Raw genomic sequence first — 144,179 nt, 5'->3', positions numbered from 1 at the left:
ATGCCTTTTATTTCTTTGTGTTGTCTGATTGCTGAGGCTAGGACTTGCAACACTATGTTGAGTAACAATGATGAGACACTGTGATGGACATACTTGTTGAGTTCCTGACCTTAGGGGCAAAGCTCTCAGTTTTTCCCCATTGAGGATGATATTAGTGGTGGGTCTTTCATACATGGCTTTTATGATCTTGAGGTATGTTCCTTCTATCCCTACTTTCTTGAGGGTTTTTATCAAGAAAGGATGCTGTATTTTGTCAAATTCTTCTGTGCATCTATTGAGAGGATCATGTGGTTCTTATTCTTTCTTTTGTTAATGTGATGTATCACATTGATTGATTTGCAGATTTTGAACCATCCCTGCATCCCAGGAATAAATCCCACTTGATCATAGTGAATAGTTCTTTTAATGCATTGTTGGCTCCAGTTGGCTAGTGTCTTGTTGAGAATTTTTGCATCCATGTTCATCAGGGAAATTGGTCTGTAGTTCTCCTTTTTAGTGGGGTCTTTGTCTGGTTTTGGAATCAAGGTAATGCTGGCCTTGTAGAATGAGCTTGGGGTCTTTGCTGGGTTTTGGAATTAAGGTAATACTGGCTTTGCAGAAAATGAGTTTGGGGTCTTTGGCATTGGAATCAAGGTAATACTGGCCTAATAGAATGAGTTTGGAAGTTTTCCTTCCCTTTCTGTTTTTTGGAACAGCTTCAAAAAAATAGGTGTTAACTCTTCTTTAAATGTTTGGTAAAATTCTCCTGGAAAGCCATCCAGCCCTAGACTCTTGCTTTGGGAGATTTTTGGTTACTAATTCAATTTCTTTACTGATTATGGGTATGTTCAAATTTTCTATTTCTTCCTGTCTCAATTTTGTTAGTTTGTATGTTTCTAGAAATATGTCCATTTCTTTCAGATTCCCTAACTTATTGGCATATAATTGCTCATAATATTTTCTTATTATTGTTTGTATTTCTGCAGTGTTGGTTGTGATCTCTCCTCTTTCATTCTTGATTTTATGTATTTGGGTCCTTTCCTTTTTCTTTTTAGTCAACCTGGCTAGGGGTTTATCAATTTTGTTGATTCTTTCAAAGAACCAGCTTCTGGTTTCATTGATCTGTTCTACTGTTTTTTGTTTTTTTTTTTGGTTTTGATAGCATTAATTTCTGCTCTAATCTTTATTATTTCCTGCCTTCTGCTGGTTTTGGATTTTATTTGCTGTTCTTTTTCCAGCTCCTTAAGGTGTAAGGTTAGTTTGTGTATCTGAGACCTTTCTTCCTTCTTTAGGAAGGTCTGGATTGCTATATACTTCCCTCTTATGACCCCCTTTGCTGCATCCCAGAGGTTTTGGGCTGTTATCATTCATTAGTTTGTGTTATCATTTTCATTGGCTTCTATGTACTTTTTAATTTCCTCTTTAATTTCTTGTTTAACCCATTCATTCTTTTTAGTAGGATGTTCTTTAATCTCCAAGTATTCATAGTCTTTCTAAATTTTTTCTTGTGGTTGATTTCGAGTTTCATAGCGTTATGGTCTGAAAATATACATGAAATAATCTTGATCTTTTTGTACTTGTTGAGGGCTGATTTGTGTCCCAGTTCATGATTTATTCTGGAGAATGTTCCATGTGCACTTGAATTCTATTTAAAAGCTGTTTGAGGTAGGAAAGATATATCAGTGATGTCATTTTGCAACTTTATTCACGTTTTCTCATTCAGTCTTCTTTTGTGCCATTACTGCACAATCTTTTCCATATATAGAAGGCTGCATGAGATACCTCAATTATTTATCATCTTGACATTATCTGTGTACTGCTCCATCTTTTTTGTGATTCTTCCATAATTTTAAGTAAAATGTCAAGAACTATTACTTTACTTTCACAGAATTGATAATACCTTTTAAAAACATTTAAGCAATATAGTAATGTACAGATAACAGAGTGCCTTCACATCCCACCATTTAGAGACAGATATAAATATAAGTAGAATGACTTTTTAGCCATTGTTCCATGTATACATAGTGGAGAAAAAGGAACCCTTGTGCATTATTGGTGGGAATGTAAATTGGCATAGCCATTATGGAAAACAGTGTGGAAGTTCCTTAAAAAATTAAAATTAGGACTCTCATATAATCTAGCAATCCCACTTCTAGGCATATATCCAGTGGAAATTAAATCAGTATCTTGAAGAGATGTCTGCAGTCCCATGTCATTGCAGCATTATCCACAGTAGCCAAGATACGGAAGCAACCTAAGTGTTCATCAATGGATGAATGGATAAGGAAGATGTGGTATATATACACAAAGGACTATTCAGCCAAAAAAAAAAAAAATAAGAGAAAAGAAGAAGAAGAAGATCATCTTACCATTTGTGACAACATGGATGAACATGGATGAATGTGGGGGGCATTATACTAAATGAGATAGGCCAGAAGAGAAAGATAAATACTATATGATCTCACTTATATGTGGCATCCAAAAAAAATCAAATTCATAGAAACAGAGAATATAATGGTGGTTGCCAAGGAGTGGGAGTGTGGGAAATGGGGAGATGTTGGATGAAGGGTACAGACTTTCAGTTATAAAATGAGTAAGTCTGAGGATCTAATGTACAGCATGGTGACTATAGCTAATAATATTATATTGTGTATTTGAATGGATGTGTTAGCCAACTTGATTGTTGTAATCATTTCACAATGTATACATATATCAAATCATCACATTATACCCTTTAAATATATTACAATCTTATTTGTCAATTATACCTCCATAGAGCTGGGAGGAAAAAAAGAACAGTACTTAGAGATGTTGTATCCTTTGAGTTTGTGCTACAAATTATAAACTTTATCATCTGGCAGTTCATTTGGCAGAGTATTATAAAACACTTGGGTCATACTTTTACCTCAAGAACTTTGTAGATGTCGCTCTATTCTTTTCTGGCACTAAAGTTTGCTGGTGAAATGTCTTGAGGCTAGCTTAATTTCTTAATTATGTTATCTATAGGTGACTCATTTTATTCTCTTTCTAAAATGGTGGATTCATTTTTTTAAATCCCATATTTAATATAGAAAAATGATCAGATGGCATAAATACATGTATAAATTATAACAAGATCTATATTAATTATGCTTTTATTATTTTAAAATTCTAGCTTTTAAAATTGTCTATTCCATTATGCTTTTTCACTTAAAAATTAGGGACAAAAACAGTCAAATTTCTCTTATACTTTTATATTTATTTTTTGTAGTATGTTTGGTCATCTTATACTGTTATGTTTCAATTCTAGTTTTAGCTTTAAACCTTTACATCTATTTTTTATTCAGCTTATTTAAAAAATATTATGTAGGTTAAAACAGTTTACTATTGTTATTTTTTAATTTCTATTTACTTATTTACTATTTTTACTTTTTAGTTAATTTAAAGTAAGAAGGAAAAGTTTTGGGTGACAGTTTTGAACTTAAGCACAATCCACATTCCAAATACGGGAGATTAGATGCTCTATTTCACAGTGGTAGGTTCTGGAACAGCTCATCTACCTAGATAGACCCCATTATCCCATTCCATTTATCACTGACATTCTTAAAATATTTCGTGTGAATGATTCTGAGAACTCACAGAACAAATTCCTTGCAATAAAGATAACCACCAGCTATGTGAATAGCATTTTTAACTGCTGAGACTTTCTTTCACCATGTTATGCTTCCCTTTAAGAGGAGTTACATATTCTAAAATCCATAAACAACCAGTGTATATTGAACAAGTCAGGTTAAATAAATGACCACTGAGGAAGTAGATGGGTAATTTCAATTAGGGAAGAATCTTAATAATGTCAGTGATTTAATTTCATACAAAACCTTCGTTCTTACTTACTTTTCTGGGAAGAATTATAGAAGAGGTCTCTGAGGTTATAGCTTTGTCAACTCCTTCCAACACTAGCGTGCCACGCAAGGAGTTGATTGTCAACATGGTGTACTAGAACATATATAAGCTTGAAGTTATGAGCCTCAGAATGAAATTTGGTTTTGTCACTTAGTATGAAAACTTGGACAAGTTATTTAACATTTCAGAGGTTTTTTTCTTCATGTTTATAATATGATAATGCCTAATTATTATGAAAATTAAATGAAGCAATGTCTGTAAAGAACCAAGGACATAAAAAATACTCAGTGTCAGATACCTTTTCTTGAGCTGGAGTAAATCCCAAATACCTTTGAAGAAATGTTGTTTTGCTTTAAGTACCTTTTACTTTGCCTGTCTGTGACCTTTAATAATGAGATGTCAACATTGTGATCTGACAGTTCATTTACCAGAGGCTAAGGGTCCCCTTTCATCTAGCCATAAAAAAAATACCTGCAGAAAATGAAAGTGACATTGCTGTGGCAGATAAATATACTGTTAGTATAAAAAAAAGTTATTATCATCAGAGGAAGGAATTTTGCCCTGAGGGTTTCAGTCATTCAGATTAAATAGGAGTTTAATTTTAGGAATTTCAGTGAAACTGCAGGCTTGAATCATTTACTTCTCTTTTATCAAAAATGTTAAATCTGAAGTTTATATGTATGAAAAATTGTTTAAAAACTGGGTAATTCATCTATAGTCCTTGGGAATTATGGATGGGCTCCAAGGGGTCAGTGAACTCCCTCAAATTGTATACAACACTGGTATGCATGTGTATTAGTGTCCTGAGAGGTCTGTAGTATTCAAGTGATTCTTAAAAGGGTTCAAAGGTCACATAGAATTAAGAACCACTTCTTAAATTGTCTGACAACTGTCTCTGGAGAAATTGGACTGTGAGAAGATTATTTTTGGACCATACTAACTTAGCCTGATGTGTAATCAACTTCTCTGAGTTTTGTTTTAAAAATATGCCTATAAAATATAATAAATAATAGTCATAGAACTCTTCCAGAAAATATTTCCATATAATTTCCACATAATTTTCCAAACATATTTCTATATAATTTCCAGAAAATTATAAATATAATTGTTGAGGGGAATGTTCACTTTTTACTCAGTGTTTCATCTTTCACATATAAAAGTTTAGGCGAGAACTTTGTTTTAGAATTCATTGTCAGAAATACCTCCTTCCTCTTTGTATCTGCCATGTTAGCTTTTTTCCCTTTTAAATAAGAATTAGATTATTCATTCTATATATTATAGTATATTATGTTATGTTATATTATATGTTATGTTATATTACATTACATTGTATTATATATTTCTAGTATAGTTAACATACAGTGTTACATTAGTTTCAGGTGTACAATACAGTGATTCAGCAATTTCTTACATCACCCAGTGCTCATCATGACAAGTGAATTCCTTAATCCCCAGCACCTATTTCCCTCATTCTCCCCACCTCTCCTCTGGGAACCATAAGTTTGTTCTCTATAATTAAGAGTTTGTTTCTTGGTTTGTTTCTCTCTTCCTCTTTTCCCCTTTTTGTTTGTTTTGTTTTGTTTGTTTCTTAAATTTCACATATGAGTGAAATCATATGGTATTGTTTTTCTCTGACTTATTTCGCTTAGCATTATACTCTCTAGCTCCATCTATGTTGCAAATGGCAAGATTTCATTCTGTTTTATGGCTGAATAATATTCTGGTGTGTGTGTGTGTGTGTGTGTGTGTGTGTGTGTGTACACCACATCTTCTTTACATGTTCAGTCAGTGGACACTTGGGCTGCTTCCATATCTTGGCTATTGTAATTAATGCTGCAATAAACATAGGGGGTATGTGTATCCCTTTGAATTAGTGTTTTTGGGTAAATACCCAGTAGTGTGATTACTGGATCATGAAAGAGTCTATTTTAAACTTTTTGAGGAACCTCCATACTGTTTTCCACAGTGACTGTACCAGTTTGCATTCCCACCAAAAGTGCACGAGGGTTCCCCTTTCTCCACTTTATCACCAAACCTGTTTTCTCTTGTGTTTTTGATTTTAGCCATTCTGATTGGTGTAAAGTGATATCTCATCGTAGTTTTGATTTTCATTTTCCTGATGATGAGTGATGTTGAGCATCTTTTCATGTATCTGTAGGCCACCTGTATGTCTTTGGAGAAATGTGTTCATATCTTCTGCCCATTATTAAAATTGGATTATTTGGTTTTTGGCTGTTGAGTTGTATCAGTTCTTTATATATTTTGGATACTAGCTCTTAATCAGATATGTTATTTGAAAATATCTTCTCCCATTCAGTAGGATGCTTTTTAGTTTTGTTAATTGTTTCCTTAACTGTGCAGAAGCTTTTTATTTTGATACCGTCCCAATCATTTATTTTTGCTTTTATTTCCCTTGCTTCAGAAGACATATCTAGAAAAGTGTTGCTATGCCAATGTCAGAGAAATTACTGCCAGTGCCATCTTCTAGGATTTTTATAGTTTCAGGTCTCACATTTAGGTCTTTAATCCATTTTGGGTTTATTACTCATTCTGTATTTCATTTTTACCTTGTTTTTCAGGCAACTAAAAACCAGAATTTAAACTAAATGACAGAATCTAAGTTGTTCTTAAGAATTTTCTATTTAAGGGGCACCTGGGTGACTCAGTTGGTTTTGTGTCTGACTTCGGCTCAGGTCATGATCTTGTGGTTCGTGGGTTCGAGCCCCACATCAGGCTCTGTGCTGCCAGTTCAGAGCCTGGAGCCTGTTTCAGATTCTATGTCTCCTCTCTCTTTGCCCCTCCCCTGCTAGCGCTCTGTCTGTCCCTGTCTCAAAAATAAGTAAACATTAAAAAAAATTTTTTTAAAGAATTTTATATTTAATTCATCTATTACATGGCAACAATTTTCTATTTATTTGTTTTTTAATTTTTACTTGAGAGAGAGAGAGAGAGAGAGAGAGAGAGAGAGCGCGCGAGCAGGGGAGAGGGACAGAGGGAGAGAGAGAGAATCTTAAGCAGGCTCCATGCCCAGCACAGTATGGAGTCTCACGGCTGAGAGATCATAACCTGAGCCAAAACCAAGAGTTAGACACTCAATTGACTGAGCCTCCCAGGTGCCCCAACAAGTTTCTATTTCTAATTGTATTTATTATATGTGGATTTTGCTGTAAACTGTATCACATATTTTATATAAACAGTAGGATATAAATATATGTACATTAAAAAAGAAATCAATTTTGGAACTGGGCATATTGGAGTAAAGGAGGGGAAGATTTCCTTCATCACAATGATCAGAAAATAATATTCTTCAAAGAGAATCATAATAAAGGAGGAGAACTTATGTTATAATATATTATAAGTAGATCATTTATGTTCAAGATTAACTCAGATACCTCTTGAAAGAAAAGGATATGCCCAACTGTTGGGTGCCACTTATGCCTTTAAAAAGTGGGTCAACTGTGACTCATAATCACAATTCAGGCCTCAGAATAATTCAGCACATTTACTCAATACAAATTATTAAATAAATGGTTCACAAAAGAAAAAAAATCATGTACCTAATGTGTTTATAATGATGCATGATTCTTTTCCTTTCAAATAAAATCACTGTAGTATTCACAACTCCTTTTAGGGATGGGGAAGGAGGAAAGAATGGAGAGATTAGGATGGGTAAATACAGAAGCTGCAAGGTTCTCACTCATGAATCAGACTTGCAAAAATAGCATAGTTAAGAATTTCATAATGGCGTAGCAAGATTAGTGTGAACCTAAGAAAGGCTCTTGGTAAAACCTGGATTCATTTCATGTTAACGTATAATTGGTTCAAATGTTCATTTATTCATTCAAAATATATTTATGGAGTTTCTACTTTGTATAATTACAGTTGAAGAAATGGGACACAGACATGAAAGTACCAGTGTTTCTTGTCTTTGAGGATCGTGTTCGTCATTTATGGGAGATCAATAATAGTATTATGACCTAGTGAGAGCAACTAAGTCTGTACATGGTGCTCCAGGAACATTGGGGTGACAATGATTGACATGCCCAAGTTGAGAGAAGGCTTCAGAAAAGCCAGTTTTTCCCTGGGTCTTGACAAGTAGGAATTGTAAAGCAGAGGAAGGAAGGGCATGGAAGGCAAAAGAAATGACTTTCCAATGTCTGGGGATGTGAAAAGCCATACTGTGCTTGAGTATAGTCTAGCAGAGTTGGAATGTAGCATATGTTCTGGTTGGCACCTGGTAGAAAGTAGGGGCAGATGCAGCTAAAGTGTTTGGACTTTGCCCTGTAAGATAAATTTTAGTCATTTAATTATTCATACACTTAATTGATGAGGTATGTATTAATTTCATAATTTTAACACAATAATAATATTAATCACTATTTAAGAAATTTAGAGTCTTTTCTACCTGTTCTCTAATACTGGGATTGGACCTTTGCATAGCTTGTAAAGTTGTGGACATAATGCCTTTGTCTTACTCATGGACGAACACTTATTATTTCACATATTACAAGTGGATGTATGTGCTTTGCCTGTGTTAACGATTATCAAAGGAAAGGTGGAATACTTATTCCAATATTTATTCCATTTAAACTGACAACTACTAAATTTAGGATTTTTCATGATTGCATAGATACATAAACTCAAAATTGTAATAACTTTTCTATACCCGAGAATACAAATGTACTTATGTTCCTGTGCCAACATTTATAGAGTGGTTGCCTGGAGCATTGTTTTGAAAAAGATTCTGAGATTGCATCTGGGTGCAGAGGGAAAGAATACTATAATTGATTAGCAAATCTTCTATGTGCCAGAAGAGGGGAGTTGCAGCCATATTTTTGTTGTTCTTGGTTATTGCACTTAACCTGGGGCCAGGTTAAGATTTTGCTATTTATGCCACAAATACATTCTATTTTTTTTTTTTTTTTAATTTTTTTTCAACGTTTTTATTTATTTTTGGGACAGAGAGAGACAGAGCATGAACGGGGGAGGGGCAGAGAGAGAGGGAGACACAGAATTGGAAACAGGCTCCAGGCTCTGAGCCATCAGCCCAGAGCCTGACGCGGGGCTCGAACTCAAGGACCGCGAGATCGTGACCTGGCTGAAGTCGGACGCTTAACCGACTGCGCCACCCAGGCGCCCCACATTCTATTTTGTTTTTAAAACATACCAAGAATATGATAAAAAGTTAGCCAACTGTAGTAGCCTGGAGGCCTCATCTTCTTAGAACTTATGCTGGGTAAACTATGGAAGATATGATGTATTTGGTGATGGAATAATTACATAAGTTTTTCATTGTTGATAGTGAGGCTAGAAAAGGATAAATACATAAAGAAAACTAGAGTTTAAAATGGAAAGTCTTAGAAGGTGATCAAATACCAGTATTAACCAATAGTATAAAATGCAAAGATTGTAAGTATAAAAATTCAAGTATTCAATAAAAGGGAATCAAGGAACAAAATAAAGTATAATATTTTATTAAGGCTATAAAAAGCAGCCTTTGCTTACACACACTGTGGAAAAGCTAGATGCCTGAAGTCATCCTGCGTACCAGAAAGATAGAAAAGAGCAGAGATTTTATTCTCCCTGTGAAAGACAAGAAGAGTGAGAGCTGAGCTGGAGTTTGGGCTGAGTTGAAAGCTTCCCCAGGACGAGTAGATTTCTTTCTGCTGTTCTGATCTCTGCTAATCTTAGAACTTTGTTATCATGCTAGTAGAAAGGGTCATGCAGAATAAAACTACTTTTTCCTTTTTAGTCACTCCTTCTGAATTCCAGATATCTGATTATTTTCAAATATCATAATTTTTATTAAGTTGTGATATTTATTAACTACTTTGGACCTACTAAGATCTTTGACCAATTAGCTATGAGACTAATTCCAGATCTGTAAGTCTACTGTAATAATAGATAATACTGCACTGGACAAACTTCCCTATTGCCCTAAAACCCAGACTAACTTGAGAAATTAGAATTCTCTCTATAAGGATTTAAACATTGATAAACAGTGTACAACACACACAAACAAAACACAGACATCAAACTAGTTGACAGAAGAAGCCATTATTCCATTTTTGAAGGTAAGAAAATAATCATAAAATCAATAAATTATTGATAATCTCTACACATTACTGCTCAGTAAATAAAAATGGGGTCTTCAACCTATCTAAGCAAAATATAGTTATGAAGTAATGCTATCTGGTAAAGCAGATTGGTGTAGAAATAAATAATAAGCAGTTCAATAATTCTTATGTTCATTTAAAATATCTCAGTAATTACATTTTGTACTTCTGCAGACTCATTCTTTTTTTTCTTTAAGTTTATTCTTGAGAGATAGAGAGAGACAGAGCATGCGTGGGGGAGGGGCAGAGAGAGAGGAGGAGACACAGAATCTGAAGCAGGCTCCAGGCCCCGAGCTGTCAGCACAGAACCCGACGCAGGGCTCAAACCCGTGAACCATGAGATCATGACCTGAGCTGAAGCCAGATGCTTAACTGACAGAGCCACCCAGGCGCCCCAAGTAGACTCATTCTTAAGTAAATACAGGCCTTCTAAATGCCTGTTTCCCATTTTTATTAGCTTACATTTGAATTGTTTTCGATTCATGTACTTAATATAGGTGAATACACATGTATATATTTATAAATATTTGGGGTAAACTTACATCTTGGTATATAATATTTTCTTTACACTTTGTTCAGAGCATATTTGACAACTAAATCTCCTAAGCAGTCATATTTCCTGTTAACTTTATTGAAGATTAAGGTGCTTCATTCTCCTTTGTTTGGAAAGTATTTTTAAACAAATCAATAGTGTGAAAGGACAATTTGTAATCTGTTTTACATTGGTGATTTATATGTTTATATTTATTTATTTATTCATAGCTTCCTTAGCTCACCCATAGCTTAACCCAAATGCCCACTTTAAATTTGGAGAATACATATTGTATTGAGTACTAAATATTCATCTTAGAAGATTTTTGAGTTGCAATGCTTTTAAGCACAACAAAAATTCTTTGTAAAAATTCTTTAAAAGCTCCAGCTATCCTTTAATTTGGTGCTCTCCATATAAAAAGTGGATCTTTGATAATTTTTTTAAGCAATGCTTCCATTAACAATACATGTTCTGGGGTGCCTGGGTGGCTCAGTTGGTTGAGCATCATACTCTTGATTTTGGCTCATGATCTCATGGTTCATGGGTTCGAGTTCCATGTGGGGCTCTTCATTGACAACTCAGAGCCTGCTTGGGATTCTCTCTCTGCCCCTCCCCTGCTCATGTACTCTCTCTCTCAAAACAAGTAAATAAACTTAAAAAAAATACATGCTCTATAAGTGTGGCTTTCCAGTTTTTCCATAAAACTGATCTCTAGCAGTCATTTAAAAAATATGATAAATTAAAATTCAATAAAGATTATTTTGAGGTCATGGTCAATTTCTTTCTAAGAGTGATCTTTAAAAAAGGGTAAAATTAGACCACAGGAACGTCAGCACATAGGAATCTGAATCTTTTCCCCTCAAGAAATCTAAACTGTGAGATTGTCCTAGGAAAGAAAAATATATGTGAAAAATAATTTATTAATTTGATATTTAGCAAAATCTGTGCCCTACTCAGTGCCTTGTCACGCATGCACTATACCAAGTGTCATTTCATTTTTCATATTATACTTTATAGTCAAATATTCTTTCACAATTCACAGTTGTCCTTTGACCAGATACTTCTTCCATGACTGTTTTCTCAGATAGGGGTTTATGCATGCTGCTTCTCATTCCTTTATAGGGTGTTTTTTTGAACAAAAATGAAATTGGTTTCAAGGATAAGTTCTGTCACATGTGTTTTCACAGCAAAACAGCACATTGTCCCATTGCTTAAAAAGAAAGAAGTTCAAAATGGGCATCTAGAAGCTATGCCAGGGCCTTAGGCACATTGGGGATTAAATACATTTTTGAGTTGGAGATACTTTTGCTTACAGGATACAGGAATAGTAGAACTGATTAACTTTATATATATTTTATCTCTTTCCTATCTTTTCTCCCCCTGTCCCCATTAGCTATGTTCTTTTTGTGTTCTTTTAGGATTTAAGCTTCTCATATTGAAGTTAGTTTCACATGATTCTGAGATCATAAGTATATGTCCCTGCCATATTTCTTCCCATACACTTCTTATTGATGTCATTCATAATATTACTTTGAGTTTGATTATTTGTAGCCCTCTAGAAAGCCTGGCACAAAGAAAAGTGTAAAGGGATTTTACTCAGTAGGAACTTATAAGAAAAAAATATCAATTTAAATGGAAGAATGCATGCTTGTTTTGAAAAGTAGAAATGAGAGAGGTTCCTATTCTTTGTGGGTCTTAGTACTCAGTGCTCATACTGAAATTCTTTTTAGATATCTTTCTTAGTTGATGGATATTTGGACAGCAGAGAATACCTAGGTATCTTTGTAACTTTTGAGGTTAACCCAGTTTGATAATCAGTAAGATGATCAATAAATGTTTGAACTGAAAAGAACCTTTTGTAGTTATCAAGCAGTAACTGTAAGCAACACTGTAATGCTTGGGACTGAAAAGGCTATTATGAAAATTGAAAGAGTCATATTTTTCCCTGCTGAGATATTAATGTCTGCTTAGCTTGAGCAGAAAAAAAGGGCTACCTCTGGGGAGGGAGTGAGGTAATGTAGAAATTAATTTTGCCATGAAATGATCCAGAACAATCTAGGGCATTCTGAAGTTAGTGCCAAGTGTAGCATATGAAAAACTGTTTTTTAAAACATGCCAACTTTCCCAAAATATGAAGTCATTGCCTGTGGTACAAACTGATTGGCTTGCAAAATTCACCCTCTGGAATAGTCCTAACATCAAATATGAGGGAGTGAGTTCATGAAAGTATTCAAGAAATAAACCTTGTTTATATAAATATAATGAAGTCTGCAAACATAAATGAAGTAATAAATCAACATGTCATGTTCTTTAAAATGTGATTTTAAAATATATCCACTTATGCAAAAATGCTTAATCAGAGTTAAAAAAAAAGGGATACATTCCATTTTATAATGATTTTATTTTTGGAAAAATCTGGATTTACTGTTTTGCTAATGATGTGAGTGATACATGCTCTTTGTGAAACCCTTAAACAATACAGAAGACCTTAAAATAAAAAGTGAAAAATCCTCCTGCTAATCCACTTGCAGAGATACTGCCATTTATAGCTTCTTAAATAATTACAGAATTTTCTCATATACGTATAAACAAATAGTACAAGATAGACTTTTCTCCATTTTCAATGTTTTATTTATATATAGTATGCAAACTGGATAAAAGTATTTTAAAAAGTTTGAAAAAAAATGGACATACATGACCTTGAGATATATCCATGAAATAATTGTATATTATTTATAATATATGGATTTTAGCTAATCCTGAATCAGTTTTAAACATTTTACTGAATTGAAAGTAAGTACTCTGTTAATGGTTAAAATTAGTGCCATACTAACCATCCTGTACTACCAATCTCAGAAAATTATAAACTATAGTAAGTCTTTGTGAATGTTAACTGAACACTTCACTCTGTTCTAGGTGTTTTCCTGTTTTCCACCGATTAATTTAACCATTGCACCATTTCTGTGGAGTAGGATTAGGATTCTCCATTTATAGTTCTAAAAACCTGGCACTTAGAGGGTAAGTAACTTGTCCAGTGACTTCAAACTCTAGCATATAGTGGAGCCTGTTTCCATTTTATTCTTTCTTATTGAAATCCTGTGTCCATCCTTAAAAGGACAATGAACTTTATTCAGTATTGATGTTTAAGTAACTAAAGAGTGAATATATAATTGAATTTTCTAAGAACATAAATATTAAAGCCTATCAGAATATAAGTGTTAAGAGAACAGAAGCTTTTTCTTCCTCACTCTTTTGCCCCTCTGCTTTTAGGCCTAAAGTAAGTATTCACTTAAAAAAATGTTTTTTAACTTAACAGAAGACCATGGGGGAGGGGAAGGAAAAAAAAAGTTGAGAGGGAGGGAGCCAAACCCATAAGAGACTCTTAAAAACTGAGAATAAACTGAGGGTTGATGGGGGGTGGGAGGGAGGGGAAAGTGGGTGATGGGCATTAAGGAGGACACCTGTTGGGATGAGCACTGGGTGTTGTATGGAAACCAATTTGACAATAAATTTCATATTAAAACTGTTTTTTAATGTTTATTTATTTTTGAAGGAAATAGCACATATGCATGCCCCCAAGTGGGGAGGGACAAAGAGAGGGAGACAGGATCTGAAGTGGGCTCCACACTGACAGCAGAGAGCCCAATGTGGGGGGCTGGAACTCAAGAACTGGGAGATCATGATCTGAGCAGAAGTTCTATGCTTAATTGACTGAGCCTCCCCAGGCACCCCTCATTTTTTTTAATCGATGAATTATACATTTCCACGTCACAGTTAGTTTCTTTTAAAGGACCTATAGCTGAACTGCTTCTCCTTTCCATTAGTGCATACATTCTACTGAACACAGGTATTTAATAAGTAATTCAATCAATTGTATAATTCCAGTCACTGAATAAATGCTATGAAGGAAATGAAGTATGGTTAGGTATATAGATTTTTGTGTGTGAGTATGTGTGTTTGTATAAATAGGCTATTTATTATGTATGTGTTATGTTGTATGTATTATATGTGTATGTTGTATGAGTGATGGGTGTGAGTGTGTGTATATTATGTCTACATTTTGTGTGCCAGTCGTGTGTATGTATGGATTGTGTGCATTGAGTGTGTATGTGTATGTTGTACATAAGTGTGTTTTATTTTAGATTGAGCAGTGGGCAGAGATGTTTTTGAAAATGCTTTATTTAATTGCAGACTAAAAGTTTATGTTGTTAGAGTAAGACATATAATTCTGTTGGCTTTAAACTATAAATGTGACGGCGAGGAAAGAACTAATACGCATTGAACGTCTTCTACTTTCATATATTATTTCATTTAATTATTACAATAACTGTATAAAGGAGATGTTGTTTGTATCCTATAGATGAAGTAGGGTGTGAATTAGTTTAGGGCTACCATGACATCAACAGGCTTAAGAAGAGGGATTCAAAATATATTTCTCTTACTCCAGATTCCCTTGCTCTTTCAGCTTTACCACACTGCTTGTCTTAATCAGTTTGGGTTGCTGTAACAAAATACCATGTACTGAGGGGCTTATAAACAACAGACATTCATTTTTCACAGTTCTGGAGCCTGGGAAGTCCAAGATCAAGGCCCTGGCAGATTTGGTGCCTGCTGAGGGCCTACTTCCTAGTTCATAAGCAGCCATTTTCTTGCTGTGTCTTTACATGGTGGAAGGAAGAGAAAGCTCTCTGGGGTCCGTATATAAGGACACTAATCTTGTTTATGGGGGTTTCACCTTTGTGATCTAATTAGCTCCCAAAGACCCAATATAACATTACATTAAGGGTTAGGAATTCAACATATGAAGTTGAAAGGGGGGGGGGGGAACAAACATTCAATCCATAACACTGCCTTTACTAAAAATGGGAAAAAAAAAACCAGCCATGGGTAAAGAAGGAGAGAGATGAAAGTACAATTAAAGGTAGAGAGTAGAGAATTCAAAATTTCTGATAATGGAAAGAATTAAAAATAATAGGAAGTCATTTGATGTTTGTTATGGTAAGATAACTGACTTGCTGAATTAAATGAGCCAAAATATGGAAAATACAGAGAGCAATGCCTGGCATACAGTATGTGCTGTATGTGTTAACTTTTATTATTATTACTAGTCTGGTAAATTTATAAGTGAAGCTAATACAGGATATCGACACATGAAGTTTATGTCTTTTATCAATGAATGAGGAATAATTGAGTGCATAGTATAGGTTAGCTATGTATTAACATGTTAGTTCCCATAATGCAAGCAGAAATAGTGGAAAAGTAACACAAATCAATCAAACATTGACTTGGTTCACTTCAGTTGACTTCTGTTGACCAGTTTTTTGTTGACTTCAGTGTTAGGTAATGCTCATAGAACTATCACAAACATATTTGGAAAGTTTGTTTTGGAAATACATAGTTCTTAGAAATGACCAAGAGTTCATTTAGGCACATTATCATAAAGCGGTAGTTCCTATCTTTTTTGGTGCCAACATCTTCCTATTATAACAAATGAAATTCATAGTTATTAGGTAATCAGTTAATAAACAATTTAAAAATCAGAACGTACAGATATTTAAAAAGCTTTTAGAAAGAAGTTTGAGTAATCACAACCAAAACAAATGTACCAGATTCTCCCGGTTCAAAGGCAGAGATTACCAGATTGAAAAATGAAAATAAAATCAGCTATATTCTCTACACGAAATATACATCTAAAGGAAAGGGCTACAAAAAGTTTGAAAATTTAAAGAATGGAAAAAATAAGCAAATCCCAAGTAAAAGAAAGTTGTCATTTATGTATTAGTGTCAGACAAATATATCATTAGAGGATATTGCTATTGATCCAAAGAGTGGTGTCTGGGTGGCTCGATTGGTTAAAGTGTCCACTTAGGCTCAGGTCACGATCTCATGGTTTGTGGGTTTGAGCTCTGCATCAGGTTCCATGCTGACACTGTGGAGCCTGCTCGGGATTCTCTCTCTCTCTCCCTCTCTCTGCCCCTGCTCTGCGCTCTCTCTCTGTCTCTGTCTCTCTCTCTGTCTCTTTCAAAATAAAGAAACTTAAAAAAAAGAATTTGACAGTTTTTAGAGATAAAATAGGTTAGGGAAGTTCAAAACATGTCTATAATATTATATTTGAGCATTAGTGACACGTTCTAACTTAAATCACAGTAACTGTCTTCTTTTAATTGAACCTGCATTTTACATTCTGGACTTTAGTTTGTTGTCTAAATAAAGTATTTGTGTTATTATTATTGTTATTTTGGTGTTGTAAAATATTGGTGTTATTATTTTGTTGTTTGTAACATAGAGGCATGTTCTCATAGTACAAAGGAAAAATCCTTTCTATTCCAATGTTGCAGTAGATTGTTGTAGTAGATTAACGACTTTTATTCATTAGTGAGAGAATAACTTTAAGAGGAGTTACTTAGAACTCCAAGAACTCCAAGAACAGTCCTTTCCTTTTTCTTTGTGATCACCTGAATAAGACAATTAATTGTGGTGCCTGGGAGAGCTAATTTATGATGCCTTCCCCACAAATGGATGGGACATAGAAATTGCATCATCTATTAGAGAAGAAAGTCTCAGTTGTGGCAAAAAAAGATTAATGACTTTCCTTTAGGTATAAACTCATACAGGTCCTTTCAGCATTTATGCTGTTGTATAAAGACTATTATAGCAAGTTGTGGCATTATTCCAAATTAATACCACACAATAAATTTTGTTGGACATATCATACTGGTGATTTTATGTAGTAGGTTGTTAAAAATTCTCTTGCAGTAAATATGTTGATTTCAGTGTTAGGTAATGCACACAGGAAAGCATATTAACAGGAATTTAACTGCTAAATGATGTTGGCATTTGCTTACATGTGATTGGTGTTTTTGGTGATGAAATCCACTATAATTGTAGTATTTTTTTTCTCAGAAAACTAGAGATTTTCTTAAACATATGATGTATGGTGTATGTTGTGCCGTGTGATATATATCAGCACTTGTAGTTGCCACTCAGCCAAAGGCTGTTGACATGGATTGATAGTTTTCAGTAAGAGTGTTTTCATTGCAAATGAGATACCTTAAGAACTCAGAGTTGTTGAATAGAACAGTACATTTAAGATGTGTTTTTGGACTGCAAATACAAAGATAACACAATTATATATCCTCAAAAGGAGCTTGTTTATCTTTTTTTCTTTTGATCTCTAATCGATTTTCTCATTTATAAAAGTGGAAAATAACTAAGCTATCCAATTCATGGAGTTGCTATGAAACAATAGAAAACAAATACAAATATTTGTTATTTGTTTATGTAAGCTGGAATGGGGATAAAAGGGGGTTTTATAATAGATATTTGAAGATAGATGAATTAGAAAATAAATCTGTGTCATAAAGGAGGATGTTTGACTTAAAAGTTAAAATCCATTAAAATCCAGATTGCTTAGAAGTGGGTTCTATCCAGGTAAAGACTGTCATAAAAACAGATGGCTGATGATTTTCAGTAATTTAAGGGTCTTGGTGGGTAATACTAATTCTACTGCTTTGTGAAGATGACTGAAACATATCTGAAGGACTTGATACTGGCAAATCAGAGCAATAGGTTGGATTACTAGCAGCTATGACAGCCTTGAAGGGTCACCATTATAGATAGAGTTTTTAAATTGCTATTTCTATTAAATAAGATACTGGTCTTGGAGCTAAGCTCTGAGGAAGAAGCTTTTTGGGTGAAGCAACTGAGTCTGTCTTGTCCATTTTGTACCAGTGGAAAGTGGCCTCTTAGCATAGGGAGTGGTCCTAGGGCAGTGGTGTGACAGCACCAGCAATATAGGAATGGGAGTGAAGTATGTCTGGGAGAAATAATGTCCTGGAGTTATACTCCAATGAAGTAATCAAATTTAATCTAGCATGGAAGTCAATATGGAATTTTGCTTTATCACAAAATTATTTTAATGAGGCTGTTGTATATGCCAAGAAGCACTTGAGTAGGAATTAAGTGACCAACTGTCCTGGTTTTTCTGGGATGGAGGTATTTCCCAGAACATGAGATTTTCAGTGCCAACCTGGGACTGTCCTGGCAAACTGGGACCACTGATCACTTTAAGAGGAAATTATCAGATGTGGTCATGGGCTCTGAGTTGTACAAGTTTTTCTCAGCCTGCACTGAGGAAAAGGACCTCAAGAATGTCTTTGGAATATAGTTTTATCTAGTTTTCTCTGAAGAGCAGGAGTGAGGGAGAATTTATGTGTACATTACTGAGTATATGAGTTATCACAGTAGTTTTTCTATGCACTACATTTACTAATGAAATAAAATGGGATTGTGTGCCAATGCTTATACCCCTTACAAAAGTTTCTGGTAGAAGGATTGACCAATCCCATTCTAAGGATGTGAGAAGGACCAGGGAGAGGAAAAGCATGACTTGCCTGATTTAAGGAAATCTATGAAAGGACATAATCAGGAAGATGGGCAAACCTCTAGAAGAGCTGGGATAACAGCTTGAAGTTCCCAGTCCTTGATCACTTGCATGTAACCAGCACTTGGAGATGGGAGCAACAGCAAAAGGAAGTGGCCCATCTTCAGTCTGCTTACCAAAAAGAGAAGCTATAGAGAGGGGTGGCCCTTTAGTAACACTAGAGAAATTTCCAGTCTGTCTTACAGATTGAATAAGCACACACACACACATACATAAAGTTCTGTGCTTGGTACTTGGGGACTATGATGGTAATTAAGCAGAAAGAGAGCTATAGACCAGAATTCTCAACCTTGGCACTATTGGCTTTTATGGTTGGATAAATGTTTGTTGTGAGGGGCTGTTCTGGGTTGGTGTTGGTAAACAGAACCCTTGGTTTCTAATTACCAGAGATCTCTGGTGTCTCTCCCTAGTTGTGACAACCAAAAATGTCTTCATACGCTGCCCAGTGCCCCTGGGGGGCAAAATAGCTCTTTACTGAGAACCATTGCTATAGATAATAATAGTACATAGAAGCAAAAGAGAATTGATATACATCACAAGACAGCATTAATGGACCTTGTTGAAATAGGACTTTGTTGGAGAGCAATGTTAATAATCATGGCTGTTATATTCTGAATACTTATTATATGTAAGGCAGTGTGCTATAAGTGCTTTACATTTATCATTTCAATCATTATCATTAGAAGGGAGTTCTGGGGTTGGTGCTACACAAGGTGAAATAAATGAAGCACTCACAAGAATCCAAGGGTACACTTCTATAAAGTTTTTTTCTTTTTTTATTTCTTTTTTTCTTTTTAAAAATGTTTTTATTTTTGAGAGAGAGCAAGAGCACAGTTGGAGGAGGGGCAGACAGAGAGGAGGACAGAGGATCTGTAGCAGGCTCTGCACTGACAACAGAGAGCCCTGACACCTGGGGCTCGAACTCACCACACTGGGCTCGGACTCACCACATGGGTCTCATACTTATGAACTCTGAGATCATGACCTGAGCTAAAGTCAGATGGTTAACTGACTGAGCCACCCAGGCACCCCAAACTTTTTTCTTTCATGGATTAAAGACTATAAATATAGGTAAGAACAAATACCTGTAGCTGCGCCAGTAACTGTGAGTTTATCTGTTTGTCCTATAAACCCAGGAATTCTGATAAATACTATTTCACAAAATCCCCAAAATGGGAATATGTTTAGTGCCTTTATAACTGTATTAGTTGCTTTATTAGTATATTCCTGATAGATTACTTCTGTTTTGTCTAGGCTTTGGGGAGAGCTGGATCCTTCTGTTACAATTTTATAAATATGATTAGAAGAATTTCCCCTAGGTGAATTTCTGGGTTTGCACATTTAAGGTCTTTTCTCCTTTTATGTACTATTTTCTGTTGGGAGATACAGGACACTGTGTATGCCTTTCTCTCACAGTGACAGTTGGGTCAGCACAGTAGATTGTAGAAATGGATGTGAACTACAAATATAGTCTACTAACCTCACACTAAATGGATCACCAATTCTAGTTCTCCTGAGCCAGATCCCAATGCCACCCACAACTGAAGAGAAATTGTGAAGTCAGATCATGAACTTGTACAGTGCTGTATGCCAATTTTATCTCAATAAAACTGGGGGAAAAAAAGAAGCTCTAATGGAGATGAAGTTGATCTTATATTTGATAATATTTTGAAATCTGTTATTATTCCCAAGAGGCTGTTGATACTATATATTTTTCTAGATGGGTGATCACATAATTGAAATTATTATTTCAAAAATAAATAATACAGGAAAACTTCATAATTAATTCATAAATAACTTGAGTAAAAAATACATCATAATCAAATAGCGTTTATTCTAGGAATGTGAGGACACCAGCATCAGAAAAATCTATAAGAGTAATTTACAACACTAATTGACTAAGGAGCAGAAATGTATAATAACTTTAATTATATATGGAGAAAATTTGATTAAGTTCAGAAAACATTTATGGTTAAAAACTGTTAGAAACCTAGAAGAAAGAAACTTCCTGGACTTGATAAAGGTTATATACTAAACACCTTTGGCAAATATTATGCTTAATGGAGAAACTTATATATTACTTTTAATGTAGGTGAGAAGACAATGGTTTTATTATTACTAATAATATTTAAAAAATTTTTGGAGGTCCTAGAAAATGATGAAAGGAAATGAAAAAAAAAGTATGAAAAAAGTTAGTTTTAAGGGGGAGGAGAAAAAGCTGCCATTTTATAGACTTTGACTATTCATTTTTTTGATTACCACTTAACATTTCTTTAGTATTTATTCTATTTAAGTTCTCTATTTCTTTTTATACGCCTTGGTATTTAATACTCTCTTAGAAATTATGCATTTCCTCTAGGCTTTAAAACTTATTAGCATAGAGCTGTCCAAAAACTGCTTTATTATTAAGAAAATCTTACATCTATAATTACTTCCCTTTTTCATTTTGTATTTTTTTGTGTTCGATCCCTTTTTATTCTTATCAGTCTTATTAGAATTTTTATATTATTAAAATACTTTTCAAAGAACTATCTTCTGTTTTTGTTTACTATATTCTTTTTGTGTGTGAATTTTCTGTTGCTGTATTTCCAATTTGTTGAGCTGAATTTATTTTTAAGCAATATGGCTTATAATTTAATTAATTAATAGCAAAGTTAACATAATTTTCTTGCATTATAGTAAAAGAAAATCTATATGATATTGATCTTTTGGAGTTATTGAGAGACTTTCTTTGTAGCCCAGCACATGCTGTATTTTCATACAATTATGGGTGTTTGAAAATAAAATGTTTTCTCTGTTTTTCGCATGTAGAGTTTGATGTGTTTTATATATAATTGTATTGTTCGGATTTTCAATATTTCTACTCTTTTTTATCTGTTTGATTTACAATTTCTAAGAAAGTTGTATTACAATCTTTTTAACTGTTGAATTTATCTACTTCTTCCTGCACTTGTGTTTATTGTTTCTTGGCATAATTTGAGTGAATATTTATAAAAAAAATATATATATCCTATGTTTTTGGTGGATGTATATTCTTTATTGTTTTTTTAAAAAGAATATAATGTCCTTTTTCTTTATGATCTTTGTACTTCAAATTCTTATGTATCCAATATTAACATTACTGCCAACAGCTTTTTTGGATTCTGTTTTATTTTCAGCTTTCCGTGCCTTTTAAGACTATCTTTCAGGGGTGCCTGTGTGGCTCAGTTGGTTAAGCTTCAGACTTTAGCTCAGGTCATGATCTGGTGATTTGCAAGTTTGAGCCCCGCGTGGGGCTCTGTGCTGACAGCTCAGAGCCTATAGCCTGCTTCGATTCTGTGTCTTCCTCTCTCTGTCCCTCCCCCACTTGCATTCTGTCTCTTTTCTCTCTCAAAAATAAATAAACATAAAAAAAAAAAAAGGCTGTCTTTTATAGCCAGTATGTAGTGGGATCTTATTTTGTGATCCAACCTGAGAATCTTTTTCTTTTATGAGTAAGTTTAATTTATTCAAATTTATTGAAATTACTGTTATATTAAGAACTAGTTCTTTCACCTTATTTTATATTTTTCATGTTTTTGAAAAATTTTTTTACATGTTTACTTGTTTCTGAGAGAGAGAGAGCGAGAGAGAGAGAGCGTGAGCGGGGAAGGAGCAGAGAGAGAGGGAGACACCAAATGTGAAGCAGGCTCTAGGCTTTGAGTTGTCAGCACAGAGCCTGAGGTGGGGCTCGAACACCTGAACTGTGAGGTCATGACCTGAACTGAAGTCTGACACTTAACTGTTTGAGCCACCCAGGTGCCCCATATATTTTTCATATATTTTCTTTCTCTTTCTTTTTCCTCCACTTTTTCTTCTGCATGCTAAAAGTAAAACATTCTATTTTTTTAAATTTTTTTTTAACGTTATTTTTGAGACAGAGAGAGACAGAGCATGAACGGGGGAGGGTCAGAGAGAGGGAGACACAGAATCTGAAACAGGCTCCAGGCTCTGAGCTGTCAGCACAGAGCCTGACGCGGGGCTTGAACTCACGGACCGCGAGATCATGACCTGAGCCCAAGTCGGCCGCTTAACCGACTGAACCACCCAGGCGCCCAATGCATTCTATTTTTTGTAGTGATTGCCTTTTTCTTAAAAGTCCTACTCATGCTTATTTACTCCTGTTTGATTAATGGAATTTATTAATATCTGCATATTCCCTATAACAAGGCAAGCCCTGTGCCGTACTCTCTAATCCCTTAATTTCTTTCCAAAACCTAATCATATGAGCAAAATTTTCCTTCTAGATTTTTATAGATAGACTTTATATTTTGCTTTTTTGGTAGGATTTTTATGACAGCTATTCATTTTATCAAGATATTTTGTTACATTTATTTTCCATATCACTTGAAAAAATTCCTGATTATTTTCTCTTTTTTGTTTGCTTAATTTCCCCCAAAGTGTTTTCAGCATGGACCTTTGTATGGAAAACCATCTAAGGCCTTGTGTCTTAAGTTTGGTTACCCAGAAGAAGCCAGGGATTTACTATGAAAATATTCACTAAATATGACTAGTAGAATGGAAAATGGAAAAGTATGAAGCTAAGCAAAGATGAGATTTTAGACAAAGTCCTAGCCTTTGCATGATGCTGTGGGGAGAGCTGGAGCACAAATAAGACTTCAGGAATTGTCCCACCTTGAGAAGGAAGCTGGGCTTTTATATTCCCACACCAGTTATTCATTGGCTATGGGCTGCTCCAGTAGGGTGTAAATTTCCAGGCACTTCTTGTTCTTTGAGAGTGCAGTTGAAACTTCTCCAGTAGCCAAAGGGAAATCTTCTGAATTAGTTAAATCTACCCAAAAGGAAACAGAGCATACAGAGTCTAAAGGATAGACACACAAAACCTGTGAGATCTAGGTAAAACATCAGTTGTGTCCACTATTGTCCATCCCTTCCTCTGCTGAGATTCATTTAGTTCACACAGAAAGATCAATCCATCGTGCAATGGCTTCTTCTATATTTTGAGTGGTCACAATTTCTGGAGGAAAATTTACAGCAGGTATTTAATGAGATGAGCTATAGCCCTTTGTCCTGAATTTGTAACTATGTTTATCATTGATGTTTATCATTTCTTCCTCTACCATCCATTCTAGATTCTTCTCACTCTGGCTAGAACCTCTTCTATTCTAGTGGTTTGGCCAGAAATTTGAACCTTATAATACCATGGGTACCATGGGTAATACCAAGGGTACCATGTCCTTATAATATAACATGGTTGCTTTAATTATCTTTTTACAGTTATTATTGGGCAGTGAAATAAATACTAATAGATATGACAGTGGATCAACTTAGTGTCAAATACATTCCTCCCTTCCCCAACTTTCTAGCATCATCTTTACTTCCTCATTATGATAAGGATCAATTACCCCTACTGGTATGGTAATCTTTTTTTCTGCCTACTTGTCTATCAGCACAAGGATCCCAATTTTGACAATTGTAGCTTTCATTTTAGTGAGACTCATAAATTGGTCCCTTGGCAAAAGCATCCTTCTTCTGGGAATCTGGAACATTAGACCTAAAAGCCTAGATTTGTTGGGACAAGAAACACAAAATTCCTTAAGAACTTACCTGGGAATGACCTTAAGAGCCACTCCTACTTCTAAAATGTAGTTACTGAATCCAGAAAAAATTAATGGTAATTTGGTTTCGGGTATATATAGTATCGTGAAAGAGAGTGTCCCAAACATACAGAGTGTTACCTCCTGGCTTGTACCTTAGCTATACCTTTCAAGTTCCCATTCTAACATTCTACCAAACTGATAGCTTATGGATAATACAATTCTTTTGGCCAGTTGATCTCATGGTTATGTGCTCACTGTTGCACATCCTTTGCTGTTGGATGGTTTCCCTGGTTCAAAGCAATTTTATATGGAATTCCATGTTACTAAGTCATATTCTTTGTGAGCCTTAGGGTAGTTATGTTTGCTGAGATAGGGCAGGTAGGAAAAGAAAGTCCATACCTAAAATACTTGTAAATCTTGGTGAGAACAAGTCATTACCCCTTCTTGGTGAAAAGAGTCATCAAGGAGAGCCTATATTATTGGCTTCCCATCAAGAAGATTGTTGATCTTGAAGAATGATCTTAACAAGGTCTCAGTTTTTGTATCTGTTGCTAAAATTACTACATATATTCAGCAGAAGCACTACCCAGATGAGCTTTGGTTGGGGATTGAGCCCATGTATAGGCTCCATCTCTTCCAGCATCACTATTGTATTCTTGGGCCCATTGAGCAAGTACTAAGGTGTCTAAGTACAGAAGCTGGCAGACAGCTACTGGATAAATCATCGTGTTTACCCAGTTGTTTAGTATGTTTTCTGTAATTTGTGCTTTCTCAGGGGCATTTAGTGTGTTTCAAGGATGCTCAAATTTTGTGCCCATTCCCACAGGCTCATCTATACATTTCTTTCTAAGACTTTCTTATCTCTGATCTTCTAATCTTGCTCTTTCCTAGCCTCTGACCCACCAGGCCAAATCATTTTCCACTGTCTATGTGATTATATATATTCTTATCTTCAGCCAGTTATTTAATTTTTTTTCAGAAAAACTGGATGCACTGCTCCAAGTTTTGCCCATTCAGAGAATCTCTACTCACTGCTGTCTTTCAAGTCTCCCCTTGAGTTGGGCTTCAGTAGTCTACTTTCATCTTGCCTCAACATATCTAGTAGACCATCCATGAACCAGTTATGGGTTTTTTTTTCTCTGTCAGCTGGTTGTAAGAAACTGTCCCATAAGCCCATAGGTATAAGAAAATGGTGAGTTACTGGTACATGATCAACCCGATCGTGAAGCTTACTTGTGTCTTTTAGATTTCCTTGGTTCTGTGCTGGAGGTACCTGGATGGCACTGATCTTGAAAAATGTGTTGTTGGGGTGCCTGGGTAGCTCAGTTGGTTAAGTGTCTGACTCTTGGTTTCAGCTCAGGTCATGATCTCACAGTTTGTGAGATTGAGCCCTGTGTCAGGTTCTGCACTGACAGCGTGGAGCCTGCTTGGGATTCCCTCTCTCTGTCTCTCTCTCTCTCTGTCTCTCTCTCTGCCCATCCATGCCCTCTCAAAATAAATATATAAACTTAAAAAAATGTATTGTTTCTGGGGCCAGTTAAACCTTATAACTTTCTCAGGTCTAACAGCATCTGGTTCATTATGGGCAGCTATGCTTGATGGTCACTTGCTTTCCAGTGGTCACACATTTATTTTCTACCATATCCCGAGAGCATGCTAGGTGCTGATTTTTAAATAGGATACAATTCTCTACTGTAGATAGCATGACTTTGACCTAGAACCTTAGGGGTCTGTGCTGCGACTCTCATACTGGGTCTTGACAGAGATTCTACATAATGTTAATTACGTATATAAATATAAATTTGTTTAGTACTATGGGGCCTGGTGGGATGTGTGGCCCAAGTGGCAGGGTGGTTTGTACTTTGGTCTATATTTACTACAGAACTCTCTTTTAAGTCATTTGATAAGTGGATTGAAACAATATTCTCAAAGGCCTCCAAGTGCTATACTTCTTTCTAAGTGGTAGGAAGTGAAAGGTGCAATAACTTGCCCTTTACCTTGAAAAGGACGTTATAGCATGCACCAGACCACTGGACCTCTAAATACTTGACTGATATATCAAGCCCTTAGGTCTTTGTAGTATCCATAGCCCATTTTTAGGAGCTTGTGTATGTTATTAGGACATTCAGAGTGCTTGCCATTTTCTGCTCACCAGTTCTATTTATCAAGTTATCCATATATTGCACCAGTGATATGTTCTATGGAATGTCTAGATGATCAAGGTCCCTTAGGACTATGCAGTGACAGAAGAAAGGTGATTCAACATATCCCTGGGTGATACCATAAGTGTATAGTGGTTATTAATTTCAGATGTATGAGAACTGCTTTTAGTACCTTCCTGATGGGTATCCACAAGATAAGTAGCTCCATAACACATACTAGAGGCCACGTTGACCTGTAAAAATACCACATTTAGCAAAAAAAAAAGTTGAAATTGGGACTAGTATTTAATTAAATTATGGATTATACTGTCATCTGCCTTGGTCCATTTGATTTTTTATGACCAGACTGGTGAATTAAATGGATTCCTAATGGGAAACACCATCCCTGTATTTATAAGTCTTTGAGTTTGGCTCTAAACTCTGTCATTCCACCTAGAATACATTATTGTTCTTGATTTCCTATCTTACCTGATGTGGGTTGTTGTAGTGCGGTCTCTGTTATCAGAGTGATTTTAGATCCTGAATTCAGTAGCCATCAAAAGACCCTGGTTCCCCTTTCCTCAATGTAGTTAGTTGATAAATGACCCTAAGTCACTATGGGGAAGGACTGAGGGAACCACTACCATCAATTGCTCTGGTATTTTAGGGTCTTTCCTTAGAGAGATATGACCTCTCCTTTAATTGATGAGTTCTTGTCTAAGAACTGACTCAGTATGGAATGTAGGTGAAAGATTGCAATTTTCCATCAGGGAAGTTGGTATCATCCTTCTGTTCATCCATTCTTGATCTCTCTTGAATCTGTCTTTCATCTATCTCTCTGTGTGTCTATGTGTCTGTCTATCTACCTACCTACCTCCTACCAGCCTATCCAGTTATCCATCTGTCTTCTAAATATCCTTCATCTCAAGAAACTCCTTTGTTACTATTTGTTTTGCTCGTAGGAACCATGGTCTATTAGTCATCATGATAGTTCTCTGTGGGTCAGGGTGCCCCAGATATCATTTCACCATGCTGTCAATTATAGTTATTACATGTACCTTTCCTCTGACAATTAAGTGCTGCCAGCTGCCTCTGCTATTCTGGAATCCTATTATCCTCATTGATATTAAGGAGCCATGTTTAATAACAGCATGTCCTGTCATTAACTTCAGCTTGCAGAAGACAGCCATTACTAAAATTCTCAGTAATTGTGGCATTTCTCTCTCCAGTGCATTCCTTATCACCATAGTTAATGAAATGTTCCCCAACCCCTTCCAGGGAAATTCAGCTGGTAGATTCTCAAGTCTTATGTAATAGAATCATTGTAGCATGTTCATTTGTCTGGGACATTTGCTTCCTGTCCTCAGTACTCTACTAGGACAGTTCTAACATCATAAATGTATTGAAAAGAAAGCCACATTTCCCCCAAGCTTGCAACAGCCATCCAGCAGCATATCAGAAGTTGCCAGGGCATTAAGTCCTGAACCACAGAGAGTGCCCCCATATCAACAAACTTTCTCTGATCCAGCTTTAAATTCATATCCCCTTCTGGCTCAGAATCTTCAAGAGCCACTTCCAGGCATGCTGTCCTGCTTCCTACAGGTTCACATTAGCAGGACTTTATAGCAGCTTTGGTAAAAAATCCCTTTTCTCACTAGCATTGAGAGCAATTCTCAGGTCAGGTTATGCTAACATTTGGTCGTAGATATTCTGTGTTAGACCGGAAAGGAGATAGGAGGCAAATCTGAGGAGGGTGGCATTTTCTTTTTCTTTCTTTTTTTTTTTTTTAATGTTTATTGATAGAGGGAGAGAGAGAGCACGTGTGCACATGCATAAAACGTTTTTAATGTTTATTGATAGAGAGGGAGACACAGAATCTGAAGCAGGCTCCAGCTTCTGAACTGTCAGCATAGAGCCCGATATGGGACTCGAACTCATGAACTATGAGATCATGACCTGAGCTGAAGTGGGAGGCTTTAACCTACTAAGCCACCCAGGCACCCCAGGAGGGCAGCATTTTCTAGCAAGCATCTGCCTCAGTTGAGGCTTCTGCATGGTCTTTGGGCTACCATTTAAAATCAGTGTTAAATGAGGTGAAATAATTTCCTTCCATCTGTTTTGGAGGAATACATATTCCTTCAAAGATTATACATGGTATAAGAACTTAATTTTTGTTTTCCTTTTTTAGTGGGACTTAACATTATTCAGTGAGTGAGACTGAAAACATTCTCAAGAATATTTGAAGTGAAAATTTACCTAAACCAAGCTTATAACATTTAATTATTGGCCTGGATATGAGTTTGGATTCTTAATTTAAAAACATGGAGTATTTTCCTACTACTATTTAGCACTTTCCACTGGATATTTCCTCACCAAGTAGAAATGAGTCTTACTCAGAATAGGAAAGCTGATATGTTGAATAACTTATTGTTCACATTTGGCAGTAAACTGCAGAGATGTAAAGTTAATAATATGCTTGCCAGGAAAGTTATAAATCAAAAATGAAAAAAAAATTCTGGCAGTGAAGACACAACTGGAACATTTTGCACTAAGACAAGTAGTTAATCATCCAGCTCTGCTCTTGGTTAATAACTCATAGAATGTAAGAAGGAAACAAATGACCAATATTTTCCCATCATCATGGCTTTAGTGTACTGGGTTGACAGAATACTGTTGGTAAAATTAGGAGAAAAATTATAGGCAGAGGGAAAGTGGTCTCTTTATTTAAGGCATAAGTTGAACACTTTTTGTTGGCTTGCAACATTTATAACACTCTACACTCTTCTTCAACAGCCCTGTGGCCTTATAAACTCATTATGTGATTACCTAAAGACTATATAGGTTAAAATTCTTACTTTCCAAGCTCTGTGATTGGTGGTGATTGATAGCTTTGTGAAAAGACTCAAGATGGTAAATTTGTGGTTTGTAGTCTTGAAATCATCGTCTTCTCATTTGCCTGTATTTTTTTTTTTTTTTTGAGAAAGCGCATGCATGCTAGCATGAGAGGAGCAGAAGATAAGAAAGAGAATCCCAAGCAGGCTCCATGCTCAATGCAGAGCCTAATATGGGGCTCATTCTTAGGACCATGAGATCATGATCTAAGCCAAAATCAAGAGTCAGACGCTCAACTGACTAAGCCATGTAGGCACCCCTCATTGGCCTGTATTCTATGCATCCTAGCCTGTATAAGAAAACTGACAAATGCCTTAAAAATATGATCTAATATATTATTATCCTGGTAATGATATTTATGTTATGTGATCACATTATTTTCTTTTTCTCATCTAACTGTGATAGTTATAGGCATGAAATTGAACTTTATTAATTAGCATTGTATTTTCTGAGGAAGTTTTTTTCTTGAAGCTTTTTCTTTTTTGTAATCCATGAGATTATATTATTATTTAAATTTTATGACTATTTTAACAGATTTCTTAAAATGGACTTAGGACAATTTAGAAATTGTGTCTTCAACTTTTGAGGTGAACTCAAACTTTTGTTATTTTATTATGAATCCATTAACCAACAAATTAATCACTTAGTCAAAAAAATATAGTGAGTATGATATTTCTCAGGCAGTGTAATGTAACCGTGTTTATTTTTTTGTAATTCAACCTAAGCTTTCTTTTGAACATCCAGTCTATCTAGAAGCAGAAAGCTTAATTTAGTAATTTTTCAGTACATGTAGTGGACTTATTCTCTCTCTGCCTGTCCTCTTTTTGAAAGCGAAAATGTTTCACTCATTTAGCTTAAAGCCCTCCGTACTTCTTGAACTTCTTATATCCTCCAGCTATGCATAAAATCATTTCTGTTCTCTCATGCCACTGCTTATTTGGAGTCTGATAGCATGCTTCTTCCTTTATCAACAGATAGGAAAGACAGAATAAGGTTTCAGTACTTAAATATATTAGAGATCTATTTACACTTATCTTGCAGTGGGAATAATAGAGGGTGGAGTCCATTCTAAGAGACTCACATAAGCATCTTACTCTATTATTCTTTTTACAAGTTTCTTCTTGAGGGGCGCCTGGGTGGCTCAGTTGGTTAAGTGTCCGACTTTGGCTTTGGTCATGATCCCATGGTTTGTGAGTTCAAGCCCCATGTTGGGCTCTGTGCTGACGGCTCAGAGCCTGGAGCCTCCTTCCGATTTTGTGTCTCCCTCTCTTTCTGCTCCTTCCCCACTCATACTTTGTCTCTCTGTCTCTCAAAAATGAATAAATGTAAAAAAAAAAAGTTTCTTCTTGAATGGGAAAGCTAATTTCTTCATCCTTCATTGGTTAAAGCATTTATTTTATGTTTTATATTGTAGACTTCCTGACTTTTTGTTGTTTCTTTGTGGGCTTTAAAACTTTATTTATTTTTTTTTTCTTTAAATTTTTTTTTCCAACGTTTATTTATTTTTGGGACAGAGAGAGACAGAGCATGAACGGGGGAGGGGCAGAGAGAGAGGGAGACACAGAATCGGAAACAGGCTCCAGGCTCTGAGCCATCAGCCCAGAGCCCGACGCAGGGCTCGAACTCACGGACCGCGAGATCGTGACCTGGCTGAAGTCGGACGCTTAACCGACTGCGCCACCCAGGCGCCCCTAAAACTTTATTTTTAACGTCAAGAACTGAGAATTTATTTCATCCTTTATTTGTTCTTTCTGCATTTCTGCTAGAATAACCCTGTTCTGAGGATAAGTATAGTATTATTTCACTGATCCTTGATTTGAGGAGGGATGTCAGTTAGAAGGAAGTGTGTATGTGTGAATGTTGGGGGTCGTGGGAGTAGGCAGAGGTTGGGAGGGACCACACTGGTAAGTAATTCACATGATCATCTCACCACACAGGTATTGATTTGGTGTTTATTACAAGTCAGATTCTGTCTCAGGTATCATGAAGGAGATAAGAAGATATATTCCTGTTTTCAGAGTCCTTGCTGTTAGTGGAGGGAAAGAGCACAAAATATGTGAAATAATTAAGGTGTAATTAAGAAAACACATAATAAAAATGGCAGAAACCTCTTTGATTTTGGCCATAGCAACTTCTTACTAGACATGTCTCTGGAGGCAAAGGAAATAAAAACAAAAATGAGCTATTGGGACCTCATCAAGATAAAAAGCTTCTGCACAGCTAAGAAAACAATCAACAAAACTAAAAGGCAACTGATGGAATAGGAGAAGATATTTGCAAATGACATATTGGATAAAGGCTTAATATCTTAAATCTATAAAGAACTTATCAAACTCAACACCCAAAAAACAAATAACCCAGTGAAGAAATGGGCAGAAGACATCAATAAACACTTTTCCAAAGAAGACGTCCAGATGGCTATCAGACATTAAAAAATGCTAAACATCACTCATCATCAGAGAAATACAGTCAAAGCCACCATGAGATATCACCTCATACCTGTTAGAATGGTTAAAATTAACAATCCAGGAAACAACAGATGCGACTATGCGGAGAAAGGGGAACACTTTTGCACTGTTGGTGGGAATGCAAACTGGTGCAGCCACTCTGGAAAATGGTACAGAGGTTCCTCAAAAAGTTAAAAATAGAACTACCCTACAACCCAGCAATTGCACTGATAGGTATTATCCAAAGGGTACAAAAATGCTGATTCAAAGGAGCACATGCACCCCATTGTTTATAGCAGCATCCAAAAATAGCCAAATTATGAAAAGACCCCAAATGCCCAAATGTCCATTGACCGATGAATGGATAAAGAAGTGTATATTTGTGTGTGTGTATGTGTGTGTGTGTGTGTGTGTGTGTGTGTGTGTGTGTGTGTATATAATGATACATAGAATACTATTTGGTGATCAAAAAGAGTGGAATCTTGCCATTTGCAGCAATGTGGATGGAACTAGAGTGTATTATGCCAAGCAAAATAAGTCAGGCAGAGAAAGAAAAATACTATGTGATTTCATTCATACGTGAAATTTCAGAAACACAACAGATAAACATAGGGGAAGAGAAGGAAAAAAATAAAAACAGAGAGGGAGACAAACCATAAGAGACTCTTAAATACAGAGAACAAACTGAAGTGGAGGTGGGTAGGAAGATGGGCTAAATGGGTGATGGGCATTAAGGAGGGCACTTGTTGGGATGAACACTGGGTATTATATGTGATAAATCACTGGGTCTGCCTCTGAAACCAATACTACACTGTATGTTAGCTAACTTGAATTTAAATAAATAAATTAAAAAATACATAACTAAATGTCAAATTTGGCAATGTACATTCTATGATGAAACTACTGTGCATAAGAGAAGTACAGAAAGACTGGGCTGTGGTAATGAATCCAGAGTTCGTTCTAAAAGTTGGATAAAGTTTATATAAGATGAGAAAATGGTTAAGAGCATTTAAGATGAGATAAACAATGTGAGCTAAATAAACATGAAGTGAGTATGCAAGCATAAGGGAAGCAATAGCAGGATTGTTTTTTGTTGTTGTTTTTTGTTTTTGTTTTTGTTATTTTTGGAAAAGAGATTGAGTGCTTGGATTTAGGTGGAAATAAGTTAGGCTGAAATAACTTAAATGCAAAAATTTCAAATTCATAGAAGTTATGCTTCCTGCAACAGATAACAGAAGATTATGCAGAGGCATACTAAATGCTTTTGCAGAGGGAAGGGATGATGGAAGCCTAGGTGAATTCAAGACTTGAGGCTGTTGTGACCCAAATTTGAGATGATAAGTGCTCTGAAAGGAGTTATATATGAGTGTAATGATAATGACAAATGATAGGAAGATCTGAGAAAAACAGAATGGGATAATATACTGATAGGGCAACCTAGTTTTTAAGCTTCATGTTATATTTTTCTCTTTTTCTTCCCCTATTCAAGTAAGTATTTGTTTCTGGGCTCATTATCTCAGGGGGAGTGGTGGAGGATGTGGCTAGGTGGAAGTATAAAACTTGGTTTTTGTTTTAGAAATCTAAACCTCATAATAGAGGAAGGATTTGTGCAATTGGTAAAATAAAGTAGACATAAATGTAAAGGAAAGTGTCTTGGCTGGATATTTGAAGGGAGAATTGCTTGAGACTAGAAAGAAATATGTTGGGCAGGGAAGAGAAAGCCTAGAAAGTTTATGGTATTTTAGAGATCTGAGGGTTCCATTCTGCTTCCTGGCAATGACCTTGAGGGAGTGGAGTTTGAAAAGACGCTATCAGGCAATACTCCACGAGACTTTTAGCAGATGGGGAATGGAAAACTTTGTGGACATATTCCTATGCTTCAAGAAGGGTAATGAAACTGCACCTGAAAGACCATAATGCTTTTACGTGATGGACTTCTCAGTGGTAATCTCTACATGAGAAGTGACTTGAGGGCCATATTACTTTCTCATCTCCCCTGGTCCTTAACACTACAGGATCCATTCCTATTTTTAAACCTCAATGCAACCCTGGAGAATAGGAAGGATCTTAAAAAAGACTCAAGTTGTACTTTCCAACCTACCTTACAGATTCATAATACCAACAGTGGGTTAGTGGGAGACACATTTGCATTTATGGCATATCTGAATTTGTAGGCTTCATTCATCCATGCTACAATAGTGATAGATCCATTTTATCTCATATGAACACAAACCATTTCTTAGGATTAATTTACTAAATGTTAAAATAGGTTTTTTTGAAAATAGTTGTGAACATGTATCTTCTTTTTGTTTTTTATATTCACTCTTTCGATAAAGAATTATTATAAGCTTCTAGTGGGAGTCAGTCGCTAGCAACATGAAAAGAGTAACACATAGGCCCTAGCCTTAAAAAGCTTGGTCTAGTGAGAGGACACATGTAAACAAATGATTCTAACTGTCTGTCTCAAATTCATTGTGGAACAATTTAGATTATAAATAAATAAACCAATAACTCACAAATAAAAATTTTATATTCTATTATTTATACTGAATTATATATTTAATCTGGTGGTTGTATAAGGAGGGAATGAATGGTTTATTCATAAATATATAATATTCAATAAGAATTTATTGGGTGAGAATCTGGTATAGAACAATATTGTTGGCTGGAGGAAGGATGAAAGGAGGAATGGATACTAAGAATACTGTAAAAATCTTCTTAACTTGGAGGAATATGACATTTAGTTTTGAAAGCAGTGTGTGTGTGTGTGTGTGTGTGTGTGTGTGTGTGTGTATATATATATATATATATATATATATATATATATATAACAGGGAAGCAGGAGAGATTGGGGAAGATATCGTTCAGTGTTTATTTATTTTTTTTTTAAAGAATCTTTTTTTAAATTTTTTTTTCAACGTTTTTTTTTTTTTTTTATTTATTTTATTTTTGGGACAGAGAGAGACAGAGCATGAACGGGGGAGGGGCAGAGAGAGAGGGAGACACAGAATCGGAAACAGGCTCCAGGCTCCGAGCCATCAGTCCAGAGCCTGACGCGGGGCTCAAACTCACGGACCGCGAGATCGTGACCTGGCTGAAGTCGGACGCTTAACCAACTGCGCCACCCAGGCGCCCCTCGTTCAGTGTTTAAATTACAACTGGTATAAGAGTGCCTGGGTGGCTCAGTCAGTTAAGTGTCTGACTTTGGCTCAGGTCATGATCTCATGATTTCATGGTTTGTGGGTTCGAGCTCCCCATTGGCTCTGTGCTGACAGCTTGGAGCCTGGAGCCTGCTTCAGATTCTGTGTTTCCCTCTCTCTCTGACCCTCCCTTGCTTGTGCTCACTCTCTCTCAAAAATAAATAAGTAAACATAAAAAAAATAAATTACAACTGGTGGAAATTGTAGGCAATCAGAATGAGTACACATTGGAAGGCAATGAGATGAAAAAGAGAAAGGGAAGACAAGAGACAAATGACCTCAGGGAGACAAATGTTGAAGATATAATTGTGTGAATCATCCAAGAACAAAATGTGAGTGAAATATGTCATCAAGGGAGTATCTGAAGTATTGAGGACTAGTCACTAAGCTGTGTTAAATATCCACAGCCAAAGCCTTGAAGGAGAATCTCAGGGAGAAGGGAGATGAACTGCCTAGGAGAAGTCACTGAAAACCATGTGAGGAGTCAGGGCAAAGCAGTTCACAGAAGAGGAGAGTCCACAGTCAAGTATCAAATGCCACTCATGAGTGGTTGCAAAGAATCAGAACTGAGATAGGCCAATCTAAGAGATCCTTCCGTGTTTTTGGAAGATAGAGTTCTCACAATTTTTTTCACCTTCTTTCCTCCCTCTTTAAACCATGTACCCTTTCCATTAATTCTTATGTTTAGTTTCCTCAAGGCCTCATTTTTTATTTTGATTTTTACTTTATTTTCACCAATATTTCACCAATATATTCACTTAATATTTGAATAAGCAATACTTGCACATGGCAATAAATTAAAATTTAAAAGCTATAAAAAGTTACATAGTACAGGGAAGATGGTGGTGGAGTAGGAGGACCCTAGGCTTTCCTTGTTCCTCAAATACAACTAGATAACTACCAAATCATCCTAAATACCTCAGAAATCAACCTGAAGATTGAACAAACTCCACAACTAAAAGTAGAGAATAAGCCACATTAAAGAAGGTAGGAAATGTGGAGATGTGATTTGGGAGAGAAATGGATCATGACCAGTGCAGTGGGGAGGAAGCCATGGTTGTGGAGAAGAACAAGAAACAGACTAACAAACAGAGTAGTGCATGGGGAAAATGAATCCCCAAAGAAATTGGGTTGGAAAGTGAGAGGGGCCAAATTTTGTGGGTATTTGCAACCAGTGGGGCCTAAGGACTGTAGTTCTAAAGGTCAGCAAGACTGGCATGGAAACAGCGATCTGAAGAACACCTGGGGCACAGAGTAAGGAGGTTATTTGTTCATCCCAGAGCATGTCCCAGAGAGGCAGTATTCATGGAGAGACCCCTCCAATAGCAAAGGAACTTGCGGGGACCATTTTCCTCCTCCACTCCTCAGCATAAACACAGAGCCATCTGTGAGAACTGGTAAAGTGCCAATTCTGGCTACCCAGAATTGCTTACATGAAGCCCTGCCTCTCTCTGCTCCATTGGAGTTGCCTTTCCCAGCCATGCTTGCCTCCATTCCAGCATGGCAGAGCCTTTCCCCAGAAGACCATCCTAAACCCCTGCCCACACCACATCTCTTGACCCAGGAGTTTTAAGGGCCTTGGTTCTAGGGGCAGTGGAAATAAGTCTCATTTCGTAAGCAGAGCACACATAGTTAAATCTTCCCATATTCAGGCCAGGGACCAAACACTGCCTCCAACACAGGCAAGGAGAGCCTCTGTAGAGCCTAAAGGATAAAATTGCCAGGACACAACAACAGAGCACATGGAGCACACATTGGAGACATTCCCAGAAGCGCTAGACCCTGGGGAGTAGGGGACACTAAATGGCAGGGCATTACAGGACCTGTTGTTCATAAGGCCATTACCCTCAAGAACAGGAGATGTAGTTGACTTTCCTAACACACAAAAGCAGGCACAGAGACTTAGAAAAATGAGAAAATAGGTAAATTTGCCCCAAATGTATGAACAGGACAGAAACCTATAATTAACTTTCCTGATAGAGAATTTAAAGTAATGATCATAGAGATACTCACTAGATTTCAGAGAAGAGTGGAAGGCATCAGTGAGACCCTTAACACAGACATAAGAACATAGCAGAGCTAAAAGGTTTAATATATGAAATAAGAAGCATGCTTGGTGGAATGAACAGCAGGCTGAAAGCAGAGGAACAAATTAATGACCCAGAAGACAGAATAATGGAAAGTAAATAAGCTGAACAAAAGAGAGAAAAAAAGAATTATGCACAATGAGAATAGACTTCAGGAATTCAGTGATTCCATCAAACATAATAACATTCATATTATTAGAGTCCTAGAAGAGGAAGAGAGAGAAAGGGAGATAGAAAATTTAGTTGAAGAAATAATAGCTGAAAACTTTCCTAATCTGGGGAAGGAGACAGATATCCAGATCCAGAAGGCACAGAGAACACCCAACAATTCAACAAAAGCAGATCCACACCAAGACATATTGTAATTAAATTAGCAAAATATAATGATAAATAAAAAAAAAAATTAAAGCAGCAGGACCAAAGAAGACAGTAACATACAAAGGAAACCCCATAAGGCTATCATTGGTTTTTCAGCAGAAACTTCCTAAGCCAGAAAGAAGTGACATGATATATTCAAAGTGCTGAATACAAAAAAATCTGTAGCCAAGAATATTCTATCCAGCAAGTCTATCATTCAGAATGGAAGGAGAGATAAAGAGTTTCCAAGACAAACAAAAACTAAGGAGTTCATGACCAATAAAACTCTGCAAGAAATATTAGAGGGGACTCTTTGGAAAGGAGAGACGAAAAGTGACAATATGAAGGTAAGAAACACAAAAACAATAAAATAAATATTTCTGTAAAAAGTAAGTCAAGGAACTCACAAAATAAAAGGCTGGAAAGTATAATACCATTTACCTAAAATGTGGGGAGGAAGGGAATAAAGTTCAAACTTAAACAACAATCAATATAATATAGATTGGTATATGGAGAAAATGTTATATACAAACCAAATGGTAACCACAAATCAAAAGCCACTAATAAATATGCAAAGAATAAAGAGAAAGAAATTCATATGTATCACTAAAGGAAACCAGAAAACCATGAAAGGAAGACAGACAAGAATGGGTCATAGGAAATCTTCGGAAACAACTATAAAACAAATATTAAAATGGCGATAAATACATATCCATCAACAATTACTTTAGTGTAAATGGACTAAATGCTCCAATCAAAAGATATAGGGTGACAGAGTGGATAAAAAAAAAAGCAATACCTATTAATATACTACCTATAAGAGACTCATTTTAGACTTAAAGACACCTGCAGCTTGAAAGTAAAGGGATAAAGAAACATTTATCATGCAAATGAATGTCAAAAGAAAGCTGGAGTAGCAATACTTACATCAGACAAAATAAACTTTATTTATTTATTTAAAAATTTTTTTTAATGTTTATTTTTGAGAGAGACAGAGACAGAATGCGAGTGGGTTAGAGGGAGGTTAGAGAGAGGGATCTGAAGCAGAATCTGAATCAGGCTCCAGGCTCTGAGCCGCCAGCACAGAGTCCAACGTGGGGCTTGAACTCACGAGCTGTGAGATCATGACCTGAGCTGAAGTCGGACGCTCAACTGACTGAGCCACCCAGGCGCCCCCAAAATAAACTTTAAAACAAAGACTGTAACAGGAAACAAAGAAGAACTCTATATAATCATTAAGGGGACAATCCAACAAGAAGACACAACAATTGTAAATATGCCCAACATGGGAGCACCCAAATACATAAAACAGTTAATAACAAACATAAAGAAACTAATTGGCAATAATAGTAGGGGACTTTAACCCCCACTTGCATCAATGGATAGATCATCCAAACAGAAAATCAACAAGGAAACTGGATTTTTTTGAGAGAGGGAGGACACAAGTGAGTGAAGGACAGAGAGAGAGAGAGAGAGAGAGAGAGAGAGAGAGAGAAGTGGGCCTCACCTGAAGTAGGGCTTGTGTTTATCTGAAGCAGGGCTTGAGCTTACCTGAAGTGGGGCTTGAGCTCACCTGATGTGGGAGTCGAACTCATGAGCCATGAGATTATGACCTGAGCCAAAGTCAGATGCTTAACTGACTGAGCCACCCGGGTGTCCAGGAAACAGTGGCTTTGAATGACACACTAGAGCAGAGGGACTTAGCAGATATATTCAAAATGTTCCATCCTAAAAAAGCAGAATCCACATTCTTTTCAAGTGCACATGGGACATTCTCTGGAGTAGATCACATATAAGGCCAAAAATAAATCTCAACAAATTAAAAAAGATCAGAGTCATACCGTGCTTACTGGAGGGGAGGTGGGCAGGGGAATGAGTTAAATAAGTGATTGGTGTTAAGAAGGACAAATAATCCAGTGAAGAAATGGGCAGAAAACATGAATAGACACTTCTCTGAAGAAGACATCCACATGGCCAACAGACACATGAAAAGATGCTCAACATCGCTCCTCATCAAGGAAATACAAATCAAAACCACACTCTGATACCACCTCACGCCGGTCAGAGTGGCTAAAATGAACAAATCAGGAGACTATAGATGCTGGAGAGGATGTGGAGAAACGGGAACCCTCTTGCACTGTTGGTGGGAATGCAAACTGGTGCAGCCACTCTGGAAAACAGTGTGGAGGTTCCTCAAAAAATTAAAAATAGATCTACCCTATGACCCAGCAATGGCACTGCTAGGAATTTACCCAAGGGATACAGGAGTGCTGGTGCATAGGGATACTTGGACCCCAATGTTTATAGTAGCATTTTCAACAATAGCCATATTATGGAAAGAGCCTAAATGTCCATCAACTGATGAGTGGATAAAGAAATTGTGGTTTATATACACAATGGAATACTACTTGGCAATGAGAAAAAATGAAATATGGCCTTTTGTAGCAACGTGGATGGAACTGCAGAGTGTTATGCTAAGTGAAATAAGCCATACAGAGAAAGACAGATACCAATGTTTTCACTCTTATGTGGATCCTGAGAAACTTAACAGAAGACCATGGGGGAGGGGAAGGAAAAAAAAGGTTAGAGGGGGAGGGAGCCAAATCATAAGAGACTCTTAAAAACTGAGAACAAACTGAGGGTTGATGGGGGGTGAGAGGGAGGGGAGGTATTGAGGTATTGAGGAGGGCACCTGTTGGGATGAGCACTGGGTGTTGTATGGAAACCAATCTGACAATAAATTTCATATTAAAAAAAAAAGAAGGGCACTTGTTGTAATGAGCACTGGGTGTTGTATATAAGTGATCAATAACTAAAGTCTACACCTGAAACTAATATTAAATTGTATGTTGACTAACTGGAATTTAAATAAAGTCTTGGGAAAAAAAAACCCAAAAAACAAAGTTATGCTATGCATCTTTTCTCACCATAGTACAATAAAACTACAAATCAACCACAAGAAGCAATCTAGAAAGAGCACAGATACATGGAGAGTAAATAACATGCTACCGAACAATGAATGGGTCAACCAAGAAATCAAAGAAGAAATTTATTTTTTTTTTATTTTTTAAATTATTTATTTATTTATTTATTTTTTAATATATTAAATTTATTGTCAAATTGGTTTCCATACAACACCCAGTGCTCATCCCAAAAGGTGCCCTCCTGTCACCCACCCTCCCCTCCCTCCCACCCCCCATCAACCCTCAGTTTGTTCTCAGTTTTTAACAGTCTCTTATGCTTTGGCTCTCTCCCACTCTAACCTCTTTTTTTTTTTTTTTCTTTCCCCTCCCCCATGGGTTTCTGTTAAGTTTCTCAGGATCCACGTAAGAGTGAAACCATATGGTATCTGTCTTTCTCTGTATGGCTTATTTCACTTAACATCACACTCTCCAGTTCCATCCACGTTGCTACAAAAGGCCATATTTCATTTTTTCTCATTGCCAAGTAGTATTCCATTGTGTACATAAACCACAATTTCTTTATCCATTCATCAGTTGATGGACATTTAGGCTCTTTCCATCATTTGGCTATTGTTGAGAGTGCTGCTATAAACATTGGGGTACAAGTGCCCCTATGCATCAGTACTCCTGTATCCCTTGGATAAATTCCTAGCAGTGCTATTGCTGGGTCATAGGGTAGATCTATTTTTAATTTTCTGAGGAACCTCCACACTGCTTTCCAGAGCGGCTGCACCAATTTGCATTCCCACCAACAGTGCAAGAGGGTTCCCGTTTCTCCACATCCTCTCCAGCATCTATAGTCTCCTGATCAAAGAAGAAATTTAAAAAAAAAAAACACATGGAGACAAATTAAAATGAAAACACAACAATCCAAAATCTTTGGGATGCAGCAAAAGCAATTGTAAGAGGGAAGTTTATAGCAATACAGGTCTATGTCAAGAAGAAAAAAAAGAAACCCTCAAATAACCTAGCCTTAGACCTAAAGGAACTAGAAAAAGAACAGCATACAAAACCTAAAATCAGCAGAAGGAAGGAAATAATAAAGATTAGAGCAGAAATAAATAATACAGACACCAAAAAAACCCAATAGAACAGATCAATGAGACCAGGATCTGGTTCCTTGAAAAAATCAACAAAATTGATAAACATCTAGATTTATCAAGAAAAAAAGGAGAAATGACTCAAATAAATAAAATCACAAGTAGAGAGGAGAAATAACAACCAATATCACACAAATACAAATAAGATAATATTATGAAAAACTATATGCCAACAAATTGGACAATCTAGAAGGAATGGATAAATTCCTAGAAACATATAAACTACCAAAATGGAAACAAGAAGGAATAGAAAATTCGAACAGACTGATAACCAGTAAAGAAAATGAATCAGTAATCAACAACTCCCAACAAAAGTCCATGACCAGACAGCTTCACAGGAAATTCTATCAAACTTATAAAGAAAAATTAATGCCCATTCTTCAACTATTCCAAAAAATAGAAAAGGAAAGAATATTTCCAAATTCATTCTCTGAGGCCAGCATTACCGTGATACCAAAATCAGATAAATATACCACACACAAAAAAAGAACTACAGACCAATATCTCTGATGAACATAGATGCAAAAATCCTCAAAACAAAACAAAAAAAACAAAACAACAAAATGAATCCAACACATCAAAAAAAAAATCATTCACCATGATCAAGTGGAATTTATTCCCAGGGTATAAATGTGATTCAATATTCACAAATCAATCAACATGATATATCACATCAATAAGAGAAAGAATAAAAACTATATGATCACTTCAATAGGCACAGAATAAGCATTTGACAAAGAACAACATCCATTTATGACACAAACCCTCAACAAAGTAGGTTTAGTGGGAACATACCTCAACATAATAAAGGCCATATATGAAAAACTAACATCATCCTTAATTATCAACTCTCAGTTTTTCACCGAAGGTCAGGAACAAGACAAGGATGTCCACTCTCATTTGTTCAAGATAGTACTGGAAGTCCTAGCCCAGCAATCAGACAACAAAAAGAAATAAAAAGCATCCTAATCAGTAAAGAAGAAATAAAACTTTCACTATTTGTAGGTGACATTATACTGTATATAGAAAACCTGAATGACTCCACCAAAAAACTGCTAGAACTGGTAAATGAATTCAGTAAAGTTTCAGGTTACAAAATCAAGTTACAGAAATCTGTTGCATTTCTATACACCAATAATGAAGCAGCAGAAAGATAAATTAGGAAAATAATTCCTTTTTTTTAGAAAAAAACCCAGGAATTATAATTGCAGCAAAAACAATAAGATACCTAGGAATAAACCTAACCAAAGAGGTCAAATACCTGTACGCTGAAAATTATAAAACAATGATGAAGGAAATTGAAGATGACACAAAGAAATTGAAGAAAGACATTCTATACTCATGGATTGGAAGAACAAATATTGTTAAAATGTCTATACTACCTAAAGTAATTTACACATATAATGTAATATCCATCAAAATACCAACAGCAGTTTTCACCGAACTAGAACAAACCATCCTAAAATTTGCATGGAACCACACAAGGCTTTACATAGCCAAAGCAATCCTGAAAAAGAAAAGCAAAGCCAGAGGCATCACAATTCCAGACTTCGAGTCATCTTACAAAGGTGTAGTGAGCAAAACAGTATGGTACCAGCACAAAAACAGACACAAAGATCAATAGAACAGAGTATAAAACCTAGAAATGGACCCACAACTATATGGTCAATTAATCTTTGACAAAGAAGCAAAGAATATCCAATGGGAAAAGGACAGTTTCTTCAACAAATGGTGTTGGGAAAACTGGACAGCAACATGCAAAAACCTGAAACTGGACCACTTTCTTACAGAAGAATAAATTGAAAATGGATGAAAGACCTAAATGTGAGACCTGAAACTAAAATATCCTAGAAGAGAACACGGGCAGTAACGTCTCTGTCATCAACCATAGCAACATTTTTCTAGATATGTCTTCTGAGGCAAAGAAAACAAAGCAAAAATGAACTATTGGGACTACATCAAAATAAAAAGCTTCTGCCCAGCAAAGGGAATAATCACCAAAATTAAAAGGCAACCTATGGAATGGGAGAAGATATTTGTAAATGACATATCTGATAAAGGGTTAGTATTCAAAATACATAAACAACTTATGAAACTCACCACCTGAAAAACAAATGATCCAATTAAAAAATTGGCAGAAGACATGGATAGACATTTTTCCAAAGAAGACATATAGATGGCCAACAGACATATCACTATCACTTATTATCAGGGAAATGCAAGTCACAACCACAATGAGGTATCACCTCACACTTGTCAGATGGCTAAGATTAACAACACAAGAAACAACAGGTGCAGGCAAGGCTGTGGAGATAAAGTAGTCCTCTTGCACTGTTGGTGGGAATGCAAACTGGTACGGCCACTGTGGAAAACAGTTGGGAGGTTCCTCAAAAAGTTAAAAGTAGAACTACCCTACAATTCAGCAGCCACACTCCTGGGTACTTACCTAAAGAATACAAAAACATTAATCCAAAGATACATGCACTCTTATGTTTATAGCAATATTAATTACAATAGCTAAACTATGGAAGCAGCCCAAGTGTCCACTTATTGATGGAAAAAGATGTGGTACATATATACAATGGAATATTATTCATCTATAAAAAAGAATGAAATCTTGCTATTTACAATAACATGGATGGAGATAGAGAATGCTAAGTGAAATATGTCAGCCAGAGAAAGACAAATACCATATGATCACTTATATGTGGAATTTAAGAAATAAAACAAAGGAGCAAAGGGGAAAAAAAGAGAGATAAACCAAGAAACAGACTGTTAACTATAGAGAAGAAACTGATGGTTGCCAGAGGGTAGGTGGGTGGGGGGGATGGGTGAAATAGGTGATGGGGATTAAAGAGTACATTTATCATGATGAACACTGAGTAATGTGTTGAAATGTTGAATCACTCTATTGTACACCTGAAACTAATAGAACACTGTATGTTAACTAACTGAAATTAAAATAAAAACTTTAAAAACAGAAAATATACAAAAAGTTATAAAAAGGTGTAAAGTTACATAGTATATATTGTGCTAATATATATATGTATACATTATATATACATATGTATTATATATAATATGTATATATATATATACATACAAACATACAATGGCCCTAGTTATTCATATTATCTTTTCACCTAACAATTATTATGGGGATTTATTATTATTGTTTATGAAGACATTCCTAGTTATTTTAAGTGCTAAATATTATTTCTTGTGTGAATATAGCATAAAATATTCTATCAATCCCCCACTGATAGATGCTTAGGTGATTTCCAAGTTCCCAGTCTTAAAAACCATGCTGTAGTGTGTATCCTTATGTATGCTTCCTTGTGAACATGTATGAAAATCGTTGGGTAATTTTCTAGGAATGCAGTTGCTAGTTTGAAAAATATGTGCCTTGATCATTTTTATTAACAGTGGGCCTTAATATGAAGTAGCCTTTGTGTTAGGTAAGACAGCAACAGAGCATATGTAGAAATCAGTGATGTTTTTCTGTTTGTTAGCCAGATGGAAATCAGTGAATGAGACTCCCAGAGCCAAAAACTCTGTTGAGAGATTCTCACAAGTAGTGTGTAGCAAGGAGGAAGACTCATCAATGTGGCAGTGGCAGGAGGGCAGGACTCTTATTCTGATATTAACCAGGATTTTAATCTTGTAAGTTTCCTGAGCCATTACAGAAAGTCCTTTGTTTGAAATACTTCAAAGTCAGAAAAAAAACCCCAACATGTAGTTCAGAAGGTAGAGAAATTAGAAACATCTGGTAAGTTTGGTTGCCGACCTGGCTTGTGCTGACATGGAGATGTAATAACCAGGCGGTTGACTAGTCCAGTCTAATTTGGGTGAATAATATTTTCTCAGCAGTCTCCTGGCCACAAACTTTCAAAAAGCAATGGGAACATGCTGTAAAGTGCCTTGATGCCCAGAACAATTACACTCTGGAAACATTCTCTTGGCTGGCTGAATGTGACCTATGACCACGGCTCAGTTCATTCCACAAACAGAATTAGTCACAGAGCACATGTGAAATAACACTCTTTGTAGGACTTTTCTTGTGTTAATTTTCTAAGTGCATGATGCCATGATGGGTGCTCACACTTTGGAATGCTGTTTATTACCTCATAATAGCAGGGATGGAAAATAATGCAACACTTTTCTTTATATAATTATACCAGTAGCGTTTTCCCCATGTGGTTATGGATTGTACTTTTTTCAGAGCTATCTTATATATGAACGAGGCCAGTATAAGAATCTGGCTTTGGTTTAACATATTTTTACTATCTTAATGTCATGCAAATAACATGCAAGTTACTTGTGTTCTAAGAAACGGATTGATTTTCAGTTCAGCCCTGTTATCTGTCTGATCACTTTCTTTTTTAAAAAAAATTTTTTTTAACGTTTATTTATTTTTGAGACAGAGAGAGACAGAGCATGAACAGGGAGGAGCAAAGAGAGAGGGAGACACAGAATCTGAAACAGGGTCCAGGCTCTGAGCTGTCAGCACAGAGCCGGACACAGGGCTCGAACTCACGGACCGTGAGATCATGACCTGAGCCGAAGTCGGAGGCTTAATCGACCAAGCCACCCAGGCGCCCTTGTCTGATCACTTTCTGATCCATCTCTGATCTCATGAAGGAAAATTAATTACTTCACTTTCATGTAATATGTGTGTATTTCAAACATAAACCAGTTGATTTACTTTTCACTTTGCATTTTAATTTATTTATTTATCTGTCTCCAACTAGGTGTTTACTCCTCAAAGTTAGGAGTATTTTATTTTGTAAACTACTCTTGGTGACTGTCAAAGTGCCAAATTCATAATAAGTAAAGAATAAATGTTTATAGCATGAATGTATCAGTCAGCTAATCAGAGACCATGAGGTACTTTGATATAAAATCCAATCTAGCTGCTAATCATTTTTCTCCAGTGAGTACATTCTTGCATTTGGGTTTCTTAAAACTTTTTTTTTTTACTAATCCATATTGTTGGGTGATTTTCCAAAGGCAGCTGTGAGTTTCTGAGTATATATTCTGAAAGCATCAATATGTAATTCTGTAATTAGTCAAGATAGACCAATTTTGTGATACCACTTTCAAAGACTTCTGAAGATTCTGTTATTTGATGGGAAGAGTTTGTTCTAACTGAAAATTATAGTGTCTTGCTTTCTCCTACACTGGGACATTATAGCCTAAGAAATGTCCTAAATACTGCATCAAATTAAAGAAGCTTCAAAAAGTATCTCTTATCAGGAATCTATTTTCTGAATTATTTGTAAACTGCATCATCAAAGTGTGTCTATCAAGCACTGACATGCAGCTAGTACATCCCTGACTACCATACTGATTAAGTTGTCTATGTAGACCCGTGATGCAGCACAGTTGTGTTGTTTTTACAGTTCTTTTCAATTCTGGATTCTGTATCCCTCTGATTTTGCTTAGAATTCTATTTGCTTGAAAGTTGAACATGAGGTTTAGTTATTGATTCTTCCTTTGTAACTTAAAAAAAATTTTTTTTGATGTTTTATTTTATTTTTGAGAGAGAGAGAGAGAGAGAGAGCACAAGCAGGGGAGGGGCAGAGAGACAGGGAGACACAGATTCAGAAGCAGACTCCAGGCTCTGAGCTGTCAGTACAGAGCCTGACATGGAGCTCGAACCCACGAACTGTGAGATCATGAGCCGAAGTGGGATGCTTAAACGACTGAGCCACCCAGGCGCCCCTGTCACTTTTAATTTTCAAAAACAATCCTTCCTAGTTTGCTGAAGAAAGCATTTTCTTGGGCCCGTTCTCCTCAAAGCTCCTGCCTTAACCTTTCATTTTATGTGATCTAGCCCAATTTGATGTCAAACCTTTGTTCTTTCTTTTGTAGGAATATAGGTGCATTAAGGTATCATCAGGCAAGACACAATGATGTTATTGTATACCTTTTCTGTTTCAACAGGACTAAGGGATGTGATTCAAAATATGAAAGTCAAGATTTTATTTACAATAGAGAATGTTGGGATATATGTTAATAATAGAGTCAAGCTATGTTGTGTAGCTTTGAGAAAATTATGTAATATTTCCAAGTTTCCTTCCTTGTCTTTAAAATATGATGAAGGTTGTAAATGATTCTGTTGAGTGACTTGTGTAGCTGATACCTAGTAGGCACTAAAAATGACAGCTAATAGAATTTAAAGCTGCAAAAAATCCTGGGAGAAATAATCTTTCTGAGCTTGGTATATATGTGACATGCATGCTGCCACTCCATGTGGCCCTGCTAATGGGTCAGTAACTTTTCCATTGTTTCTGCGTGCAGCTCTAGGATTACTTATAAGTAGCCAATGCCAGGTAACCAAAGAAGAAAAATGAGTTGAAACTGTTTTGTCATCCCTCATAGAGTCCAATCCTTTCATATTATAGGAGAGAAACCTGAGGCCTAGAGAAGTTACATGATTTCCTCAAGGCGGTATGCATTTAGTGAGTGGTCAGAACCTGTACTAAAGTCAGAACTGTTAATTCAGATCTCTTTCATTGCAATATTGGTCAGACTTGTGCACCTTCTTTCATAATAACCAGAGCCGAGACTCATTATCACTTGCCATTTTTTCTCAAGCAAATAAATTAACCCATGATTTTTTTTGAATTGGTATCTACTGGTTTATATAAATGAACCCTACTGACCACTTTACACTGGTGATTATATGAATTTTTTTAAAAGCCATGGTGTTTGATTCAAACCTTCTGTTCTATTGGCTTTCAGAAAAGAAGCCCGAGGGTCAGCAGATGTTGAAGGAGGTATAATCAAGGTAAACAATTAGATAAATAGAAGAAGTTTCCTAAGGAAGACTAACTCTAAACATTTTCCACATCTTCTTTGATCATTTGACTTTTTTTTTTTTTCTGGTCTGTTATATTATGCTGAAATTTTGGGTTTGAATCCTCTGAAGCTGGCAGCAGTTAAATTAATCCTTTTTACTGAGAACATGCTCATGCTTGCTAACAACTACAAAATTAATTTGGACTTCCTTAGCCAAAGGAAAAACAGGATGAGAAAAGACAACGCAAAGTCTCTTTTCTCATCACTTATGCCTCCACCCCCACTGTTTTTTGTTTGTTTTAGTTACATTTTCAAATATTCTCTCATTTTCCCATGTTCTGCATTCACTTAGAAAATCTTCTAATAGCACAGAGGACAAACAGGAGTTCCAGAAGTGCTGACTCATCGCAGCAGAAGTCCAGTGGTTTGGCAGGAGACTTAATTTTAAAATGTTGAAATTGGCCCTTTTAAAAATAAGCCCATGGCAGCAGATGTCACTGTTGGTCCATCTTAACTTTAGGGCACTTGAGCAGTGTTTGCTCTGAGCCTATGAGCCCCAGAATCCTAGGTGTTAGGCAGCAGTGTCTTGTGGGACATTTCACGATGGTCTGTAGCAGTAATGTGAGGGCCAATTTCTTACCCCTGGGGCCCAATTTAACTACATAGAACTTTTAATATTATGATTATGATTCTCATTCTAATGTCATTTGCCTTTTTAAAATAGGGATCTTTTCCTCGAGGCTCAAATTGTCTTTGTTTCTTTCCTCTTTCTGTGTGTCATTTCCTAAGCATGGAACAGCTTTCTTTTTTTTGTGCAAGGACAGGCTTATTTATTCATGTATAGATTTCCTGAGTTCATGTATAAATTTCCGGAATTCTTACATTCTCTAAGGTACTTTCTTCAACATTAATTTTTTTGCTATTAACTATGATGCAGTCAACTTTCACTTTTCTGAGTAAATAATTTGTGCCAGTTGTCTGCCTATTGTCTCTCAGTTTCAGGTCCTCCTTTTTGACTCTATTCTGTGGTACTAGGACCCTGCAAATTTCATTCATCAGATTTTCTTGCCAGATTCTTGGAGGTTTTAGAGTGGGTCTGGAAGGTATTGGAGAGTGGGCTTTCTATATAATGAGAGAGGGTATAGACTTTTACGGTTTTAAAATTTCTACCATTCTTCTTGGCCTCAATTCCAAAATGGCAGTTCTCCTGAGATTCTGCTGGTGGCCCCAGCTATGGAAGTGACTCCAGCCTCCAGATGCTTTTTGGCACTTCCAGAACAAGTCTCATTGTGTTCCCTTAGAAGTTCCAGCAACAGCCAGCCCAAGTCCCTTTTTTAAAGCATCCACTCTGGGGCCTTGATCTTGTAGCTTCTAGGTTCTGGTTTTCTCCATCTTTTCCCTTTGGTACTTTAACCTCAGGCATTGTGGCTGTTTAATGAGTGTCCTATTTTTGCATATGCAGCCATCTTAACACCTGCAGAACCAATTCCCTCCAATAAGTTCCCTCTGTTAAGTGTGGGTTTCTATTTTCTTAACTTGTAAAATCTCTCTCTCTTCTCTCTCTCTAGTCATATATATTTCAAATTATATTTAATGTGAAAAGTAGGAAAAAAGCAAGTAGCAAATTCATTGCATTGTTTCTTTTTTTTTTTTTTACTATTTATTTATTTATTTATTTATGAGAGAGAGAGAGAGAGAGAGAGAGAGAGAGAGAGAAACAAAAAACAGAAACAAGCAGGGGAAGGGCAGAGAGAGAGAGAGAGACAGAGAGACAGAGAGACAGAGAGACAGAGAGAGAGAGACAGAATTGGAAGCAGGCTCCAGGCTCTGAGATGTCAGCACAGAGCCTGATGTGGGGTTTCAACTCACAAACCGTGAAATCCTGACCTGAGCTGAAGTCGGATGCTTAACTGACTGTAGCCACCCAGTGCCCCTGACTTTAAAGTTTATTTATTTATTTTGAGAGTGAGAGTGAGCGTGCAAGTGGGAAGGGGCAGAGAGAGAGGGAGAGAGAGAGAATGCCAGGCTGGCTTCACGCTGTTAGTGCAGAGACTAACACTGGGCTTGGTCTCAGGAACTGTGAGATAATGACCTGAGCTGGTTGCTTAACTGACTGAGCCACCCAACCATCCCATTGCATTGTGTTTCTGATTTATATTTAAAAAATGCTTCCCTGATTTGAGTCTTCAGCATGAGATATGTATGTGATGATTTTGACTACTTGATATGGAATATGTTTTGTGAAATGTGTATATACTTGATAGGATCAAAGCAAAAACTGATGTGAACATTGATAGTAATTTCTCATCTCAAAATTTTTGCCTACAGGGTTCTAGTTAGGTTTTACAATTACTAAAATCACTTGATGCCTGTTTTCTATCCGTGATCTAATTTATACTTCATTTTACAGAAAGCAAACCAAGGCCTTGGAGAGATGAAGGGGCTTCCTTAAGTTCATACAAGTGAATTGTTAGAAACCTAAAGCAGAACTCAATCTAGTTTTCTTTCTTTTGCCTCAAGCTGCCTTTAGTTGCTCATGATTTAACATATATCCAGTGCCAGGATTTGTTAGCATTTGGTAAGCAATGAACATAAATAATGTAATAATCCAGGGTTTCTTTGGACTAATCATAGTTACATTAATGTGCCATGCTGAGAACTTTAATTTGGAAGAGATAATTAAAGAAGTTGTTGCTTTCTATGAAAGTCAATTACTTCTTTATACTACATGTTTATTCATTCATTCACATTCAGTGAATATGTACTACTTAATGTGTGCTATTATTAATATGTATTAATGTACACTTATTAATATGTACTAATGTACATGTGTCAGGGTATAAATATCATTTTGACTGTTTTAGATCTGTCAACATCCCCTCTTTCTGTTCACAGCAGTGCTTGCATAAATTGGGCTACATTAACTTATTCTACTTCCTCAATTCTTTTCTATTAAACCCCCTACAATGTAGGTTCTGCTCCTTTTCTGTTGAAACAGTCTTTGAATTCGCCAATGACCTACATATCACCCAATCCAATAAACACTTTCCTGCTTTTGTCTTGACCCACTTTCTGTTGCAATTGACGTTGTTGACCACCACTATCCTTCCTGAAAACTCTCCCTTTCTTCCTAGATATTTCTCTACTAAGTTGTTCTCCGTTTCCTATTGCTAGTTCTCGCATCTCCTACGTAGGATCTCAGATATCGGTGACCTCCAGATCTCTGTTCTTGGTCTTGTGCCCTTCTCATTGTATTTTCTCCCCCACATGACCCTATTTTGTCTCACTTTCTGACCTTCTACGATCATTTCTGGGAATCTCAAGATTCCCAAATCCGTGTCTCTAACCTAGACCTCTTTCATAATCTCCACTGTACATCTGTTTGCTGGAAAGCCACTCCATCCACAAATAGCTTTGTTCCATCCATACCAAAGCACTTGCAGCTTTTGTTCTTATCATGTTCCATATCTCTGTATTTCAAATCTTACCCCTATTTGGAATGCTTCACTTGTTGTTCACTTTCTTCATATAGTTAAATTTTTTTGAAAGCCCAACAACCTCATTTCAAATATCTCAGTTTACATGACTTATTTAAAACAGCTCCCTTAGTTAAAATATTTCTTTGAGAAACATTCCTGCCTGATACTCCATTGTTCACACTTCTTTTCTTGTTTATACTTTTCTTTTACTCAGACCACAATCCTAATGCTTGACTGTTACCATTGCTTTGCTTTTCTCCCTTACTAATTTCTTTTGGTAGTCTCCAAAGATGAATGGCATCAATATCTCATCTTCCTGTACATGTATGCTGCTTCTCACATAAAGAGAGGGAGGCTCTTTCCCCTCTTCTTGAATGTGCACTGGACTTTTGACTTGCTTTAGCCAACAGTTTGGCAGAAGTAACATTCTGAGATTTCTTAGTGCAGGCCCCAAGGGGCTTGCAGCTTTCTTGTCTTTACCTTTTGCATCCTAATTGCCATGCTTTAAAGATATTCAAGTTAGACATCTGAATGATCAGACGTCACAGAGACACCCTGAAGAATGAAGGCTATTATGGACATTCTAACCCTAGTTAAGCTTCCAATGAATGTAGCTATATGAATGACCTCTTCAAAACTGAGTAGTTGCTCTCAAGTCTACTTACTTATCAGAATCATCTGGGGAGCTTTAAAAATTATTGCCTCTTGGAGGCTTTTATTTGATAGGTCTGTGCTGTAGCCCAAATCTGTTTTTAAAAAACACTAAACTACGGGGTACCTGGCTCATTCAGTCCAAGGAGTATGTGACTCTTGATCTCAGCTTTGTGAGTTTGAGCCCCATGTTGGGTGTAGAGATTACTAAAAATAATTAAAAGAAAAGAAATTAGGAAAGGCTCTTCACATTTTTGAGTTTCAATTTCTCCACCTTCAAACTGAGGATAATATTATGTATTTTAAAAAGCACTAAGCTATTATCTACAAGATGTATTTCTGATGATACAAAGGGCTGTTTTGGATTGTTCAGAACACTTGTGAAGGTGGATAGAAGATAGTCTTTTTCTATTTAAACAGAGGAAATATGTACTCCCAGAGAAAGAGACAAGAATAATAGACTGTTGAAGGTATCTAGATTAACTAAACAAGGGGTTCACAAACCTGTATGCAAATCAGAATTGTCTGGGAGTTTGAAAATACCAATGTCAGTACCTACTGCAGAACAATGACATCAGAATCCCTGGGTATCAGTCACCAGCACCCACTGCAGACTAATAATATTAGAATTTCTGTGGGTGGAGCATCCAGTGGTGAGAACCATCTTGAACAGAGGTTTGCAAATGGTTTCTGTAAAGGGGCAGACTAAATATTTTTGGCTTTGGTATTTGAAGTATTATTGGCCACATGGTCTCGGTCCGATCACTCAACTCTGCTGTTGTAGCACAGAAGTAGCCATAAATAAGACATAAACAAATGAAAAATGCTCATGTAATAAAACTTTATGTATGAGCACAAATTTGAAACTATAGTTTTCTGACCCTTGAACTTGAACAAACAACACCTAATTTTAAAAATTTTCAACTTTATTGGGATAAGATTGGCATGGACAATTGTTAGATATTTAAAGTGTACATTGTGGTGAATTGATATACATATATGTTGTGAAAAGATCCTCTCCCCATCTAGTTAATTAACATACCATTGCTTCATGTATTTATCTTTTTTTGGTGAGAACTTTTAACTTCAAATCTATTTGCAAATTTCAATTGTACAAGTGTTATCAACTTTAATCACTATGTTTTATCTGGCAACAAATTTTCTAGTCTCTGTTTCTATGAATTTGAATCCCCCACCCCTGGATTTTACATATAAGTGATGCAGTATTCGTCCTTCTCTGTCTGGCTTATTTCACTTAGCATAATGTCCCCAAGGTCCATCTGTGTTGTCACAAATGGCAGGATTTACTTCTTTCTCATGGCTGAATAATATTCCATGGTGTGTGTGTGTGTGTGTGTGTGTGTGTATGTGTGTGTGTATGTGTAGATGTATCTTTGTTTCTATCTCTATATCTGTATCATCTATATCTATCTATATCTCACATCTTTATCCACTCATCTGTTGATGGAAACCTAGGTTGTTTCCTTATCTTGGCTATTGTAAATAATGGTGCAATGAACTTGGGAGTGCAAATATCTCTTCAATATTCCATTTTAATTTTTTTTGGAAATCTCTACTTTTAGGCTTATTCTTCCAATTTTTAAATATTGTCAACTAACTGAAAAAAAATTAAATGCTGTGTAAGTCAAACTAAACATGCGTCTGGGCTGGACCCAGTTTACTGCATCTGTGGAGAGTCTGAGCCATTACAGAATCAAGACAGGGTTGGGTGTGGAATCTGGGAGAGGAATGACTTTGCCAAAGAAAGCGTGTGTGAGGGAAATGACAGGAGTATAAGAGAGATGGAGCACTGGGCTAGGGAATAGAGCAGTAATGAGTCATTTAAGGAGTCAAAAGAGATCAGTTCTTCCATTTACATTTCTATTAAATAACTTTTATTGGGAAGATGCCAAAATATTTTATAATATTATATTTTCTCTCATGTCTGTATCTTTATAGTTATTTTCAGGAAAACAAATAACATCATATGTAGATGATGGGAACTGTTAAGAACCAGGTGGTTTATTATTCAGGACTTTAGGGAGTAGAAAAGGAAAGAGTAGGGGAACTGTCTAGGAGTGGAGGATAGGCCTTGGAGTTCTGTCTGTAAGTAGAGTGGAATAGGGCTAGATGAATATGAAGAGAAAATGTACCCCAGGAATGATATTCAATATTTAGAGTGGAAAGAGAGAACTGGGATTAGACAAAAGTGGAGAATAGCCAGGAATCAAGTCCTGGTGGGCTGGGAGGTGTTTTGGCAGTGTTGGTCAAAGCAGAAGCCAAGGTGAGGTACTGAACTGGGTGGCCAAGATCAGAGCCAGAACTATTGAATACAGAGCCAGGGATCTGGAGGCAGTTTGGAAAGATATGCAAGGGGGACTGTGCCAACAATATGTGCCCCCTGGTTTGGGAGTTTTCAAGTGGGAAAATTGCTGAGTTCGTAATACATATTATGTAACATAGTAATTCTTCTTAGGCTATTCTTTAAGTCAATGTTGAATTAAGAGTTAAACTAGATTTAAAATCTGGAATTTTGGTTAAAAAAATTAAAACATCCAAACATATCATCTTTCCAACAAATGTTTTTTAAACAGACCATTCAGCCAAGTTGCCTAAGAACAACAGTTGATGAGAACTGCACGTCTTCAAACACTGTCTACTGCAGGATGGAAACAGGAACCTCTGGGAATATCTGTGAGTCATAAAGTGTTGTAAGGAACTTTCCAAAACGTTTTCTTGCTAGGATGGAGAGTTCTAATCTCATATTGGCAGGCTCTGTTGGCCACAAGGTACACTGTTTACTTTGATTCCTATTCAGCTGTCCTTCATGACCTTGGTTTATCAAGTTTTTGATATATTAGAACAGAAGACTTGCATAGAATGACAAGATTGTAACCCCTTCTGTTCTTCTGGTCTCTTAAAAGAAATACAAATAATGATCCTAATCTATGCTTCCTCTGTGAGTATGTTTAATTCAGTTGTCTTTGAAGGAAGTAGTTTGGATTACTCCCACAATTTTGAAAGCTTATAGTACTGGTAATTGAAGACATACGTTTTCTTTTAATTAAAAAAACATGTCAAAAAGCACTTCATAATTCTGTCAGAAAAGGGTATTTCTAAGTGTGGTGTGTCTGAATGCACTGGGGTCATTTAATCTAGTTTAAATATTAGTGCTTGAATTTGGAGAAATATAGACACAAATGCATATCTGATGAACATAGCTATCAATGTTAAGAATGGACCAAAAAGTGGGCCAGAAAAAAGAATACCCAATCCTTTGCTCATAAATTCTTTGAGTGTGAATAATTTCTCAATTTATTGTTTACAGATTTTTTCTATTTTTATTTAGTTTTTAAAGCAGAGGTTCAAAAGGTTTTGATTATTGTACAAAACTGTGCAGTCACCACCCAAATCATTATGTAGAACATTTCCATAACCTAGAAGGTTCCCATGTGACCCTTCTAGTCATTCTTCCTCCACCCCTCTCCTCCACACATTAGAAACAGCAGGGATTGGTTTTGCATGTTCTTAGACTTCATAAGAGTTGAATCATAGAGTATATACTTTCTTGGGTTTGGCTTCTTTGGCTCAGCATGTTTTTAAGATTCATCCAAATTGTGTGTTTAAGTTGTTCATTCATTTAAACTGCTCAGTAGTATTCCATTGTATAAGTATATACCACTGTCAGCTCTTTTGATGATAAACGTTTGCACTGTTCCCAATTTTGGCTATTATAAATAGGGATGTAAAAGTCATTTTGTAATGTATGTTTTAATATCCCTTAGGTAAATACCTAGGAACGGGATTCCTGCATCATAAGATTTTATAAGAAATTGTCAAACAGTTGATTATACAATTTTACAATCTTACCAGCAATGAATGGAGTTCCATATCCTTGTCATCTTTAGTATTATTAGTCTTTTTGTTTTAACCTCTCAAGCGAGATTGAAACATTAGTACATTATGTTTTTGTTTTTGTTTTTGTTTTTTTTTTTTTTTTGCATTTCTCTGATTACTAATGATGTTGAGGAACTTTTTGTGTGTTTATTGACCATCTCTATGTCTTGCTTTATGAAGTATCTCTTCGATTTTTTTTACATATTAAAAAATGTACTGGTACTGCCATCACTGGGTCGTGGGGTAAATCTATTTTTAACTTTTTGAGGAAACTGCATACTGTTTTCCACAGTGGCTGCACCAGTTTGCATTCCCACTAACACTATAAGAGGGTTCCCATTTCTCCACATCCTCACCAACACCTGTTGTTTCTGGTGTTGTTAATTTTAGTAATTCTGACAGGTGTGGGTGGTATCTCATTGTGGTTTTCATTTGTATTTCCCTGATGATGAATGATGTTGAGCATCTTTTCATTTGTCTGTTAGCCATCTTAATGTCTTGTTTGGAAAAATGTCTGTTCATGTCTTTTGCCCATTTCTTAACTGGGTTCTTTGTTTTTTGGGTGTTGAGTTTGATACATTTTTTATAGATTTTGGATACTGACCCTTTGTCAGATATGTCATTTGCAAATATTTTCTCCCATTCCAAAGACTGCCTTTACTTTTGTTGATTGTTTCCTTTGCCGTACAAAAGAAGCTTTTTATCTTCATGAAGTCCCAATAATTCATTTTTGCTTTTATTTCCCTTGCCTCCAGAGATATGTCTAGTAAGAACTTGCTAGGCCAAGGACAAAGAGGTTGCTGCCTGTGCCTCTCTAGGATTTTGATGGTTTCCTATATCACATATAGGTATTTCATCTATTCTGAACTAATTTTTGTGTATGGTGTAAGGAAGTGGTCCAGTTTCATTCTATTTGTTACTGTCCAGTTTTCTCAACATTTGTTGAAGAGATTGTCTTTTCCATTAGATATTCTTTCCTGCTTTGTTGAAGATTAGTTGACCATATAGTTGTGGGTCCATTGCTTGGTTTTCTAGTATGTTCCATTGATCTATGTGTCTGCTTTGTGCCAGTACTATACTATCTTGATGACTACAGCTTTGTAATATAGCTTGAAGTCCAGAATTGTAATGCCTCCAACTTTGGTTTTCTTTTTCAGGATTGCTTTGGCTATTCAGGGTCTTTTGTGGTTCCATACAAATTTTAGGATTGTTTTTTCTAGCTCTGTGAAATGCTGATGGTATTTTGATAGGGAGTACGTTAAATGTGTAGATTGCTTTGGGTAGTATGACTATGACTTTGTTCTGGCAATATTTTGGTAAAGTCTTTTGAGTATTCTATATAGAGTATCATGCCAACTGCCAAGAGTGAAAGTTTGACTTCTTCCTTGCCAGTTTGGATGCCTTTTATTTCTTTTTGTTGTCTGATTGTTGAGGCTAGGATTTCCAGTACTGTGTTAAGTAACAATGGTGAGAATGGACATCCAGTCTTACTCATGACCATAGAGGAAAAGCTTTAAGTTTTTCCCCATTGAGGATGATAATAGTTGTGAGTCTTTCATATGTGGCTGTTGATGTATGTTCCCTCTAGCCCTACTTTGTTCGGGTTTTTTGTCAAGAATGAGTGCTGTATTTTGTCAGATTCTTTTTCTGCACCTAACTGAGAGGTTCTTATCCTTTCTTATGTTACTGTATGTCACACTGATTGATTTGCAAATATTGAACCACCCTGTAACCCAGGAATAAATCCCACTTGATAGTGAATAATTCTTTAAAGTATTGTTAGATTAGACTTGCTAGTATCTTGTTGAGAATTTTTGCATCCATGTTCATTAGGGGTATTGGCCTGTAATTCTACTTTTTAGTGGGGTCTTTGTCTGGTTTTAGAATCAAGGTAATGCTGGCCTTGTAGAATGAGTTTGGAAGTTTTCCTTCCATTTCTATTTTTTGGAACAATTTGAGAAGATATGTTTTAACTCTTCTTTAAATGTCTGGTAGAATTACCCTGGAAAGACATATGGCTCTGGTCATTTTTTGTTGGGGGATTTTTGATTCAATTTCGTGTTTATGGATCTGTTGAAATTTTCTACTTCTTCCTGTTTCAGTTTTGGTAGTTTGTGAGTTTCTAGGAATTTGTCCCTTTCTTCCAGATTGCTCAGTTTGTTGGCATATAATTTTTCATAATATTCTCTTATAATTGTTGGTGTTTCTGTGGTGTTAGTTACGATCTCTCCTCTTTCATTTATGCTTTTATTTATTTGGGTCTTCTCTTTTCTTTTTGATAAGTCTGGCTAGGGGTTTATCAACTTTATTAATTCTTTCAAAGAACCAGCTCTTAGTGTTGTTGATCTGTTCTACTGTTTTTTTGTTTGTTTGTTTTTTGTTATTTGTCTGTTTCTATATTGTTTATTTCTGCTCTAATCTTTATTATTTCCCTTCTTCTGCAGGCTTTAGGCTTTATTTGCTATTCCTTTTCTAGCTCCTTTAGGTGTAAGGTTAGGTTGTGTATTTGAAACTTTTCTTCCTTATCAGGTAGACATGTATTGCTATGTACTTCCCTCTTATGACCACTTTTGCTGTATCTCAGAGGTTTTAGACTGTCATGTTGTCATTTTTATTTTCTTCCCTATATTTTAAATTTTCTTCTTTAATTTCCTGGTTAACCCATTCATTATTTAGTAAGAATGTTCTTTAACCTCCATGTATTTGTGGGTTTTCCAAATTTTTTCTTGTGGCTGACTTCAAGTTTCATAGTATTGTGGTCTGAAATTATGCATGGTATGATCTCAATCTTTTTGTACTTGTTGAGGTCTGATTTATGACCCAGTGTGTGATCTATTCTGGAGAATGTTCCATGTGCCCTTGAAAAAAATGTGTATTCTGTTGCTTTAGGATGAATATTCTGAACGTGTCTGTTAAGTCCATTTGGTCCAGTGTGTCATTCAAAGCCATTGTTTTCTTGTTGATTTTCTGCTTAGATGATCTATCCATTGCTGTAAGTGGGGTGTGAAAGCCCCCTGCTATTATTGTATTATTATCAATGAGTTTCTTTATGTTTGTTATTAATTGATTTATCTATTTGAGTTATTTCAAATTGGGGGCATAAATATTTACAATTGTTAGATTTTCTTGTTGGATAGACCCCTTACTTATGATATAATACCCTTTTTCATCTCTTGTTACAGTCTTTGGTTTAAAATCTAGTTTGTCTTATATAGCTGTGGCTTTCTTTTGATGTCCCTTAGCATGATAGATCGTTCTCCATCCCCTCACTTTCAATATGGAGGTGTCTTTAGGTCTAAAATGAGTCTCATTTTTTTAAATCAATTCTGATACCCTGTATCTTTCGATGCGAGAATTTAGTCCATGTATAATCAGAGTAATTATTGGTAGATAAGAATTTAGTGTCATTGTATTACCTGTAGAGTTGCTGTTTCTGAGAGATTTTCTGTGTTCCTTTCCAGTCTTTGTTGCTTTTGGTCTTTCCCATTTAAAGAGTTCCTTTTAATATTTCTTGTAGGGCTGGTTTAGTGGTCACAAACCCCTTTAGTTTTTATCTGGGAAAGTCTTTACCTCTCCTTCTGTTCCGAATGACAGCCTTGTTGGATAAAATATTCTTGGCTGCATATTTTTTCTCTTCATCGTGTTCAATATATCATGCTACTTGCCTTCTGACCTGCCAGGTTTTTGTAGAGAGATCTGCTGCTGACCTGATTTATCCTCCCTTGTAGGTTAAGGATTTATTTTCCCTTGCTACTTTCAGGATTCTTTCCTTTGCTCTTTATTTTGCAATTTGTACTATGATATGTCTTAGTGTTGGCTGGCTTTTGTCGAATTTGATGGGAATTCTCTGTACTTCCTGATTGTGGATGACTGTTTTCTTCCCCAGATTAGGGAAGTTTTTAGCTATAATCTGCTTAAATAAACCTCTGCCCCTTCCCCCCTCTCTTCTACTGGGACTCTGTTGACATAAATGTTATTATGCTTTATGGAGTCCCTGAGTTCCCTCAGTCTACACTCATTATCTAATACTTTTCTTTCCCTCTTCTTTTCAGCTTCATTATTTTCCATAATTTTATCTTCTGTATCTCTGATTTGTTCGTCTGCTTTGTCCATCGTCATTGTCATTGCAACTAGTCAGTTTTGGATCTCAGTTAATAGCATTTTTTTTTTTTTTTTTGTTTAGGACTAACTAGTTTTTAGGTCTCTTATCTCCACAGAAAGGGATTCTTTAGTGTCTTCTATGATTTTCTCAAGCCCAGATCATTTCCTTATGATTGTTGTTTTAAATTCTGGTTCGGAGTTATTACTTATATCTATTCTGATTAGATTCCTGGCTGCAACATCTTCCAGTTCTCTTTTGTTTGTATGGATTCCCCTGTCTTGGTATTTTGTCCAGGTCTCTGTCTTCTGTGTATTTAGGAGAGCCTGTTATGTTTCCTGCTCCCGAGAGTAATGGCCATATTAAGAAGAGGTCATACACTGTCCAGGGCCTGGCACTTCAAGAAGATTTTATGGTGTATGCTGTGTTCACCCAGCTACTGTGTTTTGGCTGCTCTTTCCCTCAGATCAGTACTCTGTAGAGCTTCTCCTTTCCTGGAGTGTTTGGACCTGTTCTAGTGTGTGGTGCATTCTAACTAGGTGTGTTTTGGTCTGCTTGTTAGAAAAGGCTAGATTCTATTTTCCCTGGACCAGCACTTTATGATCAGTAGACTTGGTACATGTTGGGGGTTTGTGCTCATCTTCTCTGGGAGAAGCCTGCTGCACTGGTTCTCAGGCAGACTTGCCCTTGTAAAGATGCACCTGCAGGGTGCAGTGATAGGGCTTGGTGCAAGCCACTCCAGCCTCCATTGGGGGTGCTTTATTGATCACTGAAGTCTATGCTGATGGGCAAGGGGAAAATGGTGTCATCCCACTGTCTCATCCCCTGAGAGGGGAGTTTGCACCCACCACCATTCAGGAAGCCCTCACAGAAGAGTGAACAATCTCCCCTGTCTGTCCCAGGCTTCTGTCAGAACCTTGCCTTCATCCTTTCTGTGTCTGAGCCATCCAGCTATTTGGTGGTACAGTGCTCCTGTATTTTATTTCAGGTGTGTGACTGGGTTTCAAAGTTCCAAATTTTAGGGACCAGGCAGGGCTTAGACCCAAGCTAATTCTCTGGGGGGGGGGGGTGTCTCACTACACTGTGGAGAGTGCCAGTTTGTCCCAGAAAAGTAGTTGCATGACTGTGTGGGGCTGAGTATGCAGTAAAGTGGAGTGTAAAGCTGGCTTCTAGGTTAGCTCCTTTCACTAAGTGCCTCTGCTTTTATGCTAATTAAAAGGACCACTCAATGACATCCCCTTCTTTTTTGTTCCCTGAGAGACAGTGCCACCTCTCCCAAATACACTCCAAGAAGGTGAACTGTTTCTCCCCATGTGACCCAGGAGATCCTAAGAGCACACTGTCCTTTCCTGGGATCTGCCCTCCTTCATCACACTAAGCCCACCAGACACAACCCCAGCCCCATCACCACTAAGCCCACCAGACACAACCCCAGCAATGGTGTAGACTTCTAAAGCTACAATTTGAGCTTTACTGCTTATAAAAACTTGCGATAGTCAGCCCCTCTCCTTTGCCTAACGTTTTTGGGGAAGAGTTTTTCTTGTGCAATCCCCTGTGCACTGCTTTCACTCTTTCCCTCTCCTCTCTTTCTCTCTTGCTCCTCTTTCTGTGATCAGGGCTCTTTCTCTCCACAGCATCTGCAGTTCTTCTTCCAGTCAACTCTGAAGCTCCTACTACTTTCCACCATCTGGCCATTTGTCTCCCTCTGGATGTGCAGTTTGTTCTCTCAGTCCTCATATTGATTTTTGGCTGTTCACAATGATTTGATATTTTTCTGGATGTGTTTGAGGGACGAGGAAAGTATAGGGTTCCCCTACTACTCCACCATCTTAACTCCTCTGCCTAAAGGTTTTATTTTAAAGTAATCTCTATATCCAGCATGGGGCTCAAACTCACAACTTCAAGATCTAAAGTTGCATACTTCACTGACTGAGCCAGCCAGGTGGCCCTTGCAACCTGCTTTTTAAGCTTAATGATGCTTTGTAAATTTTGACTTGCTCTAATTGCTTTTTTTTAAAGTTCTTATTTAAATTCCAGTTAGTTAACACACAGTGTAATAATAGTTTCAAATGTACAGTATAGTGATTCAACACTTTCGTAGAAAATCCAGTGCTCCAATAAATGAACATAGGTGAAGGGAAGGAAAAATGAGATAAAAATAAAGGGGGAGATAAACTATAAGAGACTCTTAACTCCAGAGAACAAACTGAGGTTGATGGAGGGGAGGGGAGTCGGGGGATGAGCTAAATGGGTGATGCATATTAAGGAGTGCACTTGTTGGAATGGGCACTGGGTATTATATGTAAGTGATGAATCAATAAATTCTATTCTTTATATCAAAAAAAAAAAAGAAAAGAAAATCCAGTGCTCATCACAGCAAGTGCACTCCCTAATCCCCATCAACTAATTTACCCATCTCCCCACTCACCTCTCTTCTGTTAACTATTAGAAAAATATCTATTCATGTCTTCTGCCCATGTTTTAATGGGATTGTTAATTTTTGGGTGTTGAGTTTATAAGTTTTTTTATATATTTTGGTAACAGTTTCTTCTTTATAGTTAAGGGTCTGTTTCTTGCTTTGCCCTGCTCTCTCTTTTTTCCCACTCTGTTCATTTGTTTTGTTTTTTAAATTCCACCTATGAATGAAATCACATGGTATTTGTCTCTCTTTGATTGACTTTATTTGCTTAGCATAATACTTTCCAGGTCCATCCATGTTGTGCAGATTGCAAGATTTCATTCTTTTTTATGGCTAAGTAATATTAATATATATATATATATGTATATATATTCTATATATATATGTATATATATATTCATATCTATCTATCTATCTATCTATCTATCAATCTATATCACATTTTCTTTTTCCATTCATCAGTTGATGGAGGTTTGGCTCTTTCCATAGTTTGACTATTGTAGATAATGCTGCTATAAACATTGGGGTGCATGTATCCATTTGAATTAAGGTTTTTGTATTCTTTGGGGTAAAAACCTTTTAGTGCCATTGCTGGATCATAGGGTAGTTTTATTTTTAACTTTCTGAGGAACCCCCATACTGTTTTCCAGAGTGGTTGCACCATTTTGCATTCCCAACAGTTTAAGAGGATCCCCCTTTCTCCACATCCTTGCCTACACATGTTGTTTCTTGTATTGTTGTATTTCTGACAGGGGTGAGGTGGTATCTCATTGTAGTTTTGATTTGTATTTCTCTAATGATCAGTGATGTTGAACATCTTTTAAAGTGTCTGTTATCTGTATGTCTTCTTTGGAAAAATGTCTATTCATGTCCTCTGCCCATGTTTTAATTAGATTATTCATTTTTGGGTGTTGAGTTTTGTAAGTTTTCTTTATATATTTTGGACACTAACTCTTTATCAGTTATGTTATTTGCAAATATCTTCTCCCATTCTTAGGTTGTATTTTCATTTCTTTTCTTTTAATCTTTCAGTGGGATAAACTTGAAACTCTCAAATATATGCAAATGTATAAGAGTAAATAATTTAGGAAAAATCATTGCAGATCACACACACACACTTATACATATGAATGATTAAGTCCTAAGTAGGTGGAAAACATGTGAAAGAAGATGCATGTGTGTGTTGGAGAGGTATGTAATTGTTTACGGCAGTGCTTTTCAAACATTTCTGTTGAAGGACCACTAAAGACAAAAAAGAAGAAACATGGATGGTAGGGAGTAAGAGAGGAGTAATGAGGTGCAGGCTTTTCTTCATGTCATGTTTTAATTGAAAAGTTTATGTAATTTTCATTTTATTTCATGCCATATTCATTTTTATCTTAATATAAAGACAATAATAGGTACAGTTATTTTATTCTCAAATATGATTAAAATAGACACCTGAAGGAGCTATGTCATGTCTAGCTTTGCTCTTGAGCATCTCTTGGCACAGTAAATCATATGTTGGAGATTTGCATACTTTTATTTGAGGAACACAGATGTATAATGATGAATAAATGAATCATAGTCTGGTGCAGCTTGTGTATTTGGAGGCAGCATTCTGATTCTGACAGAAGTTTGCTTGTCAGTAGCTAAAGCAGCTCTGTCAAAACTCCAGCCCGTTCAAAGAGGCTGTATACACAGATGCCCCCAAACTTCACTGTCTTTGGCTTCTCTTCAATCCCATCTCCTAGGATTGTGGGAGGAGATAGAGTGATATTTGTTTCACAAATTAATTGAAAGTAAAAGTAGGTGGTAAAAATTTAATGGTTTGATTTTTAGCTACTTTAAAATAACACCTTGTCAAAATAACTTCATCAAAATATCATTTACCTGTTAGGTACTATTACTTGAAGAATTTAATAGAGAAAGAAAAACTTTAGAAAGAATATGCTGTGGTGTAGAATAAGTTTAAAGGGCTTCTTGTTGGGCCGATTTGATAAGCTCATGACAATTAATCCTCCTTTTTTGAAAAATTGAATTAAATAACTAGAAGAAGGAGGTGTACAGAGGGAATCAACTAATTCAAGACTGACATAGAAATCAAAGGTCAGAAGATAGTGAGAGAAGTGGAGAATTTAGTAAAAATGGGTAGTCGAGACAGGGGAACTCCCTAAACATTTTGATTGGGCCATAAGTAGTGTCACATAGGTTGACACTACTGGTGAGGGAAACTTAATTGGTATTTTTTTTGCCCTTATATTAGTTTGCTAGGGCTGCAGTGACAAAGTACCACAAACTGGGTGACTTAAACAGCAGAAATTTATTGTCTCACAGGTCAGAGGCTGGAAGTCCAAGATCAAGGTGTCGACAGGATTAGTACCTTCTGAAGGCTGTGAGGGAAGGATCTGTTCCTCTCTGTCTTGTAGATGATCATCAGTATGTTCACATGGCATTCTCCCTATATGACTACTTCTGTGAGCAAATTCCTCCTTTTTATAAGGATACTAACTAATTGGGTTAAAGCCCACACTTTACTCACTGTAATTACCTTTGTAAAGATCCTTTCTCCAAAAAGGTAACATTCTTGAGTTCCTGGGGGTTAGGACTTCAACATGGGCAGGATGGCGGGGGGCGGGTGTGTGTGTGACACAATTCAACCTCCAATATATTTCTTTATACTTTAACTTCATTTTATAAGTTAGTTTCGCACCAGCTCTCCTCTCAGACACTGGGATGAGATGAAATATTAATGCAGTTTGAATTCAGCCCTGGCTGGGACTGCTCATATCAGTGGTTGCAGACACAAGTGCACTACTGTGGGTCAGATATATAGTCTAGAAAAAGAAACAACATGATGGTATCTCAGTTCTGTGTATCATGCATTGGTCTAGAGAATTCAGGAGCTCTGAGTTACAAAACACTTCTAAATTTAATACTAAAGAGAAAACGTTTGTTAGGGACGAGTGAGTGCTTATGTTTTTATTTCATTAGAAGTACAATCATACTTACTCTCCTATATCTTGGTCAATCAGATACTCTTGGACACCAGCTGATCAATTTTACAATTTTTAAATTTCAGTTTGAGACGTTTTGCATGTTGACACACAACTGCTTTTGTCACCTGCAAATAAGTGTACCTCTAATGTAATTTTACTGGGTCTGCACTTTAAACATAGAAATGATTCTCATTAACTTAAAGTCACCTAAGTTTTGGATTACCTGCTTTTGGGTTTTATATATACTTTCCCCCCTCCATCAATGTGGGTGAAAATGGGTTCTTGGCTTAAGTAATCAAACTGGCAGATTAAATGGTTTGGAAAATTTGGTAATATGTAGAAATAAATTATTGAAAAATTTTATATGTTGTTTAAAGTCAAGAATATTATTAAGAGTCATTGCTAGTCATTAAGAATGTGGCTTCTTGGTTCAGTCTTGGTTCAATCTTGGTTCAATCTTAGGACCTAATAGTACTTGAAAAGTGTTTATAATATTACTTGAAATACAGGAAGTAGTCTATATGTGTCATTTTTTATTGCTATCAAAGAACAAAATATATTTAAAAGCAATAACATGAAATAACATCAAAACCAAATGAATATTTCTTATAATTTATATGGAGAAAATAATGCTAGAATAATCAAAATCACTTAAAAATCTCATTCCTACTAAAATTCTAGCTAGGAAAATTGATATTTGAGACTTTGCCAGAAGGTATATACTATCCATAAAATAATATTAATGACTTGAACTCTGTGGCATTTTAATTACTATAGAACACCATGCAGATTAGTGTACCATTCTGCAGAAATGACTTCACAAGTTCTTTTTTTAAAAATAATATACCTTGGACTTCAAATAAAGGCTAATAAAAATAAGATTATAAATAATCTCTTTACATTTTCTGGAAAACCACTATCTATTATTCCGTGTGTAAACAATCACTTGATACATCCCTTTAAAAAATAATTTATTAATAGGGAAATGTTTCTGGGGCACCTGGCTCAGTTGGTTGAGCGTCCAACTTTGGCTCAGGTCATGATCTCACTGTTCGTTGGTTCAAGCCCCGTGTTGGGTTCTGTGCTGACAGCTCACAGCCTGGAGCCTACTTTGGATTCTGTGTCTCCTTCTTTCTCTGGCCTCCGCTCATGCTCTCTCTCTGTCTCTCAAAAATAAACAAATGTTAAAATAGGGAAATGTTTCTTTTGCCTGACAAACTTCTCTGCTTCCTTTTATTAAGAAACAAGAATAGTAAGCCCGTTGTTTTTATTTTTGTGCATGGTAAGGCACAGAAATGGCAGTGAGTTCAAAGAACTTTCGGGGCGCCTGGGTGGCGCAGTCGGTTAAGCGTCCGACTTCAACCAGGTCACGATCTCGCGGTCCGGGAGTTCGAGCCCCGCGTCAGGCTCTGGGCTGATGGCTCAGAGCCTGGAGCCTGTTTCGGATTCTGTGTCTCCCTCTCTCTCTGCCCCTCTCCCGTTCATGCTCTGTCTCTCTCTGTCCCAAAAATAAATAAACGTTGAAAAAAAAATTTAAAAAAAAAAAACAAAAAACAAAGAACTTTCTTTTCTTTCTAGTCATAGAGAAATGCTCTTTTCTTCCAATCACCTTGTGTCTGGGTGGGAGTGTATGACTAGTTCTGGTCAACAGAGTATGAATGAATATATGCCAGTTCTAGGTTTGGCCTCTAAAACCTCTTCAAATTTCCACATGCTTTCTCTACGCTTGTGAGCTGGTTAAATGCAGAGGATCTGGCAGAAAGACCCTTTCTAAGGAAGGGTCTGGAATATGGTCTTATCACAAGATGAAAAGAATTCTGATCACTAAGACACTGCTTGAAGGAAAGATGTCCTGAAGAGTTACCCAACCAGAAATATACACATTGGATTTAGCATGACAAAACAATAACAACAAAACTAAAAAGACCCCCCCCCCCCACTCCAATCATGTATTGGTCCTAGACTGCTGAGAGATTTTTTTTTTATTGTTTGTTATATAGTACCTGGCATATACCTTGGCAACCAGGGTGTTAAAAATGTGCAGTGATAGGAATTTATTAGTTTTGTTTTTGTTTTGTGTACTAAATTTCTCCTTCTTTTCTTCCTTTTTCTTTCTCTTTCTTCCTTCCCTTCCCTTCCCTTTCTTTTTCTTTTCTTTCACTTTTCTTATTAATTGAAGTATAGTTTGCATATATTATTATAAATAATATTATTAGTTTCAAGTATAAAACAGTGATTTGACAATTAATAGATAATGAAATGCTCACCAGTAAGTGTAGTTATCACTGTACATATCATACTTCTGTCACCATACAAAATTATTACAATATTATTGACTATATATCCTTTGCTGTATTTTTCATCCCTCTGATTTATTTTATAACTGGAAACTTATAGCTCTTAATCCCTGTCATCTATTTCATCCATTTCCCCATCTCCTTCTCTTTAGCAACCACCATTTTTTTTTCTGTATTTATGAGTCTGTTTCTCTTTTGTTGTTATTGTTGTTGTTGATTTGTGCTGTTTTAGATTTTAGTGAAATCATTTGGTATTTTATGTGTTTCTTGAGATGAAATAGATAATTATGTTGAGTGGGTTGCTGGCTCCTGAAGCTAAGACTTTTGGTATCATTACGTGTTGCTCATTATCCTAAAATGCTGGTATGAAAATGGTTTCTATTGACTTTAGGGAAACTTTAAAGTTCTAAATAATAGTATATAATATTTTGGGAGATTTCAGTGCAAAAGTTTAAATCTTATAATCGTGATTATGGTAAAGTCCCTGGGCAATTTCAACATTTAATCATTTGAATAGGCAAATACCTCTAAAATACGCTGTTACTTAATAGCAACTAACTAAATTAAATTAAAGTGGATTTTCAGTGGACTCTAAAGTTTAGGATATAGGGAAATAGGAAGTCCATTATAAAATTACCAGGTTAGGTGAAGAATTTAGTACCAAACTTTATTCAAATAAAATAATTTTCTCAATCAGTGGAACATATTGTCATAAACTTCAATTTTAGTTCAATCACAATATAAGTTTTGTCATATATAGAAGCAAAATCTTATTTGTGTTTTAGTTTCTGATTTTCTGTGATTTAGATACAGACAAATGCTTTCTATGGGTTACATACAGCATAAAACTCTTTCCTCCAGAAATACCTTCTCCATGTACTTTTAGGCATTTTCTTAGATTTTTCATGAAAAAAAGATGCAATAAAACAAATATCTTATGGAGAATACCGTATGTTTTTTTTCTTCTGAATTTGAAGAATGTTATATTTAGCCTTAATGAATTAAATCTCAAAGAATTTCTGTCTAGGTTACTTCTACAGTAAAACCAGATTGTTAACCAAATTAACCATGTTATTTCTTCAGTGACAGTCTTTGATATAAAGTGATAGTTGATATAATTTCAGCAATCTCTAGTAGATATATAAATCCATTGTTATTACTGCACTTTTAGAAATATTACAAATGGTGAGGTGGCGTCCTTGGTTAAACATCCTGGGTAGCTCAGTTGGTTAAGTGTCTGACTCTTGATTTTCCCTCCAGTCATGATCTTATGGTTCATGGAATTGAGCCCCGCAGCAGGCTGTGAGCTGACAGTGTTGAGCATGCTTGAGATTCTCTCTCTCTCTCTCTCTCTCTCTCTCTTTCTCTCTGCCCCTCTCCCACTCATGCTTGTTTTTTTTCTCTCTCTCTTGCAAAAAAATAATATATATATATTAAAAAAAGAAATAATACAAATAATTAGTCAATTTCTTTTCTTTAGAATATAAACATAAATAAAGACATAAAAATGTTATAACTTCAAATATAAAATTACAGGGATTCTTATTTCTCAAGTCTTTAATGATCCTAATTCTAGGAGATAATACGTTATTTAAACAGGCCCCATGAGCTGGGTAGGGCATTATAAGGTGTATTTTAAGCATGTTATTATTCCAGTGTAATTAATAGTGTCACATTTATGTTTGTCTTTTATTCCACGAGCATTTAATGTTCTAAACATTGAGCTAGATGCTCTCACAGATTATCTTTTTTTAGGGGCACCTGGATGCCTGAGTTGGTTAAGTGTCTGACTTGATTTTGGCTCAGGTAATAATCTCATGGTTTATGAGTTTGAGCCCTGCTTCAGGCTCCATGCTGACAGTGAAGAGCCTACTTGGGACTCTCTCTATGCCCTTGCTTCTCTCTTTGCCCCTCCTCCACGTGGGCATGCTCTCTTTCTCTTTCTCTCAGAATAAATAAAGTTAAAAAAGTGATTATCTTTTTTCATCCTCATAAAAAATCCTTTGAGGTGCCCATTTTCCTGGAAAGGAAATAGTGTTTAGAAAGAATATATGACTTCTCCAAAGTCACCTTTGTAGTCTTTATGGTGGCATCACAAAGATGACCCCCCCCCATGGGGCGCCTGGGTGGCGCAGTCGGTTAAGCGTCCGACTTCAGCCAGGTCACGATCTCGCGGTCCGTGAGTTCGAGCCCCGCGTCAGGCTCTGGGCTGATGGCTCGGAGCCTGGAGCCTGTTTCTGATTCTGTGTCTCCCTCTCTCTCTGCCCCTCGCCCGTTCATGCTCTGTCTCTCTCTGTCCCAAAAATAAATAAACTTAAAAAAAAAAAAAAAAAAAAAAAAAAAAAAACAAAGATGACCCCCCCGACCCCCACAACATGTCTGACACCAAAACCTATGCCTGTTTCCATTTGGATTTACTCTGTGTGTTCTAGAACCATCTTAGGCATATACCATTAACCCAGTCACTACTTCTGAGATTTAACCTCTTTTCAGAGATCTCCCTTCTTCTTGCTATGGCTCCTGGAGACATGTCTACTTCTATTCTCTGAGGAAGGTCATAACCTTATTTTTTTGGGGTTCTTCTCCTCTAGGGACTGACTGAAAAGTGAAATACATTTATTCTCTTTTTATTTCTTGCTCCCAAACAGAGTTATTTTTATTTCTCCAAGTTGGCTAATGCAGAAGCTATTTTATTTCTATACCTCTAAACAGAGTGGAGAAAATAAAGGAAATCTGGGAACATTCAAAGTTTCTTAATTTTATGACATCTCTAGATGAATAGGCTCTTATGTAGTTTCTGACTGTCTTCTGAGAATGTAGACAGTAGATTTTTAAAAATATCCAGCCACAGAAGAAAAGACAGAAATGTGCAGAAAGATATTTCCACACATATTTGCATGCAGAGAAAAAAGACAAACTGTAAAGGAAGTATAACATACAGCGTAGCAAGGAATATGTATTTTAAGTCAGAAGATTGTGAGTGGTATTATTAAAGCATCAGAACCTTGACCTTACTTGTTTCAAGTATCTTTGTATAACAATACTTAAGGGTTATCTAACTTGAAGATTTGTGCACCCCATGGAGGGATTTGAAGTACAGGGTAATCCTATAGTTTTCCATGAGAACTGTTGTCAATATATCCTTATGTATGATGAACTGTAAAGGCCATAGAGGACATCCTTATATAATTCTCTAGTTCTACCTTGCTCCCACAGTTAGTCCTTAAAAATTCTGGGTGTTCCTTTTTTTCCCCTAAGATGTCATGTAGTTGGATCTATGTTCAGAAAGAACTTCTTGATTAAGAGCCACTTTTTATTAAGTTTTTGCTTAAGCATGTACTTCAATAGAATATGGAAGCACAAGGACTGACTTGGAGTTTAAATCAGACTGATAATTTCAGAAGGCATTGCTATCTTTCCAAGCATGAGTTATTTGTCAGTGAAAATGATGCCTTCCTTATAACATGTAGGTATCTTCAAGCAATATTTATTATGAGCTCATCATATTTAATAGCCAAAAACTATATTGTACCATTTGTGAAATGCACTCCTAAAATGCTGAAATATGTTTGTTCTACAAGTAATAGGCAGAATGTTAATATCAAGTTTTGGCAGTTCATCCGTGCAGATTAGATAGAATTGAGATGTATATCAATGTGGGTTCATGGGTTCAGGATACAGAGATTTCCTAAACTTGATGCTATCTCTGCCTGACAAAAATGCAACATGAGCTTAAGTGATTACCTCAAAGCAAATTGAGGACATTAGTGAACTAATGGAGTTTCCAAATTATTATGTTTTGAAAACTAATGGAATTACATATCAAAGTGAATATTAAAAACTAATTATTTTAGAACTTTAGCTTAAAACTTTAGCTTAAAGATATACCTTCTTGGGTATTAATCTAGAAAATTCCAACTATTAATTCTATGCAAATAACTATGGGTTCAGTATGATATTTTCCTGACTACTTTTAGAGAAAAAGAACACAAAAAACAAAAAACTTAAGAAAATGGTAGCCAAAAGCTATGGAGTAACATTAAAAATGTGAAATTTAGGGGCGCCTGGGTGGCGCAGTCGGTTAAGCGTCTGACTTCAGCCAGGTCACGATCTCGCGGTCCGTGAGTTCGAGCCCCGCGTCGGGCTCTGGGCTGATGGCTCGGAGCCTGGAGCCTGTTTCCGATTCTGTGTCTCCCTCTCTCTCTGTCCCTCGCCCGTTCATGCTCTGTCTCTCTCTGTCCCAAAAATAAATAAACGTTGAAAAAAAAATTAAAAAAAAAATGTGAAATTTTGTTTCTGCAACAGGATACCCAGTGGCAATTCTATGTTCAGTGTCTAAGGTCAGGGATGAAAAATCTGAGGCTTAAATTTAAACAATTTAAAGAGAACTGCCCCAAAGAAGGAATTATTAACACTCCCCTTCAGAGCTGGGAATAAATAAATAAATGTTAGAACTAACACTTTTGCATCAGCCATCCCCACCCCCCTCCTTTTTATGTGAAATGATTAGACTGGGGAGGCAGGAGTCATCATGAATATAGTTATTATATGAGAGGCTTCACTCTTTCCCCTCCTTGGGGAAGAATAGAGATGCTTTCTTTTCTAAGGCCAAAATGGGAGTAAAAGTGCTCCAAGAGAATCGCTCATAAAGAATGGGAGTTCTTACCAGCTGGCATTGTGTTTCTTGATTGGATGTCTGCTTAGCCAGCAAACTTGCTAGTCTATTTCTTGGCCTATTGCACAAAGGAAAAACACAATGAGAGATTGTTGGCAGAATGAAAAGAGCCTGTGTTCTTATTATCTGGTGTAAAGATGAGACCAGGTGTATAACAAGGAAGGCAAGCAAGCTTAGGCCTGCTTGCTCACTAATATGGACTGAATGTTTGGGTCCCTCCCAAGATTTGTATGTTGAAACCCTAATCCCCAGCGATCATATTTGATCTTTGAGGTAATTGGGTTTAGATGAAGTCATGAGGGTAGAGCTCCCATGATGAGATTAATGCCCCCATCCTCTTATAAAAAAAGGCAGAGGCACAAGATTTCTGTGTATGTGCACATGCCAAGGAAAGGCCTTGTGATGACATGGACAGGAAGAGGGCCCTCACCAAGAACCCAATGGTGCTAGTACCCTGATCTTAGACTTCTAGCTTCCAGAACTGTGAGAAATAAATGTTTGTTGTTCAAGCCACACAGTCTATGGTGTTTGTTATAGCAGCCTGAGCTAAGGCACTCACACTATAGGGCTTCTTGCTAGAGAAGGAGGTCCCAACAGGAAGAGGTGGTGGATGAATTGCCAGGGGAAGCAGCTGGGATTGGAAAATGAGGCTGACCTGCAGCTTATCCTATTTTATCAGAGAACTATAGTTTAAGAGGACCTCTTAAGATTTTCCAAGAACTTGTATACCCTTCCCAGGAGAGTTAAGCATTTGGATGGCTGCTATCCATAGGGCATCAATGCCCAGCCAATACAGAGAAGGCTAGAATAGCAGCCAGTTAAATAAAGAGGCACTTGCTCCTCTCCCTTTCCCTTCTCCCAATGCTTACAAGTGAAGGAGGTAGGCCTTGAAGGAAAAGGGCAACAAAAGGAGAATAGGGATGTATAGATTTCCCTTTAGTCCCTACCCTATCACTACCCCAGCAGTCCAGGTACATTCTCATGCTTGGGTTTGATGAGATTTAGATTGAGTTTGAGCTTGAAGTTTTTTTTTTTTTAATTTTTTTCAACGTTTATTTATTTTTGGGACAGAGAGAGACAGAGCATGAACGGGGGAGGGGCAGAGAGAGAGGGAGACACAGAATCGGAAACAGGCTCCAGGCTCTGAGCCATCAGCCCAGAGCCCGACGCGGGGCTTGAACTCATGGACCGCGAGATCGTGACCTGGCTGAAGTCGGACGCTTAACCGACTGCGCCACCCAGGCGCCCCAGAGCTTGAAGTTTTATATTGGACTTAATTTTATAACCAAAAATGACTAGAAAATTATGGAATCTACTAAGTATGATACCATGGGATGGGAAAAAGAGATTTGACAAAGCATTATTGAAACCAGTGATTGAAAAAACAAGTGATTTCATGTTTATATTCCAACTGTTAGAGATTGCAGTGGTCTTCATTTGATAAAATATATTTCATTGTATTGGCAAATAGAATAGAGAAATAATGGGAGAAATGTGCACTGAGAGGCCACCTCTTTTACACTTCAGCTTCTGGAAAAAGTAAGAATTTTAAGACTTTGGGTATTAAGTTACAATCAACGACATGAATGGCATTTTTGTGATTGTGGTTTTATATGGTATTAGACTTCTATGAAGAATGTTTAAAAGAACATCTTACATAGTATAAAAAAAGTCTTGATTTTCTTCATCAAATAACAAATAAATTGTCAGTTGTGTGAGTTCAAAGGCAAGTCGCCATGAATCAGTTTTTGAAATAGACACATCTAGGAGATGCCAGTTTGCATTAATGATTCCGAAGGAGTACAGATGGGAAAGCGGGCAGCCTCTGAGAAATTGGAGCTTCCCGGAGAGCCCCAGACACCTGTGTTTTTAAATAATGACACTCTGTATTATTATTTAAGGAGTCCCCATTTTATGCTAAAAATACAGATGTTTCTCATATGTTTTTAAGATATGTTTCATGGATTTGATCCCAAGAGTCACCTTACACTGTTAAAATATACTGAAGTTTTCTCCTCTTGATATTACCATCATCTTATAAAAAATAAAATGGAATATAAATTTCATCCTAACCTATTAATATAAAAAATGAAGCTTGAAACCCTTCAGACCAAACAACCTCTTTCCACCCCTACTCTGCAAATATACTCCCAAATAAAAATGAAGGGCAAGAACTATATACTTAAGATAGCCTATGTTTTCTGCTGTGGCAAAAAGCTAATCATAACCTAATCAAAGAGGCTTACTTTTCATTATGGAAAAAATATTGAAAATTAAAAAGACAAATTAGTTAAATGGTATCATTATTTTAAGTCTTGTTTTCCAACATGTTTCTGTTTTACATTTGTCCTTTTGTCCATTGTAATTAATGAACTAAATCCAACTTTGCAATATTATAGGATTATTTTTGAGAAGGGTAGAATAGTGGATTGATTTTAGACGTTAATAGTCTCTTATTAGCTTTGTGACTTTGGGAGTGCTACCTAACCTCTCTGTGCTGTTTTCTCATCTGTAAAATGAGATAAGAACACAAAGTATCTTGAAGAGTTGTGTGAATACTAAACAACAATAATATGATATGTTTAGTTGTCTAGCACAGAGTGAACACACTGTAATGTTAGTTGTTATTATGTAGGTGTGAAGATGGGGATATAGGATTTTAAGAGAAATGCAACTGACAGAAAAGTTAATTGAGAGATGTTGTGAGGGAAAATAGATAAGAAACCAATGACAGAGAGGGAATTAAAAGTGAGTTTAAGAGGGTTGATGGGGGGTGGGAGGGAGGGGAGGGTGGGTGATGGGTATTGAGGAGGGCACCTTTTGGGATGAGCACTGGGTGTTGTATGGAAGCCAATTTGTCAATAAATTAAAAAAAAAAAGTGAGTTTAACATTACCATTTCTTATCCTGACCCCAGCTGCTTGATGAGGGTAAATTCTTGATGACCATGGCTGAGAGGTGTGTGTGTGTGGGGGGGGGGGGGGGTGTCTTCTTCCTCCTGCCTCCAGCTCATGAGTTGGAGGTTCTTCCATGTGTGTGTCATTGTTGAGAATGCTGGGACCCTGACTGCCCTTGTCCCAGCTCAAAAGTTGGTGGTTCCACACCAGGAGGAATAAGTTGAGAACTGATGGGGTCTTTTGGGAGATGTAAGTTTCTTTACATCTTACACTACAGGAAGGGACATTCTCTATTTTCTTCTCCATTTTTTGAGATTGTATATAACCAGCAGTGCACTAGCCTGAAAATAAAACCAAGAATAAAGAAGAGTGGAGAAATAGAAAGAACCTAAGCCTTTGAAGATAAAGTTTAGCCATGAAAAGAGTAATGATTGGCACAGTAGGGAGTCCAGAGGTCCAATGAAGTCCTATCCTGAGATCCACAGAGCCTCTAGACCTCCTGATGAGGGATAATAATTATTTCCTTAACATTTAAAGTATCTTTTTTTTTAAATTTTTAAAAAATTTTTTTTTTCAACGTTTATTTATTTTTTGGGGGGCAGAGAGAGACAGAGCATGAACGGGGGAGGGGCAGAGAGAGAGGGAGACACAGAATCGGAAACAGGCTCCAGGCTCTGAGCCATCAGCCCAGAGCCTGACGCGGGGCTCGAACTCACGGACCGCGAGATCGTGACCTGGCTGAAGTCAGACGCTTAACTGACTGCGCCACCCAGGCGCCCCACATTTAAAGTATCTTAAGACATGGTTGCTGTTAGGGTGCCTGTCTGCCTCAGTTGGTTGAGCGTACAACTCTCAATTTTGGCTCAGGTCATGATCCTAGGGTTGTGGGATTGAGCCCCACATCTGGCTCCATATTGAGCATGTAGCCTGCATGGGATTCTCTCTCTCTCTCTCTCTCTCTCTCTCTCTCTCTCTCTCTCCCTTTCTCCCCACTCTCCCTCCCCCCCCCACCTCTCTCTCACTCATGAGCACTAGCTCTCTCTCAAAAATAAAAAGACAGGGTTTCTGTTACTTGCAGCCAAAAGCATTGTAACTGATAAATATTAATTTGAAAATAGTTAGTTATTTTAGTACAAAACTTTTGTACTATGGAATGTAATTTATTGGAGTTTTTAGAAACCTTTTTTATGTTTGACTAATAAACTTCTTTCCACTTTTAATTTCTTCCGTGACCTCTTTAATTTTTATTATTCATCAAAGGAATTATTACATTTGTTTTTATTATTATTTTTTTTTGTCTTTTTTCCTTACTATTTCCTGGGGATTTTTCTTTTCTTTTAGTAAACAGTTTTGGCTTCTAATTTTAGTTTCTATTTACACCTTCTTTGCCTTTGCCAACTTTAAGTTTTCTGTCTTGTGAGAGATGACTCAACATGTTCTGGTTATAATACATCTCTTTGTCTTTCTTTAAATATATTTCCATTTATTCAGTTCTTTCTGCACCTTGGGAAATCCTATGTGATAGAATAAGTGAAACTACCGATGTGCTTTCTTACCCAAAGTTCTAACCCCATTCTCCATCTCTGTTCAAAGAGGGAAATAGAGCCATCATTTGTACAGGGGGAAGGAGGGTAATGTTGTTGTAGGACATGGACAGCAAACAAAGATACAAGATTCTCCTAAGTGGCATGAAGGGATGTTTTGAATGGCAGTGGCAACCCACAGATAAGCTCTGCACCCTCTATATGTAGCACAGTCCTGTGGTCAGAGAAATCTCCTGATTGGGGATAAGGAATATTTTGGGGGTAAAGAAGAGGAAAGAGGGTAGGCATTGAACCTGGCTTATGTTCCTCACCATGTGTCAAGGATAAGAGAACAAAAGGGTCTTGTCCCACTTGGGTCAATAATGGTTGCAACTTCACAAAAATGGTAAGGGGAAGAGCAAACACTGCACTCACCCATAAAGTTCCAGCAGGAACCATAAAGTTTCAGCAGGATGCAAGATCTTTCCTCTGCCACCTGAGGTCATGGTAGGACTTGGACCTTTCAGAGGAGGCCCTGAGGACAAGGGATAGAACTGAGAACCTAAGAATTATTATGGCATGGATTTTATACACATTCCTGGAAGATAGCATCAGCCTCAGGGAAGAGGAAATGGAGACAAAGAGACTATGATTGCATTTTAAACTGAGGTAACTGAAAATCACTCAGGTGGATTACATTTACTATAAGGTGACTCAATTAGGTTTTTACATTTGGCAGCATGGGGCCTCAGAGTCAAAAAATTAAATTAAAAGAAAATAAACTACATTTTTTCACATATGAGTTTTGTGGGATATTGTAACTTCATAGAATCTGAATTGCATTCTTGGCATTTTTAGAAATTCATTACCCTGGAGGCATTTCTTCACTCTTTTCTCCACAAATCCCAGCACCTTGACAAACGCTGCTTTTGCTTCCTCCTGCACGACATCTCTTGGATACAGTGTTTCCTCTCCGTCTTTGCCACCAAATTAATTATCCAAATTCCAGTTATTTGTCACCTGAGTTATTATGATATCTTTATCAGTGTGCCTGCCTTGTTTTTTCTCATCTCAGTAAGTTTTATGATCTTGTAACTCTTTGTCTTATAGTAGCATGTACTGTCTTAATTCATTCTTTGATTAGACCTCTCTAACTTTCCATTTCATACAAACCTATTTAGTATGATTTGGAGACTAAGGATATATATATATATATATATATATATATATATATGTATATATGTATATATATGTATATATATATAACAACCAAATATTTTTTTGAATGTTTATTTAATTTGAGAGAGAGAGAGCAAGAGAAAATTTCAAGCAGGTTCCACACTGTCAGTGCACAGCCCTATACAGGGCTCCACCTCACAACCCCATGACCTGAGCTGAAATCAAGTTAGACACTCAACCGGCTGAGCCACCCAGGTGGCCCCATCCTAATACTTGAATTTGTGATTCATCTTCACTCTTCTAACCACTAAAGTAGTTGTTTCTTGTGGAAGTGCTATTTGACACAATAGGTCAAAGACATAGGTGTATGTCTTTAGGTTTATATTTTAATACTTTTATAGAACATGATGAACTAAACCAATGCAGATCATGATCTGAAAATATTATCAAAAAACTATTTTAGAAAAATAATTTTCTTAAATAATTTGAGGCTACATTTAAAATAATTTAAAATACAGTATTGTCAATGAGAGAAAAGGTAATCTACAAGTGCCAGGAAGTGAGAGAAATAAAGGCAGAGTGCCAAATGGTAGCTGGGACAATGAAAGCTCACAAGGGTGTTACGTTTGATATAGGCTCTATGGGATGAGAATTTAATACCCATAGAAGGATGAGAGCCATGTCATTTGATCCACATGAACTGGGGAGCTGGTATTGAGTACTCAGCATAAAAAACAGTGCTTTAAAGTAGTGGTCTGCTTGCAAAAATGGAACTAGAAACACAGACCTTGGGAGGCAGCCTAATAATTTGCTCTCTGTTTTGGCTTCGAGTGGAAAAAAAAAGATACTAGTGAGAAACTGAAACCCTGGGTCTGTTCCAAATGGGGTTACAATGAATATTTCCTGAATGGTATGGGAAATACAGGCTGAGAAATTGGAATAAAAACCAGTCAAAAACCATTAAAATCTAGTGTGTTCTGTGAGCAAAAAAAGTACAAAATTGATCTGTCAGGACAACTCAAGGAATAGAGGACTCTGTGGAAAACACAGACCCACTGAAGAAATTAAAAATCATAAACTACATTAGCAAATGAACCACTGTGAGGGAGAGTAAGCAGGCATAGCAAACAGGAAGATTAGCACTCTCAAGAATAGAAAAGAATAAACAATCTCAATGCATCTTTAAGTGTAGTTAAATTGTTAAAAAAGATAAAGGTGGAGCAGAATCCACAATGAAATAAGAGGACAGTATGGAATAAAACATAAGAAAATAGAATAATATATAAAGAGACATAGTTCAGGAGAGAATTTGTGGAAACCTGAGAGAATCGTCTAGACTATAGCACAGAGAAATTGAGATAGAAAATAATAAAACACAGTCAATAGATATAAAGGATAGAACATGGATGTTAAATGTATATCTGATGGGAATCTCAGTGGTGAAAATAGGGAAAATGAAAAAATAGCTATAGTACAATAAGTTATTGGCTGAGAACCAGAGGTAAAGAAGACAAGCTATCAAAATAAAATAAAATAAAATAAAATACCCACCTAGAAATATCAGAATGAAATTGTAGAATACAAAGGGCAAAAAAATCTTAAAAGCTAGCAGAGAGAAGGACTACTATGGACAAAGTGTGAAGGAACAAACAATCATTCAAGTGTGGGGGACAAAATAAAGACATTTTGAGATAAATAAGAATTGGGGGGATACTTCCCACAGATTACTGAGGAAAGAATTATTAGACGACAACCTAGAAGGAAGAAGGGAATGAATGAAGCAAATGGAGACAAATAGGCAATAAAGATGTGGGTTAACCTAAATAATTAACTGTGTAAAGTGGTTACATTTTGGAGAGCTTAAAAACAAGGTAGAACTAAAATACCAGATAAAAATAACATGGAAGATGGCAAAAGAGTTCAGAACTAACTGTTTTATAGTTCTTTTTAAAAAAAATTTTTTTTAATGTTTATTTTTGAGAGAGAGACACAGAATGTGAGCAGGGGAGGGGCAGAGAGAGAGGGAGACACGGAATTTGAAGCAGGCTCTAGGCTCTGAGCTGCCAGCACAGAGCCTGACATGGGGTTCAAACTCACAAGCTGTGAGATCTGACCTCAGCCAAAGTTGGAGGCTTAACCAACTGAGCCACCCAGGTGCCCCATATTTTATAGTTCTTGTGTATTGCATATGGATAAAGATGTTGATGATTTTTCCTAGATAGATAAGTGAAGGTTTTTCAGGGTAACTATTAAGAATGGAAATAGACCTATAACAAAAAATAGTAGAAATGGGGAAGGAAAAGAAGAAATTGATTACTTGATTAATTTGATTAAGCTAAAAACCAATCTAAGACAGAAAGAATGAAACAAAACAAAGCAACAATAACAACAATAACAACAACAGCAAACTCAGATTCTACCTAGCGAAATGTTTTAGAGGTTTATTTCAATGAAATGACTTCAATCAGAGAAAAGCAATTTTTGTGGTAATATGACTGGATTTTCATATTGGGATCATATTATTTTAGAACCGAAAACAAGTATTTAAAATAGTCTAGTTAGGTCTCTTCCTTGTATTGTTGAGGAAGTTAAGACTCCGAGATTAAATGCTTAAACCACAGGTTTAAGACTAGAATTTAGTTTCAGGGTGTCTGGGTGGCTCAGTTGGTTGAGCGTCCAATTTCACCTGAGGTCATGACCTCACGGTTCATGAGTTTGAGCCCTGCATCAGGCTCTGTGGTGACAGCTTAGAGCCTGGAGCCTGCTTCAGATTCTGTGTCTCCCTCTCTCTGCCCCTCCCCAGCTTGCACTCTCTGTCTCTGTCTCTCTCTCTCAAAACATAAACATTAAAAAATTTTTTTAAAAAAGACTAGAATTTAGTTTCACTTAGGGTATTGTTCATGAAATTTATCTGGAAGCCAGAAAACATAGGGCTAATGCTGAGTAGATGTAATCAGCTGTCAAAATTGAACCTGGCTATAGTTGCTTCTTTCAAAATGGGATAATAATTGTCATTTAACAATTGTCAATTATTGTCAGTTGTCAATAATTATTTATGTATCAGTCAAATTAGGAGAATTCTTTGGGCATTTTAAGGCCCTTGGATAAAAATATAGTAGTAAAAATAAGCATTTATTAAATAAAATTTTGTTTATTTATTAGATAAAAATAAAAATCTGTGTTATAGATTTATCTAGAAAAATAATTGAAATTGAAATTAAGGTGAAAGCCATCATTCTTTGAGATACTAGAATACTTTGTATTTTCTTTTATAAATATTATTAAAAATACTATTTTATATAATCCAAGATTTGAAACAAAACATTATAGGATATAGCAAGCTCTCTTTTTAAACCAAAAATCATTAATTGTTCATAGAGGGGGAAAAAAAACAGAAAACTTCTCCGTAGTACAGAATGAGGAAAATTTTACCAAGATATGAAAATTCAAGCTATGATGAAGAGAAATGACCTTGTCCACACAATGAGTCACAATTTCCAAGTGAGTTTCTTTGTGAATGTGGCTTATAATCACATTGTATGGTATGTCTGAAGTATTTCTAGAATGAGAATAACAGCTACTCTGAAAGAGTTTATCCATCATTAAATTTAAATTTAATTTTAATCAAATGTAATAATACAGTTATGGGGGGAAAGATGCCAGGAATGAAATAATAGATTTCAAGTATAAGAAATTAAAACAGAAAATGAAAATGAATTCAAAATTTTATGGATTTTGTCATTTTGTTCTTAAGCGGTTGTAGGAATTAATGAATGTTTGAAATAGCATGTGTGGCATAATGAGAAAAACTGCTTTCTATTTACTGCTAGAATGTAGTTAAGAGTATAGAGCTAGTTTTTCTAATCCAGAGACCAGAGCTAATTCCTCTGATTGGAAACTTAAATCTTCCAGTCTTCTGTCTCGAGTGAGTACAAAGATAACCACTAGGACACTTGCATTTCTTTAAACCTTTCAGAGAGAAGACTATCTATATCCAAAGTGTGTGAAATCAAATGTTTATTCAGATTTATGGACTCAATCCATGGAATTTAGTTAAGAATCACTATGCCTTCCTTTATTTTTTATTTTTCAATATATGAAGTTTATTGTCAAATTGGTTTCCATACAACACCCAGTGCTTATCCCAAAATGTGCCCTCCTCAATACCCATCACCCACCCTCCCTTCCCTCCCACCCCCCATCAACCCTCAGTTTTTTCTCAGTTTTTAAGAGTCTCTTATGCTTTGGCTTTCTTCCACTCTAACCTCTTTTTTTTTCCTTCCCCTCCCCCATGGGTTTCTGTTAAGTTTCTCAGGATCCACATAAGAGTGAAAACATATGGTATCTGTCTTTCTCCGTATGGCTTATTTCACTTAGCATAACAGTCTTCAGTTCTATCCATGTTGCTACAAAGAGCCATACTTCATTCTTTCTCATTGCCACGTAGTACTCCATTGTGTATATAAACCACAGTTTCTTTATCCATTCATCAGTTGATGGACATTTAGGTTCTTTCCATAATTTGGCTATTGTTGAAAGTGCTGCTATAAACATTGGGGTACAAGTGCCCCTATGCATCAGTACTCCTGTATCCCTTGGGTAAATTCCTAGCAGTACTACTGCTGGGTCATAGGGTAGGTCTATTTTTAATTTTTTGAGGAACCTCCACACTGTTTTCCAGAGTGGCTGCACCACTTTGCATTCCCACCAACAGTTATGCCTTCCTTTAAATGAGAGTTCTTAACTGACTTCATTAAATATTTTGAAAGTTTAATTGCATGTTTCTTTGACATAATGTATTTTATCAGCATAAAAGAAGAACAGCATATAAAATTTAGAAACACTTTTTATTTACTAAAATGTGCTTATCATCAAGGATGAAGTCCAGTACTTTAGAATCTACAACAATGCCATTATCTATGAATTTGCACATTTTTCATGGCCTGCCTAATTCAACCAAGGGTCCTTATATGCAAAGACATTTTCCCTGGTTTTGAGGTTTAATAACATTCATGTATTCATTCCTTCTAGCATACCTCCTTCTAAAAGGGATTTGAGGTGTCCTATGTATAATAAAGTGTGTGCATCTGTGTGTGTTTTCAATAACTATCTAGAAGATGGAATCTCAAATTCATTTATTCAGTCCAAATCCTTTGAGCACTAGACTCAATGCTAGTTCTCAAAATATTCAAATGGGATGTTGGAAATTCTAGAAGATACACTGATACATGTTTAACTTGTTCAAATCTGAATACTACACATTAGTATTATTACATTAATATTGTATATTATTTTAGAATAAAAATCTGATGCACATTATTTCTGTTATGCAAAAAGGCCTCAGTATTTAGCTGGTAGTTATCTCCAATTCCTCAATTACAGAATTCATTTTTTAACAATTTTTATTTCTTTAGCATTATAAACGTGACCAAAAAGTAATGTTAAAACTAGTAAAGGACTATGAATTGTATTTGGGAAGTATTTTGAGGAACTTGTTTTTGGTCATTTTTTTTTTTTTTCTGGAATTAATAATGACCAAAACATACTTCCTTGCTGTATTTTGCAAATGTACATCATTGTAAACAAACCTGATACATGAAAATAGGAATTTATACATAATGTATATTAATGATTAAATGTTTTCTTTATGAAAGGATTATTTTGCAAATAACGCATAATAATCTAACTGCAAATGAAAGGTTTTTTAATACATTGATTGCTTTTGATTTCATTATATCATTTTAAAATAGGTACTGTAGAAAATTTTTATAAGTAAGAAAATAAAAGTCACCTGTATTACAGCCAGGGGTTTCATTAATAATTTTTGTTTAATTTTCCCCAATTTCCTTCAGTGAGATTACACACACACACACACACACACACACACACACATTTTGTATACTGTTTTTTCTCTCAAATTTTAGAATTTTCTCACACCTGTAGATATTCCTTATATGTATATTTAGCTTTTGCATAAAAGGTTGGAGCTTTTGCATAAAAGGTTGCTTAGTATTGATATAGCCTTAATTTATTCTCTAGTTCCCTTATTATAGAACAATTTTTATTGTTTTATTTTTATTTGATAATTGTACATTGAATGTTTACATGTATAAATCTTTGTGTTTTTAGATGACATCATTAGGATAGAGTCTTAAAATAGAAATTATTGTGTCAAAAGACTAAAATATATTTGAGATTTTTGAGAGAGATTGTTAACTATTTTCTGTAGGAAATTGAATCAATATAATTTTGTTATGTATGTATTGACAATACTTCCTTATTGTATACCAATTATTATGAACTAAATGTCCCCCATTCATATATTGAAATTCAATCCAGAATACGGTTGGAAGAGGGGCCTTTGGGCAGTAATTAGGTCATGAGGATGGAGCCCTCATGAATGAGATTAGTGCCCTTATGAGAGTCCAGGGAGCTAGCTTACTCTCTTTCCACTATGCGAGGATATAAGAAGTCTGCAGTCTACAACCTGGAAGAGAGAGGGCTCTTGCCTGAACTTGGCCATGTTAGCCTCTGATCTCAGACTTCCAACATCCTAAACTGTGAGAAATAAATTTCTGTTGTTTATAAGCCATCCAGTCTATGGCACTCCTTTATAGTAGACCAAACTGACTAAGATATTGTTACATATATTTTAATTTTTCCTATTTTTATGCCTTAAAGGCTATACTTTATTGCTTTAATATTTATTTCTTTGCCAATTTATGAGATTAACAACGTTTTCTTGTTGTTAATTATTCATATTCTTTTATTATGAAGTATACATTTAAAATATTTACCAATTTTCTTATACATTTTGATTGTTTTAATTGATCTCTTAGAAGTTTAATTTCTTTGATTATTTTTTTCTAAAACTTTTTAAAACATTTTTTATTTTTGAGAGACAGACAGTGCGAGTTGGGGAGAGGCAGAGAGAGGGAGCCACAGAATCCAAAGCAGGCTCCAGGCTCCAGGCTCCATGCTGTCAGTACAGAGCCTGACGCGTCTCAAACCCATGACTGTGAGATTATGACAGCTGAAGTCGGAAGCTTAATTGACTGAGCTGTCCAGGCACCCCTTACTGATTAAAATTCTTAAAAGACCCTCCAAAACCACATTGGAATTTTAATTGTATTCCATTTCCCTACAAATTAATTTTATGTGGATCAATGTTTGCTGTGTGTCCTCTTAAAGTATGTTTCCCACCTATCCCATTTCCATCAGACCTTTTTCTTCATTTAGGGACCCATAGTATTTCAGGGAAGATGAGCTGATCAGTACATTCCATCTTTCTTGTCACATGGATGGTGGGCTAGTCACCTAAGTAATCCATTTACAGGGAATCTCAGTACTCCCAGGGGATGCTGGGGAAAGAAGCCCATACTTGTGGCTTTGGATGGAAGATATAGGCAAAGAACTGAGATAGAAATAATTTATATGTTATGTCATTGTTGGACCACTGGATCAGACTGCATTTGATATGTCTGGATTTTTTTAGTTTGAGATCCACCAAGTTCTCATTACGTTTTAAAGTCAGCTTTAATTAGATTTATTGTTACTTTTATTTTTTTTTTATTTTTTTTCAACGTTTATTTATTTTTGGGACAGCGAGAGACAGAGCATGAACGGGGGAGGGGCAGAGAGAGAGGGAGACACAGAATCGGAAACAGGCTCCAGGCTCTGAGCCATCAGCCCAGAGCCTGACGCGGGGCTCGGTCTCACGGACCTCGAGATCGTGACCTGGTTGAAGTTGGACGCTTAACCGACTGCGCCACCCAGGCGCCCCTATTGTTACTTTTAAATGAAAATATTTATGTTGACACTACATCATTATAATATTCTTTTTCCATATCATAAACATGGTATGACTCAATTTCCTTAAGATTTCTTTTGCATATGTCAGGAAAATTGTATTACTTTCTTCGACACACATTTATTTCTGGATGCTCTAGTACATTTTAAATTACTCCAACCTCAAAACCTTATTTTGTATAAAGCATTATAGCAATACATGAGACTAAAGTGAAGAAATAAATAGTGATAAAATAACAAATAATGTTGATGCTAGTAATCTCTTGTATAGTAATACTATGATCTAGGCACAGTTTTATTATATATTGGTATATATAATCTCATGAGGTAGCTCTAAATATGATCCCAGTTTTATGGGCGAGAGAAGGGAGGCAAAGACATAAACTATCCAAAGCTTGTGCAACTAATTGGTCAGCAGTACAGCTGGCTGAAATCAAGCAGTCTGGGCCCCAGGGTCTGTGCTCAGAACCGCTGTATTATACTGCTTTTTAATTATAACTGTGCCTTGAATCCTTAAGAGCGTGTAGCAAAAATGGCTGTGAATGATTAATGTCAAAAGTATTTGTGAGCTAATAGAACTGTATGAAACAAGTAGGTCAAGAGGCAGTTTCTAAGTGCTGGAGTTCCTATCAACTCACTAAGATTCTTAATGGTGATTTACTGTGGTTTCTGATTGGGGCTAACGGCTGAAGGAATGATGACAATTCAATATAATTCCTTTGACTTTACCCCCAGAGAGTTTTATTATTGACTGTTTGATCTTGCATATAGAGATTTTTTAATAACTACATAATCATACTGAGGAAAACACATTTTCTTTTACTTTCAGGTACTAAAAATTTCAGTAGGAAGATCAGCACAAGCAGATAAACAATCTAACACCTCTGTATTTTGCAGAGGAGAGAGGCAAGGACTGGACTTGTCTGCAATAGCTTTAGTTACATATGCATGGTCATAAACTTGTTACAACATGCTGGAATCAAGATCTAGAAAATCAGAGGGAAGCAAATCAATTTTTTCTCAGCTATGACTCCTGTTCAGAAACTGTTGGACATCTGTTCATTCCATAAACACCAGGGGGCATACTTTCTTTTCTGATCTTTTTTCTATGGAGATGTTGACATCTGTTGAACACTGCCTTTGCTCTTCGCTCTTGCACGTGTATAATACACAATTTTAAAAATCCTTGAATGGCTTGATCTCATAGAGGTGAAACGATCATAATTTTTTTTTATCTTTGATATGTTTGAGAAATTATTAGGTAAATTACATTTAAAATTCAGATAGATGAAACCCAAGTTAGTGGATTTCCAGTTTAATTTAGAAATCATAAGTAAACTAGATGTCCAAAAGTTGTTGGAATTTTACTTTTTTTTTTTTTTTTTTGCAGATTAGTAGAGTATGGAATTTGGAGATATGTTAAGATTAATCATCATATATATACATATATATATATGAATTTGCAGCTGGCTTTGCACGTGTATGGCTCTAAATCTTATAAATTGACATGATTTGTTTAATATCCACTTTATAACCTTTATGATACCACTGATTTTAGCATCTAATCATATATTTCATTGTTCTGTGTGTGCAAATCATTTCCTATCATCGAGAGTAGTTTTTGAAGGTGGGCATAAGGAATCTGTTGGAGGAGTGGGAGTTCATCAAATACTTGTCAAGCGGAATGGAAGAGAGGCCTGAAAGTGGGGCTTTTCCACACATATACATCGTTACATCTCCCCCAGCACTCCCTTTATCCTTACTTAAGTCACTGGTCCTGTGTTCAGTGTGCTTGTGACACATCTGTACCGAATCTCAGTGGTCAGTAACAAAACTAGAAAGGCAAATAACATTATGTATTCAGCTGTTCTTTAACTTTTTGTGGAAAAATATTTCTTAAAAATTTAATGATAGTAGCAAGTACCATTTATTATGTGCCAAGTACTTTGCTGATGTTATTTAATTAAATTCACAATAACTCCCTGAATTAGGTACTATTATTTTTTTCACCTTTACAGAAGACACTGAAACTTTCAGCTGATAAGTGAGAGAGCTGGGATTGCACTGTGTTCTAATTCCTGGCCACCACGGATGCTCAGGGATGGAACTGACACTTCTCAAACTTAGGCAGATTGTCTCAAAGGCATAAACTAATTTTTTTTCTAGGAAGTAGGTAATAAGTATTATAGTATTCACTCTACATTAATATCTACAAGGTAACATTTTTTTTCTCAGCTTTATTCTTCGTTTTGTTCCTGTTGTGAAAAAATAGTAGATGACAATTTCTTCCTACAAAGAAAACTTTGAATCTAAAATTAGTTCTTGTCTTATTTTTTTTTCCTTTGCTAGAAATAGGCATTCTGAGATTTTATTTTATTATATTTTAAATGTTTTTTTTTTAAATATTTATCTTTGAGACACAGAGAGACAGAGCATGAGTGGGGGAGGGGCAGAGAGAGAGGGAGACACAGAATCTGAAGCAGGCTCCAGGCTCTGAACTGTCAGCACAGAACCCAATTAGGGCTCTAACTCACAAACCATGAGATCATGACCTGAGCCAAAGTCAGATGCCCCACTGACTGAGCCACCCAGGCACCCCTATTTTATTATTTTAAAACTTTGGAAGGTTTAACAGAGAAAAAGTGGGGGAGGGGCAGAGGGAGAGGGAGACACAGAATCTAAAGCAGGCTCCAGGCTCTGAGCTGTCAGCACAGAGCCCAACAGGGGTCTCGAACCCACCAACTGTGAGATCATGACCTGAGCCGAAGTCAGATGCTTAATTGACTGAGCCACCCAGGAACCCTGATGAGATTTTAAATATTAGACAAAACTAACTCTATGTTGTATTTATGAACCCAGAAGTAAATTAAAAATAATTTTAGAAGCTACGTGCATTCATTTAGAACAATTCTTTTTAAACATTGTGTTCACTTTTGAAATAGTACCATAAAGACTCTTAAAATCATTTAAAAGTAGAAATCTTGTCTGTGTTCTGGAGTGTCTTCAGGTTGTGCCAGTGTCTCACCACTCTCAAGATACGCCTTTTCTGGCTGTAGTCAAGTGTGACCACCGCCTGTTTTTCCCTCCAAGTGCCTCCCATGGAAATTCTTGAAAAATAAAGCAACATTTCAGCCCACACTTTAATGAGTGGACTGGAATCCCTATGCCTTTAGATATCTCAGTAGTGACTCATAGGATTGTCTAGCCCTCGCTTTCCTAACATTTTCCATTCACTGTAAGTTATTTCTTCATCTTTTTTTGCTGCTCAAAAGTGCTTTTCATGTCTGCCAGCTGAAAAACTAGAAATAAATAAGACCTATAGTTCCAAATTTGAATGTGCTATTTGAGCTTTTTAATGAGCCCTAGTGATCTGGTGTTTGGCAAAAGTACCATCTGAAAATGGACAGTTAGGATGCAACTAAAAGCTGCTTGACTATAATTTACTAAATGCAGTGCCAAACTGTGCAATCTGACCAGCCTGTGCCATTTAAGTGCTCTCTCTGTCCTCAGTCATTTGTTTTACCACATGTGAGCTTCTGTGGAGGCACCTTTAGGCCACCCAAAGAATCCAGGTACTAAATCTCGAAGTGTAATTAAATTAAATAAATGGCTGCCTGGGGAAATAAGGTAGTGTTGAAACATATTGCCAGTGAGATGTTATGGAATATTATGATACTGATACAAAATGTGTTCATCTGGTGTTCCTTGAGGAAATGGGTGACGTCCTAATTAAATGATCTGTTCAATCAGAAATGTTCATGCCTCAGCTGACCATTCATTTGCTTCACAGAAAGATTCTCTGGTTATAGTTAATAAGAGAAAAGTATGAAAAAATATTATAATAAAGAAATTAACCTCTAAAGGACATTCTAATTCATCAAAGGAATTTCCCCAGGGACACTTTATCTTTAAAAATCTTTCCCCTTTTACTTTAAGAGACCGCTTTTACCACTAACTCTGAAACTATGTCTTTGACACTGTGCTTGGTTGGAAGCATTATTGCTAGTGGGACGATGTCATGTTAGATTACCCAGGTGCATTCTAGTCCTGCCTTGTAGTTGTGGTATGTGACCTTCTGAGAATTATTTTATCTCAATTTCAGCTTTTCTTTCTATAAAATGAAGATAATATTTCTTTCCTTCCCTATCTTCTAGGATTTTTGTGAGCACCAATTGAAATGATACACATGAGAAATTGCACTATGAATGTAGGTTATTAGAACTCAAGAGATCTTTTCAAATTGTTTTAACTCTCTCTAAAGGTGCAGGACCTGGAATTACAAGCAGTGTTCAGGCGTGGATGGGTCCCAGACTATAATAAGTAAAATACAGTTGTGAGTTTTCAAACCTTGGGGAAATTTTGACATGTGCTCTAGCATTAGGGGGAACAGTGCGAATTTTTGTCGGTGGCCTATTTCAGAAGACAGATGTTCATATTCAAGCATAGCAGTCAGCAGAGGGGTTTACCAGGCCTTGCTCTGTGTTTCAATTTTTCTCTCTCCTTGAAGGATATAGTCTCAGAAGAACTCTTCCCACTTGTGCTCTCTCATTATCTGTCTCTGTTTTTCTCTCTCACACACTCACATGTGCATGTTTACACAATAGTAAACTGGAGGCTACCTCAGAAGTGTCAATATGGATATCATAGAGGAAGTGGCTTCATAAAATAAACAAAATTAACAAGAACAACTCCCATCTCTGAACAATAAAACACCCTGGTAAAGTTTTTGTTACTCAAGCATGCTTTATATTCTTCTTGTCAATCCTTAGGTTTGCAAGAATCAGCTGTATTTGGCTGCCACATTAAAACAAAAAAAAAGTGGTCATTGATTAGGAACACTCAAAAAAATAGAATTAAAAGACTCTTCCAAAGAATTTATTACTAATTCTACTTTGAAAAAAACCTTTGAACATCGAGTGAGTTTTGATAAGATCCTTGGGTCAGAGAAAACTGTGGTAAATCTATTCAGTAAGTATTTCCTTTCCCTCTTTTACAGTGCTTAAAGAGTTCTGTTTTTATCTAACACAAGAAATACTTCATTCTCTTTGTATGAGGCATTCTTGGTATTTTTACCTATTCTGTTAACAGAGCCAGGTCTGTATAAAAGCCTGTTTCAACATGACATATTAATTTGAATTGTAGGTTATAAGAAACTTGTTACTAATCTTGAGAATGTATGTTAGGCAGGACAAGCTAGGTTATGCTTATCAAATCTGAGTGGCTTAGGACCTGGAAGGTTTACTTCCACTGTGTGTCCATTGTGGGTCACACAGTAGAGCTTTACTGATTGATATTAGTCAGAGGCCGAGGGTGACAGAGTAGTCAGATATCTGCCTGACCATGAGTGGTCCCCTTGCCAAAGGGAAGGACATCTGCAGGATCTCCCATTGACTTAGAAGAGACCTGCATCTCAGAATGTCTCATGCCCTCCCAACCAAAAGAGGATCACAAAGCGTAACTTATCAAATGCCTTGAATGGAGGTAGACCCAGAAATATTTGGCAAATAGTGCTAGTGACTGCCACAACAAGTGAGGACAAGTTCTGAAGAAATTAAAAACCTGGCTGATCTTTTTTGAGAGCTAACTATGTGTCAATTTCTGTGCTAAATGATTTCCATACATTCTTTCATGTAAATCATATAATGAGCCTATGAGGTGAGTTGTATTATTATATCTATTTTAAAACCGGGAAAAGAGATGAGAACAGTTTAAGTAAATTGTTCAATGAAACAGAGACAGTGAATAGCCAGTCAGGTCTTCCTGACCCCAGAGGTAGCAATTGTTATGCTTCACGTTTTAAAAACATCCACAGTTGTCAGTGTTTAGATTTAAGGTGATGGACATCATGATGGAGATCTATATATTTCCTGTGCTACCCATGACAATTTCACTCTTTTCTGTTTGAAAAGAGGAGCCTAATGAGGAAAAACCAACCTGTTGGCTGAAGATGTTTATCCTGAGAGAACTGGAAGAGTACCATATATTCTAAGGATTCCGGTTCTCACTAGTTAAGCTAAGCAGCATTATTCTTTGTAGCATGTAATTTTAGAACATTTTTCTAGATTAATGGTGAATATGGTTCAGATTAGTGACTGACTTTGGATTCATATGGTTAAGTTTTGAAGTTGCTAGAATGATTTTCAAGCCCAAATTTTTAGAAATAAACTTAATTTTAGGATAGTCCTATTTTATTTACAGAAAAAATATGAAGATAATATGGAGAGCTTCCATATTCCCACACCTAATTTCCCATAGTGTTAATATTTTACATTACTTTGGCAGATTGGACACAATTAATGAACCAATATTGATACCAATATTGATACATTATTATTAAGTAAAGTCCATACTTTATTCAGATTTCCTTAGTTTTTATGTAATATCTTTTTTTTTTCCTGTTCCAGATCTCACTTAGGGTACTTTATGTGTAGTCATCATGTTTTCTTAGGTTCCTCTTAGCTGTGGCAGTTCCTCAGATTTTTCTTATTTCTGATAATCTTGACAGTTTTGAGGAGTACTGGTCAGGAATTTGTAGAATCCTTCCATTGATATTTGTGTGTTTGTCTCATGATTAGTCTGAGGTTATGGATTCTTGGAGGAGGAACATGGGGATTAAGTTCAACCCACATTTTGCTCTTTCAAAAACTTCATAGACTAATTTTTTTCCTTTCTTTGAATTTTCTCTGCTTTGCTTTGCTTTCTCTTATCTTCCTTTTACTTTTCTGGTTCCCTTTCTCTTTTCCTCTCTCTCTTCCCTATTTTTTTCTCTCCTTTCCATCCTTCTCCTTCCTTCTGATCTTCTTTCCTTCTTCTTCATTTTCAAACAAGTCTGCATTTACTTTTTAAATATTAGTAGTATATTTCTCTACACAAAGGTTCCATAGCTCTTTACTTCCTTGCATTTAACTAAAAACCCTTAACTATTTTGATGACATAGGAGGCAAATATATACACTGGTGAAGTTGAATAGGCAGCCCTTGAATATTATTTCTCAGTTTTATACTTTAAGATGTAGAAAACTATATATGCTTGATTTGTTCAATAACCATCATAGATTTTTACTTTTTTCTCTTCAGATTGATTTTATTTTTTTTTAATTAAAAAAAATTTTTTTTAACGTTTATTTATTTTTGAGACAGAGAGAGAGCATGAACAGGGGAGGGGCAGAGAGAGAGGGAGACACAGAATCTGAAACAGGCTCCAGGCTCTGAGCTGTCAGCACAGAGCCCGACGTGGGGCTCGAACTCAACAAACCGTGAGATCATGACCTGAGCCGAAGTCCGATGCTTAACTGACCGAGCCACCCAGGCGCCCCTCTTCAGATTGATTTTAACAGAAAATATGATGCATATTATTTGTAGTATCTAATAGCAATTTTGTATTTATTCTATGATTTAGATCTTTTAAAAGTATTCAAAGATCATCAAACACAAAAACTCTTCTGAATCAAGCAATTTACTTTGATCCTGCCCACATGTACTAACCTCTTTTGTCTCCGTACCCCACTCAGATAGCAAAATCACTGATGTAGGAAAGAGGAATCAAGGATCCACATAGTCAGACATATAACTCAAGAGTGGAAGGCAACATGTGTACAAATAATGTGCTAGAAATCAATCCATCTTATTTCTATATAGATTTCTGTATAGATAAAAACAAACAGAATTTTACATTCTGTTATGTGACATTTCTTAGAGTTAATATATGCCTTCTACTAGCTTCTCTGTCTAATAATTTTCTTCACTCTGGTCATAGTTTTATTATTTTTATATTACAAGTGCAATAGTTGGCAGTGACTATATCAGACAAGAAACCAGAAGGATTAGGAGTGGAATTGCTGATTCTTATATTACCAACATTTATATTTGTTTTATAATATCATGCTTTTTTTTGAAATGTTTAGTATCATTTTATCTTTGCACTAACATTCCAGAGAAACACATAAATATTTTAAATACATTATCATATCTATATATTTCCAGAGCTGAATAAAGAGCTAGTATGGAGGTAGAGAATTATATGTCATCAAGTTTTATTTTATCTTTATTTATTTCATTTTCACCTTTTGATTATTAATAATGGCAATGTTAATATGTTCACAATGTGGGGTCCCACTTCCTACTGCTGATATGCAAAGGATTTTTAGGTCAAAGAACACTTGATTTGTCACTGGCCCTAGTGGGTCTACTTGCTGATTAAGTAGAATGTGGATCTTTCCTTTACTTGACTTCTGAATTATGGTTGTTTGTATCATAACCCCTCAACGCTTCAGATTCCAACATTGTTGGAGGTAGCATTAGGTGTCTCTACAAAAACTAACTCCCAGACTCCCTTGCAGCTAACACAGTTATGGCCACTGAGTGAGAAATGAAAGTTTAACGGGTATTTTTGTAGAATTAACTGAGGATTTGTGGGGAGTTGAACCTCTTTGGGATGGGGGTTGCTGGATATGGAATAACCATCTCATAACCCTGAAGTAATGGAAGATGCTGATGATTCTATGTTGTTGATACATTGGCACAAGACTGATAACCTCTAAATTTGAAAGTGAGGGAAGCAAAAAATTTTTTTTTTGATAAGACATTGCAGTTGGATTTCTGACATATATCTGAATGTTATTCTCAACATATATTACTTCCCCTTGGTTATGGTAGTGGTGGCAGGGGGCAGTTCATATTCCGGAAGTTCCTGAGGTCTGACTGGTGATGTGTGGATGAGATGTGCATGTTTAAAGGACTGAGGCTAAGTGAGAACCTACCCTTACCATTTTCAACATTTTGTACCTTGACTACATATGCTTAGAGACTCACTGCTCTCTGCTGTGATATTCTGTGTTTTAGACCTTGCTCCTTTTTGATCCCTTGGCAACTTATGAAATTTTAATACACAGATTCCTTCCAGATGCTCTAGTCAACCATCTCTCATTACTGTCCTCCACTTGCCAGCCTTGTCCCATTGCCTCACTTGGCCTGATGAGAGAAGGATTTCCATTTTTATATGCCAGGCACACTCAGAGCCTCTGCAGTTAGTTGCTGATACTCTGCTTAGGAAACTCTTTTCACATGTATATACTCAACCTCATTCCCTCACTCCCTTCAGGTGTCTGCCCAAATCACCCCTGATCACCCCTTCACCTTCTTTATTCTTTTTAATGGCACTTACTTACTTAGTAGTTTCTTTATTGTTTGATCTTTTCAGAGGAATCTAAGTTCCCAAAACCAGGGGCTTTGTTTTGTACATTGCTATATCTCCATAGATATAGTACACACTCAGTAAATATTCATTGAATGAATAAGTTTTTTTGTAGACAGCTGAATTTAATTGTTCTTAGAGATGATATTACTGGCAGCCATTCTGATCATTCAGTGTAGTTGGTAATCAAAAAATTAATATGGGACTGAGATTCTTTGCCTCATTAAACAAACATAAAGATGGGTTGGTGAAAACCACATTTTTATCCTTTAGTCACTACTTGGAGAGTCTGATTTTTTGAGACACTGTCTGCTAAATATCCAGTAAACTCAAAGTATTTACTCATGTAAACCATGCCATTCATTGCAATTTTACATGAGGTAGGCTGCCCAGCTGTAGTTCTTTCCTAGTTATTCATAACCATGTGGCATTTTAGGTCAGTGGTTTGATGCATAAAGCTCCTTTTACTATTACTGAATATGATGAACTAGTTTGGCTTTCAGTTCAATTTATGTTTAGATGTACAGTTCCACTTTATATCAGTTTTATGAAATGAACATGTCTGCTGATTTAGTTGAACTCATTAGTTTTTATTTATAGAATCAAAGCAATAATAATAAAAATATCCATGCTGGCAATCTCACAGGGGTTTTATAAGGTTAAGTGATATAATAAATATTCAAGGTTATTATAAAGCTAATTTATTATAAGATGTACATATACATTGTTTTAAATTCACTTTTATACATTCCAATAAGAAAAAATTGTATACTTATTAAATAGTGTTAGAATTATTGGTTAATAAATTATAATCCTGTGCTTTCTTGAGTGGGAAGCTGCAGATCGATTCAAAGTCAATTATTCCCTTCTTTTTGACTGAAAATTGATTTATTGCTGGGTAATTGCTTGGATTTTATCCCTACAGATACATAGAAATCCTTCAGACTGTGAGCCTTAATTTATCAAACAGATAAGAAATATTTCACGATATTTGCCCAAATGTAAAATGTATATACTCTATCCTGACAATGCAGAAATAATTGAAATAAATTGTCAAGAAATTCATTTGGGGGCTGGAATGGATTAGAAAAATTCTCTGAAACAAACCATATTCCAGATCTCTTATTTTCTTCTTTTATAGTTTATTGTTGAATACCTGTATAATGTTAATTCTTATTGTATACTATCTGATATTACGCAAAAAGTGTAAGAAATTGTTAAAATTGACTTGAAATGGAGACCAGACTTGCAAATCCCCGCAGCAGACATAACCATTAAAGCCATGTAAGCAAAACCAAATCTAACTTATTTTATGAATATAAGAGAAACTTAACTTAGTTTATTTCTTATAAATGCCCTGATAAACATAAACGAAACTTAAGTTGTCTCCCTAAACATGGTATAAGATAATCACGGTTAGCCAATCCCCAGCTACCTGGAAAACTCCATAGTCCTAGTAAATCACTGTAATGGTTAAACAACTTCCTGATTTTCGCTCCTTAAGTCGTCCTGTGATACCATGCCTGAGTTTCATATCACTTTTAAATTTGAGAGCTCCTGGTTTGGGAACTTTTCTTATATGACAAATAAACTCTTACTCACTACTATTGATTGCTTTGGTGGTTTTAATTTTGCCATTTCTGAATTTTTGACAAATAAAACCCAAAATTGATTTTAAAATAATTATATGAAGAATAGAGTTTGCACAGTAATTTCAAGCATAGTAGGAAGCAACAGCACCTATACCTACAAGAATGATCCCAACAGGTAGTTATACTATCTCAAAATAAATGCTGCAAAAATGTTGAAAAAGAATTCTTTAAATTATTGTAGGGAAGAATACATGGCTCATGAAATTCCAGGGAAAAAGGAAATCTGTGTTGGGATGATAAATTTAAATTAAAAAGAACTAATTTTAACTTTCCATTTGAATAAACCCTTTTGCATTACATAAGTTTGAAACTTGAAAACTTGAAACTTTTCTCTTTCCCAGTGGTATCTTTCCAACTTTTTTTTTTTTGACCTTTAACAAAGAGTTTTTTATTTTCTTTTTTTTTTTAATATATGAAATTTATTGTCAAATTGGTTTCCATACAACAACCAGTGCTCATCCCAAAAGGTGCCCTCCTCAATACCCATCACCCACCCTCTCCTCCCTCCCACCCCCCATCAACCCTCAGTTTGTTCTCAGTTTTTAAGTCTCTTATGCTTTCTTTCCAACTTCTTACTCTGCTTGTGGAATACTTTAGACATATTGTACCTGATACTTATATTTGTACCTGGTACTTATACTTCAATTCAATTCAGCAATTTTTATAGACTCTTTTCAATAAACTATCTTACAAAACACTAGCTACAAAAATAACAAATCCTTATCTTTAAAATTTTGTTTTTATTAGCCTTTTAAAAATTAGGTTTTGATATCTGGTCTAAAAGTGTTTGTGGCTTTCTGACTTCCTTACAAAAGTGCTGTATTCATTATATCTTAACTACACATACTAAAGATTTGACAGTAGCCAACTCTTATATATGTCAACCAATTCAAAATGGTTCTATTTTCCTATCCATTATTATATGTTTGTTTTTTAAAAGAATCTGTCATTTAAGTCTTTAGATATTTCTCTTCACTGTTGTCTAGGAATCTGTGTTTTTTACTTTTATCTTATTTGCTTGTTTTTCCTTTTATTTTGAAAGCTTACCCTCTTCTCTCCAATCTGTGTCATTTTTCCTTTATATAGTAGGGTGTCTGGTTTTTTTTTCATTTTTTATTTCTTTTTATCTTCCTACAATTGTTTTCCTTCAGTGATGCATTGAACGTAAGTTACTCCCATCTCCTTAATGTTGTAAGTATATGGAATAACACATTTCAAAAGAAGGACAAATTAAACAGAAGAATTTAAAATAAGCATAAAAATTTTTTTCTGAGAGCTAAGGGAGTATAATAAAACATGAGGCAGAAACAGACTCTTATGGAGAGGAACCAGGTGGAGGTGATGGCTATGAACACATGATTATTAAGATAATGCATTAAATTGAACTACAAGGAAAAGATTCAGCTCAAAAGCCCATTAATGATTTTAAATTTAAGGTCAATACACTCTCCTAGAAGGCATTAGAATGTGATAATGTGATAGATTGAGAAAATAGTTAAGAAATATGGAGAATTAAAAGAAGTGTCAGTATCTAATAGCAGTTCCAGAAAAAGAGAAAAATTTTAAAAAGAAATAAAAGTATTTCAAGAAATAATAACATAGGATTTTTAAGAACTGAAGAAAAATGGAAGACTTCAGACTGAAAGAGCTCAGAATATGCCAAATGATATATAAGAAAAACCCTGCAAGAGATCCTTTATAATGCATTTTAAGAGTGAAAGCAAAGAAAAATTTCTAAAAGCTGTTTGAAATCAGGGCTCATGCCCTCTAATGTTTTATTTTCTATTTCTCCCCAGAAGTGTGCTTTGCAGGTTGTTGATATACAATAAATTATTTTGACAGACCTGTATGTTCTCTTTAATTATTAACCAAACAAAAAGGTAATGCCATCTGCTATCCTCCAGGAAAATTTCCTGAATAAAAGCCAAGGTGGAAAACTCTACTGTCACTGAGAAATGACTTGTTAATTAATTTTCCAGAAATTAAAAAAGTATTTGATTCTTCATGGGAACTTAAATATTTCTTTTTTTTTTCTAACTTTAGCTATTCTTGCCCCAGTATCTGGCCAGGAGGAGAATATCTAATTCAGCTTACAAATGGGAAGAATACAATAAAGACACAATCAATTGTGATTTAAAAATGTGGCAGAAAATATTTTCTAAGATACTTTCCTATTTATTAAGCAGAACTTTAACTGAAATACAAATATTTGTGCACACACATGTATGTAAACTTTATGTTCCTCATAATATCTAGTCACCCCAAGTGTTTCCTGTTTGGGTCACATTTCTGGAACTAACATTTCTCTAACCGTAAGGATGTCATTTGCACAGCAATTCCTGGCTATGTGTATAACAACCTTCAGATTATCAGGTTATAATATCTGAGAGATAACTTGAAATCACATCAAAGGATTATTTGAAAAAACGCCTAAGGTAAATTCTGTCCGACAGCTAATTTAGGAATAAATATAATTCTTTATATTTAGCTTAAAGTGAGTTTCTCTTCTAAGCATTTGCATCTATGTAGGCATGGTTGTCTATAGTCAAGGTCCTAATTCACCTTTGAGTCATCCCTTATTCCTCTGTGTCATGTGGTTCTGGTCAAAAATTTCAAGCCAAGACTTACCAGTTGGTGGCAGGGTTTCTCAGATACTTCCACTTAGCTTCAAGTAAGTCATCTACTTTGATTCAAGCATAATTTTAGACCCAGGCTTTGTTTGCTACACTATGTTGTTGAAGGTGATACACTGAGCCCTGTAGTGCTTAATTTCCCTTGTGTGCTCATCGCTCATTCTCAGTACTGATTATCTCTTTGTTTGAACCACTAGGATTGGAAATCACGTCTCCTATTTTACCAGGGGATCCTGCTTTAGCCCCATGACCACAGACTTAATTATGTAATTTTTCATATAGATTATTTTTCATATGGAACACCCTGGATACACTGATCAGTTTGGCTTTATCTCCTGCACTGACCGTACCCTGTCTATTCTAGCGTTATGGCTAGTACTGACTGCACCACAGTACATATCTACAGTTTCTATGATTTCTTGCTCTCATTTGAACATCTCTCAGGTGTCTGCTGCTAGCGTATTGGGAGTAGGGGTGATTTATATTCCTGGAGGAAACTCCCTATTTTTAGCAGTAAAAGTAGTGTTTCCGGGGAATGTTACTTGGACCTCCCTAAGACTCATTCACTTTGGAAACCTAAAAATATTCTGATTTTCCCTATAGGGGAAAGAAATTTCCTAACCCTTACTCAAATACTGCCAGTGGGGACTGGAAAATCACCATTGTTTTCTCCAATGTATTTGGTAAAGTAATAAATAGACACAACTGGCCAATTTTTAAAAATATTTTAAATAAGCCTGTGATGAAGATGCTGGATCTGTGATTAACTATATGTAATTACAATACAGGGTGATCTACTTTGGTGTTATTTTAACATATATTGTTTCCATAGGATTTGTGTATACCTTGAGGCTAGCAAGGCTTTTCTTGTTTCTGAAACCTAGTGTCTTCCCAAACTATAGCCTGCAAAGGACTCTGCCCTGTGATTCTTAAGTCTAGGAAAAATGGCTAGGTAGGCCTTTGTAATGTCTGTAATGTTTTGCTTTTATGGGACATAGAGAGGGGCAAGGATTTATGATGATTGATTTAAATTCACAGGTAATAATTAACCCAGCCCCTGGGTTTTCAACCCCTTATTTAACCAAATAAGCCATACTTGTTCTTGCTTATTTGATTTACCTTAATTCTGTTTTGTGCTTCAGCGAATTTTAGGGCTATGTTAAGAACATTTTGATTAACTTATTCATATGTGTAGATAGCCCCTAGATAATTAAAAGATCTATGGTTAGAGAACTTCTTGTTTTGGTTTGTTGGGTAAATAATAATACTATTAATAAATAGTACTTTTATTCAGCACTTAATATACATCTATTATAAAATTATGTATATTTGATACCTAAATTAACTTTTACATATAATTTTTTTATTATCGTCATCTTAAAAATGACAAAACAGAGTTAGAGAGGTAAAATAATGTCCCCGAAGTTTCATTGCTGATACACGACACGACAGAGTTGAGATTCAAAAGCAGATCTGTTTTACTCCAAAAAATCAACTTAATCTATAATGATCTGCATTCATGAAATACACGTTTTCTACATTAGAAAAATATGAAAATTAAAATGCAACCAAATTAAGAATTGAATTTTTAGACATGATTTAGGCAATTGAATGGGAAGTTCAAAATAACAGAAGTAATGGAAATAACTAAAAAATATTGGAAAACTACCAAAAAGTATGAAATAAGTGAATATATTATTGCATAGGAAAAAATAAATCTTGTATTTTTAAAATATATTAAATCTAAATTATGATGCTATTTTCCAGAAATAATATAAAAACATGCCAAATTCTGTTTAAATATATTTTTATATATACTTTTCTAAAATGCTCAGAGCCTTAAGTGACTCAAACTTGTGTAATATGATTCATAAGTGAGCAATTCCTAAGCAGAATTTAAATGTGGCAATAAGACAATAATTGTATGCAATATGGTGAACATTCACTTTTAAAATCTAGTACATATTTAGCAGTATCTTGGAAGTCTGATGTCATTGGTGAAATCAGAAAAAATTTCCCAGGTTTTTCTATGTCCTTAACCTCAAAGGAAACAGTTTACCATGAGTAAGCCAGTGGGTAAGACATCTCAGCAGACAAAATCCAGGAAATACATGGCATTAAATAGTGTGTGGTGATCATTACATGCAATGAATAACAGTTCCCAAACTTGGCCAACTTCAACTCTGCCTTTAACATGCGGACTGCTTAATTTGGAGAAAAGAAATACAAAAGTTGGTTTTGTTTGAGATAAAAATTTGAAATCCTAAGCTGTCTGTGTAGTGCATATGACAGATAACCACAATTTCCTAGTGGCTTAATGTGTGACCAATAGGAAGGAATATGTGTCAGTATTTTTCTTCTGGGCCAGAAAGATAATTATTAGTTTGAGCTGTAGGAAATTGGTGATATTTGGGCATTTTTTACCTAAAAAGTGTCAATTTCATAAGGCTCAACCTAATACAAGTACTAAATCAAAGGGTCTATCATGTTGGCTTATTGTAAGTAATTAAAAATAATATTATTTTTTAGAAATAAAAAAGCTTTCTGTAGTCTTACATACGTGCAGTTAATAGATTAGTTGGTGGTATTTAGAAGGAAAGGCTTAAAATATAATGCAAAGCAAATTAATGGTAATATGTAAGATTTGCCTCTAAATTATGAGCAGTAGCATTAATTCCAAGAGGTTGAAATTTTTAAAGAAAGCATTCTCTTTTATTTGAAAAAATATATATACAAAATTAAAGGAATATTCCATGTTTCAACTATTATATATTCATTAATTTACTATATAAATAATATTTTGAAAAAAGTTGTTAAATGGTGAATTAGAAAAATATGCTGCAGATATTTAGAAGGCAATATTTTGTTTCTTTAATGAGAATAATATAATCCTAGTAAAAATACTTTGCTAACATAATTTAAAAATTATGAAGTTTAGAAAACAAGTGTCACATGATTGAATAAATTCTATGCAAAAGTAAGAAAGATTTGTAATGGAATAGTAAGTAGTCTTAAATATTATTTTCCTGTTAATTGGCTCAGAGCCTCAGTAAAATCCACTGTTGTGTGGTCAAAGTTTGATTAACTATAGCCAAAAAAAATTAAATCCTAGAAGAGCTTCCCCAGCCAAGGCCTATTCTTCTAGAAATAATTCATTTAGCAGAGCAAAACTGGAATACCATAACTAGAGATAAGACATGGGTTAAGTAAGATAAAAATAATTATACACAGGCTTAAAAAAATAATAATTCCTATTCAATCACTACCTCCAGTTCTTGCTTAGAAGAGTATCAATGCATTTGGTTTTGACTTTTTAACTACAGTGGTTGACCATGGACACTAGAAATATTTGAAACTATAAATTGTAAGACAGGAAACAGCAGTATTTTTGAGATTAACATACTTATCATGATTCAGTATTTATTATTTTTAGTTTTTGGCATGACATAACTCCCTTTACTGCAGTTTCCCACAAAGATGAATGAAGGAAGGAAGGTGGCCATCAAGCACCTTATCAAGAAAGGCCTTTGCTTTTGTAGTAGGAAAAACAGGTACCTATAATTCTCTAGTGATTTCTGTCATTTGCTGAGCACTTTCTAGGGGAAGGTCTATGTTTTTATGCAGAACCTTGGGCTGAGCCTAATTGTTCACAACAACAAAGAGCAGGACTGTCAAAGTGGTGACAATGATACAAGAGAAAGGAGATGGTACCTGCAAGACTGAACTTTAGGAAAAAACAGACCTTGTGGCCAAAATCTGGGGAAAATTAAAGAGAGCTATGAGTGAATGAAATGTATGTGCACCCCCTGAGACCTTGTAAATCTTCAGCAAAAATATTCAAATTATAATAGGCTTGCTATAAATGGATTTCCTGTTGATGCTTGTCAAGAATTCTAATTTTGTATTGGTGTTGTGCCAGAGTTAGCCTGAGTGGACAGGAGGGTAACATACATCAGGATTATACCTTAATTATCTTATTAAAATCTCACAACAATCCTAGGAGGTACATATTGGTATTTTCAATGGTGTTTGAGGAAACTAAGGCCCAGAGAAATTAAATGATAACCTATGGAAGGACATAGGCTGTCAAGTGCTAATAAGTGATACAATTTTGAATCAGGGCTCACATTCAAAACGTTTTATACTTTCTGTCATCATACTGCCTTTCATCATGGCAAGGTAATTTTATCTGAGACTTCAGTACAAAAGCACAACACATGTCCACATTGCTATTGTTTGAGATCAGAAAATAGCCAGTGTTCTGGTCCACCTAATTTGAAATCTATCTTTCCATAGAATACTGTAAAGTAAAGCTATTTGTACGTTCTTCTGGTTTGTGGATGGTAGAGGAGAACCACCCAGTGATTTACGCTGGCATTCTTGGCCAAAAGCAGGTTATAATCATTTCACAAAATTGGTGGTCCTGAATATCTGTGCTGCTTGTCCATGTCGACAACTGGTAGAGAATTACACTCAGCTCTTTTCAGACCCTCTATGGATTTTGTTGTCTGAGTTTGAGATCCATAGCTAAAATCTAGCAAACTTGGAGTAGAATCGCAGGAAAGCCACTGTATGATTAAATAGTTGGAAATTGAAATTTTTAAGGAAAGTTGGGGGCTATTCAGCCTGGAAAAGAAAATGTGAGGTGTGATTTATTAGCTCTATTCTAGTATGGAATTAAATTTTTTCCATACAAGGGAAAGTAATCATCTATTTCCTAGCCACGTTATAGAAAGAATTATTGGAAAGGCTTAAGATTTAGGTTATTCAAGAAGAATTTCCTGATCATGAAAATGGTTAAGTATTGCAGTTGGTAACCGACCAAATGTTTGGAATCTCTCATTTCATTCCACTAAGATGAGGCTAGACTTTTTGTTTCAGAGAATTATACAATTTTAGGGACATGAGTGATCATTGTATTTACTATCCTTCTTTTACTAAGGCTCTAAGGGGTTAAGCAACTGCTCAGAAGTTGCTAACACTCAAGTCTCATGTATAGAAAATTGTCTTAACCAAAAGCTACACATTGTTTTCTTCCCTAATGTATAGGTCTGTGCAAAAAGGGTATTGTTTTAATGGTGAATTAAATTTATACGAAGTAGCCACTAGTAGTTGCGTGTATGTGCCCTCTAAGTTTTGTTTGTTAAAAAGAGATGATTCATCTTTTGGCCAACTGGTAAAGTGAACTTTGTGTATTCTTTAAAGTTTATTCCCAGAAAAAAGCCTATTGTTTTCTATATGCTCACTCGAAGTTGAGAAATTTCTTTTATTTTAAACCATTAAGTAATAGGTAAATCTATACTTGTCAGACATGGATTTTCTCTGAACCTCAGACACAGTAATTCTCATTGCTTATTACTATTTGGAGGTAGGGTGTTTGTCTGAAAAGTTGTTTCTAAGTGAAGAGTATGTTGAATAGAATTTGCTCAGATGACTAACATAAAATAGCATGAGGTCTGGAAATAATTTAAACTTCTGCCACATATTCAGTAAGCCAGAGAAATGGTGCTGGAACTGACAATTTTAGGCAACAAAATGAAGTTTTATTCAAAGAGAAGAGAATGTTATATCTAAGAAGTGAAATGATAACTTTTGTTCTTGTGGAAATAATGACAATTTTCTTAGAATTTTTAGTTTGGTTCTCATAAGACTGAGTAAATGAAAAGACCATAGTAATGAAGAACTTCCGTTTTAAATGATAAAAGAAAAAAAAACCACCTCTGTGACCCAAAGGGTGTGGGAAAAAATAAACCGGAAGTCTATCTGAATATTTACTGAATATAAAAAAAATAGTGGAATTTTTTTTAATGTCAGTTTGGAGGTAGGGAGACAAATGAAACCTAAATATATGGAGATATATTTTTGTGCTAGTAAATAAAAAAAAATAGGAGGAATTGTAATATATATTAAAATATTAAAAAAACAACAACAAATGGATTGATTAAAAACACTGAGCTATGAAACCAACTAAAATATATATGGCAAGACTCTTAGGATGAGTTTGATTTGCTAGAGTCATTTTCATAGTCAGCCAAATGACTTTTAGTAAATCCCTTATTCTTGACCCTAAAAGCATTTCTGTAAACATAAATATAATGTAAGATACATTATATTTGCTCTAATTAGTGCTGGTCCATTCAATGGAGTCAGCCTGCTCATGTGAATCATGTCTCTACGAACTTCTAAAAGCCCAGCCTTGGGCAACAATCTCCATTCTACTCTGCATTTGCTATCGTGGCTCCTCAGTTCCCTGGCATTCTTATTTTATTGCTATTTTAAAATGATATGAACATGACATAGGAATTAATTCCCTTTTATTTCTATATACATTACTCTTATTTTATTCCTTAGCCCTTAGACAACCATTTAAATGCATTTAATGTGTATATTTTCATTTGTGTTTCTGCAAAATGAATATTTTTGTGCATAAATTTTAAATAATGAGTATATACCCTTTCTTTTGGTCCAAGCATCATATTGTTGAGATTCCCTCACATGGCAACATTGAAATATGTGCATCTAATCTGTCTCATTTGAGTGGTTGCCTAATACTACACAGTATGTATCTACTGTATTTTACCTGTACTTTTCTACTGATGGACATGCAGGTTGCCTCCAACTCCCCAGGACTACATATTGCACCATAATAAACATTTTCAGAGACTTTATTATGTAACCACCCAAGAATTGTTGGATAAAAACTATAAACACACACCTAAGAGTAGAATGGCTGGGTCATAGGTTATCTGTATATTTCATTTGACTAGTGACAGAAAACTCTTTTGAGGCAATATTTTAGTTTCTTTCTTTTTATAACAGTTTTACTGTGCTATAGGTCATATACTATAAATTCAACCTTTTAAAGTATACAATTCACTGTTTTATAGTATATTCACAGATGCAAACAGTAATAGTATTTAATTTTAGAATATGTCTTTTTGTGTCTGGTTTCTTTCACTCAGCATAAAGTTTGCAGGGTTCATCCATGTGCTAGCATATATCAGTACTTCATTTCTCTTTATGGCTGAATAATATTCTATTGTATGGACTTACCATATAAGTGTTTATCCACTCATCAGTTGATGGACATTTGGGTGGTTTTCGTCTTTTGGCTATTATTAACAATGGAGGTATAAATATTGGTGTACAGATTTTTTATGTGGACATATGTTTTCAGTTCTATTTATATACCTACAAGTGGAATTGCTGGGTCATATGGTAACTCTGTTTAACTTTGTGAAGAGCTGTCAGAGTGTTTTTCAAAGTGGCAGCATCATTTCACATTCCTACTGGTAGTATATGAAGATTTCAGTTTTTCAACTTCTTTGCCAGCATTTGTTATTATCTTTTATGCTGTAGGGATTCTTCATTGTAACAATTGTTATTATCTTTTGATTCTAGGCATGTTAGTGGCTGTGAAGTGGTATTTCATTGTGGTTTTGATTTTCATTTCCCTGATAGCTAATGATGTTGAACATCTTTTCATATGCTTAGCAGCCTTTTGTATATCTTCTTTTGAGAAATGTCTATTCACATCTGCTGTGGATCAAATTGTGTCTTAAAAAGATTTGTTGAAGCCCTGACTCCCTGATACTTTGAATGTGACCTCATTTGGAAATGGGGTCTATTATTTTCTTTTGATTATTCTTTTGGTGTCATACAAGAAACCATTGCCTATCCAAAGTCACCAAGATTTACTCCTCTGCTTTCTTCTAAGAATTTTATTTTTTTGTTCTTACATTTAGATCTATGATTTATTTTGAATTAGTTTTTATACATGGTCTTAGTCTACCAGGGATTTTTAAAATAACATTTGGGCCTTTATAACTGTCCTGAAGAATCTATCTGCCCCTCAAAATGTTCAAACAATTGGTACCAATTCAGTATGTTCCTCTCCACAACTGTGATTGCTTAAATGGAAGATCACTTTTCTACTAGGTCTACTTCTGCAATCTTTCTTTCCCTCTTCAACTTGTACAATATTTTAGCTAAGTAAAGAATTCTTTTTAGACAGTACTTTTTCTCCAAAATTTGAAGATGTTATCTTGTGAGAAATGGTCTTTTTTTTTTAGGTCATCTGTCCTTTTTCAATTGCTTTTAAGATCTTCTTTCGGCTCTACTATGAGGCATACAATCAGAATTTCAATTTTATTGTTTCTTTTTGAGTCTGAGGATTGTTTTTTATTGGGTTGTATATATATTTATCATATTCAAACCCTTAGCATGGACACTCCTGCTTATAACCTGCTTTCCTCTAGCGTTAATGATTATTCTGATATTTACTGTATATATCTCCTTGCTTTTCTTTCTTTCTTTTTTTTTTTTTTCAACGTTTATTTATTTTTGGGACAGAGAGAGACAGAGCATGAACGGGGGAGGGGCAGAGAGAGAGGGAGACACAGAATCGGAAACAGGCTCCAGGCTCCGAGCCATCAGCCCAGAGCCTGACGCGGGGCTCGAACTCCCGGACCGCGAGATCGTGACCTGGCTGAAGTCGGACGCTTAACCGACTGCGCCACCCAGGCGCCCCACTCTCCTTGCTTTTCTTATAAATATACCACTAATTTATGTATCTCTAAAGAATAGTTTAGTTTTTTTCTGTTTTTGAACTTATTATAAATATAATCATATAGTAAATGTACTTTTTAGTCTACCTTCCCTTTATTAAATTTACATTTTTAAGATTTATCTATGCTAATGCAAATAGTTGTAGTTTTTTCACTTTCATCACTGCATAGTATTACTTTGTATAGATATGCCAGTAGTTATTTATCCATTTTACTATTAATGGGCATTTGAGTTATTTCTGAATTTGGGCTTATTAAATTATTGCTGGTTTGGAACATTCTTGTACATGTATCCTGGTATAGACTTTATAGTACACAAACCCTTTGTCAGTTACATGCTTTTCAAATATATCCTCCTGGGTGGCTTAGTCATCAAGCATTGGACTGTTGATTTTGGCTCAGGTCATGATCTCAGGGTGTGAGATCAAGTCCTGTATCAGGCTCTACACTGGGTGTGGAGCTTACTTAAGATTTTCTCTCTCTCTCTCTCTCTCTCTCTCTCTCTCTCCCCCCCCCCCTTCCCCACTCATACTCTCATAATTAATTTTTTGATTTATTTATATATATATTTAAATTTATTTATTTGAGAGACAGAGAAAGAGAGAGCATGCGTGTGCATGTGACCAGGAGAGGGGCAGAGAGAGAGGGAGAGAGAGAATCCAAGCAGGCACTGTGCTGCAGAGCCTGACATGGAGCTTAATCTCAGGAACCATGAGATCATGACCTGAGCTGAAACCAAGATCAAGCTCAACCCACTGAGCCACCCAGTCATCCTTATGATTTACATTTTTGTGTTTGATTAAAAAAAAGTGAAATCAGAAATATGTTCTACATTTTTCTGTAATTAAAAAATGTTTTTCTTGTTTAAATCCTCAATTCATATTAAATAGTTCATCTTTTTCCTCAGTACTTTGCAATGCTCCATATTTTATACGCAAAGTTATTTATTTTTCTTTTTTTATATTTTTGATGTGTATTTATTTTTGAGAGAGAGAGACAGAGTGTGATCAGAGGAGGGCAGAGAGAGAGGAAGACACAGAATTTGAAGCAGGTTTCAGATTCTGAGCTGTCAGCACAGAGCCTGATGCGGGGCTTGAATCATGAACCGTGAGATCAGGACCTGAGCTGAAGTTGGATGCTTAACCAACTGAGCCACCCAGGATCCTGGCAAAGTTTTTTTTTTTTTAAGTTTATTTATTTATTTTGAGGGAGAGGGTGCAGAGAGAGAGAGAGAGAGAGAGAGGGAGAGAGAGAGAGTATCTGACAGTGCAGAGCCCAAGACAGGGCTTGATCCCAGGAATCGTGAGATCATGACCACAGCCAAAATCAAGAGTTGGATGCTTCACTTACTGAGCCACCCAGGCGCCCCTGTAAAGTGCATATGCATGCATTTGTCATTGGGTTCTTGATTTTGTTCCATTGCATCATTTGTCTTTTGCTGAACCAATACAACACATCTTATTTATCATTTTGTATGAATTTTAGAATTAACTTGTTATAGAGAAAATAGTCCCATGACATTTTTTTTGGTATGGATTTTATATAATACATTTGAAGAAATGTGTAATAGTATTTTATTTATCAGATTTTTTTGCATATATTTTCTATTTTTGTGGATTGTCCTTTCATTCTATTAGCAGTATATTTCACAGAATGGAAATCTTTAATTTTAATGAAGTTAAATTTATTAATTATTTCTTTCATGCATCACATGTTCGGTGCTGTATCTAAAAAGTCATCAGCAAACCCAAGATCGTCTAGATTTTCTACTATGTTATCTTCTAGAAGTTTTATAATTTTGAATTTTGCATTTAGGTCTGTGATCCACATTGAATTAATTTTTGTAAAGGATGTGAGGTCTGTCTCTAGATTAATTTTTTTGCATATGGATGTCTAATTGTTCCAGTACCATTTAACAAAAAGTCTGTCTTTTCTCTATTGCATTGCCTTTGCTCCTTTGTCAAAGATCAGTTGGCTCTATATCATCTGTATCTATGTATCTATATCTATATCTATATCTGTATCTGTATCTATATCTATCTATATCAATGTAATCTATATCTATCTATCTGTATATTTCTGGACTCTATTCTGCTCCATTGTTCTGTCTAGTTTTTTACCAATACCACATTGTTTTCATTACTGTAGCCTTACAGTAAATCTTAAAATCAGCTAGTATCAGTACCCTTTGTTCTTCTCTTTCAATATTGTGTTGGCTATTGTGAATCTTTTGCTCCTCCATGTAAACTTTATTTATTTTATTTTATTTTATTTTATTTTATTTTTTTATTTGTTTTTTTTTTTAATATATGAAATTTATTGTCAAATTGGTTTCCATACAACACCCAGTGCTTATCCCAAAAGGTGCCCTCCATGTAAACTTTAGAAGCAGTTTCTCAATATCCTCAAAAAAACTTGCTGGGGTTTTGATTGGGACTTCATGGAATTTATAGATCAAGTTGGGAGAATTGATATTTTGATAATATTGAGTTTTTCTACCTATGACCATGCAATATATCTCTATTTAGTTGTTTTTTTTTCATTCATCAGTTTTCAGTTTTCCTCATACAGATCTTATACATGTTCTGTTACCAAAGTATTTCTACCAAAGTATTTCATTTTGGGAGATGCTAATGTACATGGTATTGTGTTTTTAATTTTATCCATTGATCATTGCTGGTACATGGGAAAACAATTGAGTTTTGTATATTAACTTTGTATCCTGCAAATATCCTATCACTTATTAGTTCCAGGAGTTTTTTGTTGTGTGTGTGTGTGAGTTAATAATGGAAGGACTGAGGAAACTAAAAACTTTTAGAGACAAAAACTGAAGGAGGTAGAGTCTGCACAGGTGGTATCTTTTTTTTCCTTTGTGGCTTACATTTGGTGCTGCTAATATTTTCCTTTTCAACTGGAAAGCTAGCTGGAAGTAACTTTAAAGGAATGGAATAATTTCAAATTATTTGTATATAATCTTATTTAAAAAGTTAGAATTTGGATTAGAATTCTTATTTTGAAACTGTTCCTTTCATTTGTAGTTCATTAGAAATTGAGATTAAACCATTTAATAAATTCTTAGATGGTAATAGTGATAAAAATATCAATTTTTATCAAAAAATGATAGAAAATAGTTACATTTTTATGAAGAATACTATTAGCTGATGTGGATTCTTTTACTTGTTATGCCTTGGGGTTGTGTTTGAAAATTCTTTAACTGCTTTCATACCTCTCTGTATTTGGAATTGCTTACCTTTTCCTCTAACTCTGCCTTTTAGATTGTCTGTTTAGTCTGTTGCTATAGCAGTCACTACTATGCTTCCTAATGTTTGGCTAAAAAGTCAAACTTCAGCTGGAGGTGGTAGACATGGCAATTTTGCTTCAGCAATTGGCCAAAATAAAGGATGGTGTGAATGGATGGGAGGATTGTGACAGTTTACCCCAAATTCTGTGTGAGTCTGAGCTATGTATATCACAAGTTGAAAGAATAGGAAATCTAAGCTTGGTCACAAAGCCGAATATATAAAGTAGTTACTGTCTCTTAGAATTAAGACCAAAAACTAGCTAGCAGGACGTCTGCTTCCTATGCATTGTATGATGAAGGAGATAGATTTTTATGAGTCACATTTTCTCCTGACCAGCAGCCAATTCTCTTTTCTGACTGACTGACCAAATGTCAACTATCCTTTGGAGGTTTCGTGGTTTTTTTGGTCAATCTGTAAATCTCATTACTTTTCTAACAGTCTTTCCAGAATTTCTTTTGTATTTACTTTTCCATTATTTTCTGCATAGTTTTCCAGAGTGTACTTTACTTAAGATACTATTTTCCACATATATGCATATGTAGATATGAGGGTTATTTTGCGTAAAAAATGGAACTTCAAAAGTTATAACTGGACTGCTGTATTTTGATATTTTAGCTATTTTTATTAATGTGTACTAATTTGAATTAATAGGAATACTGAAGATGATGAATGGATTCTGTGTGATTATGTTGACTGAATTATATTAAGCATAATTTTATCCTCAAAATTCTGGATAGAAAGGTTTGGGTGAACTGTCAGAGAAGAGGAATTCAATGGATTTCAGAAGTAATTATAAAAATTGTCAAATAAATGTCAAATATAGATGTGCCAGTCTTTCAGAGAGTTTGAATATGTTGAATATGTCTGACCAGATCACTTGTTTCTGACAACCTTATTGTCAAATCACTGAAAACACACAAACATCTGTTCTATTTTTTAACATTTCATGGAAGGAGAATAACAGTGTTCATCAGTTACTAGATCTAATGCTTTACAAAGTTCATTGGATGGAAGATTTTCCTTTTATATAACCTGAATTCCTCCTACTGTAATGTAATTTCCCTTTTACAGATTTTAAATGGAGAACATCTGGTCACCATCTTTTCTTTTCTTTTCTTTTCTTTTCTTTTCTTTTCTTTTCTTTTCTTTTCTTTTCTTTTCTTTTCTTTTCTTTTCTTTCACCTTTTGCCAAAACCATTAGCAGAACCCTGTCCTCTGACCTTTACTATTCAAGTCTGACCCTTAAAATCCCACTATTTTTGTCTGTGTCCACAGGCACGGTCCACAGGCAGCAGATTCTTTGATTGCCTCAACCTCATTGGATACCTTATTTTTCAACCTTTGTTAGACTCAGCTCCCATTAGCTGGGTCCACTGATTTTCACATCACAAGTCAGCTTTGCTCCAGTTTCTAAACCAAATAGGGCACTCAGATGGTGGTAATAAATAGCATTAGCTTCCCATGGAAGCTGACTCTTAATTATTCTCCTAATTCTAGAAACTGGGACATCCTCACTGGTCAGTAGTCTATCTAAATAGCCTTAGCTATCAGTTAGACTTTGTATTTGCTGGTCACTGCACTCCTAGATCACCCAACAAAGTCACAACTCTCTATGCTAAAGGTTTAAAATTGAAGTCTTTGGGTAACTTTCTAAGAAGCTGTGAATCCCCTGAAATTTCCATAAGACATCATATGTGTATGTATTTTTTTCCTGACATTGTACCTTTCAGCAGTTTCTCAAAGAGGCCTGTAATACAACAAAATTTATAAATAACTTATATTTTAGAGATGTATGCTGGATTTAAGGATGCAATATCATATCTATGGGCAATATAAAATAAAATTAAAGAAATAAACACTTTACTTACTTCCATATGTCCTTGTGCCTAATATTGGGTGTTTCCTTTGGAACTTGATAACCCACTTTGCCCTTATCTATCTCCTCCCTGTGTGGATTTTTAGTAGTAACTGGGATCTCAGCCCAGTTGCCAAGGTTCTTTGGGCCTTGTATATTCTGCCTAGAAGACAACTGGCAGTTTGTTTAGCTACCTAAACTTATTTGGCTTCTTTCTTCTGTTAAGGACCCTAATATCTCCATTTGTAAATGTCATCAACAATAGAGCAGTCGTGACTTTGCCTTCCTTCCCAGGCTTCTTAACTCTATGTGGTCAGTTAGTATAGCCAAATATCTCCCAATATCTGTGTCTACCTAAAGGGTAAATCTTATGTCAGGGTCCATCCAGCCTCTCTAGTCACTACATCAGTCTGTGTAGCCATCAGCCAAGTGCAAAGATATGAAATATGAAAATCTGGATCTCTTAGTCTAGTCTTCTCATGTCAAGTTTTTTTATTATAATCAGGGAAGAAAGACACAAAAAGGGAATAATTAAGTATATGAGTAATCATATTCCCTACACTTAAAAAAGAGATAAAAGTCTAAAACTTGGTCTAAATTTGGAACAAAATGATTGGAATTGAGACTGCCTTGGAAAATTAGTGACATATGGTTGCCATAGTGAAGGAGAACAATCACATTTTTACTGTGTGAAGTTAAAAATAACCTTGGAAAATTAGACTTGAATGAATATTACTTTAGGACTTTATAAATGGAAAATCTTAGAATGGCTTACCACTTTCAGTTATATATTTTTTCACATTTTGAGAAGGAAATTTTTCTTTGAATAGCAACTGTTCTGCCACCAAAGCCATTTCTCAGCTAAAATGGACCACGGGTTCATTACAGATTACTTGACTGATGTGTGTAAAAGGAGTCACAATTCACTACTTTCCTACTCAGATTTCCTACTCAGATAAGCTTTACTTCTCTAATTTGCTCTGTTTTGATGATGAGAGTCATGGTTGGATAAGGTTGAAATTATCAGAACATCACTAGAATATTGGACCAGGAAGGGATCTTAGAGACCATATGGTCAGCCTTTTCAGTTGAACAAACAGATGGAGGTTTGGCAGGTAATTTGCCTAGACCCATTTGGCTGTCAGGGCTGAGGTTAACATCTATTCTCCTGTATGTTCTTTTTGTGTCACCATATCCCCTAACCACCAGGATATTTTCTGAGCTGCTGCAGTTCCCTGTCCTTCTTTCAGGTGAGAGAAATAAAATCCCAATATGAAAGAAAAAGAATGCTTTTAATATTGCATGCCTCCCATTTTGCACACAAACTCAAACACATATCACTTCCCCTTACAATCTTCCACTTGCAGGTAGGATTTAATTAAGAAACTCCATATTGCTCTTTAAGCAGTACTGGGCCCAGAATTACTATGTTAAACAAAAATTGGACACTTTCATTTTTTACTGAATTAGTTATCATCTTCTATTCCCAATAAGATGATAGGGTGTTATTAGTCAAGATATCTGTTCAGAAAATGATGATAATTTAAAATTATAGAGAAAAAGCAACAATACAATGAATTATTTTGGCCACAGAATTAGATACCATTAGGGTAGTTATTGGCCCAAATATTTTAGTTTTTGTGGAACAGTGGAAGAAAATATGGGGCAGATGGTCATTCTGCCAAAGTTTGTGGTATTATCTGTTTAATCATCTGGAACTATACTCTTAACATTGACAGAAATTAAATTCACAGCAGAAATGACAGGAATTAACCAAACCGAACTTATTTTTACAATAAACTTAAATATGCTTATTTCACAACAAAAGGGATTAGGTGTATTTTAGAAGAGATATTATAGGGGCACCTGGGTGGCTTAGTCAGTTCAGCATCCAACTCTTGGTTTGGGCTCAGGACATGATCTCATGGTTCATGAGTTCAAACCCTACGTTGGACTTCACACTGAGTGTGGAGCCTGCTTGGCATCCTCTCTCTCTCCCTCTCTCTCTGTCCCTCCCCTGCTCACTCTGTCTGTCTCTCAAAATAAATAAACTAAAAAAAGTGATGTAGTATGCTTATAGCTAAAAAGACTTAAATGGGTAAGATAAAATATATACATCTCCATTTGAGGTTATATTATACCTGGAAGAATTGTTTTAAAAATATATTTTATGATAATTGTTAACTGGCAGGGGCAGCCATTATCTTATTTTTCTCACTATTCCTAAGATCTGATCCATTTACCTACATATCATGCATGTTTAAAGTGTTTAATTGACAATGATGACATTAATTACTGTACCTGTGGTAATAAACACTAAATCTAAATACGATACAGATATTTTTGTATTTCAAATTCCAGTTCAAAAAGCAAAATCTGTTTTATGGTCATATGCTAGAATTAAATTTCATTACATTGAGAGTTAGATAATGTTTTCTGTATATTATGAGATAAATGACATAATAAAACATTAAAATCAAATAATCAAAGGAACTCACAAACCTTGATGTTTGCACAGTTTTTGTATATCAGAATCTCATGGATTAAGTTTACAAGCATCATATGATGCAAATAGCAATAATAGCAAAATGAAATAGCAAATATAGCAAAAATGAAAAATTTCAGTGTGCCACAATTAAAAAATGGTCCATAAGAGACATCATCTAAAAATGAAGGAACCTTGCATAAAAATCTAAATAATATTTTGGTAAACATGGTGGGGGCAAATTGGTTCTTTCATATGTTGCTGTACCTAAATTAGTGCAGCTCCTATGAAGGACAATTTAGCAATGTCTACTAAAATTATGACTGTAGATAACCTTTGATTCTGGGTACTTATCCTAAAGATAAACTCAAAGGTGTGTAACATGAGTAATGTGCATTTCACCAACTGCAGTATTGTTTGTAATAGAAACGTTTATAAGTAATTTAAATTCCAATAATAGTGGATATGATACATTCAAAAAAGTATGCAAAAAATATTGATGGCGCTCTGTTGATTTGGAAAGATCTCCAAATTTACTTTCCTAATTAAAAGTCCTGAATTAGCCAGCCTTACCCACCCAGTTGCATTTAAGTGTGGATAACTGGGAGCCTGGAGAACCTGAGGGGAACATAAGTTCTCTGAAGCTCTCCCAAGAGGGCAGGAAGAGAAATGGTCAAGGCTCTATGCCTTGTTTATCCTTTGAAATTCATCAGTTTGGTTAGTCATTTTTCTACCTCACTGTGAGAAGATATTACTTGGATATTACTGCTATTTGCCCTCATTCTGTTTCATTCTGTAGAGAGGAGGGAAATAAGTGCCCATCAAGACAAACCCATCTTCCCACTTTCAATCTTTTGTCCCTCCAATCTATGTAACATGTTACCATAGAGTGCTCTCGCAATACAGTCTCATTTACTGTTTCCACAAAGACCTTCTAAAGCTTCTTGTTGCCTTCAAAAATGAAACAAAAAAAATTTTAAATATGCCTTCCGGATTTTCTAGACAGGAAGGTGTGGACTGAATTTTAACGCCCACTGAATGAATCCTCAGTACCAAGTGCTCTGCTTGGGATATAGCAGACATGCACTAGATACATCCGAGTGTATAGTAAGTAAATAAATAAATAAATAAATAAATAAATAAATAAATAAATAAATGCTGAAGGTCAAAACCATTCTCTAATCACCTATAAAACCCCACCTCCCTCTTCCAACCCTCCATATACTCTGTCCACTCCACATTATCTGTCAGTCCCTTCATCCTCCTTGTACTTTTAAGGCTGATGTTCCAGAGAATAAAATATTCTGCCAGTTCTTTTCTATCACAGTCTCATGTTTCAAGGTGCTTGAGTGCCACTTCCTTTATGAAACATTATCTGATTTCCCTCAACAAGATGAATAGTTTCTCCTACTTTGCTCTTGCAACATGTTTGCAATTCACGTTAGTTCTTACATCATTCCCCACCCCCCACATGTTATAAGTAAATATTTTTATAGCTATTTTACCAATTAGATTATAAGGTCTTTGAGGGAGCTTATTTTATTGTATAAAGTGTCTAGCATTGGAAACAGCCTGTAAGAATCAATAACTTTTTATCAAATTGTTGATAAAATTAAAAAAAAATTAAAATCATGTCAAAATTAAAAAAAATATTTATGTATTTGACAGTGACCGTTTTGATGCACAAAGAATTATTATATCATGGGCAGCATAAATTTAGTTTGTTTTGTGAAAATATTATCATTTTTCAAACATTTGTCCAAATAATAGTGGGTTTCAGAACAGAGATTTTGGGAGTTGGGGTTGGGGAAAAGAAGGTGGAGAAAAAGTAAGAGTACAGATGGCATTAAAATTACCCTATAAATTTTATTGCACACTGGAAAGAATGTCAAATGACTACACAAATTTGACTGTTTTAATAATTAATTGGGGAGTGCAAATTTTTGACTCACATGGAATTTGTATTTGAACTAGACTTTTAATATTTTGAATTTTAACTATTTTTAAATTAACTTAATCACACATTCACCTAATCAGCATTTGAAATTTATGTTTGGATTCTTAGACTCATATCAACCAAAGTGTTTGGATCAGAGCACATCGTTCTGATATGTGGGAAAGAACCTGGCCAGCCTATTTTCTATTGGCGGAAGGGGGAATGACATATCACTTTTACCTTCTATGACTTTAAGTTTATTCCTTGGGAAGGGAAGTAAAATGGAGTGTGCAAATGCTTTCTTTGTATAGTTTATTAATAAGCATAACAGCTGTTGCGGGTAGCAGGATAGAGTTCATAAGGTACAGAATGATTATGATGCCTTTAGAATGAAAGAAGCGTGTCCTGATGCTTGCAAATGATAGGAGTTTTGTTGCTAGGTTAAGCAAGAATCTGTGAGTTGGTTTACTTCCCAAATTGGCCAGAGGTTCACATTTTTCCTGGCATCCCTCAGCAGCATTTGCTTTTAATGCAGTGAAATACTGTCTTTTGGAGTCTGGTGACAAGCAGAGGTAGCCTGATTCTGTAATGTCAGGGGAAATGTTATATGTCACACAGGGCCTCGAGTGGCAGCCGTTAGTGTGGGAGTGTTGTCAAGGGCCCAGGCAGGAACACAACACCAGAGGCCAGGAGAAGTGACCATGAGGATGCGGTCTGCCCTGCGCGTGCTCAGGCAGGTTTTTTTCCCTTCTCAGTCTCAGGCTTGGAAATCTGGAGGACACATGTGTTTGCCTGGCTGCCCTCCCAAGACATTATAAAGCCCTGCCCAAGATCTTTTAGTGGAACAGTGATATCGGTTTAAATCATTGGCCATAGAAACCTTGAGTTTCTAAACTAAGTATAAGCCAACCAATATTTACACCCCTCATAACTGCTATTTGCGAAACATTTAGATGCCTGCCCACAGGATGAAATGTAATGTGACCCAACCAGGATAAACAACTATCATCTCTGTTAAATTATAGCACAGCATATGCTTAAAACTTAAAATTATCTTAATTGAGAAGATTTAAGTTTCACTTGTTGGAAAGACTTTGTGAGAATAATAAAATATTCAAGGGCAATCAACAGAAGACCAAATTGTATGAACTCAAGATTACTTAATGAGCACCTTTCAGATTACTTCCTAGCAACAGGTTCCACGGCGATGACACATGAAAGGTTATTATTGACTACAAGGACAGTCAGTTTATGGCAATAAGAAATTTATAATCTATTTGGTGGCTTTCATTTGAATTATTTCTCACTGCATGAGTGAGTGATTCAATAAATAGTTATGCATTGGATTTATTCTTCTAAGAATTCTGATCAGGTATAAACTCTGATCAGGGGTAAAGCACCAGAAGAATTGCAGTGGGGAAGTGATTCGTGGAGTAGTGAGGGGAGATGAGTTATATACAGCAAGCCCTCAAATGCAAGATTGTATGTGGTAAGGTTCAGGATGACTCAAAGTCCTATGAAAGTTCAGGGGCTTCTTTGGTAAGGTTTTTAGAGAACTTTGATCAAATTTAATTCAAACCTTATTAACTTAAGTTCTGGGAATTTTAAAGGTGACTGAACTGTGGACTGTGGTATTAGCTTGGATTTGGGCAGATGGAAGTGTGATCCACCAGAGGTTAAAAATGCAGTATGTGTAGAATATAAGGAACATTTAACAAATTTGAAGACACACAAAGCTGGGAGGGAGACCTAAAGTCTGAATGATGCATCTGATTTTCCACATTTTAGGGATATAATTTTATAGCTAACATTTATAGAACACTTAATTACCCAGTCACAATGCCAATACTTGGCATAGATAATTGAATTTAATTCTCACAGCATCTTTGGAGGTAGATATTGTGATTATTTACACTTTACAGATGAGAAAAAAGGATATAAGGAAATGACGTAAATCAGACAGTAAGCAGGAAAGACAGGACTGGGACAAAGGAAGTCTGACTCCAGAGCCACATAACCATTAAACCTCTTTGTGAAACTCATTGGTAATAACTGAAAGGTTTCTTAGGAATGAGATCCTTCACTCCACTTCAGCTCCACTGCCTTATTTAGCTATCGCCACCTCTCATCATTACTGTAATACTGTCAGCTTTCTTCCATGCCACTAGACCTCTCCTCTTCAAGTTTACTCTAACATTGCCTCCAGAATTACCTTTGAAGAATACAGATTTGATCATATCACTCCTTTGTTAAACAGATAATGTCTGGTTGCCTTTAAGAGCAAGCTCAGACTTCTTAGTGTGGCATATCATTTCCTTTATAATCGAGCCCTAGTCCGGTTTTTCTTCACAGCCCCATCATCTGCAACTCCACCCTCTCCTCAAGCCTCTCAAATATCCTAGTCATACTCAAATATCTTCAACTCTGAAACTCTAAAGGAGCTCTAGAGTCCCTTCAAAATACTGTTTCTTAAGTCTCCTGAGAATTCACATATGGGAAAAGTTTAAATAGTAAGAAATAGATGGAAAAAATAGATTGAAGTTCAAAAATAAAAATAAAAAAGACACTGAGTGACAGACTAAGGGGTTTGAACTTTATCAAATAGACAATGAAGAACTGCTGAAGACTTTCAAACAAGGAAAGAACCCATCATGGTGGCTTTTTAGAAGGATTAATTTGTTGGAGTAGGCAAAATTAGACAGTATAAAGATTTTTTTTCTGCTTAGTTCACTGATGAATCCCAAGTGCCAAGAACACTGCCCGGAACACAGTAGGTGGCTCTATAAAATGAATTCCAGAGCATCTCCTGGGAATTAGTGCTTATACAATCTTGTTCTCTCTTTCTCCATTTTGACCTCTGTCTTTCTCCTTCACACAAATGTGCTCTCTCCCTTTTTATCCATTCTGATCTCTTTCTTCGTTTGTTAATAAAGGATAATTTTTAACTTTATTACTATAACCATCATAATTCATATTCAGCAAATATTTCGTGATTATCTATTGTGTTCCAAGATGAGTTTGAGAGGTATTTTCACACTTGATCACATGTAATTCTCACAGGAGCCCAATGGGATAGGTATTATCGCTCACATTTTGAAACTTATTGATGCCAAGAATCCACACCATTAACCAGGATAGATTTTTGGATCCAAGTCTTGATCTCTTTACACCAAAGCAATTGAACAATGCATATGTTGATTCCTTTTTGGTCTCTGACTAAATTATGGTGACTGGTTTAGCCACCCTTTTTAAATTAAAATAAAAATTGCAAGAGGTAAAGGAGTGAAGATGGGATGATGGCTCTGGAGTGGAGTAGGGTTGAGGCAACTAGGGATGTGAATATGTTAGTCTTGGGTGAGGGAAGAAATAGCGTGCAGTAAGTAGTATGGGGATACTTCTGCACCAAGATAATTTATAGGGTATGGTAGGGAATGAAATTAAGCGCACAAAAGTGGAACCTTTAATTAGTTTTGGAAAGGAATAGGGATATTTATTCCTTAGATGAAGGAAGAAAATAGAGAAAATAGTAGTGCGCTAAGATGAATTTTCCAGTAGGAGAGGGAAGGGGTTGCAGGAAATCACATCAGTAAGTTTAGACACTCTTTTGAAGATTCTAGCTAAAGTGACCCCAAATTGGTTGAACATAGAACATTTGGAGCAACTGGCTAAAATATTTGTCTCTAGAAATGCAAAAGAGCCTTATTAAACTTCATTACTTGGTAAAGAGCATGGATTATGAAGTCAAATTGCCTGAGTTTTAACCATGCTTCCTCTATTTACCAACTGCAAGATCTTAGCAGTTACTTAATCACTCTATGCTTTAGTCACCATCTATAAAATGGGATAATACAGTACTAACTTCATAGGTTTGTCATGTGAATTAAATGAGTTAATATATGTAAAGCTGTAGGAATGGTATTCTTTATACAGTAAGCCTTAAAATAAATGGGAGCTGCTGTTCTAGTCCCCTACAACCTTAAGGATCTTGAATATTGTTTATCCTTTTCATATAATGTGTATTTTATTTGGAAGGTATAGCTTAGCTGTAGACCAGATGCCAAATATGCTATTCTTTCCTCCACTTTAAAACCATACCCATGTACATGGAATGATATATGGATAAGAACACTTAATCCAGCTGAGATCTGTGACTGAGTGGTGTCTTTGTTATTTGAATATTTTATTTTTAATTAAATAATTAAGCAGGAGTATCTAATCAAAAGTGACCATAGATAAAAGGACTGCTTTTAAAACCTTTATTTGGAATTCTGTAATAAAATGACAAAGATAACTATTGTACTTCAAGTATGCTAAAACACCTAATAAATTCTGGATTATTTTTAAATACAGAAATTTTGGTTCCTGAATTACCATAGGAAACTATAACCAATCTACTCCTTAGTTATAAATTAGCAAGTTGCTGGAATTTGGCCATAGCATATATAGGAAAGCTTAAAGTTCAAAGCCAACTGGAAAAGAATATAAACTTTGCATTAACGACAGGTTCATTTCTTTAAAACTGCTACCTTCTTTTGATGTGACATGTAGACAGTCTCTGAATTTTCAATATTTTGGTATATGATTGCAACTAGTGTTACCAACGGTATTACATTTCAGCGGCCCTCAGAGAGGATTTTAGCAAAGGAAAAAATAATCTGATATGATGCATGTCTATCCTATATATTGCTAACTTCATCCCCAGAACTGTGTTTTGGTATAATCTTTCTTGGTATGCCAAAGAAAACTACAGAATTGGCTACCCCTGTGACAAATGGTTAAAAACATTCACTGCAAATTTTGAATTAAGCCAACTAATACATTCCCCCCCCCCTCCAGATCCTTTGAAATATTATAATAACCTTCTTTTTAGTGGACTAATCTTTTAATCTATCTACCAAAGTCTAACAATACTTTAAAGGTATTTTAATGATGTGGAAACATAGCTTGACCATATTATGCAAAGTGACCAGATATGCACAGGAACTTGAATTGTTACTCAACCACAAGAATTTCTCAGAAATTATTGTAGAAGAGTAGTGGATAAGGGATTAGTCTATTTTCTCAAGAAAGTGTTAGTTTAAAAGCTGTAGTAGAAATTAAAAGGTAGAAAGGATGGGTAAAATCATCAGGATTAATTTTTTAAATCACAGATTATAGTAAGAGGAAAGTACTTGAAGTATTTTCAATATATTACATGTATGAGTAGATCTATATGGTTTTATAGAGACTGAAAATTATGATGAAATACAATATTCTCTAAAATTTGTTTTCCATATTAATAAATGTTTATATAATACACATTAATATTTCTCCTTTGTCTCATTTCAAATTAGTTTTTCTTTCAGGAAAAGTGCATGCAAAATAAACTCGTCATTTATACAGAGCTGTTTGTTCTTCCATTAGTGCTCCAGCACTTGCTGCCAAATATTTTTGAAATAGTTTGAAATATGTATCACAATTCAACATCTGTTTCTTCTCCAATTTTTAAAAACATGGAAATAGCTGTAGATAAAGGAAATTTCTCTGAAATGTCAGACTTTATTGTACAAACATAAATTATGACATACAAAGCTGTATCCTGGGAATGAAAACTACTAATTTGGACATTGATAAAAGCACATGCTATTAGGATAAAAACTGTGACATTTTGTAGATTAAATATATACATTCCCTTTTTATAATGTTAGGGAGCTAATAGTAACAACTAACTAAAACTAATGTTTTTTTTAAGTGCAGCTAAATTATTTGGGGAATATTTCCAAAGGAATTATAACAGTTAATTTTACTCCTAGAAAGTAAGAATATGTATTGATTTTAAAGGTTTCGAACATTCATCAAATAAATATATCTTTAGAACTTATCATTGTTCAATGCATTGGGTTATATGCTATGTTGTGTTAGTTTAGAAACTAAAAAAAAATTGAACTAGCCTTTCTAAACTAATGTGCCATGTAAACGTCAGTGTGACAATAGAGATGTTGAAAAAAAAAAGATTCCCTATGGGCAGATACATTGATCATTGATCATTTTGGGTTTCTCTACAGCAGAGCTTTTCAGACTCTAATATGTATTATGAATCTGGAAGGGGGGTATGGGAGCATATTTCACAATCCTGTTTAACCACAGAACCTCTTTGGAGAGAGAGGATGGGGTACACAGCCCCTTTAAATCATTACCCACTGATTTGCGAACACTAAATAAGACTGCTGGGTAAACAGTCCCCAGCTGTCAAATGGTTCTCTGTCTTTTATTTGGCTCTCTGGGATTTCCCAAGGAAAGGTTCATTTCTTACCTCTTCTTTAATTCACTTCATAGTCCTCCACCTTTACCTTTGTACATGCCAACTCTCTGGGCTGTTGTCCAATACTCTGCTCTTCACTTTGATGCTTCTTGTACCATCTTTGATGTTGTCAGCATAATCTTGACCTATCTGCACTGGAGCCATGACCTGCCCAGATCCCTTGTTAAGGTTCAAAGACAACCAGCTTCTCTGCTACCTGTGTTTGAACCTTCTCACTATTTGACCTGTGTTAGATCAAGAGTGACCTCTTTTATTTGAACAGCAGAGAAACATTTCCTTCATCTCAGTCTTGCTTTTTGTTTTGTTTACAAGTGGAAGGGCAATTATTATTCCTCAGAAAAGTTGGCTTGAAGTTCTTTGGGTAGGAAGCAATAGAGTTGTTTCACATTTACCCCATAGTCTTCTCTTTCTCAAGGACCGCAGGTAGCACTGTCCAGTCCGGAAGGCTGGATCTGATTTCTTCAAATATCTCTTTAGGCTCTATCTTCAACCACCAGTATCTTTTACTAAGAAGATATTTTGCTAAATCTGGCCCACTGGACTGAAATTATTCTCCATTTATGCTTTTTTCCATTATTCCATATTCTCTATTCCATATTCGATATATTCCATATTTTACACTTAATGATTTTTCTTTTAGGAGAGCCTCACTATCAGCCTATTATTTGGCTTTAGTTACATTTACCCATCCCCACACTGCAGTATATCACATGTCTACATATAACCAAAGCCCAAATGTGGACAGATTCAGTTTCTTTCTATGTGGTTCCCTAGTCTCATGTGGTCAAGGAAGATTAGCTAAGTGCTATTGAGGATGTCACCAATTTTATTTGCTACAATTCCCAGCCTTAGTTTTGACATAGCTGGGACAACTCTTTTGATAAATTATTCTATGAAATAAAGATATCAAACTAGAACTAATGAGAAATTAACTGATGTGTGACCTGTCATAATTTGAATTATATTTCTGGGGTAGAACTAGGTTTTTCCATTATTTGTGAATCATTGGAAAGTTTCATATAATATACTTTATTTTCCTAGGAAGATTGATTTTTTCCATATGTCTGTGTAAAATAACCAAATATATTATCATAAATATTTATAATGGTCCATGAGTAAAATTGACAATATCAACAAATCTCTTTTTGTTAAAATATAATTCATTTTCATCACAGGCAAAATGCTTTTGTGATTTCCATAATATTAGCCATGAAATGGTTCAACAGCACATACCACAAGCTTCTCCAGTTAGAAGAATCATACTAAACACAAGTTGTAATGGTAATGATATGGAAAACATGTTTCAACTCTAACTCTACCCAAATGGTAAACTGTTCTTCCAAGCAAGATTAACTCTAAAAATGTCCCATTACCACACTGCAATTAAGAATATGAAGGATAAAAACATACCAATGGAAGGAAGCCAAAGGAAAGAATAATAAGAGAAAGAATTCATTTGTAGAGAAATTAGGGAAAATGCACAAGTCTTCTGGACACTATATTTTTGGACAAAGCTAATGTAAGAGATCAACTGATAAAGATTTAAGTTTCAGAAATGTCTTAAAGAATGTCTGAGACTAAAAAATCAAGTTTAGTGGCACAAATGGCATTCTACAAGGTCCATATTGCACAGGACAGAGTTGTGTACACAGAGGAGGTGTTCGGGAAACCCAGGAAGAGGCATTCTCTTTAGACCTCCTAAAGAAAATTCTGTCTTGGCTAAAAGTTGAAACTGTCTTGATTGGTGAGGAGGAAGATGGAAGTTCATATTGGATCCCAACAGTATATTATTTAATTTAAGAAATTTTAAATATGCTTAAATTAACTTTAGAGTAAAACACATATAGTATGCGTACCATAGTTTGAGCTTCATCATCTCAAATAATCAATTTAGTTTTTACCTAAAGCATCTCTTCCATGTATTAAATTTATCTAATTGTTGCAATTAAGTTTGTGTGCCTAGAGTGAGTGATAGCAAGGAAGTAGTTCTTTTATAAAATATTGCACTGTTGTGTTTCTGTTGTGGTGTGTTGAATTATTTGAATAGAAAAAAAAGAGGCATGGATGCTACTCTCATGAAACCTGGAATTTTTATAAATTATAAGAAACCATAGTCATAAATCCCACAGTTTGATGCTAGATTTTTGCTAGATTGAACATAATTGCAAAAGGCAAATATCTTGTCCTTCTTTCTTCCATCGTTTCTTTTTTCCTTGCTTCCTTCTGCCTTTCCCTTTTGCTTTTTTCATTTCCTCTTCTTTCTTTCTTTCTTTCTTTCTTTCTTTCTTTCTTTCTCTTTCTTTCTTTCTTTCTTTCTTTCTTTCTTTCTTTCTTTCCTTCCTTTTCTTTCTACCTTTCTGTTTTCCCCCTTAAAATCTAATGAAGTTAAATCTGGCCTATCAAATAAGGCTATGTTTATTCTCTGATATATCTACCTCACTTTCCTCTCCTTCCTGTAAGCTTCTGGTATTCTTCTGCCCTCCATCCTTTTACCAAATGGAAAAGGATTGATCACCACTCACTTGGCTTTAGTATTCCTAGTTTGCTTTTTTCTTTGCCCTTTTCTTCCTGAGTGGTTATATCTTCCTGATCCATTCAGGGGCTCACTGCATTCCTATTAATTGATCCTGTATCCTCCATCAAAACAGGGCAGGGTCTCATATCATGAGACCCTTGGCTCATCTATTTTGGTGTCTCCATTTAGTCTTGGACACCATGAGTATAAGGTTGGAGGGATTTGGACTGGCCAGGGTGCTCCATCCTATATCTGAAAGCTGCTGGGAACTGAGAGGTCTGTGTCTTACTTTTTCAGCTTCTGCAGTATCATCTGACAGTTTCCTCTCTGCAGCCCCTTCCCTTATCCATTGTTTATTCTTTCCACCATGAAGTTCAACCTGCTGTATGGTTTTCAAATTTTCTACTTTATATTTTATTTTTGAAAGCATATTTTAAAGTTAACATATTTCAATCTGGCATTTTCAGCATTATAGTAATGATGTTTATCACAAAAAATATGTATATTTAAATGGAAGGCAGCAAAATTTGAATTAGACATAAAGGATGGGTACAATGCGAACAGATAGGGTTTCAATTAGAAGTGATCACAGTAAAGTAGGATCCAATAGGGTATATTTGTCTGTGAGGGATACAGTGAAAAGAAGGAGGGCTTGGTGCTGGCTAGAGCTGTATTTGAACCCTAGATCTGCTGCTGCTGCTGCTGCTGCTGATTATATAGCCTTGGGCAAGACAATGCTCCTCTTGAAGTATTTCAAGAACTGTGTTCTTCTGTCACTTGTGTCAGAGATAAGTGAGGATATATGGTGGGGTGAGGTGATGATTATATTTGATGTAGAAGAAAATAAGGCACCAGTGAACATTACAGAAGGTTGAAGAATGAAAATTAAAGTTATATAAAATAATATTAGTATACAATGAGGGATTAATGGATCTTTTTTGTCTGAGTGTCAAGCTACAGTTGATCTTTGAACAACACGGGGGTTAGGGGCACTGTCTGCCCACCCCAGCCTCATGTAGTTGAAAATCTGCATATAACTTTTGGCTATCCAAAAACGAAACTACTGATAGCCTACTGTTGACTGGAAGCCTTACTAATAACATAGACAATTAACACATATTTTATATGTTATATGTATTACATATTGTATTCTTATAATAAAGTAAGCTAAAGAAAATGCTTTAAGAAAATCATATAGAAGACAAAATGCATTACAGTACTGTGCTGTATTTGTGGGGAAAGAATCTATGTGTAAGTGGAGTTGCACAATTCAAACCTGTGTTATTCATGGAATAACTGTATTTTGGTTTTGATGATAAAACAATACGTGACTAGAGTTGGAAGTTTGAAGTCCAGTTTTAGGGAACACATACCAATGGATAGGAAAATCAAAATTTAATGAACATGGGTTTGTTCATGATGTGTATTTCTGAGCATATTTTGATGTCTTAGATTTTTCCTCCACAGATTTATTGACTGATTCATTGATCCATTAATCCCCTATCATATGTCACTAATGTTTATGTGTTATTCAGTAGAGTTTCAAAAGTAGACTTGACCATGTGGAAGAGTCAGTGACCCTGGAAATTAGAAATTGGAAATTATCCAGTAAGAGGAGCAGGAAAAAAAGAGAGAGAGAGAAGAGAATGAAAAACAGTGAAGAAGGCCTATGGGAGTTCATTACTACAAGATCTGCCTTACAAGAAATGCTAAAGGGAGTTTTTGAGTGTAAGTAAAAGAATGCCAATTAGCATCATAAAAACACAAAAAGGTAGCAAAAATCTCACTGATAATTGTAATACATAGTCATAATTATACTGCAATATAGAAATAGTGGTGCATAACTCACAACTTCAGTTTAAAAGTTAAGAAAAAGAATGTAACAAAAATAACACAAATACATAATCTGTTATTAGTTACACAATATAAAAAGCATATAAATTGTAGCAACAATAACAAAATATGAGAGGAAGAGTAGTGAAAGTGTCAAGTATATAATTCTACTGAATTTAAGTTGTTACCAGTTTAAAATAGGGTGTTATAAGTTTAAGATATTTTATGTAAGCTTCATGGAAATCACAAGGGAAAATCTGGTACTACCAGATTTTGTGTAATTACTAATTACACAAAAGAACACAATAAAGTGAAAGCATACTGATACCAAAAGACATCAAAACAGAAAACAGATAGTAGGATAAGAAACAACGAACAATGGATCTACAAAACAACTAGAAAACAATAAAAAAAATAGCAGTAGTAAGTCCTTACCTATTTAAAATTAGGTTATGCACAAATGGATTAAATTCTCCAATCAAAAGGCATAGAATGACTTAAGGGTAAAACAAACAACCAAACAAAAAACAACATCAAAAAGAGATCCAACAATATGCTGCCTGTAAGAGACTCATTTTAGCCTTAGAGACACTCATAGACAGAATGAAAAGATGAAAAAGACACTTTAAGCAAATGGCAACCAAAAAAAAAAAAAAAGCAGGGAGTACCTATGCTTATAGCAGACAAAATAGTTTAAATTAAAAGTGGTAAAAAAGAGACAAGCTAATTATATCATGATAAAGGGGTCAATGCATCAAGAAGACATAACAATTGTAAACATTTACACACTTAACATTGGAGTACCTAAATATATAAAGCAAAAAATAAGAGAGGTAAAAGGAAAAATAAATGGTAATACAATAATTATTGGCGACCTTAATACCCCACTCTCCACATGGATAGATCATCTGATACAGAATCAATAAGGAAACAGCAGATTTGAACAATGATGTAGACCAAATGGATCTGATAGACTACAGAACATTCTTTCCAGCAACTTCACAATGCAAAGTCTTCTCAAGCACACATGGAACATTTTCTAGGTTAGACTAAATATTAGGCCATAAAAAAAGTCTTATCAAATTCGAGAAGATTGAAATCGTACCAAATATCTTCTCTAACCACTATGGCATAAAACTAAAAATCAAAATGACACCACTTGTCATTAGGGAAATGCAAATGAAAGCCACAAAGAGATATCACCTCATGCCTGTTAGAATGACCATTGTCAAATAGACTAGAGACAACAAATGCTGGTGTGGATGTGGAGAAAAGGAATGTTCATTATTGGTGGGTTTGTAAATTGTTGCAGCCACTATGGAAGACAGTATGGAGAATTCTCAAAAAATTAAAAATAGAACTACAATATGATTCAGCAGTTTCACTTCTGGGAATATTTTCAAAATAATGAAAACACTAACTTGAAAAGGTATCTGCATGCCCATGTTCATAGCAGCATTGTATATAATCGCCAAAACATGGAAACAATTTAGTGTCTATCAATGAGTGATTGGATAAAGAAGTTGTGCGTACACACACACACACACACACACACACACACACTCTGAAATATTGAGTCATAAAAAAATGAGAAAATCCTACCATTTGCAACTACATGGATGGACCTTGAAGGCATTATGCTAAGTGACATAAGTCAGACAGAGAAAGACAAAATACTGTGTGAGCTCACTTATATGTGGAGTCTAAACACAAAAACAAAAACAAACTTGTGGTTACCAGAGGTGGGGAGAGGGGTAGGGAGAATTGGAAGAAGGTTGTTAAGAGGCAGAAACTTCCAGTTATAAGATAAATAAGTACAAGGGATGCAATGTAACTGATGACTGTAGCTAACACTGCTGTATGATATATAGGAGAGTTGTTAAGAGAGTAAATCCTGAGTACTCATTCCAAGGAGAAAAAAGTTTTTCCTCTCTTTTTTTCTTCTTTCTTTTCTTTTTATTGTATCAATATATGAGAAGATTGATGTTATTTGAACCTATTGTGGAAATCATTTTCATGATATATGTAAAACCATTATGCCACGTGTCTTAAATTTATACAGTGATGTATGTCAATTATTTCTCAATTAAACTGGAAAAAAAATTTAAAAACCAGAAGATCTGTCAACTCTGGATCTATACTCCCTCATTACAATGAACAACTAGACGTGAGTATCTGGTAACACTTTTGTTAAAGTCCTGCAGTCCTTCAATTCAGCAGTCTTCATTTGGGATCCCTTTGCTAATGGATATTAACTTCCTGAACCCTAGGGCATTTGAACTTTTGATCTCTGTTGCAAAAGGATACATAATGCTACTTTCAGCAGTATCTAGCAAATATTTAATTTTTCTAAGTAGTTAATTTTTTAAAAAGTGATCTCTAATTATGTTTGGTTTCTTGTGTACATTTTCCTAGCAAGAGATACAAATATTCTAGTTCTGTTTAGAATCTTATTTCTCACTGAATGTGTATCCATTTGAACTTTGAATTCATACTTCAGGTGTATGATTCATTGTCAATGTACAAGAAAAATCAGGTCTGTGAAGCTGCAAAATGGGAGGCCCAGTTCCTGGCCAGCAATTAACTCATCAAGATGGTAATGCTCAGTAAGACACCTTTGGACATGTTATTCTGGCTACCTTATTTGCATTTTGAAACATTAGCACAAGGAAAAAAAATCATGTTTATGACAGAGCAGCTGAAAGGATCTAATGATATTGGAACAGTGCAAATTCTCAAGCAGAAAAGAAGTATAACTGGAAATATTCTGTAAAATTAGCATGAACTTTTATTACATGCATATATATTTCAACTCTTCTGAATGCAGAAGATAATAGCTTGCAAAGAGTATATTTTCTTCCTGAATCCCATTGATAATTTTAGTTATGATGAGGATATTTAATTTCAGTGAAAAGCTTGACTAAGGTCAGTTCTTATTTTCATTTGGCTCAATGAAAGCTTCAGAATGGATCTAATAGCTCTAACACCTAATCTTAAATAACATGATGACATTTACATTTATTTGATTCATAACTAGACCTTGAGATATTCAGTGCCAAGGAAATCAAAAGCCCATCAAATGTAGAATTATACTTTCTTTGTCACATTTAATTATTATTTTTTGACTTTCATAAACTTCCATGAACAAATGGAAAATTTGTGCCAAATAAAAATATAGACTTTGGTTCATTATTAAAAATACACACTCTGTCATTGCAAATTTGTATGGTCCATAGTGGTTAGATATATTACCAAGATAACTAAAATACCAGCTATTATACATAGTTTGGTTCTTCCCACAGTAATGTTCTTATTATCGTATCCTCAAACTCATCAACTTCTCTGAGGTACATTCCTTTTTAACACTGGGCCAATGTGATTCCTCACTCCTTTGAATTCTGTGCTACTTATTATGTGTGTTATTTTATATGTAATTAAAAAAGCTTTTTTTTTACTATAATATTGACTTCTATTTCACTTCTTGAGCCCAGGTGCCTTGTTTGCTGCTATTGTGTTGTAGTGGTAAACATTTCTATGATCTTACTCTCATCCTCTTTTGTGAACTCTATAAAATAAGAGATAAAGTTGAAAGAAAATAAAAGAGAATGAAACAGAAGGATAACATAATTTTTAGAGAAATTATCACAAATAGAGCATATTGGAATGGGAAGCAATAGTGTTACCAGAGGAAAGACAGAAGAAATGGAACAGTAAAATATCTAGGAATATAATTACAAATAAAAAAAATTTTTAAGTTTATTCGTTTTGAAAGAAATCATGAACATGTGTGGGGAGGGGCAGAGAGAGGGAGAGAGAGAGGGAATCCCAAGCAGGCTCCATTCTACCAGTGCAGAGCCCAATGTGGGGCTTGAACCCACAGAGCATGAGATCATGACCTGAGCCAAAGTCAAGAGTTGGACACTTGACTGACTGACCTACTCAGGTGCCCCAAAGAAAAACTTTCTTGAGCTGATGTAAACGATCAAAAGCGTACAACTTATTACAGAAAAAAATAAATAGTAATGAATTGTGAATCAATCCTGGCGATGTTATTGGACTTTAAGAAAAAAGAAAAACCTCAACACTTACAAAGAATCATTTCTAGTGAATTGTGGACTTAAATGTAAGAGTTAAAGGAGTAAATCATTTAGAAGAAGAATAGGAGGACATCTTTATGACTTTGGGAGTAGTAAATATTTCTTAAATAAGACACACAAACTGCTAGCTATAAAGGGAATATTGATAAATTAAACTAAAGTTAGGAACGTCTGCTTATTTTTTTTTTTCAACGTTTATTTATTTTTGGGACAGAGAGAGAGCATGAACGGGGGAGGGGCAGAGAGAGAGGGAGACACAGAATCGGAAACAGGCTCCAGGCTCTGAGCAGTCAGCACAGAGCCCGACGCGGGGCTCGAACTCACGGACCGCGAGATCATGACCTGGCTGAAGTCGGACGCTTAACCGACTGCGCCACCCAGGCGCCCCTGGAACGTCTGCTTATTATAAGAACATTAAGAGAGTGGGTGGGAGAAGATATTTGTCATATTATAGATATACACACATGCATATATAAATAATAAATGTCTTATTTATGGAATACATGAAGAATGCCTACAAAATAAGAAAAAGTGAGACAACACAGTAGAAAAATTGCAAAGACCTTGAACAGACACATCACAATGAAGGACATACAAGAAGCCTATAAACATATGAAAAGGTGCTCAACTTTTGCTGGTCATCAAGGAAATTGCAAATTAAAACCAAAATGATAGGTCACTTTGCAGTCACCAAATTGGCTAAACTGAAAATACCAAGTGTCGGACAGGATGTGGAGTAACTAGAACTCTCATAAACTATTGATAGGAGTGTGAATTGGTATAACCACTTTGAAAACCTACTTTTCAGTATTTAGTAAAGCTGAATACATATCCTATGATCCAACAATTTCACTCCTTTGTATATATATATTCAACATATGCTTACCAAAAGGAATGGCCAAGATTATCATAGTAGTGCTATTTGTAATAGCCCTGTGTCAGGTTTGCCAAGACCAACCCCCAAGTTTGATGATTCACTAGAGGACTCACAGGACTCAACAAGCCTAAAGTCATGTTCACAGCATAATTTCTTGTAGCAAAAGGGTAACAAAGCAAGGCAAAATCAGCACAGGGCAAAGCTTATGGAGCAAAGTCCTGAGGAAGCCTGAAAAGCTTCCAGAATCCTATCCCAATGGAGTCACACAGGACATGCTTAATTATTCCAATAAGAAGGTATAAATAACATCTGTGAAACGCTGTCTACCAGGGAACCTCTGTAGAGGTCAGTACTCCAGGTTTTTGTTGGGGCTGGTCAAGTATGCAGCCTTTACATGGCATGCACCAGAATGCCAGTCTTCCAGAAGGAAAGCAATGTTCACATAAACCATATTGTTTTTATAAACAGTCTAGATACAATGAGCCTTTTAAAATTAGGGTGGCAGGAACCCTTTCCAAATGCAAGTTCTCAGCTACCAGCTAAGGGCCAACAGTGTGTGCAATCCAGTCTAAGGATGACAGTCAGTCCTGCTATAGTTGGTTGTTTTTGCACAAGCTTCAAAGTGGATTTAATTCAAAAGTGTATCAACAGTAGAATGGAAGAATGCATAAATAAATGTATATTCATACAATGGAATACTATATAATAAAGAATTATAATCCAAACTCTCATGCAACAATATGTATGAAACATAATGCTGAGCAAGAGAAACCAGACATAAAAGGATAGACATCATATGTTTCTATTTGTATAAAGTTTAGTAATTAGGTAAAATTAGACATCATAGTGATTGAAGCCACCTGGGAAGTTATAACTATTATAGGGGAGCTTCTGAGATATTGATGCTGTTTTGTTTATTGATTTCAGTGGTGGTTACATGTTCACTGTGTAAATATCCTTTGGGTCAACACTTATAATTTGTGCTTTTTTCTGTATTATATTTCAATAAAGACTTTACTTAGAAAGTTTTTAAGCTAAAAAAGTAGACTCCTGCATATATTTAGGCAGAAGAAACAAATTATTTAGAAAGCAAGTAAAAGAGTTTTCTGAGTAAAATAAAATAAATAAAACTTCTTTATAATATTAAGACAATAAAAATATATATAATTTATTGAATGTTTATACCAGGTATTCTAATGAGTTGCATTATATTGCTCTATATTCTTCAGTATGATAGCCACTAGATACATGTGCTCACTGAGCACTTGAAATGTGGCATGTCCAAATTTTATATATGCTATATGTTTAGCTATAAGGTATAAGTACAAAATATACACCACATTTTGAAGACTTAGTATAAAAAGAATGCAATATCCCATTGATATTTTTATATTGTTTACATATTGAAATGACAATGTATTATTGAATATATTGGGTTAAGTAAATATATTTTTAAATTTAATATATATTTTTTAATGTTTATTTTTGAGACAGAGAGAGACACAGCATGAGCAGGGAAGGGGCAGAGAGAAAGGGAGACACAGAATGTGAAGCAGGCTCCAGGCTCTGAGCTGTCAGCACAGAGCCCGACGCGGGTCTCAAACTCACGAACTGTGAGATCATGACCTGAGCCGAAGTCGGACGCTTAACGGACTGAACCACCCAGGCGCCCCAAATTTAATATATTTTTTTGTTTTTCCCCTTTAAATGTGAGTGCTAGAAAATTTAAATTTATAACATGTGGCTCATGTTATGTCTCTATTAGATAGCACTAATACAGTACATGTCATTAATTTCTTACATCTGACCTGAGAGATAATAGTCCCATTTTACAGATGAGATGAGAACACAGATTTAGAATACAAAGAAAAGGTTATGTAATTTTTAAATATCACATAACAAGTAATTAGCAGAGCCAAATTATATATATATATTATGTATATATATTATTGGTACTGTGCTGTTTACCTCTCTGCTATGTTCTCAGAATACACGGGGCATGATTTACCAGAATTTTAGGAAAGAGTGAGTGATTCAAGAATTCTATGTTTCACCAAGCTATTATTCCCATATAAATGCAACAAAAAATTTTCTTATGTATCCAAAGGCTCAGAAATACATTACTTACATATCTATCATACCAAAATCTCCATCTAAACACTCAATTCAGCTAGTTAGGGGGGAAAAAAAAAGAATTGTCGAATGGCAAGTCCATGGTATGAAGGGAGTGGTAGTGGGTTTTGAGTCTATTTAAGCATTTAATTGAGTCTAATTATTATCATAAGTAGAATTATAAAAAATAAATGTAATCCCTTGAATAATATGTATTATAATTTAAATAATTTTTTTAAATGTGACAATTTTTTGTGATTTCAAAATCCCAGAGCATAAAAGCAAAAACCAGGGTGTGTGTAGAGAGGTGGAAAAAGGTTGAGAAAGTATGTAATTTAATAATTTCTTAGGAGGTAATAAATAGAATTTATTTCATTACTGAACCTGTTAAGCTGTCAACTATACCCTTATGTCATTAAAAGATACAAAAGTAAACACTAATGGAACTAAAAACAGAATTCACAACTTACAATATCCTGAGAATAGGTACCGTAGAAAAATAGACCATAAAATAAAAGAGAGAAAAGAAAGAAAATAGCACAGAATCAGAAATAAAACAGAATCTTTTTGTTTATTTATTTATATATTTTGAGGAAGGAGAGGCAGAGAGAGGAGAGAGAGGATCCCAAGCAGGCTCTGCACTGATAGAGATAGAAAGATTAAGAGCAGAAATATGATATAACAAATATAGTCTTAGATTTTATTTTCTGAATACAAAAGTAATGCTGTAGTAGCAGAGTTATGTTTAATGACTCCAAGGCATCTATTTCCATATGCTTTTCTCATTTCTGCTTCTCATAGTTCTTAAGTCTCAAATCTTGTTGACTATTTAATATGTTTATATTCATTGACAAGCAGCAGCACAATTTAGAAATGTTAACGTCTCATTTTTAACCATCTCTGTTTAACTTGTGACTACATGTAGTTTTGCTTTAGAATGTAGCAATAACATTCTTAAATGGAAGCATTTTAAACACTTTATCTTTCCTAGATCTCAGCCTCTAATTACCTGGAAACAAAATGAAGGCAGTAAGAATACAGGTACAGATACCAACAGGAAAACAATAATTTGTACCCTCAGTATAATGATTATATATATCTTTGATTTGGAGACTATTGTTTCTACATATTTTCTTTAGACTAAAATTTCTTGCCTTTTTTGGAGAAAATTCTGAAATAGCAAATTTGGTGTACCAGAAATCTATCTGCTTATTCTCTTAAATATTATTGATACATCAGTATTCCCAAGCCATAGCAGTTTTGAGGCATAAACTCAGTCTCAATTATAGTCACACAATAGAATGCATTTTTTTCAGGTGTGATCCCATCCATTCTGTATTTTTTCCTTCCAAGATTTTATTTAAATTCAAGTTAGTTAACATATAGTGTAGTATCGGTTTCAGGAGTAGAATTTAGTAATTCATCACTTGTATATAACACCCAGTGCTCATCCCACTTAGTGCCCTCTTTAATGTCCATCTCCATTTAGCCCATCCCCCCACCCACCTCCCCTCAAGCAACCCTCTGTTTGTTCTCTATAGTTAAGTCTCTTGGGTTTGCCTCCCGCTTTGTTTTTATCTTATTTTGTTTTCCCTTCCCTTCCCCTGTGTTCAGCTGTTTTATTTCTTAATTTCCGCATGTGAGTGAAATCATATGCTATTTGTCTTTCTCTGACTGACTTATTTCACTTAGCATGATACACTCTAGTTCCATTTACGTTGTTACAAATGGTAAGATTTGCTGGCTGAGTAATATTTCATTGTATGAATATATACCACATTTTCTTTATCCATTCGTCAGTTGATGGACATTGGGTTTCTTTCCATAACTTGGCTATTGTTGATTTTGCTGCTATAAACATCAGGGTGTGTGTGTGCCTTCAAATCTGTATTTTTGTATCCTTTGGGCAAATACCTAGTAGTGCAATTGCTGGTCGTAGGGTAGCTCTATCTTTAACTTTTTGAGGAATCTACACACTGTTTTCCAGAGTGGCTACACTAGTTTGCATTCCCACCAACAGTGTAAAAAGTTTCCCCTTTCTCTGCATCCTCACCAACATCTGTTGTTTCCTGAGTTGTTAATTTTAGCCATTATGACTGCTGTGAGGTCATATCTCATTCTGTTGCATTTCTATACACCAATAATGAAGCAACAGAAAGAGAAATCAGGGAATAGATCCCATTTCCAATTGCACCAAAAACCATAAGATACCTAGGAATAAATCTAACCAAAGAGGTAGAAGAGATGTACTCTGAAAACTGTAGAACACTTATGAAAGAAATTGAAGAGGACTCAAAGAAATGGAAAAAAAATCCCTGTTCATGGATTGGAAGAATAAACATTGTTAAAACGTCTATACTACCCAAAGCAATCCACATATTCAGTGCAATCCCTATCAAAATATCACCAGCATTTTTCACAGAGCTAGAACAAGCAATCTTAAAATTTGTATGGAATCAGAAAAGACCCCAAATAGCTAAAGTAATGTTGAAAAAGAAAAACAAAGTGGGAGGCATCACAATTCCAGACTATAAGCTGTATTATAAAGCTGTAGTAATCAAGACAATATGTACTGGCACAAAAACAGACACATAGATCAATGGAACAGAATAGAGGACCCAGAAATGGACCCACAACTACATAATCAACTCATCTTCAACAAAGCAGGAAAGAATATCTAATAGGGAAAAAGACAGTCTCTTCAACAAATGTTGTTGGGAAAACTGGACCACTTTCTTATACCACACACAAAAATAAATTCAAAATGGATGAAAGACCTAAATGTGAGACAGGAAACCATCAAAAATCCTAGAGGAGAACACAGGCAGCAACCTCTTTGACCTCGGCTGTCGCAAATTCTTACTAGATGTCTCTGGAGGCAAGGGAAATGAAAGCAAAAATGAACTAGAGACTTCATTAAGATAAAAACCATCTGCACAATGAAGAAAACAATCAACGAAACTAAAAGGCAGCCAGCAGAATGGGAGGTGATATTTGCAAATGACATATCAGATAAAGGGCTAGTGTCCAAAATCTATAAAGAACTTATCAAACTCAATACCCAAAAAGCAAATAATCCAGTTAAGAAATGGGCAGAAGACATAAACAGGCATTTCTCCAAAGAAGACATCCAGATGGCTAACAGACACATGAAAAAATGCTCAACATCACTCATCATCAGGGAAATACAAATCAAACCCATCCATTCTTTAGAAATGCCAGTGCTCTTTCACCATTGACTCCTATTGTTCTTCAGATATTTTTTCCTCTCTACTTCAGACACAAAGCCTCCAATCAACTGCAAGAGAATCACCTATTTTTTTTTCCTGCCTTACTTCATTGTGGTAATGTTTCCTGTGTTCCCAACGGGGAATTTTGTCATTCATGCTCATTCAAGATATTGCTGTGGATGCATGCAAGAGAGGTTGCAGTTGCTCTCTGGAGTTGAGTGCTTACCGCTACATCATGATTTTACTATTGATTTGCTGCGGTCTACATGTGATCTGTTGCCTGTGTCCGATGTTGAGGGCACTGATAGGTGAATCATCCCCATCTTTTTTTACTGCTACCAAAGCCACTGGCTCTGTCTTCCATCACTGCTGAAGCTGTCGACAACAATGTCTCTAATGCCTTGCATTTTGAATGGTATATATATATCATTGAAAATCTATAAAGACTATATATATATAGTGATTTATTGAAAATCTATAAAATTTATAGTTATTTGAGTTTTGATATTTACTCACTCTTTTATCATAGCCCCTTGCTTTAAGATGCAAGTTGGAGTAAATTAGTACTTTTTTTGGACAGGCACATGATAATTAAGAATCATCTCTTTCTTATGTCCGTCAATAGCATATCCTTGAACCAAATCTCTGTCACTTAACTCTTCCTTCCATTTCAGATCAACTATTTATCAAAGCAATGTGGCACTGGCATAAAGACAAACATACAGATCAATGCAATAGAATAGAGAGCCCAGAAATAAACCCTTCCATATGTGGTTAAATGATTTTTAACCAGAGTGCCAAGACCATTCATTGGAGAAAGGGCAGTCTTTTGCACAAATGGTGCTGAGAAAACTGGGTGCCCACATGCAAGAAAATGAAGTTAGACCCTTACCTTGCATGATATACAAAAATTAACTTGAAATGAATCAAGTACCTAAGTTTAAGACCTAAAGCTATAAAACTCCTAGGGCAAAACATAGGGCAAAAGCTGCATGACATTGGATTTGACAATGATTTCTTGGATCTGACAAAAAAGGGACAGGCAACAAATGAAAAAAAAAAAAAAGACAAATTGGACTTCAAGCAAACTGAAGATTTTTGTGCACCAAAAAATGTCAACAGAGTAAAACAGAGTAAAAAGGCAACCCAAAGAAGTGGAGAAAATATATGAAGATCATGTATCTAGTAAGGGATTAATATCTGGAATTTAGAAAGAATTCCTAAAACTCAGCAACAACAACAAAAAAAACCCCAAACAACCCAATTCAAAGATGGGCTTGAATAGACATTTCTCCAAAAAAGATATACAAATGGCCAAGAAGTTCATGAAGACACTCAATATCCCTCATCATTAGGGAAATGCAAATCAAAACTACAATGACATACCATCCTACAAACCCAATATGATGGCTACTATAAAAAAAACAAAATAAAAAATGTTCTCGAGGATGTGGAGAAATTGGAATGCTTGTGCTGTATTAGTGGGAATGTAATCTGGTGTAGCCACTATGGAAAACAGTAGGTGGTTCCTCAAAAAGTTAAAAATAGAATTACCATATGATCCAGCAGTTCCACTTCCGGGATATAACCAAAATAACTGAAAACCCAGTATCAAAGAGATATTTGTACATCCATGTTTATTTCTGTATTATTCATAATAGCTAAAACGTGGAAGCAACCCAAGTGTCCATCTATGGACAAGCAAAATGTGGTATTATACATACAGAGGAATATTATTCAGCCTTTAAAAAAAAGAAATGCTGATATAGGCTACAACATGGATGAACCTGGAGGACATTATGGTAAGTGATGTAAGCCAGTCAAAAAAAGACAAATACTGCATGATTCTACTTAGATGAGATACTTAAAAGCAGTCAAAATCATAGAGACAGAAAGTGTAATGTGGTTGCCAGGGGCTGGTGGGAGAGGGGAAAGAAGAGTTATTGTTTAATGGACATAGCATTTCAGTTTTACAAGATGAAAAAGGCTATGGAGATGGATGGTGGTAATGATTTCACAACATTATGAATATACTTAATACCACATAACTGTACATTTAAAGATGGTTGACATGGTGAGCATAGTACCTTCTAGTTCCATCCAGGTAGTTGCAAATGGCAAGATTTCATTCTTTTTGATGGCTGAGTAATACTCCATTGTATATATATGCCACATCTTCTTTATCCATTCATCCATCAATGGACATTTGGGCTCTTTCCATACTTTGGCTATTGTTGTTAATGCTGCTATAAACATTGGGGTACTTGCGTCCCTTTGAAACAGCATACAAATTAGTCAGAGAAAGACAAATATGACTTCACTCATATGAGGACTTTAAGACATAGAACAGATGAACATAAGGGAAGGGAAGCAAAAATAATATAAAAACAGGGAGAGGGACAAAACATAAGAGACTCTTAAATATGGAGAACAAACGGAGGGTTACTGGAGGGGTTGTGGGAGGGGGGATGGGCTAAATGGGTCATGGGCACTAACGAATCTACTCTTGAAATCATTGTTGCACTATATGCTAAATAATTTGGATGTAAATTAAAAAAATAAAATTAAAAAAAAGATGGTTGAGATGGTGAATTTAATGTTATGTGCATTTTATCGTAATAAAAAATTGAAAAAAGATGTTATCAAACAAAATGGAAGACTCATTTCAGGTAGCTAGGAGTCAAGCCAGTTGTGTATGCACATAATAGGCATCCACATTAATGAGTGCATGGCTATCTTAAACACAATTTCATAGATTTTTTTAAATGTTTATTTATTGATTTTTGAGAGGGAAAGCAAGGAGGGCTAGAGAGAGAAAAAAAGAGAGAATCTCAAGCAGACTCCTCACTGCCAGTGCAGAGTCTGATGTAGGGCTCAAACTCACAAAGTGTGAGATCATAACCGGAGTCAAAGTCAAGAGTCAGATACTTAACCTATTGAGCTACCCAGGCATCCCTTGTAAATGTGTTTTTTCCACAAAGTGAACATTTTTTAGAGAGGGGATCAAAAATGTTGCGTGTGGATGAGCATTTCAAGTTTTTGTGAGGTTTTCTTTCAGAAGAGGCTCTCCTCTCTCTTTCTTTCCTCCATCCTCTTAGGTTCCTATTCTTTCTGGTAAAATTATTATTTCTTTATCTCTGGTAGAATTATTATTATTATCATTATTATTATTTGTCATCATCATTGTGGTAAAAAGCACATAACATGAAATACACCCTCTTAAATTTTTAAGTGAGAAGTACAATATTAATAACTGTAAGCACAGAATGTTAGATGTATGTATGGTCTGCTCTTCTCTTTTCCTTCCCAAGGAGAAGCCAGGAGGTAGGAATTTCCTCTCCATCGTGTGATGCTGTGCCAGGGAGAGGGATCATGGCAAGACAGTGCCGTGAATTTTCCCACCAGCTTGTGTGGCTGTGCGCTCTTCTGGGGAGCAGGAGCCTATTACCTGTCTGGATTTCTCATAAAGGGAATTGGTCTGCATATTGTTGAATCAGTGATTCTGTCGGAGGAAAGAGGGTCTGTGGCATCCTATGCCACCAAATTGCTGTCATTACTCCTCTGTCATTCCTCTGTTTAGTACTTGTTCTTGTTACCCACAGAGGCTTTTATGGTTTGAGTACTTGAGAATGTGATTGCCAACAAATCATGCTCTGTGCTTTTTATCTGTATTGAAGGAAACAGTTAAGAGATAAAGATGTAATGATAGACACTTATTGAGCACTTGTACTGCATCAACAGTTATCCTGAGTCTTTAGACAGTGATATTTAATTTTCACAAAAAAACATTGTGGATATGTTACTCATATTTTCCCAATTTTATAGAAGAGGAAACATATTCACAGAGAACATATTTAACTTGCCCCAAATTATGCAGCTTATTAGTAGAAGAACTGGGAAGGGAAGCAGGAAGTTTAACTCCAGAGCCCATGCCCGAGAGCCAGCATGGTAATTGTCACACTTGTGTAGCTTACCTCGGTCGGTCGTTGTTCGAGAAGTAGAAAACAATAGGAAAAAACAATACAAGAACATAAAAATAGAAGAAAACTCAGAAAATCCTCAAAATTCAGTGTCCAACTTGGAACATGCATTATAGGTGAAGGGGTTTTTGTTGTAATTTGTTTTTGCTGTTGTTCTGGTTCTGTTTTTAAAGTTATTTTTATTTTTCATAGTTGAAAAGTATTTTTTTTTTGTTTAAAAACAAGCAGTTTCAAAACACTCCTCATATTCTCTTCGTTGTAAATAAGAAAAAAATAACAGCTTTATCTTCTAGAAAAATAATGAAAAGAGAATACAATTGGTGTTTTGCCAAATTCAAATATGGATCTCCCTGAGAGTCTGTGATAATTAAGATATAGTAAGGGTTTTTTAGGTTGAAATAATATTAGAAATTATTTTTAAGATGAAAGAGATTTTTGTTATTTTGCAGCTGGTCCTGTCGGGTCAGATTGTCATGAATATTTTTCTTCATTTCTAGCCTCCTCCTTGTGAAACAGCTCCTGTCATAGCAAAGGTCCTGGAAGTCGAGGCACCTGTTCCTTTATCTGCTATACCCTACAGCAGCCCAGCAAGCTTCCTAACTTGGATCCTGGAGTCCTGTTGTCCCTGTTCCCACACAACTACCTCTTCCCGATTTTCTGTGAAGATAGCTGGGGATCAGACTTGAGCTGCTGGTAGGTACAGTCAAGTGTTTTGATTCAGCTTAATTGTCCTCCAAGAGGTTTTAGCATAAATATCTCCATCATATTTCTTTATTATATCAACCCTGGCCAGTAATATTTATAAGAATATTTGTCAGTTTTGTGATTTCAAAATGCTATAATTGTTTTGATACACACTGAGATTGACTGACTTTTCATTTACTTGTATTCTTTTGTGATATGTCTGTGTCCTTTGCTTTTCTGTTAACATTTGTTTTATGGTTTGTAAAAATTCCTAGCAAATTGAGTATATTAACTCTTTGCTTTTCAAATAATTTGTAAATATTTTCCCACATCTCTAAAATTGTCTCACTTCCAGATATGGTTTTTGGGTGCATCGATGGTTTTGATTTATTAAGTTCACATTATGCTTAAAGTAGCTCATGCTTCAAGCTTATATTTCTTAGTTTTATAAAAATGATCCTTCTGTTATATTTTATCTATCTCCCATTGTATATTTTATCTATC

The 144,179-nt window shown here is 35.5% G+C and overlaps 1 long non-coding RNA gene across 1 annotated transcript; it reads left to right on the top strand.

Moving 5' to 3' along the window:
* Window positions 1-48,464: 48,464 nt before the first annotated feature.
* Window positions 48,465-143,677, top strand: LOC116738235. The gene is made up of 3 exons (XR_004343935.1): window positions 48,465-48,511; window positions 55,247-55,346; window positions 143,489-143,677. It is a non-coding gene; the product is annotated as an uncharacterized LOC116738235 (long non-coding RNA).
* Window positions 143,678-144,179: the final 502 nt, after the last annotated feature.

This window comes from Lynx canadensis, chromosome C1 (genome assembly GCF_007474595.2).
Source record: "Lynx canadensis isolate LIC74 chromosome C1, mLynCan4.pri.v2, whole genome shotgun sequence".
NCBI classification, from domain to species: domain Eukaryota; kingdom Metazoa; phylum Chordata; class Mammalia; order Carnivora; family Felidae; genus Lynx; species Lynx canadensis.
This window is presented reverse-complemented; position numbering and strand designations above follow the sequence as displayed.